The following is a 144,179-nucleotide window of genomic DNA, read 5'->3' on the forward strand; positions in this document are numbered from 1 at the left end:
TAGAAGAATGTCAAGGAAGTTTGAAGGATTTCAAAGAAGTTTTGGGCAGGCAAATGTTGGGTCTGGTTTTGATGATGGATATTCTGTCCTGACCAGATGATTCACTGGGTGCCTTGTAATTCATTGCTTCAGTTCCAAGGAATTCTCCTCTTGCTTGAACAAAAGATGGTATAGCAATTGGCCATAAATCAGTTGTTGTAATGCCACACTGCCTTATTTTATAGCCAGCTTCACACACTACTGAAACGAGGAACCTGTGACTATCTTTGCAGACTATTAAACTGTTGGAAATGTCACTCCCTTGAATAAACTGCATTTAGCATTCCATTAATTTCTGAGGATGAAGTGAGCGGAGTTCAAGTGTGCCCACAAAAATCAGATGTCTAGGGCAACGTTGGGAGGCCTTAAAAAAATGAGCTGATTTCTTTGTCTCAGTATATAGAAAATATTGGACAGTCTATCAATGGCTACTAGAGCGGTGGCTTTAGGCTGCCTCCAGCCTCAGAGGCAAGGTGTGTTTTTTTAATTGTTGTAATGTTTTAAACTTTTCATTTTTGTTTTAACTAATGTTTTACTCTCTGTTTTAATTTTGTTGCAAACCGGCCAGAGATGTAAGTTTTGGGCGGTATAAAAATAAGTTAATACATAAATAATTAATAACTAAGATGCCTCTAAATACCAGTTGCAGGGGAGCAACAGCAAGAGAGTGGGCATGCCCTCACCTCTTGTCTGTGGGCTTTCTGGAGGCATCTGGTGGGCCACTGTGGGAAACAATGATGCTGGGCTTGTCTTATGTTCTATGATGATGGCATTTCAAACATCATTTCTGTATAACCAGATTCCAGGAAACCTGAAGTTTCTATTAAGGGGGAGGGAGTCTGAATATATAGAGATTGTTCTAACAGTGGTAATGCTTCCTGCTGAAGAACATTACTTGATTTGACTTGATTTAAGGCATTTCAGTCACAGAACAAGCACACAAGAGTTTGGATCAAGCCCCACTTACAACAAGCTCCCATGTGATTCAACCCATCTATCAGGAGAGGCTTTGCACCACATGCTGACTGAGGTTTGGCTGGCAAACACACAATATAGGGTCCACTCAGTGGCAGCCCCCGGGCTATGGAACTCCCCTCCCCATGACATTTATATTACCTATTGTCCTACTTTCAGATGTGCACTGAAAGCCCCCTCCTGGAAGTAGCTATTTGCATGAGCTATGTCAGTGCTGCCTCATGGTAGATGTGTGTTGGCAGTGTGCCCATGGAGTGGAGGGAATGGCTGGTGGGTTTTACATCTCTGCAACTTATTTTTCAGCTCTTCTTAGCTCCTAACTTTTTGTGCTGGACCAGTTTAGGATCCTAACTATGATAAACTGTCCATTATGTTGTTAGCTACTTTGGGGCTGCAGGGCAAAAAGCAGCATACGATTCTAAAAAATAGGCAAACTGATAAAATATCTTGGCCTTAAAATAAGGCTTCCTTAGATACTCGTTGCATTGATGCCAATATAAATCAGCTTTACGTGCAGATGCTTGCCAAATTTCTTTCCCACTTACTTAAACAGAAGGGACAGCTTAACACATGCAAAGGGATGGATACATAAATATTAAGCTATGTGTGTCCATCAGAATACAAATGGAACTCATGATCAGAGGTTCTGTTTTTACAAATAGGCTTCCAGTGATCATGAGGTAAATGCAGCAGTTGTCCCTTAGCTCAACAACGTATGAGGAATGATGTAACATGTACATAAACCTTTAATTTGCTTTTGATTTATCATCCAATGAACTAAAATATCTCCTCCCCCTCCCATATGGAAAATCTCATCCACCAAAGGTTATGTTACCTGACAGCCAGTAGCATGACTCATTCTCCATGAAATATATGTGTCTGTCTCAACCCCCTCCCTGGATTCTTTCCTCCTCTTGTCTCATTTTTCATAGATGTCATTTTTGTCACACTATATTAGAATACATTGATTTTGGGTAGTGATATCTATTTGAGTTCTGGTTGGGCATTTAAAGAAAAAAGGGCATCTTGTGCTAAATCTCCATTTGTCTCCTGAGCATTCATTCCAGATGTGTGCCCTTAAGCCAGTTCACTCCACTCGGAGGAACATAGGAAGCTGCCATATACTGAGTCAAACCATTGGTCTATCTAGCTCAGTATTGTCTCCACAGACTGGCAGCGGCTTCTCCAAGCTTGCAGGCAGGAATCTCTCTCATCAGCCCTATCTTGGAGAAGCCAGGGAGGGAACTTGGAACCTTCTGCTCTTCCCAGAGCGGCTTCATCCCCTGAGGGGAATATCTTGCAGTGCTCACACATCAAGTCTCCCATCCATATGCAACCAGGGCAGACCCTGCTTAGCTAAGGGGACAAGTCATGCTTGCTACCACAAGACCAGCTCATCATGGTTCAGTGTGGATATACAACCCATTACGATCACCTCACCTGAGAAGCATCCACTTGAATGTCAGGTGCTTGATGAGGAATGTAATGCATGGAATGTCAAGCACTTGATTCATCAAGCACCTTATACTCAATGAGCCACTTTCCAGGACAGAAGCAACCTTCTACGCAGGCAGAACAGCTATGGGGAGAATTGACGGGAGGAACACAGGAAGGTGGGGCAACTGGCTGGAATAGTGACCCTTCTAGTTCTAGAGCAGACCTGCATAACTAGTGACCCAACAGGCTGAACACTTGGTACAAGTCATAGACCCAGTCTCTGAGATTTCCCGGTAAACCCAAACCACTCATCTATAATCAAAGTTCCATTTTTTAGGTCAACCTTCAAAGTGAAAGGTGAATACCAAAGTCTGAAATGTTGACAGTTTTTTCTTTTTTCTTTTAGTTTCATTTACAGAAATTGCTATTTCAAGTTGTAATTTCATTTACAGGAAATTGTTACTTTGCGAGGGTGGGAAATGAGCCAAAGAAGGACTGTGACCCTCCCCCACACAGCCGCCACAGTTCCAATCAGGATTGGCCTCCCTGCATTATAACAATGGGGCTATTCTGACGATCTGCAAGAATCAGGCTAGGAGAGTCTAGCCCGATTTTTGCAGATTGTTAGAACCACCGGGCTCGGCTGCGAGCCCAGTGGTTCTAGAGCAGGTAACCCACTCAAGAACCCTGCCCCAAAACCAGGTTTGCAGAGCGAGCGCTCTGCAAACCTGGTTTTCAAAATCATGAGTAGCCGTGGTGCAGTTTCACGCCATGCCTACTCACGAGTAGACCCCCAGAGGGAAGACAAAAAGCCGCCTCCCGACTCTGGGGGTCTCCCCAGTATGCCCTGCGTGCTTGTGCAGGGCATACTGGGGCTTCCGGGGGCCACGCAACCCCTGAGCTCCCCAGCCCCTGCCGGCTCCATCTCAGAGCTGGCAATCGTGTGGGCGGCCAATCCAGACACCCAGGGCTTCCTTCCCGCTCACCACCCAAACCAGGTCTCATGGATCGTGAGACTCGGTCCAATGTGTAGTTTGACCTTACTCCAGTATAAGTAAGTTTAAAGTCAGGCCACTGTATTAAACATTTCCTGTTAGAACATCCTCAGTCTTTTGTTCCTTATTAAGGGCCAATGTAGTATCGGGCAGCCGAGTCATGCTGGAAATTCATGTATAGTTATGCATAAAAACAGAGCTTATCGAAGGCAAATACATTGCTTTTAAATATATGTACTTCAACAATCCTTTGGATGTGGAAAATATACTGGAAACAAAAGAGAAAATTGTATTATGCTTTAATTCACTGAAGGAGAAATGCCTAAAATTGCAATGCCTCCTGCATAGAATGTAAAACAACTCTGGAAGGATGGCTGATATCACTGTATGTGAATAGTTTCCCTTCAATTAATTAAGCATTATAATACTCCTGACTGGGTACTGAGGGCTGCAGTTGAGAGAAAACACATTTTTACTGCTTGTGACTTAATAATTATTTTTAGTTTGTGTTTTCAGAGCAGTTAGACCTTTATGTAAGTCAGTGTATATAATCCAGAAGTCACACTGGCATTTGTTTGAATTACTTTCTTTCCCCGCAAATGAATGCTCTTGTTTTCTCTGAAATCATACAATTTCTCTAAATGCAGAACTTTTCTTTACCATGCCTTGATTTCCTACACCAACATTGGCTCAGCTGTAGTTACATGAATAAAACTGAACAATGTTACTTTCTTCTTTAGAAGTTATTCAGGAGCATGTAACTCATTTCTGTTCCACATATACACTATGGCCACCTTTGAATATAATGCCAAACTGGAGGCAACCATGCCAGAGGTTCAGGTTTGTGGTCATCCAAATTCATGAACCCACAGTTTCATCACTGAACTGCGGGTCAGTTCTTGACCCCAAACCTGAATTTGAACCTTCAGTTGCACTTGAGTTTCACTGCCAAAACTTTGGATCCTGAAGTGGCATAGTGTCATCCAAACTCTGCCGCTGTGTTCTCCGGTTTGTGCCAGCTGCCTAAAACAGAGATCGGGTAGGAAGTTCCGTCCTCTCTCGTTCTCAATTGGCTGCCGTGGCTTTCCTTCATATGAAGCAGGAACCCCATGCAGCTAGTTCCTCCTCCCTTGCAGTCTTCCAGACTGCCAATCAGGGTCATCTGGGGGCACACAGGGGAAATGGGGGCAGGTTTGCTGTTATGTGCGAAGGCGTCCTACATATAAATAGGGACATTGTACCAGATTTCAGTGGGGAAGTCATCATATCAGCAAGGGTATCACTCTTGTATATATTGAAGACTGATCTGCAAAAAGAAAAAGAAAAGTGATTTCTTTCGTATGTGTGTAGATTCATTTTTGTACACCAGAAGAACTTTGATCAGTGGTACTTGCCCACACAGCTCAAATAAGCACCTTTTTCAGAACAAAATTGTCTGGGATTGTAGCTAATGGCTAACTAGAGTCACCTAATGGCGCAGTGGGGGAATGTTTGACTAACAAGCAGAAGGTTGCCAGTTTGAATCCTTGCTTGTACTATATTGGGCAGCACAATACAGGAGGATGCTGAAAGGCATCATCTCTGTACTGTGTGGGAGAAGGCAATAGTAAACCCCTCCTGTATTCTACCAAAGAAAACCACAGGGCTCTGTGGGCGCCAGGAGTCGAAATCGACTTGACGGCACACTTTACCTTTAAGCTAATGAACTGGCCAGTCCAAATTTGAACCGAACTGTGCCCATTATGAACTGAACTGAATTGGCTCAGTGAGGATTCCCAATCCCATTTACCAGTGGTGGGGGGCAGGGGGTTTCCCTAAAAGTAGAGTGGCTGGGAGGGGAGTAAAAAAGTACCCTAAAAGTGCTGGTGGCTGCCGCCGTGGGGGTGGGGCCGCTGCTCCCCCTATCCCTGCCAGCCTCCCCCTGAGTAACCTGGGCCAGTTTGGGCCCAGTTTGGGCCTCTGCACATGCATGGAGGTCACTAAAATGGCTTCTGCACATGCATGGAGGCCATTTTAATGACCTCCATGCCTGTGCAGTGGCCCAAACCAGACCCGAACCAGGCCCGATCTGGCCTGGGCTACTTGGGGAAGGCCAGCAGGGGTGGGGAAAAGTGCCACTCCAGTCACTCTCCCTGAGGCCACCATGGCCACAGCCACCACTAGCAGCACTTTTTTTTACTCCCCTCCTGTTCACTCTACTTTTAGGGAAAGCCCCCTCCCTGCCCCCCCCGCCCCTTTACTGATAAAGGGGAATCCTGACCTTTACTGGTAAAGGGGAATCCTGACCAGATTTCCCTTTACCAGTAATGCTCCGAGCCCTTTGGAACTGGGTCTGGTTTGACAGTGCACAGAACCGGACCAGTTTGGGTCGAATCCAGCTCAGATTCAAGCCAAACTGGCTTTGCCAGTTTTGTGCACATCCCTGAGGCAGATGACAAAAAATTATCATCTCCAACTATGTTCATGGATAACTCCTGAATCGCTACACCTATCTTTCTGGAAATGTTCAGTGATGTTAGCTGGGTGCACCTTAACATTTTCTGAGTTTCATGCAAATTGTCCCCCAAAACACTAGGAGGACCAGCAAACACCCCTGAAAATTGTCACATTCCAATTGCCACTAGAATAAAAAAACCCAGCAGCTATTTGGATGAAGTTTGGCAGTCTTCATCACTTTGTAGATAACTTCCACATCTGCAAATATCATCCAGTTCTGAAAATAAGTGACACATTTACAGTGAATTTGACCTTTGAAACAAATGGAAACAATTTAAAAGCAAAGCAAAACTGAAATAAGGTGGCCATTCAAATGAAGCTTAAAATGAGGCCATTTTTGAAAGGAGTCAACTGAACAAATCAAATCACCAAATGAAGAAACACCACTCTCTTTTTCACACACCCCTACATAAGAACAAAGAAGGGCAAGGTGGTGCAGACAGAAACAAATGAAATGAAAACTGACAAGTGCACTGGTACAAATGAAGCCTCTGGATGTCCAGCATATGGCACTTCCCCTTACTTGGAGCACAAGGGATGTATTTTTGTTATTCATGGCTTTTTCTTTCCAGTTTTCTATTATTAGTAGGCTAATTCATAGCCAAAGCTGTGAAGATCAGAGATCAAGTGTAAGTCAGAAAATTTTGCATCATTGTAATTTCTAGGATGATTATTTTCACATTGCTAAAGTGCTGCAATTTAGATACACATTTTCTCAAGATAATGCCTAAAAATCAAGAATTCTCATTTTCATTTAATAGCTGCACACATATTTAAAAGCATGCAACTAAAACACACTGTGGATTATTAGCAAATGCATGGAAGGAGAGGAACTGGGATTACTCCCACTGTCCTTCCTCTTGACCTCCATACATTCATCCAAAAGTCTGAACCGATCCTATGAGCATACATGTTGTATGAAGAACATAGGCTATCCCCATGCAGTTGTGAATCTTGCAGGGACTCCTGACCATACATATAGCGACTATACATGTACAACTTGTATGCATGTAGACTCTGTTCAATCCTTCAGATAAACACAGTAGAGATCAGGACTCAGGAGCACAAATAGTGGATTCTTCCTCTGATGCTTTGATGTTTGACACAATCCCTATTATGACAATGGAATGGACACAGTTGTTATGTTCCTACAAGAGGGAAATGGTGGCTTGTTTCAAGCAATGCTGCTCTTACTTTGCTGCCCAGAATGATGCTGAAGTGATAGATGTGCGAACCGGCTCAACTTTGAGCCAGTTCAACATCGAACATCAAGGTTGAGCCAAACCCAACCCCCCTCCTCTGGCTTGGGGCCAGTTCAGGGGTTTGAACATTATAAGTGGAGCCAGCGTGGTGTAGTGGTTAGAGTGCTGGACTAGGACCGGGGAGACCCGAGTTCAAATCCCCATTCAGCCATGATACTAGCTGGGTGACTCTGGGCCAGTCACTTCTCTCTCAGCCTAACCTACTTCACAGGGTTGTTGTGAAAGAGAAACTCAAGTATGTAGTACACCGCTCTGGGCTCCTTGGAGGAAGAGCGGGATATAAATGTAATAAATAAATAAATAAATAAATAATTTTTTTAGAAAAAATTAAGGCTCATGTTTGAACCCTCAAACCTGCTCAAATTCAAGCTGAGCCGGGGGGGGGGGGGTTGCACAAAACCGAACATGCCCAGTACTGTTCAAGTCTGGTTTGGATATGAACTGAACCAGGCAAACCAGTTTTGTGCACACCCCTAGGTGGGGTGGATGGGGTAGTGGAACACATGGGGATGCCATTGGGTCACATGCTGCTCTGTGACCTATCCAAAAGGAGTAGGAGTGAGGTCTGCCTCTTTATAAGCAGATAAACCTTTTCTTATCTTTATAAGAAAATTAGAGCAGTCCTGATCACATCTGCAGGTGATTGCTGAATGGGAATTGTAAATTAAACCAACAGTGTTGCAAGAAATTAGAGAAGTCCTGGTCAGATTTGCAGGTGGGTACAGAATGGGGATTATAAATTAAACCAACAGGCATGATTGGCATGAAAGGGGATTTGCAATGAACATCACCTCAGGGTTTTGCAGCCTGGAGGTGTCTGGGAATCAAATTACTTTGGGGGTTTGTATGGTTTGACCACTCAGAGCTTTGCAAGTCAGGGGGGTGGTGAAGACCCAAGGCTCTCCTCAACACAGTAAATTCTGTGGCTTTGGAGAAGTCTAGCAACCTCTGGACTACTGGTGGCTGCCAGCCCAATTGTTTCCCTCATCCAGGGGAGATCAGACCTTGTGTTAGAGGCTGAAGCTATTCCCAAAATCCCTGGAAAGCGGGCTAAGGGAGCTTAACCCACTTCCCAGGGATTGTGGGGAAAACTGGGTTCGCAGGCAAGCCCGGTGCTCCCAAGGTGGCTAGCCCGCCTAATTCTCCCTCCCCTTAAATGAGGTTAACAGAGCAAGCACTCCATTAACCTCATTTTTTTGCTCGTGTGTCCTTGCGGTGCGCGGCGACACATGAGTAGACCCCCAGCCGGGAGGCTGCAATTTACTTGCATGGGGCATCCTGGAACTTCCAGGGGCCATACGGCCCCCGATCCCTGCAGCCCTCACTGGCTCCATGATGGAGCCAGCAGTCATGTGGGCGGCCTTTTGATCACCTGCAGGGAGAGCAGGCTAAGCCCACTCTCCTCACAGACCCAGAAGAAGTTCTTCTCACCAATCATGAGAAGAGCTTCGCTGACTCCCTGGGGTGTAGTTACCTGCACCATAACTATGGTGTTGTTGTTTGTCACTTTAAATCAGGCCTGCTCAACTTAGGCCCCCCAGCTGTTTTTGGACTACAACTCCCATAATCCCCAGCCACAGTGGCCAATAGCCAGGGATTATGTGAGTTGTAAGCCAATATCTGAAGGAGGCCCGATGTTGAGCAGGCCTGCTTTAAATCAGCTTGAGTCACCTGATTTAATGTTCCCTCTGGAATGAAGAGGAAGTGAGGCAACCCGTCCACTGCCCCCACCAGTTACAAGTAAAGGAGGTGAGAAGGAGGAGAGGGCAAGGGGAGTCTAACAGAATGTCGGAGTTCTGCAACGACCGGACCAAACCTGACTGGCAGGAGGGGCTAACATGTTCCTCTCCTTACCAATGCTACTTCTGCATTGTATCATGTCTTGTCTGAATCCAACCTTTTTACCATGCACAGATCTATTCAATGCATGCATTTCATAAATCAATACTTTAAAAAAATAGGCCTTTTAACTACCATTATCTCATTCTTTTCTAGATTCATCTGCTCAACCTAACAGCATCTAGAGCTCACCCACAGCTATATGCATTGGACAGACAAGTGAGACAGAGCTATGGTAATGTCTTGCTCCCAGTCTAGGAAAAATTGTTCTATCATTGAACCCTAGTTTCTGTTTCAAAATACCAGTGTGCCCTTGCAGCATTGGTAGGTGGGTGATATTGAGGCTGCTTTCACTGATGGATCCAGCAGTCCAGAAATACACCACAGACTAGTACTTGATAGGGTTGCAATGAAGGTCTTGGAAATGATATTTAGATGCTGTGACATGTCTACAAAGATTAGAATCGTTCAGGCAATGGTTTTTCCCGTGACACTCTATGGATGCGAAAGCTGGACCTTGAAGAAGCAAGATAGAAAAAGCTTTTGAACTTTGGTGCTGGAGAAGACTTTTGAGGATACCATGGACAGCCAGGAAAACAAACAGATGGAACATAGAACAAATCAATCCAGAATTTCCACTTGAGGCACAGATGACCAGGCTCACACTATCATACTTCGGACACGTTATGCGAAGACCCAGTTCCCTTGAGAACTCAATAATGCTGGGGAAAGTTGGATGCAAGAGAAGAGGATGACCAGCAGCAAGGTGGATGGACTCGATTACGACAGCAATGAATGCACCACTGAGAGACCTTAAAAGAGTTGAAGACAGATCATCTTGGAGAGAATCTATCTATGTGGTCGCTAAGAGTTGACACCCACTTGACAGTACTTAATCAATCAATCAGTCAGTCACTGATGGGTTTTTCAGCTTCTGCTCACTCAGATTTCCAGCACTGGGGTGTTATTGAATTAATCTTTGTTCATGGATCTTGCAGTTACAGAAACTGGCCAGGAGTGCTTTTTAGTTTTTCCATTTGGATAAAATAGGTTATGGTCAAATCACAGTATGCCTTGTCTTCCACAGGAGGTTGCCTTTGTGAAATGCATAAAAGTAACTGGAAGGCGGATGCATCATTGTGTAAATGAACTATTTGCCAGGAGGCACAGTTGAATAAATGGGAGCTGCAGGAAGCAGAATGGTGTGATTCCACATCAAGACAGGTGGGTTTATGCATGAACTCATCATCACAGTGGTGTCTATGGTTGGACCTCGTAACCCTAGGCCATGATGAAATAAATGCAGTGGTTCCTGTTCCCCTTCACCTGTTAACTCCCATTTTAGACAGCTCACATACTTCATGGTCTCCTCTGATAATGAAGTGAGCATGCTGATTTTAACTACCAAGGCTCAGATTGTATGCAATTTGCTTATCAATGAAGATACCCTCTAACTAGGAACCACTGTAGCATATTTCAGTGGATAGGCTTTTGCATGCAAATGAACCTTCCAGCAGATAAAGCTTCTGCCTGTATTTTCTTGGTGTGGGGTTTTTATTTTCCCCTTAGAGCTCTTGCTTTTTAAATACCGCTACTCACAATTTTTACAGCCTCCAAACAACCACCATCCCACCACCTCATCTCTCTAGCTGCAAGCAGTGTCTTGTGTTTTCCTTACTTTGTTCTCGCACCTAAAAATGGAGACATGAAACATACATGAATTTAATAAAGGTTCACAGATTTATTCTAAATTGAGAGCAATGTCCAACAAATAGACATGTAACCAACAGCACTGACTCAACCCAATAGGTGGGCTGCCTACCTCTTAAGTAGGGGTATGGAGGAACATGTTTTTAATTGGGTTAATCCACTTATTTCCATCCTTGAAAACTTCATCCATTGAGTGATTAATTTATTCAAAGCACATTTATTTTGTTGTTGTTTCATTTATTTCCACTGTTTTCATTCAGTTTCATTTCCATTTGCTTTCAGCAGGAAACTCAACTTTGTTCTACGGCTTGTACCTTCTGTGCTTTTCATCCAAAGGGCATGCAATTTTCAGCCACTCTGCTACACCTTCAAGGGATCAAGCCTGCCATATTTTAGACAAAGTGTTCCAAATTTTTAGCAGTTAAAGAGACACATGCATTTGCTATCTAACTACTTTCTATTCAATTTAATAAATTTAATTTTATTTAAAAACCAAAAAAAATACAAACAGTTACTTCAGTTTGAAAAGAAGAGTTGAATCACTTACAAACCCACTCATGTACCAAAAAGCATGTAAACTATAAAATAAGACATCATGGTTTCACTTCTGTACCAGTTAAGCAGAAAATGAGGCTATTCTCATGAGTGCCCAAAGGCAGGCTAAGGGAGCCTAGCCCGCTTTTGGGTGATTGTGTGCCCGCAATGGGAGCTGCGCGGCTCCCAGCAGCTAACCTCCATAAATACCCCTCCCCTTAGATGAGGTTAATGGAGCGAATGCTCTGTTAACCTCATCTTTTTGCTTGTGTGTTGCACGGTGGCACATGAGTAGACCCTGACTGGGAGGCTAAGCCTGCTTTCCCCACAAACCCCCTTACAGCTCTTCACACGAATTATGTGAAGAGCCTCAATATGTCCTATTGCCTCACATATTGTGCTTGCTTAGAACTTAGCCTACATGTATCTACCTTGTTTTTTTAGCCTCATACTTCTTCCTCTGCAGGTGTGGGGAATCCTGGTAGACATCTTAACTGCTGTTGCAGACATGGAATGTGAATGCCACACCATTTGTGGCGGTCTTATTCTAACTGCACAAGGTACAGGACAATTTTCTTCAAATTGTCCTGTGCCTTGCATAAATATGTCCTTGAGGGTCAGATAGCCCTTGGGGACATAATTTCACATGATGCAGAGTACTTCCGGGAGAAGGAAAGATGGGGAGTGAATATTGCCCATATTTATGCAAGGCACAGGGCATTTTGAAGAGAAGGAAGGATCCCCAAAATTCACCCTCCCCTCTGAGCACTGTGCACTGCTTTCATGGGGAAGTCTTCCACAGTGAGCACAGAGCTTTCAGTTCCATGCTTGCTGCAGTACTTAGGATGTAAGTACTGCCACTTAACTGTTACTGTACTAATAACAATGAAATGAAAGGGCCCTATCCATTTCAGTTTTATCATCTGTTATGAAATGAAAACACCACTACTTTTAAGATGAAAATTAGGAGAACACACCTCCCACTGTATATCTTACAAAGGATATACTTTGTGGGGTCATCACTGTGAGCCCCACCACCCATTTAGATAATCTGGAGAGGTTTGTCTGCAGTTGCCACAAGCTCATCTGGTGGCCACACAGGGATGGGCATCCTCTGTTGCTTCCCTGCAGCTCTGGAATGTGCTCCCTGCCGAAATAAAAGCCTCCCTATTTCTGACAACTTTTTAAAAGTCTTTAAAGACTTTTTATTTATCCAAGCTTTTATTCACATTTATTCACCCAATCTTTTTAACAAGACCTGTGGTTTTAAATTGCTTTAAGCTTTTAGTTTCTGATTATTACTACTACTACTAATAATAATAATAATAATAATAATAATATATTCGATTTCTATTCCGCCCTTCCAAAAATGGCTCAGGGCGGTTTACATAGAGAAATAAATAAATAAATAAGATGGCTCCCTGTCCCCAAAGGGCTCACAATCTTAAAAAAATGGTGTAAAAATATAATAAACAAACTCCAGTCTGTGAAATGACCCATGCTTTTCATTGGCTGTTTACCTTAAAGGGAACCATCTGAGAAATTTCTCCAGTGTTTCTCCTTCGGAGAAACTCTGACATGCTCTTTTGAATTTTCCCTTTGAACAATCAGTTCCAACTCTACTTAAAGGTAAGCAACATTGCACTGACAGCCTGCTGCTCATACCATCTTTAGACTGCTCCACTGCAATGGAAAGGAAAGTGTCAACAGCAAAAATAAAGCCAAGTGCATAAAACACAATCACTACTTGGGGAAGTTGTTCTGTTACAAAGTTCTTTCGACTTGTTTGAGTGGTGTGACATAACAGGAAGCATGACATCCAAGATACCAGCTGGCAGGCACCCCTCATAAGCAGGTGTTCCCCATTCACAACATGCAGAAACAGTTATATGAGCTTGTTTTGGAACATGAGAAATGCATGTGTCACCAGAGCACTGAAGCTGCCTCTGCTACATTCAGTATAGTATGTTTGAAGCACATACTAGTCTGTCATGTTACTTTCTGGCCACTGAGGATGCATTGCTACTGCAAAGCCTGACTTCGACCACATTCCTAAATATATGCACAGGTATGTAAACTTCATGTGATTTCAATGGAAAATTACTTACAAATAAGGCCTGTGCGCCCTTGTATTTTGCTGCACGTGGCTGTTGAAATCTGAAGTTATATTTAAGCAGACTAATATACCAAAGTAGCTGGCAGATGTACTGAAATCTACAGTTTGGGACTGATTCTACAGAATGGGCATTCCTCCAGGAGATGCTGTTGTGTTTTCCAACATCATGGCAACAAGTATTCTGTAGTCTCACAATATTTTTATCCTGAAGATACTTTAATCTTAACTTGAAAAGCCCAATATTTTTAAAGTGATTTGAATTTCACTGGAAATGTCTCAGACAGAATTAAATATTCTGCTTAAGATATGCCCTACCATTCCTCCTCAATAATTAATTTCACAGTTTCAAAGCAGATTCTTCTGTACTTGTTTTTTCTATTTATCTGCCTTCTATACAAAGTTTTCCTAATACTTTTTTTCTTCAGAGGAGTGCTTTGTCATTAACAGAGTGATGTTTATATGCTCCCTTCAACCATTTCCCCCCTGCACCCATGGAAAAAGCCTCAATGCCATTTGACCCATGATTCCTTAGTCTGGACAGCCAAACAGTGACAGATGGTTATGTTCCCTTTGGAAAAAGAAGGTGGGAGCTTCTCCAGCTGGCCATCACCTGCTAGCTGTTTTTGTGTTTGGTTGCACATTATAGCATCAGTCTTTCCCCCTTCATTTTGTACCAATCATGACTAATTTAGTGATGTGTTCAAGGATAACCATTTCAGCCTTCTCAGGCAAACTTAAAAGTGATTGTTAATTTTCTTCATAATTTGGCTGTAAATAGGAGAGATTTTAAATTAAACTACACAAATTGTTAACATATTGTCTTTATCTGCATAATGCACAGAACATAGCCTGCAGGATCTAGGAAGCAACCGATTAACTCCATAACGCGCACCTGGATGCATTATTGTTATCGTAGCATTAGCAACCAAGAGTGGAATTCTAGCATCACTGACATAATGGAGTCTATTTTTTCAGGCAACTCTTAGAAACCAGGATTAAACATTGGCAGCATAGATGCAACATTAATCTGATTCATTATGTCCAGTCATAGGAACGTAGGAAGGAAGCTGCCACATACTGAGTAAGAGTATTGGTCATTCTAGCTCAGTATTGTCCACTCTAACCAGCAATAGTTCTCTGGGGCTTCAGGCAGTATTTTTTTTCTCAGCCCTATCTGGAAATACCAGGGATTGAACCTGGGACCTTGTGCATGCTAGGCAGATGCTCTACCACTGAGCCACGACCCCATCCTCCTCACAGTATAATTCTTTGTACCAATCTGTCACAGAAGCTGAATTACATATAGCATATACAGAGAAAGAGAGTTTACCAATACCTCAAGTGGTATTGGTAAACTACCCCCTTCCCTTCCCAGCAAGAAGCCCAGCATATCTTGTCCACTTAGCTAAGCAGGGTATGCCCTGGTTGCATACGAATGGGAGACTAATGTGTAAGCATTGTAAGATATTCCCCTCAGGGGATGGAGCCGCTCTGGGAAGATCAGAAGGTTCCAAGTTCCCTCCCTGGCTTCTGCAAGATAGGGCTGAGAGAGATTCCTGCCTGCAACCTTGGAGAAGCCACTTACAAGTCATAAGAGAGGAGAGCTGGTCTTGTGGTAGCAAGCATGACGTCACCTTAGCTAAGCAGGATCTGCCCTGGTTGCATATGAATGGGAGACTAGATGTGTGAGCACTGAAAGATATATTCCCCTTAAGGGATTGTGCCACTCTGTGAAGAGCATCTAGGTTCCAAGTTCCCTCCCTGGCATCCCCAAGATAGGGCTGAGAGAGATTCCTGCCTGCAACTTCAGAGAAGCTGCTGCCAGTCTGTGTAGACAATACTGAACTAGATGGACCAATGGTCTGACTCAGTATATGGCAACTTCCTATGTTCCTAATAATGCTCTTTTTGATAGAGCTATGCACAGCAAAAAAAAAAGAGTTGATCTGTACCCCCATAAAAGTAAACATTTCAACCTGAAAGTTGAAAATCATGATATCTTGCTGCAATGATAACCAAAACAGCAAGACTGGGACCACCATGGCATGAAGGGAGAAACTATGTGTTTCTGTTATACTACTGCCACTATGTATGGCAGTTTACAGGGCAGCATAAGTAAAAATCGAAAGGCATATGTTCCATGAACCTGAGGGAGAGGTCCCTGCCCCATTGCAATCTAATGTGCTCTCATTACTCCAAACAGCTGGAACGATCCCAGAAAATAATGGGCACAGTCCATGAAACAGTGCAGCTGTGTGGGATCCATTTATTTAATAGAGTTTGTGCAGCCCTGGAGAACAAAAGAGATCAAGGCAGTGCTCGGAAGACTATACCAGTTGCTTTTAAATGTGTCCATACTACAGCCATGTCTTGCACAATTCTGCCCCAGCCTATTCAAACTGGAGACTGTACCACTGGGATGCTGTGATGAAATGCTTCCAGTGGCCATGAGAGTGAACTATCCAGAGACTATGGATTAGCATCAGTGGGTCTACTGTAAAATAAGTTGGTCACCATGGTGCAAACCACTGATAAATAAATAAATTTAATGGGGGAAACTGAGAAGGAAGTCATTATTATTAAAACACAAATTCCTATACCCAGCTACTGCTGGGCATGAAAATAGTGGCTGGCATGATGAGGACAATTACTCAAAGCAGTCCCATTGAAATTAATGGGACACGTTAGGCAATGCTTAACTTCAATTGGACTTCTTTGAGTAATTTTCTGCATCATGTCAACCACTGTAAAATATAATGATGACGACAACAACAACAATGAAAGAAACAGAAGGTCTCATTTTTGCAACCCAGTAACAATCACTACAAAAAAATGTTATAAAAACAAAAATTGATAAGACCCAGAAAGACAGTAAGTGTCAATTATGCAGGGAAGCGGATAAGACAATTGAGCACCTTGTTTGTTAGAAAATCATGCAGACTGATTATAAGGGAAGACACAACAAAGTTGCTGCAATGATCCACTGGAACTTTTGCAAGAATTACAAATTACTAGCAAGCAAGAACTGGTGGAATTATCCGATTGAGAAGGTAACAGAAAATGAAGAGGCAGAAAGCCTTTGGGATTTTTGAATACAAACTGATAGGTATTTAGCGCACAATACACCTGATCTGACTGTCATCAAGAAGAATCAGGTTCTGATAATTGATATGGCAATCCCAGGGGATAGATGAGTCGATGAAAAACAATTGGAGAAAATAACTAAATACAAGGACCTTCAGATTGAAATTGAGCGGCTCTGGAAAAAGAAAACAGTAGTGGTGCCAATAGTTGTTGGTGCCCTTGGTGCAGTACCAAAGAACTTGAACACCATCTCGACACCTTGGGCATTGATAAAATTACAACACATCAACTACAGAAGGCCACACTACTCAGGACAGCACGAATATATGATGATATTTTTAATTCTTGTTTAGTTATCCTAGACCCTTTGTAAGGCCTAATAAAGTACCAAATCCAATAACATCTGGTAGACTGTGTGTAAATACAATAATATTAACTAGTGGGCCTGGGCAAAGAGCATCTGCACCCCTATTTGGGCCCAGCCACTTTCTCCCACTTGCCCGTGTGTCAGCCGCCCTCGGCCGGCCAGCCAGCCACCTCCTCCTCCAGTGCTCCTCCTCTTGCCAGCCCATATTCTCCTGCTCGCCCACCTCATCCTCCAGTCAGCTGGTGCAGCTCCGCCAGCCAGCTGCCTGCTGCCACCAGTTCGGCTCCATTGGCCAGCAACCTCCTCCCACCAGCACAGCTCCACCGCCAGCCTCCTCCTCCCACCAGCCTCCTCCTCTGCTGGCCGGCTGCCTCTGCCCTCCAGCGTGGCTCCGCCCACTGCCTCCACCTGTCAGCTGCCCCCGCCCACCAGCACGGCTCCACCAGCCGCCATTGCTATTTTCTGTCCTGCTTTCGAACTCACACAAGATTTCCACCATTTTCTGTCCTGCTCGCGAACTCTCGCGAGATTTCCATCACATATTTTTTCTGGCACGTCTATGAGAAATAAGTATACAGATGATGATGATGATGATGATGATAAAAACAACAACATACAAAATAAAAACAACCCTTTGTTATGCTTTAAAGTTTTCATCAAAGAAGGTTAGAATTGACTCCAGAACTGGACTCTTTTACTCACTGAGGATTAGGATATTGCAGTGCCCAGCTCACAACAGCTGAGATACAATAAAAAAAAATTTAAGAAAATGACAGACATTAAAACAAAAAGAATCTTAAATGGAAACAATACCCAATAGTAGGGATGTGCACAAAATGGATTTTGTGTTTTGTTTCAAGCTATTAAAAAAACATAGGTGAATGAAACAGTTCATCAAAACAGCAGTCAAACCACTTGTTTTGACTGAACAAATCTCAATACGTTTCGAGTATTTCAGCCATAGAGAACAATGGGGAAACTCTAAATGCCCCATTGTTGCCCATGGGTGGCTCCCAGAGACACCAAAGTGGGTTGGGTGGCAGGGCATGATGGGTGATACCTACCACTCAACCCACAAAAGAAATGGGCAAGCAGGTGATATTTAACAAAGTATTAATGATTAATTTTAAAAAATTGTTTAAAATTGCCTGCTTGCCTTCTTTTGAGAGCTGGGTGGTAGGTAGCAATGGGGTGTTTTGAGTTTCTCCATTGTTCCCTATGGCCGGTACAAGTGCACTCACAGAGTGCACACAAGTTTTGCATTGTAGTTTGCAATGCATTTTGCAATCCTGCCTTGAAAAACACCACAGAAGCACACAGTGAAAGGAAATCTTTCCCTCCCAACACAGAACACACATTTCAAACACAGTCCAAAAATGGCCAAAAATGATTCACCGACCCAGAATCCACTGCCAGCCACAACACCTGCATTGCAATAACATCACTGGTACAAGTTGCTCTCTCATATACAAATATGACTCCTTAATTCCTAGCATTGCAACAGCTGTCACAGCAGCACCCTTAGCAGCTTTCTATCAGCTTTGGCTGGTTTGCCAACTGTGCCCTTTCCTGGAAGTGAGTGACTTTATGTGATACACATGCTGGTACACAGCACCACTGGACGTACTGGTGACAAACCTCCCCAGATGACCTCAATGTGCGATGGGGATCACGCTCTCTAAGGTAGCTCAGACCCAAGCCGTTCAGGGCTTAAAAGTTAATAACCAGCACTTTGTATTTTGCCCAGAAACATATCGGCAGCCAGTGCAACAGTTTTAAGACAGGCATAATATGGTCTCTCCAGGTTACCCCAGAGAACAGTCTGCCTGCCGCATTTTGAACTAACTGAAGTTTCTGAACTACATACAAAGGCAGCCCCACGTAGAGCGCATTGCAATAGTTGAGCCCTGAGGTCACCAGCTGATGCACCACTATTTTGAGATCATTCTCTTCAAGGAATGAATGCAGCTATCGAATCAGCCGAAGCTGATAGAGTGTGCTCCTGGCCATAGCCTCCACTTGATATACCAGGGTGAGGCCTGGATCCAAGAGCATTCCCAAGCTGCATACCTGATCCTTCTGGGGGAGTGTAACCGCATCCAGCACAGGAAGATCTAACTCATCGCTCAAATTCCAATCCCCCACAATGAGCACCTCCGTCTTACTTGGATTCAGCTTCAATTTGTAATCCCTCATCCAGCCCATTACTGCCCAGGAAGGCATTTAGGGAATGAATGCCATTTCATGATGATGATGATGATGATAAATAGATTTGGGTATCATCAGGATACTGATAACACCTGCAACAAATCTCCTGATGACTTCACCCAGCAGTTTCATGTAGAAGTTAAAAAGCATTGGTGACAGAATGGAGCCCTGAGGTACTCTATATAATAGCTCTGTTTAGAAGAGCAACCATTACCAAGCTCCACTATCTGGAATAAATAAAATAATAAATAAATAGCAGCAACCATAGCCATAAGTTCAACTAGAGCCACTCCGTCCTTTGGGCTCCCCAGCCAACATAGGCACAGTTGCCCATGAAAACACTTCATTTGTATAACAAGCCAACCAAGAAGCAAGGAGATCACAAGCCAATTTGCAAACCAGTGCCAGAAAACCATCAGCAAGGGAAAAACAAGCCTCCAAAATACTGCTCTATATGACTTGAAACAGGGATGTTTTGTTCCAAGCTTGCAACAGGCCCTTTATTTAGAAGGCATTTTGTTTCAAGCTCAAGACACTTGAAACAGCCTGTTTCGAGTCAAAACATTTCAATGTCAAAACAATTTGCACTTCCCTACCCACTAGTTTTCCAAAGTGGGTATTTCACATCCAAAGGACTAGCCTAAGAAGTATTTATTTATTGAAGCTATTCACACACGTGTGCTCAGTTTTGCAGATGCATGTGTACCACCAGAATTGGGCCCGATCCCAGAAGCACTGCAGCATCAAAACCCACAACAGAGCCTCCCTCTCAAATGAGGTTAGGAGGGTGAGCGCTCTCCTAACCCTGTTTTTTTCTATCATCTGCTTGTAGCCACGGCTGGCTGACTGCGGGGCTCCTAGTTGGCTCCGGGGAGGGGAGGGGGGATTGCCATAATGCACTGCACACCTGTGTGGTGCATTATGGGAGCATTGGGGGCAGGGTGATGCATCCGGCACCCAGACCCTTGGAGCAACCGACAGCAGCTGGTAATTGCCTGGGCGGGCGAACTGCCCACCCAGAGGGAAAGACCTGCTTGTCTGCTGGGAGGTAAGCTTTTTAAGGCTTCCTCCCTGCTAACCCTCTTGCCTTTTCTCACTGGTCATGATAAAGGGCTCATTTATTTGTCAAAGTGAATAAAGTACTTTTAAAGGACTTATAAATAAAGTATTTTAGGACATTAACTTAGAATACCACCCGTCTCTCTCTCTCTCTAAGGTTTGCTAAGATAAACTTGATTCCTCTCCAGGTTTTCCTTGGAAATGAGGACATTGCACAAAAGCCTTGTCATGTCCCTATCCTCATGCCAGAGCTCCATCACTAGATTAATTTATTTCCCAATCCCATTTCATCCCCCCTTGGCTCCCTCGAGTGAACTTCTGTGATTATGAGGATAAGGGATTATTTATTTGCACATTGTCAATTCAAGCTCTGCAAATGATTATTTTTTTCATAGCTGGCAAATTCTTTTGTGCCGTTCCTGACCTGAATTAACCCACATGGTGATTATCTGCTTTTATTAACCTGTTGTGTAAGATGGATAATAACAGTCTTGATAATATCTTAATGCTGCCATGACCATTTAGCATGCTGTTTTTATTTTCTTTAGAAACTTTTGCCAAATCAAAAGGAAATCAAGCTGTTTATCAGGCATCAGATACAGCTCCCCAATCCCAAAATGAAGGTAATTTAAAAGCTCTTGAAAGAAAGAAAAGCTCTTGCATTTAGAGGGCAGTGACTTTTATTACATATCCTTTTCTTCCCCACTCACCCACCAATGGAAGCTGATTTTCAGATTGTTTTGCAGGGTGAGAGATTACTCCAGGCTTGCAGTGCACCAAGTTGAATGCAGCTCACCAGCCATGCACAGAGGCCATGAGAAGCAATATAGACCTCCTGTTGTTGTTCCCTCTCATGAAAAAAACAGGAGAGTCCAGCACCTGTAAGATCATCACTAATACATGGCTGTTGGGCAGTGATGAACTTGGTGAGTCACAAATTGTGTAGGCATGGCTTTAAAAAAATCAAGATTAATTTTGGTAATTATGTAGAAACTTGAGAACAAGATATGCAATTAGAGAAGAAAAAACACAAACAAAGGCAAAAGAGTTACAGACATGGAACTGGGGCAGCTCCCGAATGAGGTGAGGAGCTGGCTTCGGATGGTGCCTGCACCTGAGGGTGGTGACTATGGATATCCTGTCTCACCCCAACCACCTGTAGATATTGCCTCACCCATCGGCCATTCTCTGTGCCGCCTGGTGCCTTCCCTTTCTCCCTTCTCCCATCACTGTAGCTTGTGAGCGCATGGATGGTTTTATCCCCATCCATCCCCATGTGTGCTCAGAAGCTACAGTGGTCCAAGAAGGGGGAGGCAGTGCCTTGTGTGCTGCCTTCTCCCTTCTTCCTCACTGTAGCTTGTGTGTGTTAAATGGGGTTAAAACTGCAATGGAATTTGATTTTAAAAAACAAGTTGCTCTAGTAAGAACTAGAGGCTGTTCTCACATGCAAGCAAAATGGAGTTAAGGAAGCCCAGCCCAGTTTCACATGCATGTGAGAACCAGTGGGAGCCGCTTGGCTCGACCGAACTTGGCTCCCAGTGGCAGTGCAGTGGTAAACCTGAATCTGGAGCTTGCCTTCAAGTCCTCCCTTAACCTCATTTTTCTGATCATCTGCCAGCCCTGGCTGCTTGCAGCTGAGGCTGGGAGACTATGGGGCTCCCAGCCGGCATGTGGGGAGGGCGGTCCCCATAATGCTCTGTGCACTCATGTAGTGCATTATGGGAGTTCTGGGTGCCTCCCAACTCCCCAAACCACCCTGTTGCCAGCAGAAGCCGTCAATCATCTAGGCCCAGCAAGGTGCCAAAGCTCATCTACAGGGAAGTAAGCTTTTTAAGGCATCCTCCCTGCTCTCCCTCAAGCCCTCTCTCTGCAATCATGAGAAAGGTTTCTCATCTGCCTACTTTCCTTTCACTATCTCTATAACTGGACTAAATTTGGTCCAATCGGTTAGGCAATTCACAGGTTTGCCTACTTGTGCCTCAAATGTGCCTTTTGAAACAACTGCACTGGCTGCCGATATGTTTCCGGGCAAAATACAAAGTGCTGGTTATTACCTTTAAAGCCCTGAACGGCTTAGGCCCGAGGTATCTCAGAGAGCGCCTTCTTCTGCGTGATCCCCACCGCACATTAAGGTCATCTGAGGAGGTTCGTCTCCAGTTACCACCAGCTGGCCTGGTGGCGACTCAGAGGCAGGCCTTCTCTATAGCTGCTCCGAGGCTGTGGAATGTGCTCCCTGAGGAAATCCGTAATTTGAATTCTCTATTAGCCTTCAGGAGGGCCCTTAAAACATATTTGTTTGGCCTGGCTTTCCAGGGTTTTTAAATCTGTTTTAATATTCTAACCCGCTTTTGGGGCTTTTAATCACTGTAATTGTTTAATTGTTGTTTTAAAATGTTTTTAAATTGTTAATTGTTGTTATATTGTTTTTAATTTGTTTTAGCTCTTTATTTGTTTTAGCTCTTTAGCTCTTTATTTATCTTTAGTGGTTTGTTTTAATTGTAAACCGCCCTGAGCCATTTGGGAAGGGTGGTATATAAATCAAATAGATAGATAGATAGATAGATAGGTGTTCATGCACCTGCCATCTTGAACCAGGGTGGATGACATCATTGTAAACTATACCCTTGAGGTGTCGCTATGTGTTTGCTACACCTGTAGCAAATTTGTTTCAAATCAATTAGGCGGTTCACAATTAGCCCAGTTGTTCCTCAAATGTTCACACATCTGCCATCTGGAATTGGGGTGGATGACATTATCACAAACCACACCATTGAGGTGTCTCTGTGTGTCACTCACTACGACTCTACCAAATTTGGTTGAAATCATTTAGGTAGTCCACAAGTTAACCCTCTTGTGCCTCAAACATTTATGTGTCCGCCATCTTGAAATGAGGTGGATGATATCATTACAAACTACACCACTGAGGTGTCCCTATGTATCCATACAGCTGTAGCAAGTATGGTTCAAATTGGTTATGTGGTTCACAAATTAGTCCACTTGTGCCTCAAATACACTAGGGATGTGCAAATTGATTTGGGTACAAGTTAGTCCACTTGTAGTTATGGAATAAATTGTGTGGTCACTATTTTTCAAGTGTTTGGTTTCTTTGGTGTATAATAACTTTTCATCAATGAATCCCTATGAGGATTCATTACACACCTTCATTTCTTCTATTCATTTTGACAGTGCCAACTGTCAACTGCCATGTGCCAACTACACCCCCCCTCCCACCCGTAAGGCAGTGGGGTACTATTCAATTTCTGTTCAAGGAATATTTTCAAGTGTTTAGACTTTTTGGTGGTGTCTAATAACCTTTCCTCATAATGAATCCCTATGAAGATTCATTATACACCAAAGAGTCTAAACACCTCAAAAGTTCCTTAAAAAATGACCCCACTGCTTTGCCAGTGGGCGGGGTGTAGTTGACACATGGCAGTTGACAGCTAGAACTGTCCAATAACAATCAAAATGAAAAAGAAATTAAGGTGTATAATGAATTCTCATAGGGATTCATTATGAGGAAGAATTATTACACACCAAAGAATCCAAACACTTGAAAAATAGTGACTGCACATTTTGCTCCATAACTCTGTTCCTACAAGGGCTACGCTTTTTTTTTTTTTAAAATGAAAGCTGGGGATCCATGTTAGGGTAAGGATGTGGTGACTTCAAATCCCCATTATTCCCTATGGTGGAAATATCCAAAATCAGCAAAGACTAAAAAAAAATCATTAAATATCAACCAAGTGCCACGCTGCCTTGAAATTTGGGTGGTAGGTGGCACCCATGGGGACCTACCCACCACCCAGATTTGGTGCCCCTGGGACCTATGTATGTGGTCTGAATCGATCCAAATCCAAATCAAATCAAATCCATATCAAATCTGGGGTGATTCAGGGGGACAGATTTGGACACAAAACAAATAAGGGGTAATTCAATTCAGGCACAAATCTAATTAAAAAAATTAATTCATGCACATCCCTAGTTTACACACGCACTATATTGAGAGAACAATGTACTCCAGACTAACACTATTTTAGAACATTTTAAATTCCATGAGACAAGAAAGAAAGTCTATATCAAAATCTGTAACTGTACTCTAGAAGCTAACAAACATTGCCCAGATGACAATTTCCTGTATAATACATTGAGAGACAGGTTCATTAGTGGAGTAAATGAGAAGAAAATTCAAACGTTGGCATAAAGATACCAGAACTGGGCCAAAACTATTGAACTGGCAAGTATTGAATTGGCATCAGCTATGGAAGCAGCAACTTAATGGATTTCCTTCTAGAAAATAAGGAAAATCACATGGACTCTGTAAATAAAATGCAAAGGGGCCTGGCCTCAGAAAGATGTTTTCATCATAAAGGATTTTGTAAGCATGAAATGTCCCAATGTCATAAATGTCTAAAAACTGGATATTTGGCCAGAACATGTAGAGAGAGGGAGGTCTCAGTTAACACAAGGCCATGAGAAGTGATCCTTCCCATGCCAGAGGAAAAGTAAGGCTTGGAATCCTCCAAAATGAAATTCAAAGAGAATTTCAGGGTTCCTCCCAAAGATAAACTTTGGAGAATTTTCTCAGATGGCTTCTCCACATCCTATAAAGCAGACAGCTTGCTGCCTAAAGAAAGAAAGGACAGAGGAGGTTGTCTTCACATGTATTCTATTGTAGGGTGGTTGCGGGGGGCGGGGGATGTGGAACCTACAAAGTAATTGTAGAGTCAGCCTTTATGCGTGAAGTAGATACAGGGTGAAGAGGCTGATTGAAAGAACAGGGGCATATCTAGCATAGGGCAGGCTGGGCACATGCCCCGGGCGCCACTTGAAGGGGGGTGCCACTTTCTAAAAATTTTTTAAAATTAAAAATGGTCGCCAAAAACAAAATGGCCACTGCACGTGCTCAAATGGCCTCTGTGAGGCCCTAGGCCATGCCAGGCCTCACAGAGGCTATTTGAGCATGCATGGCGGCCTCCAAAATGGCCACCACACTGCTCTTTGCAGGCCTGAACAGGCCCGAAAATCAGCTCAGGATGGGCTGCGGCAGTGAATTAAGAGGCCGGTGGGGGGAAGGGGAACTTTGCAGACCCCCCCCCCCCCGCCCATGGTCTATAGGAAACCCTCCGAAGGGGCTACAGGTAAAAAATATTTAAAACAAATATAATATAAGTCACTGTACACATATTCAGTTTGGCACTATGTACAGAGAATCAGGGCTTGTGAATACTGAGCTGAATGATGAATTTGTCTTTGAATCAGTGTGAAATCCTTAGTATTAAGGCCCACTGGGAGTTTCTTGCTCTCTTTCTCTCATTTTAACTGTCTTTCTGAAATACTAGAATATATTCCAAGCAGTGACACAGTTTACTCTGCATATCCTTTAATTATTTTCAGAGTATCTGGGAAAAGTCAAATTCTCCATTGATTTTTAAAACTTATGTAATGGTGATGCCACAATGCATAGTAGAGAATTAGACAGGCACTTCTGTTTAGTTTTCCAAGTACACCTCCACATAGTACAGTATTTGGGTATTTCATGAGGCCGAAGCATACTGAAATTTGTAGTTTTCCAACATTTTTTGGTCTGGCTACGTCCATTGCTAAATATTTTTTGAAATGTTAAAAGATTAACGAGCTTGACTTGTATTTTTCAGCTGATATTATGGTAAAGTTATCTGAAAGGTGGGTGTCAGATGTTTGGACAGGGGGCGCAATTTCAGTGTTTGCCCTAGGTGCTATTTTCCCTAGATACGCCTCTGCGAAAAAATGAAGAGGCTTATCAAGAGCATAAAGCCAACCTAAATCCATAGGTAAAGGGAAAAGTGATGTTACAGATTGTTACTTTGGGAAGTATTCCAAAGGTAGGATCAGTGAAATATAAATATAAAGGGCAATAAAGGATCTTACAAACACTAGTGATCTAAGGGGAAAGACTCGACTTCAAGGTCCGGGGGTGGGCAAAAAGGCAATTGTGTCAGACCCCACATATGGATGGGGCATGATCCATATTCTGGTTCGGTATTTGAAATGATCAGATCAATCCTTTTTATTCAAGACAGTAAAATGAATCAGTAACAGTGGTTCCCAAACTGGGAGCCTCCAGATGTTACTGAACTGCAAATCCCATCAGCCCCAGCTACAATTTATTGTGACTGGGGATGATGGAAACTGTAGTTCAGCAACATCTGGAGGCTCCCAGTTTGGGAACCACTGAGTTACAATTTAACCCCAGGATCAACTCATTCGAATATTTTGGGTTATACATGGACACAGGCTGACATATTGTGCAACATTATGCACTGGTAGAATGTGGCATTTGTGCCATTGTGCAAGAGCACTGTTACCCAAGTGTAAAAGCTGCACAATTGAGTTGTGTGACAGTGCAGCCATTATAAACAATAGCCAGGCTTACACACAACTCTGCACAATTTGTGTGTTTGCACAACATCCCTCTTGTGCTATTGGGCAAATGTTTCATTCCACTGTATATGTAATGTTGCTCAGTAGGTCAGCTAGAGAGAAGAAGCGAGCGCTCAAATGAACATTTTGCTCCCAGGCCTCTCAAAAAGGCCCTGCCCAACTTGTTTGGATGAAATTAGCTGAAAGAACTCAAACTATATTAGGTAGAAATATGCTAAAAATAACAGCCATAAAGGATGTCCTATATAGCTAACCTGCAGTATTTTAATCAGGGTTAGGAACCCTGAAAAAGATTAAAGCCAGGCTGTATAGCCAAAGGAATCAGCCCAAGTTCTTCAAAGCCATATCTCTTCCATATTATTGTTGTTCCATTTTTCAACAAAAAAAAACAGTTCTCAAAGTGGTTTACACAGCAAAAGAGAAGTCAAGATGGTTTGTCCCCAAAGGGCTTACAATCTAAAAAAGAAATCAAGGGAATGACAGCAACAGCCACTGGAAGGGACGCTATGCTGGGCTAACAGGAGCAGTTGCTCTTTTCCTGCTAAATATGAGAGCCACCAGTTTGATACGGTGGACATAATATAGAGGGGGAAATGTGAAAGAAAAAGGACTGTCAAAAACACAGCTATGATCATCATGTTAGGAAGGGAGACTTAGGGGTACAGGATAAAATATCAGCAACCAATCTGAATTCCTAGTAGAATCCAAGAACAAACAGTGCCTCTATCTTTTAAAAAATTATTTAAACATTGGCCAAGTGACCAGGCAACATCAAGATCACATCTGAATTCAAGCCAGTCTGAGCTACCACCTGAGATAGTTGAGTACCCAGAGCAACAGAGTCAATTTAGAGTGCTGAAACTTCAAAAAAATGTGATGTGGGGACATCTACAACATCATCTTGCCAAGAAGTCCGAGGTGGGCAGGTGTCCCCTATGCCAGAGGATAATTTGGTTTCTGAGCAACATCCTGATTCAGTGAGGAAATATCTCCTGCTTGTCAATTGTTAACTGTTTTTAATTGTTTTTATTCTGTTGCAAACCACCCTGAGCCATTTTTCGAAGGGCGGTATATAAATCAAACAAACAAACAAACAAACAAACAAACAAAAGTTATTTGAGATACTATGTTCAAGTTGTAAATTAAAAAGAAAGGGATGTGGGAACATGACCATTACACACTTAAATGTTAGATATTGCTGTGATGGCCTGGAGTTACAATGCACTCTTGGGAGCTTCTTTCTTGTTCTTTTAAGTTTCTAAGAAAGTATGTGTTCTGTCCAGCAAATAAAAAAAAGACTGCAAACAAAAGTGCGAGGTTTTTTTTGTTTTTTGTTTTGGTAATTAGTCTATATATAGGGTCTTTTCAGTGGTGACACCGAACTGATGAAACACCATCCACCCTGTTCTCTTTTTCCTACCATCCCATAAGGGTGTGTGAGCCGGCTCAATTCAAGTCGGGCTCGACCTCGAGCCGACCCATCTTGACAGGTTCAGGGTCGAATCCGACTGGCCAGGACCAGTTCAAACTGAGCCAACTCAGAGCTATACTGGTAAAAAGGAATCCTGTGAGGATTCCCTTTTATCAGTACAGGAGCAGGGAGGCTGTCCTAAGTATAGAGGGGGTGGAAGAAGAGCAAATAAGTACTCTCAAGTACAAGCTGCAGCTGCAGCAGGGGCATGATGGCTGGCCTCCCCCTGAGTAGCCTTGGTCACCGGAGGCCTGGTTTGGGCCTCTGGGCATGTGCAGGGGCCATTTTACTGACCTCTGTGCATGCACAGAACGGTGTGGTCATACAAATGGCCTCTGCACATGCACGGAGGTCAGTAAAATGCTCCACACACATGCACAGAGGACTGAACTGGGCCCCCGCTGGCCCATGCTACTCAGAGGGAGGCTGGCAGTGGGGGGGGGAGCTGCCCCCCCCATCCCCACACACATGGTGGCTGCCACAGTCATGGCTCATACTTGTGAGTACACGTTTACTCCCCTCCCCCCCATACTTAGGACAGCCCCACCTCTGGCCCCTGTACTGGTAAACGGGAATCCTCACCAGATTCCCTTTGACCAGCAGACTCTGAGCCAATCAAGCTGGCTCTTCAAACTTGAACCAGGTCCAGCTTGACGGGGCCAAAACTGAGCCAGGCATTGTGCATAACCCTACCATCCCAGCTGATGGTCTGAGAGCATGTAATGCAGCCACCTTGATGAAGTTAAGCAGGACTTGGCCTTGCCAGTGTCTCAACGGGAGGCTCAACAAGTGCTGCCTTGAGTTCTACCGCAACGGAATGATAGGAGAGAAATAAAATAAATGATGTTTAAAATTAGAGGCTCTTTCATTGATTTAATTTGCTGTTTAATTAACAGAGCTTTTATTGGCTGTTTTTGTTTCTATTTGTTGCTTTTCCTGGGCTTGTTATGCTTTTTATTGTTTTAAGTTTTGTTTTTAGTTTTGTACTGTAAGCCACCTTAAGGCTATATGCTATAATGCTGGCTAAAAATCTTGTGCATAACTAAATAGATAATATGCATTTGACAAGTCTGACTTGGGTGGAATGGAAACATACTGTATATACACCCAATCGTGCAATGCTTCTTGCAACTGCAAATACTTGAAAATTATGAGTGGTGGCTGCCCACCTCCATTTTAATTTAAAAAAATAGAAGAAACTTCTGATAGAATCAGAAGTAATAATGACAACGACAACAACAACAATTATCATTTGCTTAGGTGACATACTGTATTTGGGGGTACTTTTTAAAGGGTACAGGGGGCAAGATGAAGGCCTTATAGTGTCTGCAGATATATTTAAAAGTAATTCTGTGCTCTATTAAAAATACTTGCATCAGCCATCCACCTATCCCAAGGAAAATATGTTGGAGTAGAAACTTAATCAGCAGACACCAGGCATTGTAAGCTTGTCATCAATTCCCTGAAAGTAACTTCTAGCTTTTCATTTGGAAATCTCTCAGTCAGGAATGAGATAATAGGGCAAGGAATTACTGGAAGCAATCTCTACTAAAAAGTATAACTACCAGCTTTACTGGGTTCTGAAGAATGGAACCCTGCCTTCGAATGCTTGAGGCCAGTCCAAATGGGGGGTAGCAGGGAAACATCTAATGTGAACTTAAGCGCATAAATCTTTGCAATTTTTTATTCCCAGACCTACATTTGCTTTGCAGGGTTGGCTGGATGGAAGGAGGGGTCCCCCTAAAAAAATGTTCCCCCCTGCACCAGCTATTACTCCCAGATGGCTTCTGATATTTAGCCTGGTTGGAGTAAATTATTAATGAAAAGGTCTTGGGGAGCATTTGAAGAGATGAATCTGTGATCAGAAAACAGTTAAGCATCTCCTTCCCACCTTCTGATGCTCCCTGCAAATGTCTTCCACCCCTGCACATGAAAACATAGGGGGGGGGAAACAGTTAGATTCCTGCTAACTCAGCAAAGGTAAAGGTAAATTTGTGCCATTGCGTCAGTGTCGACTCCTGGTGACCACAGAGCCCTTTGGTAGAATACAGGAGGGGTTTACCATTGCCCTCTCCCGTGCAGTATCTCCCTTTCAGCATCTTCCTATATTGCTGCTGCCTGATATAGGTGTTTCCCATCGTCTGGGAAACATACCAGCAGGGATTTGAACCAACAATCTCTTGCTCCCTGGGCAAGTAACTTCCCACAGCACCATAGGCACCCTTTAAAGTAGCAATTCTCTTATATTTAGCAGGGGAGAGCAACTGTCCCTATCTAACCGCAGCACAGTATCCTTCTCATGGCTGTTGCTAGTGTCTATCTTGTGTTTCTTTTTAGATTGTGAGCCCTTTGGGAACAGGGAACCATCTTATTTATTTCCTATACATTTATTTCTTATTTATTTTTCTATAAATAGACAAATTAAAACACATTTTTACACATTTTTACACATTTTACATAGTTGTCTACACATATTTCTATGTGTAGACAACTTTTCTTGAAAAGTGGTATATAAATATTCATAGTAGAAATAATAATATTGGTTACTCCAATACTCTGTACTCTGTTATTACTATTACAGTCTTTAGGGTTGTTATTGCATGATGAGCAAACTGTTGCTAGCAAACATTTTGAGATATTTACACACAAGACACAGCACTGCAAAACTGAAACAGTTTCATTCGTTCCTATCCACTCCACTGCAGCTGAAATCACTGCTCCTTGAATACTGAAACACATTTCCAATCTTAATTATAGAATAATTATCATTTCCAACTACCTTGAAGGTTATTTCTCCTTTGCAAGATCCATTTCCCATATGAGAAATCTGTCTTTTCAAATAAAACAAAAATCTCACAAATTGCTATGGAAATTTAGATTTCCATACCTACTTAAATTTAGAAGCAAAAAAATTAAGCCACTTTTAGTTCTGTGTACTGAAACATGTCTCTGCACTGGCATAATCCTCCATAATCAAAGAGATGATAAGTAGGGATCCTGCAAAGGAGAAGTAGGACCTAAACACAAATAAATGTGCTGCTTAGCTGAAGCTCTGTGTACCAGGTCTGCAGTGGCTTGGCTCAGTACTCGTTTGGTCTGAAGATCATGTTTTTGTGACAGAAACTGTGCTACTCCACTGTGATCTCAAATAAGGATGTCACACAATTAAAGAAAATATGATATATTCTCTGTGTTAAATCTATGATTTAACCCATATGAATAAAACTGGTTAGTTTTTCGCTGGTGTGTGTATGTATATCACAAAAATTGCCACCTTGGAAAACATATTTCTTCCTTTGAGAATGAAGCAGATATACTTCTTCTAAGATGGTGCCTTCCATCAGCAGTTTTTATAAACACATATTAAGAAGGATGTATATTTAAATGTGATGCCTGATTAATTGGGCCTGCCTTCTTAGTCATTTTTAAGGGTTTTTAAACAGTTCATATAATTAATCAGTTGAAGGTTGTACTCCTGTTCAGAACACAATGAGGCTGTTCACACAAGCAGCCCTACTCAGACATAGGCAGCCCTACCTGGGTAGGGTTGCTTGTGTGAAGTGCCAGGATTGGGGCCGATCCTGGCACTGCCTCCCTGGGTTAATTAGGGTTTTACCCAGGTCCGGGTTCATGTGTCTGCTTAGGCTACAGGTAGACTGAGCACACACAGAGCTGGATGCCTAGAGCACCCAGCTTGAGGGGTAATCCCTCAAGCCCCTTGTTATGGATGTGCAAAGTGATTCAAATTTGAATCAAATTGACTTAAATCTGGACTAAAAAGGATTTGAACTTGAATCAGATCAGCCAGATTTGAATTTGAATTGATTTGAATCTATTCAACAACAGTTTGGGACATTTTGGTACCTTCTAAAAACCATCCAGGTGCCCTGATTGGTCAAAAAGCACACCTAAATAAGGCAAATTGATTTGAATCCGAATTGAATCTATTCAAATTCAAATTGAATCAGCCAAGTTTGGGGGTCAATTCTATTTGAATTCAAATTGAATTGGTCAGTTTTGATTTGAATTTGAATCAAATCTGATAATTCAATTCATGTACATCCCTACTCCTTCTGCAGTGCATTAAGGGATATCTGGAGGCCGAGCTTCATTTCCCAGCCTCCAGAGATCCACACTGCTCAGAGCAACATGGATTGTGTGGGCACGTGAACTGCACACCACACAGTGGATTAAAGATCATCTTGGGGGAAGATAGGTTCAACCCTGCCTTCCCTCTAGCCCACCCTCTACGCCCCAGAAACGGTCGTGTGAACAACCAGTGTCTGATGCAGGTGCTGCAGGTGGATGCCCATAGATGTGAAGGTTGAATCATATACAGTGGCGTACCGGGGGGAAACGGCGCCCAGGGCAAGCTCTGGCCCTAATGGCGCCCCCCCGGCCCCCACATACCTATGAGGGCGCGGCGGCACCCCAGATCGCCGGTGGTGGTGTAAATTCAGCGGGTCGCCGAATTTGTGCAGTTGGGAGGTGACGCCGGGCCAGGAGGCAGAATCTGCACAGTTGGGAGGCGACGCCGGGCCAGGAGGCAGGCTCTGCGTCGCTCTGCGTCTCTTCTTCTTCGTCTCTGCGTCTTCTCCTCTTCGGCAGGCGAGCCGCTGCTCGGGCCGCCACGGGGCCAGCCAGCCACCAGCCACCGCCATACTCGGCAGGCCGCGGGTGACCCGCCGCCCGCCACATCATTGCCACATGCCCGCCGCACTCGGCGGGCGATCCAGGGAGGGGCGGGGGAGGGTGGAGTCACTTTTTGGCACCCCCCATGTGACCCGCTGGGGTGGCGCCGGGGGCACGTGTCCCCCCTGCCCCCCTATAAATACGCCTCTGCTCATATAGTTGTACTTCCTTTTAAGGGAGAAGACTTATGCAGTGAAGATGTCTGCCTATATGTCCCTACCCATTTACCATGAAATCAGGAGCATAGGGAGGTGTCTGAACTGGGCAAAATTGAGGGCAGACAGTAAGTCACTGGTCCATATTTAAAGACTGATCCATTAGTCTTTAAATTCTCCATTAGTTGCTGGGCTACACAAATATACAGTGATAAAGAGAAAAATAAGGTATATCACTTTCATATATGTCCTCAGCCAAAAAGAGAATAAGGTGTATCTATTTCTTATTATGACTTTACAATGTCATGTTACTGTGCTTATTAAGAAGCTTATCACATTGCAACCTAACTCAAAAATCATTCAGGCATTATGTGATTGCCTTTTCATTAAATATTTTATTACAAATAAATCCCCTGATTATTACACTTTTCTGACTTCCTGATAATCTTCCTTAAAACAAATTATTTAACACCACATTGACTTTGAATTTTGATTGTAGTGAGTTCTGAAAACACAGGCTAAACATGGAAATAGATGACCCAAATAGTATCTAATGTATCCTAAACAACTACATGAGTTAAAGTAGATATTTCTCATTGGGGCAGTTTGGATGATTGATGACAATTGGCCTGCCTTGTGTCATAGACATAAGCATGCCATGAGCATGTACATTTTGTCTCCCAGAATGCCAGTCTTGTATCACAGGGTATGGCTGGTTCAAACCACCCCTCTATATGCACTCCAAATAATACTAAGTAGTATTTTGAGTGTGTGTGGATGGTCAGTTCATACAAACCCTCCCCACACACATAAGGAACAGTGCACTGTGAGGAGAGAGCCATTATTTTCATGGTCAACTGAAGGAAGCAAGGGAGGAGAACTGGTCTTGCGGTAATGAGCATGAATTGTCCCCTTTGCTAAGCAGGGTCAGCTTAGTTTTCATTTGGATGAATCACTACATGTGAGTGCTGTCTGCTGTAAGATATTCTCCCAAAGGGATCGGGGCATAAATTCAGTTGCAGAGCATCTGATTCACATACAGAAGGTCCCAAGTAGCACTGGAAAAGACTCTTGCCTGAAAACTTGGAGAGCTACTGCCAGTCAGTGTAGGCAATACTGAGCTAGATGGACCAATGGTCCAACTTGGTATAAGTCACCTTAATATGTTCTTAAATGTCGTCCAAACTGGCCCTGGAAATGGACTGGTATCACTTCAGCCTCAACATTTCCCATCATCCATGGCATGAATTTCCAAATATTCACAGACATTTTAGCTCCAGACTATTTTTGTCATGACTAAAAAGGCTGGTGGTGTTTTCAGTCTGCAAACATCGATGACTGGGGGGGCATTGTTTCACTTTTAAGGAGAACTGTGTTCAAATATTGTGTGAAAGAGAGCTATTTCACACTTGAGGTATTGCATCTTTTGTTGGTTTTGAATGTAATGCCCCAGTGACGCCTGGACATATGTGCTGCAAAACTGTGAATAGGCACGTGCATCCATTTTGGAATAAATGAAAACAGAAACTAATAGTCCCCAATTATCCATTTCTGTTCATTTTGAAATGAGTACACCCCAGAACAAATAAATATAAGACAAAGAACCCATGTTCATTGCCATTTGTTTTTGTGATTATTAATATTTTATTCAAAAAAGAATATATCATGCTACTTTGCCATTCACCAGAGCCCCATCTTGGGTATGGGACCTTTGCCCCACCCAACCTTAATCAGGGGACAATGTGGGTTTCAGCTGGTTGTCCTTTTGGGAGCCAGGTAGGAATTTTTGGCACTTTGTCTGATTCATTAATGGAGAGTCTATTTGCCTACAGATTGATGTTTTCTGTAGTTAAATAAGCTTGTCTTGTTCCCAATGACAGGTGCAATGTAGGGGTGTGCATGAATCAAAATCTGTGATTCAATTTGAGGTTGAAGCTAATCGCAGACCCCCAAATGATTTGTTGTTCTTGATTCAGCTGGCTTGAATCAACCCCGAATCACTCAAACCAATTTGGGTGATTTGTGTGCCATTTTGCCAGAGCAGAAGGCTGGTTTACACGCTGATCCTAATTGGTAGACCAGCTCTCCCCAGAAAACAAGTGCCATTTTGAGGTCCATTTTGATACCTTATTGGTGCAGTGGTGCATTTCCTTTGCAAAGTAGCTACATCGTGCCGCCATCTGCTTGCAGAAGCCATTTTGTTTTACACATATTCCACGTGATGCAGTGTTGTAGCAGGTTAAAAAAATGGCCACTCCCATTAAAAATGGTGGCTACTAATTATGCCATGGCGGAATATGGGGGAAACCGCATGCTTCCCCCAAGTAGAGGGCTGCAAAATGAAACTTCTCTCAGAAGAAAGTTGTAACCGGTAAGATACACTCTTTCTTTCAGACAACAAATAACAAAAACAAAAACAAAATGAATTGAGATTACCAGGAAATGCAATCTTAATGAATAGAGAATAAGAAAAGGGCGGGGGGAGAAAATGATTGTTTTTGCATGCTCCAAGTGTGATATATTTGAAGACACCAGCATTATACACAATTATTGAGCCAGAAAGTGCATATTTAGAGGCAGCAGTGAAAAGGCAGTTCATAGAATTTGAATCATGCATGCCTAAGAGCAGGCCCATAGCCACCTGGTGGCATGGTGTGTACCTGCCACACCAAAAAATTCTCCTTCCTCCCCAGCCTCACTGACTGTTTTCACTGAACATTTTATGACCTGCCTCCCCTGACTTCTGCAATCCTGTCCCCCAAATTTTGAGGCTGACTACAGGCCTGCCTAAGAGCAAGACTTCTTGCTCTTATCTGTGCTGGGGGACTCCTATCTAGCCCTGTTCTCTGTGTGGTTCTGAAGAGGCTGGAGTCCAGGGCCTCAGGATTGGTGAGGCAATTGCTGGGGATATAGTGCCCAGCATGCATGGTGGATGGCTAACCGCAGGGTGGAAATGGAGTTAACTATTGCAACACAATGAAAATTCAGAGTCCCACATTTCGCTGCTGCTGCTGCTATGCCAACAATGCTGCTGTAGGAGGTTACTGCCAGACTCCACCAACATTCCCTTAAACTAGGCCTGCTGTAATTGTTTTGCTGTGGTGCTGCTTAATTTCAGCAATGGCTAATTTAGTATGAAAGCAATTAGCATTCCTGCTCAAACAGCTGTCAGTTAACATCTCAGGCTGCAGTTGCAATTTGTTAAGTTCATTCCAAAATAATTTGGAACCCAAAATGCTTTGTGTGGCTGTCTGGGCTTTAGGACAAGAGGGCCTTTTTTTTCTTTTTCTTTCTTTTTTGCTTGTAAACGGGTGGAAAGCAAAGAGACTTTAACAAATAACACAAGTCGTGAGTGCATTTAATTTCCAGGTACCTGAAATCTGTCGCTATTACACTAGTTAAATCTGAAGGGAAGGGAGGCAAGGAGAACGTATGTGCTTGGAAGCTCTGTTGAATATAATGGAAGTTATTTCTATGGAAGGGTGCAGCCTTAAGAAGTTACTAACACCTAAGATCCATTAAATTCAGAGGCCAACATGGGGCACAAAGCAGCACTCGTATTGCCCATCAGCCAGCATTGCTGCATATGTGACAAGCAGCCTGACTACCTTGCAAGAAAGCAGTTGCACAGCTGCTTAAAGATGTGCCCCTCACAGTTGTACAGTGCTGTTTCCACAGGCAACAATGAAAGTGGGGCTGTGTAACTGCAGGCCACCAGTTTTAAGTAGTTGCACCCTTGTGCAACACCATCAGGACTGACCGGCATCAGTGGAGCGGTGCTGGTATTCCATTTCACATTACGTGGGTCAGTGAGACTTGAGATAGCTTCGGACATTATAACTTTCCGCTGCTGTAGCTGTGTACATCGAGGAAGAAGAAGTCCCGCCCCATTGTGTCACTCATGTGCAAGCCCTGATGCTCACTCATATGATGGGGCTTATCTGAAGACAGCAGAGCCCTCCCCGTGATGGTGGGCAACTCCTGTGATGGCAAGAATGAATTGACCCAGTCACAATTCAGTCTCTGAATGGATCCAGGCTCAAACTCTCCACCCTGTCCCCAAAGCAGTGTGGGTTCTACACTGAGGCCAGAATTCAAACAATAGCTTCCTATCCTGTAGCCTGTTTGGGGAACCCCATCCTTCCAGGGCAGTGGATCAAGCCACTTAGGATCACTGCTCCTCCTTGCCAACCTCTAACTATTACTGCTATTACTAATTATATACCACTTTTCAACAATAAGTTCACAAAGTGGTGCACATAGAAAAACAGTAATCTAAGAAGGTGATTCTCTGTCCTCAACGGGTTTACTGTCTAAAAAGAAACACAAGCAGCAGCCACTGGAGAAGAGGTCAGGGTAATTTCAGAGGCCTAGCCCCTCTGCCCAAGCCACTGGTGATTCCCCTGATATAGGGAGGGATCCTAGTCCTAGATGCCACCTAATGGCTCAGCAGGGAAATGACTTGCTTAGGGAGCAAGTGGTTGCTGGTTTGAATCCCCACCGGTCTGTTTCCCAGACTTTGGGAATCACCTATATCAGGCAGCAGCGATGTAGGAAGGTGCTCAAAGGCATCAATGCATACTGCACGGGAAGAGGCAATGGTAAACCCCTCCTGTATTCTACCATGAAAACCACATAGCTCTGTGGTCACCAGGAGTCAACACCAACTCGACAGCACAATCTTTCCTTTATTTTCCTAGTCCTAGCCAGGGGCATAACGAGGGTAGGGCAGGCAGGGCATGTGCCCTGGGCACTATTGCAGGGGGAGCACAAAGTGCCTGCCATGCCTCTCCCCGCTGCCCCAACTGCATTCTGGGTGATGCCACCCCAGCACTTGCCATTTATTTCAGGCAGCGTTTGCTGCCTGAAAGCATCTATTCCCCTTTCTCTACCTCCAGAGAGGGAGAGAAAGGAAGAATAGATGCTTTCAGGCAGCAAGTGCTGCCTGAAATGATGTGGGGCCATGCCCTCTTTGCATGTGATGTCAAAGGGGGCGTGGCCTCATGCTCTGAAGAGCCTTAGCTGCCTGAAATGACGCTGAAGAGCTTTCTCAGGCTCTTCGGAGCTCAAGACCATGCCCCGTTTGTATGTGATGTCAAAGGGGTGTGGCCTCAAGCTCTGAAGAGCCTAAGCAAGCTCTTCGGCGTCATTTCAGGCAGCTCTTGCTGCCTGAAAGCATCTATTCTTCCTTTCTCTCCATTTCTGGAGAGAGAGAAAGGGGAATAGATGCTTTCAGGCAGCAAATGAAGTGCTTGCTGGGGGGGGGGGGCAGATGTGGATTGGGTAATCAGGTGTGGATTAGGCAATCAGGTGCTGGTGCAAGCACCTAATGTGTTGGTTTTTCCCATTTATAACCTGTTTTTACTCCAAGAAGCTCAGAGGACTGCATGGTTATGTTTATCCTTGCAACAACCCATGAGAGAGGTTAGACTGAGAGATAAGTGGCTGACACAGAGTCACCTGTATGTTTCATGGCTTGAATGGGGATCTGAACTTGGGTCTCCCCAGCCCTAGTCCAACCCTCTAACCACTAAATGCAACCATTTTCCTCAACCACCTTCCTCCCCCCACCCCCCGCTCTTGGGTAAATTAAAAGAAAAAAATCTTCAGCTGTATCAGTTAATCTGCTACAACATGGAGCGTTCATTTGCAAAAGAAATATTCAATTTCACCTTCAGTGGAAAAGAAGCTATATAATAGTGAACAGAAATCAATATTTCTTTTGGAATGGATGTACTCATGCCTGATAAATATTTACTCTGTACTCATGCCTGATAAATCTTTAACACAATACAAGCATTTCACCTTCCACTGAAAGATGGGTGTCAGATGTTTGGATGGGGGGGGGGGCGCAATTTCAGTGTTTGCCCTAGGTGCTATTTTCCCTAGATACGCCCTGGGACCTAGCCCTACTTGCTCAAATATGTTCAGAGGTGATCACCAATTATACATCCCTACTCCTATCCCTTGCCCACACTGACCCTGCCAGCTGTGATCTAGAAAAAACAAAAGATGACAGAATAGTGTGGACAAAAGCACTTTCCAACTAGGCCAATCTGTCAGAAAGAAGGGATGAGCCCAATTGGGCTTGGGCAGCTGCGGGTGGGGCAGGGAGCGGTTCCCTTAAAAAGCAGGTACGCGGGTCCTTACCTGCTCTTGTGCCACCCCAGCACTCTTCCAGGCTTGGCGCTCACTCTACATAAAGCCATGCATGGCTGTGGCACTGCTTCCTGCAACCTGCGCACCACACCGGCACACAGACTGCAGGGAGCATTGCAGCAGCTGTGCAAGGCCTTTTGTAGAGTGGGTGCCACTCCCAGAAAAGCAGCGGGGTGGAGCAGGAGCAGGTAAGGACCTGCTTATCTGCATTTTAAGGGAACTGCTCCCCACCCTGCTGAACCAGTTTGGCTGCAGGCACCCAAAGCTGGTTCAGCGCTTCCCTAAAGAGGTGCTAAACTGGTTCATGCACAACTCTGAAAATCATGCTGTTTGAGGCATCGGGTAGGAAGATTGTTGTCAACGAGGGTAGAGCCCCACTCCCACCAGGTGCCTACTGTAACCCCACCCTGGGCCTCATGTGCTTCTCAAAGGGCCAGTGGGGCAAAGCCTCCCTCTCCGGCATGAGGCTGGAGGCATGGCCATATTTTTCACAATGATACCCTCACAGATAATTGCAGTAATGATTCCAGTTTGGCAGGGATCTTACCAAATACCGTAGTGAGCAGAATGCATTTCCCCCCAGCATTTGACAAAGTGAAATAGGTAGGTCGCCTTTGGATGTTGTTCAGAACCGTGGGTTTCGTGAACCTGTGGTTCTCTTGCCTATCCCCTGACACACTCCCAGATAAGCCGGCACTGTGGTCTCAGAGTCTGCAAGGGGGTGGGAACTGGCTACACGGACTTTCCGAGATCCTTGAAGGGTCTGGAGGCTCCAGCCAATTGAGAATAAGCCTTGGGAGGAACTTCATCCCTTGACTCCAGTTTGGGTGAGTTGCCCAAACCAGATGACATGTTTCAGCCTCTGGACCCTCATTAAGGTAAGTGAAGCTTACTAACAAATGACGGTTCAATTGAAGGCTGAGGGACGGGTGGGAATTGGAGCCGCGGCTGGGTACCAGAAATGCAGCTCTGACTGTTCGGACATCACGAGGGTGAACATGAGGTGGGTTTGCCTCAGGTTTCCCATGATGTCCGAAGGCGGCCATAGACGTATTTCATAAGAAGTTTTAAAAATAGTAGAGTAATGTAATATATAGATAATTTTAAAAGAGCCCTGTAGGCCGGTGTGAAGATGTGTTTCTACATTTCTATTTTGCTCCAAAGAATATTTGAAATATTAACGGCAAAATACCAATTTCTCTGTTTTCCAGGAATATACCTTTAGTTAGGACATGGATCCAACTGAGGCTGAGTCTGTTTTAGACCAGGGTTTCTTAACCTTGGGCCCCCAGATGTTGTTGGACTACAACTCCCATCATCTTCAGCCACAAAGACCATGTCTGGGGATGATGGGAGTTGTAGTCCAACAACATCTGGAGGCCCAAGGATAAGAAACCCTGTTTTAGACCAACTAATGTCAATGGGAGAGACTTAACCACATGCTTAACTCCCTCCCATGGGAATCAATGGAACTTTAAAGTGCTTAACTTAAGACTGGAGTACACCCAAAGAATTTAGAACTTTATATCTAGTATCTTATTTCCAAAATATTCAGTATTCCAAAATTCATCATGCACTTTTTGTTGTTCAATGCAATTCCAAACTAGAGAAGCAGCATTTTGCTAGCCAAATTGCAACATTTGGCAGACTGGTATCAGTATTTGGTAGAAAATCAGAACACATCAGAAAGCTGTACACATATGAGAAAATTGATGCTATGCATATTAAAGAAGGTGTGTGTGTGTGTGTGTTTCTATGTGAGGTATAAAAACCCTGAACTCTTGGATGGGAAAGAAGCAAGAAGAATCCTGAATGACATACACGGTTGGTGGCATTTGTGCTACATTTTTGTCTATTATACTTAGGCACCGCTTCTGCAATTTTCAGCTTTGCTGCAGTTGTAAGCAATTGAAGGAGTCAAGTCCACTGACATCAGTGTGACTTGCTTCCAAGTAAATGTGCGTAGGATCAGGTGTTTATTATGCATTCTAGCCATGAGTGCAGGCCTGGCTGATCTCTGCCAAAGCCAGCTGGAATTGTTCCCTTCCTTTCATTTAGATGTGTGTCTCTCCATCTGCAATTTGCTCCAGCAGTTGAACCAAGCCTGACCTGTTCATTATAGTCTGATGTGCATGGCTGTTTTATATTATTCCGGCGCTTACAGATGTTTTCTCTGACTAGAATGAGCTATAGCCTTTTGCAAGTAAATACAGTTAACAGTGCTTTACTTTTGCTCTTTCGAAATAATAATGCCGCAGAAGGTGCTCTAAAATGTTCTAAGTCATAGCCTGGGTTGCTGTAAATTGCTTTCCTTGGAGTCATTATAGTGGGTGATCACTTATGATGCTGCCTCATGCTGAATCGGACTGTGGGTCCATCTAGCCCAGTATTTGTGCACCTTAACTGGCAACAGATCTTCAGGACCTCATGCAGCCATCTCTCCCAGACTTGCTGCCTCACATCCTTTCAAAAGGGAGATGCTAGCAATGGACTCTTGGACCTTTTGCATGCAAAGTATTTACTCTCTCCTTAAGCTATGGTCCCTTTTCTTCTACAGGCAATCATTAATTGCCTGTATTAGGCAATTGGTTCTTGGCTGTTGGTTAGTTTAGGGATCAGTTTCCATGGTGTGCATGTAGTGACTTTGTGAATCTGTCACCGGAGTGAAAAGAGGTGAATGGCTGATGTCCAGACTAACATTGAGCTGGTGCAACAGTGCTGACTTCCACACCAATGCTGTGCTACTGCACAAGCGGGGAGGAGCTGCATGGGTGTGTGTGTGTGTGTGTGTGTGTGTGTGTGTGCCAATCTCCCCTTCCCCCTGAAGCCCATTGAACCTCCTGGAAATATGTCACTGAGGGTCACAGAGTCTTCAGGGACATAAGACAGCCCTGCCGGATCAGCCCAAGGCCCATCTAGTCCAGCATCCTGATTCACACAGTGGCCCACCAGATGCCGGTGGAAGCCTATAGGCAGGAGTTGAAGGCATGCCCTCTCTCCTGCTGTTACTCCCCTGCAACTGGTACTCAGAGGCATCCTGCCTCTGAGGCTGGAGGTGTCTTATAGCCCTCTGACTAGTAGCCATTGATAGACCTCTCCTCCATGAAGTTACCCAAACTCCTCTTAAAGCCATCCAAGTCGTTGGCTGTCACCACATGATAGTGGCAGGGAATTCCACAAGCTGATTATGCACTGTGTGAAAAAGTACTTCCATTGGTTGGTCCTAAATTGCCTGGCAATCAGTTTCATGGGATGACCCGTGGTTCTAGTGTTATGTGAGAGGGAGGGGAATTTTTCTCTGTCCACTTTCTCCACACCCTGCATGATTTTATAGACTTCTATCATGTCTCCCCACAGTTGTCTTTTTTTCTACACTAAAAAGCCCCAGGTGTTGTCCAGGTGAACATATTTTCGTGAGGCACAGTGGCCTTCAGAGGGAAGGGGATATGGAAAAAGCTAACACTTTCACACTTTACAATTGCCCAGTTCAGATATAGCATGGAACCTAGGTCCTGTGCCCTCCTCCCTCCACTCTCCCATCTATGTTTGGATGACATGGAGTGCTGCCTCTCTCCAGTCAGCAAGACTGCAGAGAGGCAGGGGAGCTGACTATGTGGGCTTCCTTCTTGACAGAAGGACAGCTCACACAGCCAATAGGGCTTGAGTGAGGGAGGAGCTTCCTCGCTTAACTCTGACTCTGTGAGCCCCTAACAGCAGTACCACCATTCACATATTATGTTGACACATATTATGTTGATGTAAAGGGTGGTGAAACTCCACTCTGACTGAAGGTCTGTAGTGGAGTTTGGCGAGGGAAACCTCAGGTCCCTTTTTGCCCTTAACTCCAGTTTTCTGAGTTCAGACAACAAGCTTTGGAAGCTGAAGGTGAAGGGATCTCTGGTTTACTACATCGGTACTCGGCCAATGTAATTGAGGCAACCAAGTTTCCCCTGGGTAAGAGAATGCACTCCAGGGTAGCTTAGTTCTCTCTAACATTTTACCAGGTGGTATGGAGAATTCTACTACACATCCACACAGGGGCATAGCTAGGGGAGAGGGGGCCTGTGTTCACCCCTCTCCATGATGGCCCCTCAGAGTGAGGGAGATAATGAAGAAAGGTGAGAGGGAGAGGTGGAGCTGGGGGCCCCAGGTTCTTTGAAACCATCCACTCAATTATAGCCGCACCCTGAGAGTCTCTCCGCTGGCCGCTGGGACTGCCCAGCCGTGCCTGGACCTGGCCCGACCTAGTCCTGCAGCTGCTGCCCACTGTCAGCTCAGTGGGAGGGGGTGGGGGTGGTGGCGCTGCCCAAAGGCCCCCCTCCCCAGCCATGGAACTGAAGCAAGACTAGAAGGGCTGCCGCCCGCCCAGCCCAAATTCTCATCGGACAACCTGAGCCTCCCTCCAGATCTGCGCTCATTCGGCTGGCACCGGAAGCCACTACCAGCAGGTTCGAGCATCTTGGGAGGAGGGGGGCTGGGGACAAAAGGCAGGGTGGAGGCCAGGGGCGTAGCTAGGGGAGAGGGGGCCGTGCTAATTCCTCTTTCTGGTGGCCCCCCAGAGTGAGGGAGATAATGAAGAAAATAGGGAGGGATGGAGCTGGAGGGCCCTCAGGAGCTGGGGGCCCGTGTTCTTTGAACCCTTTCGTTCAATTATAGCTATGCCCCTGTGATCCACACTTGAAAGAAATCTAAGAAAGTGGCAAAATTATCTTCACCATTTGGTAAGATGTTATAGCTGACCAGCTTGCTAAGTGTTCACACTTGGTAACTTATCACTTGATCAATGAATCCTTGTATTTACTTAGAGTTATCTGAATATGACATTTATGTACCACTCTACTATTTACATACCAAAAACAATAACTATTACTACTACCACTAGTACCACTACGGCCCAGTTCTGTCTTTTAATGAACAACATTGTTATGATTGACAAACAATTGAATGTCTGTCTGTCGTCTATCTGTCCCATTAGTTCAACATTGCATATAGTGAATAGATATTTAGGCTTTTGTCTCTGCACAAGCACTTCCATGCATTTTGCATTTAAGCATGTTGTTGACTAAACATCATTTTATAGTTTTACAACTTTGCTGGAAAATGCATTCAGTTGTAACAGAAAATGAATCTAAGGAATTTAGTGGGAAAAGGTGAGTGAAGTTCATTTAATTAAAATCCTGCTAGAGGGTGTGTGACTCTGGCAGATCAATTTTTAAGTTAGTGGAAATTATGCATTGATATTCAGGCTTAAAGCTTCTGCATCTAATTGTGGAGTATAACAAATGTGACTCCTTGTATATTTATGAAACATTCAATAGCCTTTTAAACACCATTTTATTAGATTTTTTTTTTAAAAAAATGCAAGTTGTGATATGCACTTTGAAACTATCCATACTAGATATATAACATAAAGTTCAACATTTAACTCTAATTGGAGTGGCAGCACAGTGGGAGATCAGTGAATAATTTTATGGCTTCGGGGCAGGGGAAAGCTGGCTTATAAGAAATTGCCTTTTTAGTAATGAATCTTGTCTGGCTATTTTTTAAAGGATCATAATTTATTAAGTAGGCTGCAAAGCAGAGGATTTATTTATTTATATCCAACATTTCCAGCTCGCTTTTCCCTTCCCCTTGGTCCTGGGAGGGGTGGTGTGCCAAGTGACAGACAATAATCTATTTACGTTCATATTTTAAACTTAATGTGTCAGGAGTGAATTTTAGATTTCTAGCTGGATTGCTTTTGTGGATATAAATATGAATGTGAAGGGTAGTAGTGGTAGTAGTAGTAGTGATACACTGTACTTGCGAAGCTCTATTTACATACCTCCTTTGTATCGCTCATAGGAAAATAGGAAGCTGCCATATACTGAGTCAGATCTTTGGTCCATCTAGCTCAGTATTGTCTTCACAGACTGGTAGCGGTTGAAGGCAGGAAACTCTCTCAGCCCTGTCTTGGAGATGCCAGGGACGGAACTTGGAATCTTCTGCATGCAAATGCTCTTCTCAGAGCGGCTCCATCCCCTAAGGGGAATATCTGACAGCACTCATGCATGTGGTCTCCCATTCATATGCAACCAGGGTGGTCCCTGCTTAGCTAAGGGGGCAAGTCATGCTTGCTACCTCAAGACCAGCTCTCCTCCCAAGTATAGGAGGGTTAATGAATGCCAGCCAGGTGGTCTCTTCCATCTGCCACCTGTTTGTCATGGAGAAGGGAATTCACAGCTCATTGTATCAAGAGGCTGTTCTCTTGTCCATCTGCCAACTGAGGATAGTGACATGTTTCCACTGTGGCAGAGGTCTTTGAGAGCACAGGAGAGCACTCTAGGGGAAGTGCCGACTTGCTCTGGTGTGGGGGAAAGTGTGTGTATGGGAACCCACAGAGCCGTGGGAGCAGTCCCATTGTATGTGCAAAGCAGCTGTTTATGTGCATGCTTTTTAGTCAAAATGTCAGCTACAGTACTCGCATAGTAGACTACCCCCAAGAGCATGCTTGGTAGATCCCATGGTAATGCGGTCTGAACTCCCACCCACCCCACCGCTCTCTACAGTCATTCTGTTTGCAGAGACAAATGCTGTACTTATGGGGAGAGTTTTCCATTTGCCCCAGTGTTCCACATCACAGCAAAGATGTTATTATTAACAGGAGACCATCATTTTTCTTCTATCACAGGTTCTCCTGTCATGGTTTCTGTTTTTTGTGGCTGGGTCATAGAAACCCAGTTTATTTGTTCATGGCTAAAAAGGGTTTAAAAATAGTCCTATTTTTGGCTATTTGTGGTACAGAGACTTGGTTTGTTTGTTTACACACTAAAACTAGGGCTATTTTTGGCTCTGTGGTATAGATACTTGGTTTCTTTGTTCACGCACTAAGACTAAGGTTATTTTCAGCTATTTGTGGCCCAATGCTACCTGGAAATAACTTCTGGTGTCATTTCCAGAGGCCATTTTGTGACTTTTCCATACATAAAATGATGAGGATTGGGGGGGAGGGTTGGGGGGCATTGCTAGAGAGCTGGAGAACAAAGTAATGTGGTTTACTACTTTTATTTCTGCCCCCCCCACACACACACTTTTTAATGTGATGTGAGCACACAAGTCTGCTGAGGAACCTAAACCCCCAATCCCCATAGGCTCAAAGTTTCTTTTTTTGCAGTTACCCTGTTTGTGGAAATAGGCCAAAATGGAACCCCCACAGAAAAAAGAAAGCATCCTCTATTTATTTAATTTAATTTTATACTACACAATCCAAAATAGCACAAAAATTTCTCCATGAGTACAGCATTTGTCTCTGCAGAGCAATGCTGTAACTGTGGAAAATAGAGAAGTGGGAGCACGTTCTGAACTGAACCAGTTCGAAGTTGAACTGGTTTGGTTCAAAGGCTCAGGGTTGAGCCAAATCATCCCCAGTTTGGTTCGATGCCAGACCAAACTCCCCACCCACCCACCCCCCGCCCATTCAGAGGGTTCGCAGACCCCTGGTGGCGCAGTGGTAAAACTGCCGCCCTGTAACCAGAAGGTTACAAGTTCGATCCTGACCAGGGGCTCAAGGTTGACTCAGCCTTCCATCCTTCCGAGGTCGGTAAAATGAGTACCCAGAATGTTGGGGGCAATATGCTAAATCATTGTAAACCGCTTAGAGAGCTCCGGCTATAGAGCGGCATATAAATGTTATTGCTATTGCTATTGCTATTTTACTTAAATTTTGTTTTTAAAAAATACACCCCTCCCCCATGGAGGTTTCCCCTCCCCTCACTGGCCTTCCTTCTCTCAAAAATGGCCCCATTCAGCCATTTGGGGGATAGGCCCAAACAGAACAAATAACACCTGAATGGGTCCATTTTTTAGAGAAGGAAGGTTGGTGGGGGAAGGAAAACCTTCATGGAACCCCTCCCCACCACCACCACCTGGGAGAAGCCCCACAGAGGGGTTAAATTTAAATAGCAATTTTAAAAAAAAATTTGGTAAAAGTTTTGTGAGCTCTCCCTGACTGCACTGAACTGACGGGTGTGTGTGTGTCAAGGAGGTGCCGGACCAAACTGGCCCGGTCTGGTCCAGGTCCGGTTCAGATGAACTAAACTGGGCCAGCCAGTTCCCTGTGCAACCCTAGTGAAAAGTGGGGGGTCAGGGTTTTCGGCTGCATCAGTGTGAAGTTGGGGTTTCCAAGGAACTCTCAGGGATGCTGTACAAAGATGCAGCACACTCATTTTCTATAATGCCTGCATTGGGCTATTAATTAGGGATATGTGGATCGATTCGGGTACAAAATTATTTGTACCCCAATCCACCTGTTTGGGGCATTTTGTGGACAAAACAAATCACCCCTGTGCTAGCTGGCCAGATTTGGGTACAAAACAAATCACCCAGATTTTGGACCTGAAACATTTGTAGATTCAGACCTCCATTTTGTGGTGATCTCTCTTGCTGTCTCCATTTTGTGTCAGGGAAATTTTTTGAAAGTTGCGCCCTCCCAAGTTTCAGGTTGGTGACTTACAGCATGCAATGATTGGTTGGCGATTCCCCCTAGGTTCCAGATTGGCTCATTTCCATTCAAATCTTGTGTTGCCAGTGGTGACTGACCCCACAATGGCTAGGGGAAGGGTCAAAGGAGGGACAAGTGTGAGGGGAGTTTAAAGGAGGGATTTTCAAATGTACTTAAGGAGGCAGCCAGCCACCGTTCTGGCTTTCTGCCTCGTGGGAGAAGAGAGAGAGAGTCAGAGGAGCTTTGCTTTGCCTTGCCTGCCTGCTGCTTGGAGTGGATTCTGTGCTTTTTGTTCCTGCTATCAGGATTGAGGAAAAGAGAAGAGAATTTTTTTCACCCCCCTCCAGCTGCTGAAAGAATCACTGCCTGCGCCTGCAGGTAGTGAATCGATTTGGATGAATCGATTGGAGTACAAAATGATTTGTACCCAAATCTACTTATTTGGGGAGATTTGTGAACAAAACAAATCACCCCTGTGCTAGCTGACCAGATCTGGACCCAAAACAAAAAGAGGGTGATTTAATTTGGTAAAAATTGATTTTTTTAAAAATCAGTTCATGAACATTGGTGAGAAAGGGCTCAAGGGAGTGGGGGGAGGAAGGCTGCTTGCACTTACCTGCTTGCTGACAATTGATCTTCTCTTTGTGGGTAGGCGGATCGTCTGTCCACATGATTGCCGGTAGCAGCCAAGAGTACAGAGGCTGAGGGGCTGGGACACTTCATCACAGCCCCCAGAAGTCCAATAATGCTGCGCCCATGCATCCCTTCACTGCATTCACAGATTCTGACTAAAGCTGTGTGCATGAAGTGAAGGGATGCATGGGCGCAGCATTAGAATCCCTGCTGCTTTGGACATACTGGTGCTTATGTGTGGGGAATCTCCCTTCCCTGGAAATGCTCTGAGCAATGCACAATTGTATCTCTGAGGGTTGCCCCCAGGGACATAATTTCCAGTTGCTTCAGCACTTCGACAGGAAGAGGAGGTTATACTGCACACAAGCACCTGAATTTCTGAAGTAGGGATATAATAATAATAATAATAATAATAATAATAATAATTATTATTATTATTATTATTATTATTATTATTATTATTTTACACAGTCAGACAGGTGTTATTGACTGCTTTGTTTTATCCAGACATCGAGTCCTTCCCAAGGACCTGGGATGGCTGAATTTTATTGTCAGTTGTTATAGATATCATCGCAGAATATAGGCTGTTCCCAGTAAAGCTGCTTTTTGTAATTGGCTGATGGTGATTTCTGTGGCCCCTATGGTGCTGAGGTGCTCTTCAAGGTCTTTTGGAACTGCACCCAGGGCTCCAATTACCTATTTATTATTATTATTATTATTATTATTAATTTGATTTATATACCGCCCTTCCAAAATGGCTCAGGGCGGTTTACAATTAAAACAAACCACTAAAACAGTAAAGGGCTAAAACAAATTCAAAAACAATATAACAATTAAAAATTTAAAAACATTTTAAAACAACAATTAAACAATTACAGTGATTAAAAACCCTGAAATCAGGTTTTGAATTTTAAAATACACCAGATATTAAAACCCCCAAACTTTAGGAAGCTGAGAAAGCTTGGGTGAAAAGATGGGTTTTCAGGTGTTATTTGAAAATTGCCAGAGATGGGGAGGGAGGTATCTCTGCACGGAGCACATTTCACAATCTCAGGGCAGCGACCGAGAAGGCCCGTCTCTGTGTAGCCACCAAACAAGTTGGTGGTAACTGGAGACGGACCTCCTCAGATGACTTCAATCCTCAGATGACTTTCCCGGCGGGTAGACCGGGCCTCCGATCGCCGGAGGCCCGGTCTACCCGGCCTTTTCCCGGCGGGTAGACCGGGCCTCCGGTGTCCTTTGCGGTGTGTGCATGTGCGCGCGCGCAAAGCGCCTTCAGTCCTCTGGAGGCCTTGCTAACAAGAGGAGCTCCATTCGGTAGCTCCTCTCGTTTACTTAAAGCATTAGGTAAGGACACACGCGGGCGGGCGGGCGGGCAGCTGGGAGGGAGGGCTGGCTGGCGGGCGGGCGACGGCAGGGGCACCCTTAATTGCTAATGTGCTCGGGGGGGCGGCGGTAGCGGCGGCGGGGGCGGCTGGTTTCCAGTGCCCCGCTTTTAAGTTAAATACGGGCGCTGGAGGGGGCCGAAGAGGCGGGAGGGGTAAGCAAGCCCTCCCGCCTTAAAAGAAAGGGCCCCCCGTCGGTGCCGGTCCGGACTGGGCCGGACCGTGCACATCCCTACTGCCCACACCTCCTGCAGATGTTAACCGGAGGCTGCAGCCCCACAGGGGAAGCAAAGGCAGGCAGGCAACAGCAGAAGGAACCACCTGGTCTCTCACAGCACCCACCTGGTCTCTCACAACAGGCAGCACTGGGTGGGAAGTAGATGGACTCTCCAGATATGACAACTGCAGCCATGCATCCTTTTATATACAGTTTTGGTCAGGATGTTGGCCAGTGTGTTCTACTCAATAGCGATCTGAGCATATAGTCATGTCCAGTAGCAGCCAGAGAGAGTGGCGGTGGGAGTGGGGTGGCAAGAGGCACCTTTAAAAATAAGTTAGCAGGTGCTTACCAGTGTTACCACAGTACCTGCAAACTGTCTCAAGCAGTGGTGCTCCACGTGGTATCCCATGCAGGGAGGTGGCACTCTGCCCGGCATCCCACATCCAGCGGCAGCGCGGCCCTGTCCTCTGTGCATGCTGGACATGTAAATGGCCTCTGCACACACTCAGAGGCCAGGGCTGCACCACCGCCCCATGTGGGATGCTGAGCAGAGTGCTGCTGCCCCACATGAGATACTGGGCGGAGAGCTGCTGCTTGTTACATTTTTCAGGTGCTGTGGTCATGCTGGTAAGCTACTAATTGATATTTGAAGGTGCCTTTTGCTGCCCCGCTGCCCTCACCACTGCTCTCACCTCTACTGGTCATGTCTCCCCTGGCTCTGACTGAGCAGGCAAGATCAGGGAAACCAGACTGCAACCATCTCCTGCGCTCCTCCCACATATATAGCCCACCAGTGAGGAAGTAACCTGCCTAGAGAGCAGGAGGCTGTTGGTTCGAATCCCCGCTGGTGTGTTTCCCAGAATATGGGAAACTCCTATATTGGGCAGCCAAGCTATAGGAAGGTGCTGAAAGGCATCATCTCATACTGCAGAGGAGGAAGCAATAGTAAACCTCTCATGTATTCTGCCAAGAAAACCACATGGCTCTGTGGTCGCCAGGAGTCAAAACCAAATAGACGGCACAACCTTTCCTTTCCTTTCCTTTCCTTTCCTTTCCTTCACTGTGCCTCAAAGTCTCACTGCAATGAGTTGCTCATCTCAGCCAGTGCCACCATTTGTCCAATCATCATCACCATCTTCTTTTTCCCAACAGTTGTTTCACAGTAGATTAACTGAGTAGGAGGATGAGAGGCAGAGTTTTATTGGAGGCAGAGTTCATTGTGACTAGTATCTGTGACTAGTATCCCAGTATCTGTTGTTCATTCCAGGGAACTAAAAACCATCCAGGAAACATGCTGGGCCCTAGCCTGTCATATCATAAGCACAAGATGCTTTTTTAAAGTTCTTGATTTGTCCCATTTCTACCTTGCACCTTTCAAAAGGAGATCAATACCTGAACAAAACGGGTGTAAAATGCCACTGAACCGATTTGTTACTGTTTTTGAAGTCACTTTACAGTGATATAAATGACTGCTCAATCTACAGGACAATGCTGAATTGGAACCATTGACTTCATTGCAATTTACAGCCTCTTTCCTATAATTGGATCTGTAATGACAGCTCTTTATGCCCATGTAATGACTTTGAGATACACAACAGAATAGACAATAGGTTACTCAAGAAGTTTCTCCCTCTCATATACACAATGACATTTTAAACACGTACAGTATGTGGACGTGTGGGTTAAGTTTAAAAGATGCTAGCTTCACAGCCGTCTGTGTCATTTCAAAGTGCTGGAAATCAGAAGCCAATTAACTATGCATTCTGGCATTCAGTGAGAATCATTTTTACATTTCTTGTGCATTGAGGCAATAGGTCAGCTACATCCATATGTGAAAGGGCAGGCGAGCTTCTCTCTATTTATTTATCTGCTCATGGTCCAGATGTTACGAAGGGATAGAATCTCTTCTAGACTCATTCCTTAATCTATTATTTGAATTAGTTGGAAAACACAAGCAAAGATGCTTATTTTTCTGCCTCTGTTTTTATCTTTTAAAAATTTATAATCAGAGGTCACAATCATTTTTCGGAATGATCTCAGTACAGGAATATGTAAATTTCTGCACACTGGAAATGTTGCCTGCCTTATTAGGACTCAGTTCTTGAAAGTTCTCATATTTTATTCACCTAATCAAGGCCTATTTCCAAAACTGTGGGGCAAATGGCTGCCACCATTTGTTCTAAAATGTATATACGACAAAACAAATTGAAAGAATGGCAGTGCTTGGAAGCTTCATGTTCAAAACATTCATTCATTGCCCATTCATTTCCATTTCTATGTTTTCAAATTAAAATGAACAGCATTTCTTTTTTGTAACCAGTCACACTAAAAAAAAGCTCCACCATGCAATTGTCTCCTTAAGATAGCCATTATTAGTTAGTTAGTTAGTTAGATTTATACGTCACCCTACTCCCATACGGCTCAGGGCGGCTCATCCTTACCCATAAAAGCCTTGGGCGTTCGTCCGTGCCGCCCGTGTCTTTTTCGCCCGTTCTGGGCATGCGCGGAGATGGGAGACCAGAAGGAGCAGAAGCGGCGGGCGGAGAGTGCGGCCGAGGAGGCGGCGGAGCCGCGGCCTCGGCCAAAGGAGTGCGGGCCAAGAAGGTGGTGGCCGTGGCGGGGTGACTGGCTCCGATGGCGGCAGCCGCCGCCACAAGAAACGACGGGCGGAGAGAGCGCCCGAGGCGGCGGCGGAGGTGTCAGCCCAAGGAGTGCGCCCGAGGCGGGTGAGGCGGCAGCGGGAAACCCCCCCCCCCACTAGAGCCCGTTATTACAACGGGCTTACACATACTAGTAAGCAATAAACATACACAGCAACACAATTCCATAAAAATATATCTTACATAGCCTCATAAACCACAACCCCATACAATACTCATTCCACATGACATAATAACCATGGATTACAGGATCACTCTACGACTAGCTATCTCAGCGACCGAACACCCGGCGGAACATTTCAGTATAACATGCCTTATGAAAGGCCAACAGATCATGGAGAGCTCTAATATTATCCGAGAGACCGTTCCATAGAGTCGGGGCCACCACTGAGAAGGCTCTGGCTCTCATTGACTGCAGTTTAATATCCGTAGGGCCCGGGATCACCAAGGCATTACTTGTGGCTGATCTCAGGACCCGGCGAGGGACATATCAAACAAGGTGGTCTTGGAGGTATGGAGGGCCCATACCGTGTAGGGCTTTAAATGTTAAGGTTTATACCTTAAACTTAACTCGGGACTCAACCAGCAACCAGTGCAACTGAATGAGCAAAGGTGTCACATGTGCTCGCCAAGGCACCTTAGTAAGGACCTCTGATGCTGCATTCTGTTAGGCGCAGTGGCAGCCCCACATAAGGCGAGTTGCAATAATCTAACCTGGAAGTGACCGTCGCATAGATCACAGTGGCCAAATCTGGAGGGGACAGATAGGCGGCCAGCCGCTGTATTTGGCATAATTGAAAAAAGGCCTTTTGAGCTACCTCCATGATCTGAACCTCCACATTGAAAGAGGCATCAAGAATCATGCCAAAGCTCTTCACAGTAGGCTGAGGTATCAAACAAGCACTATCAAGAGTTGGTAATTGAAAACTCCCCCTGACCTCTTTGGGCTCAGCCACAGAACTTCAGTCTTATCCAGATTAAGCTGTAGCCAACTTTGCCTCAGCCAGTCTGCGACCGCCTCCAAACACCTGGTCAGCTGGGCTATAGTGTCCTCAGCCCTGCCGTCCATCAAAAGAAAAGCTGGGTGTCATCAGCATATTGGTGTCACCCTAGCCCAAAACTCCTCACCAGCTTTGCTAACGGCTGCATATAAATATTGAACATATTGAATATTGAATATGGTCCACAGTGTCGAATGCTGCTGTGAGATCTAACAGCAACAGCAGCGTCAACCCTCCCCTATCAAGCTGGCGACTGAGATCATCAGCTAGGGCGACAAGGACCATTTCTACCCCACACCCGGGCCGAAACCCAGACTGAGAGGGATCGAGAATCACTGCATTCTCCAAAAAGTCTGAAGTTGTACTGCTACCGCTCGCTCTATCACTTTACCTTAAAAAGGCAAATTCAATACCGGGCGGTAGTTAGCTGGCTCCGAGGCATCCAACGATGGCTTCTTCAAAAGTGGCCTAACTAATGCCTCCTTCAGCTATCCTGGGAAAATCCTCACCTCCAGGGAAAGGTTGATAATATTCCCCAAGGGAGGTCTGCAACCCCTCCCAGGCAGCCTTCACCAGCTAGGATAGGCAAAGATCTAGGGGACATGTGGTAGGCCTCATAGCCATCAGAATTTTTTTGACATCGGCCTCTGAAAGTTGGTTAAAATTCTCGAAAATTGGCCCAGTAGATGACCATGGAGCCTCCAATCCTTCAATTGCATCAAGAGTAAGGGGGAGGTCCCGGCGGAGCAGCGAGATTTTATCTGCAAAAAAAGCTATTAAAAACCCCACAGCCAATAACCAATTCTCTAACTTCATGATCTGTACCAGAAAAATTTGTCAGGGATCGAACTATCTCAAATACTTTAGCCGGCCATGAGCTTGTGGATGCAATGGCAAGGGAAGGGTGGCATAGAAATCAAATCTAGTTATTTAATATTATTATTATTATTATTATTATTATTATTATTATTATTATTATTATTATTTTCTTGTTTAAACAGTCAGACAGGTGTTATTGACTGGTTTGTTTTATCCAGACATCGAGTCCTTCCCAAGGACCTGGGATGCCAGAATTTTATTGTCAATACTGTTGGTTATTATAGATATCGTCGCAAAATATAGGCTGTTCCCAGTAAAGCTGCTTTTTGTAATTGGCTGATGGTGATTTCTGTGGCCCCTATGGTGTTGAGGTGCTCTTCAAGGTCTTTTGGGACTGCACCCAGGGCGGCAATTACCACTGGGATTATTTTGGTCTTTTTCTGCCACAGCCTTTCAATTGCAATTTGTAGATCTTTGTATTTGGTGATTTTTTTCTATTTCTTTTTCTTCTATTCTGCTATCCCCTGGTATTGCTATGTCGATTATTTTGACTTGTTTTTCTTTCTTCTCAACTACAGTTATATCTGGTGTATTGTGTGGCAGATGTTTGTCTGTTTGTAGTCGGAAGTCCCATAATATTTTTACATCATTTTCGAAAGCTTTTTCAATTGTATGGTCCCACCAATTCTTGGCTACAGGTAGCTTGTATTTTTTGCAAATGTTCCAGTGTATCATCCCTGCTACCTTGTCATGCCTTTGTTTGTAGTCAGTCTGTGTGATCTTTTTACAACAGCTGATTAGGTGGTCCATGGTTTCATCTGCTTCTTTACAAAGGCGGCACTTGCTGTTTGTTGTGGATTTTTCGACTTTTGCTCTTATTGCATTTGTTCTTAGTGCTTGTTCTTGTGCAGCCAGTATTAAACCCTCTGTTTCTTTCTTCAAGTTGCCATTCTTAAGCCATTGCCAGGTCTTGGTGATGTCTGATTTCCCACTTATATTGTGCAAATATTGACCATGCAGTGGCTTATTTCTCCATTCTTCTGCTCGGTTCTTGACTTGTTCTTTCTTGTAGGCCTGCTTTGTTTCATTGCAGTTAAATAGTTTCTCGTTCTTGACCATTTGAAGTGCATCTTCTTCACTGTCCTTGATATATTCTTCAAGGTCTCTTTTCTCCTCCTCTACTGTTTGATGGACTTGCAGCATTCCTCTTCCACCTGAGCTGCGAGGGAGGTATAGCCTATCTACATCACTGCGGGGGTGCAGAGCATGATTGATGGTCATGATTTTCCTGGTCTTACGATCTAGCGTCTCTAGCTCTGTCTGGGTCCAGTCTATTATTCCTGCAGTGTATCTGATAACAGGTATAGCCCAGGTGTTTATGGCTTGTATGGTGTTCCCGCCATTGAGTTTGGACTCAATCTCAAATACTTTAGCCGGCCATGAGATTGTGGATGCAATGGCAAGGGAAGGGCAGCATAGAAATCAAATTATTATTATTATTATTATTATTATTATTATTATTAATTCGATTTCTATACCGCCCTTCAAAAAATGGTGCAGGGCGGTTTACACAGAGAAATAACAAATAAATAAGATGGATCCCTGTCTCCAAAGGGCTCACAATCTAAAAAGAAACATAAGACACACACCAGCAACAGCCACTGGAAGTATTGTGCTGGGGGTGGATGGGGCCAGTTACTCTCCCCCTGCTAAATAAAAAGAATCACCACGTGAAAAGGTGCCTCTTTGCCAAGTCAGCAAGGTATTAGCCATACTGCCCATGCTGCTGCTGCATTACAGGCCATATGTGTAATTCAAATGGCCGTCGAAGGTGCCTAAAATGGAAAGAAAGATTAAATGCCTTTTTAAAAAACCCTTGCACCGACTTGCAATATATGGTAGCCACAAATTTCAATGAATATCAGTGTTTGTTGTCTGCCTGGAAGAGCAAGAACAAGGAGGGAGGATTGTGAAGCCCCTGACAAGCCTTGATAAATTTTTCTTGGTGGGTTATGTGCTCTCTTTAGAACCGTTGTTTATTGGATTTAGCCCCCATGCAGGGTTGGTAACTGAGCGACGTTATTAACAGGCTTCTGTACAATTTCTTATCAAGGCTCCTTATATAGGTCTGCAGCTGGATTTGCCAAAGGAAGAGAGGGCGAGGGAGTCTAGAGCAGGGATTCTCAACGTTGGGTCTCCAGATGTTATTGGACTTCAGTTCCCATAATCCCCAGCCCCCGTGGCCTTTGGTTGAGGATTATTGGAATTGAAGTCCAAAAACATCTGGAGACACAACATTGAGAATCCCTGGTCTAGAGGATGGGTTCGACCATGATTCAGTGTGGCTAAATGCAACACAGATATACAAGTTTGTGTTTCAGTAAGTAAGAGGGAAACAAAAATATCCATATGAATGCTGTGGCAGAAACATCTCTGGCTTTTTGTGCTAGGCCAAATCTTATCCGTTCCACCCACATAGCCTTTCTCTGGTCTAAAGCTGACATTCCTAATGATCCAAACTAACCTGACAGGCCTTTTCCTTTCTTTTTGTCTCCTAAAACGAATCATCCATAGTATGCACATTTTTTGCTACTTAAAAAAACAACACACAGATATACCACAAGACTATTTCCTAGTTCTATCAGCATTTTCACATTTACTGCTGACAGCTCTGCCTGAAGCTCCCTGCTAAACCAGTTTGAGTTGTCAACATCTGCTCTGAATTATTTATTTATTTTCCTTTTGCAGAGAATTGGCAGTTCCAATATCCCTAAGAGGCGGATAATTGTAATTATCTATGATGCTGTGTAAACTGTTTTAATGGCTCAGCAATTCCTGAGGCTCTGATCTATATTTATTTATTTTGTTGCACAACAATGTAGGTGACACTTGTGGTGTAGGGAAAGCCATGTACTTCCCTTTGAGAGTTAATTTAGTTTAGAGCGCTGAGGTGAACCTTTGGAGCAAACAACAAATGTGTGCTTTTAACGTCTGAAAATGCATTATTCCAAAGTTTTGAAGAGCCCAGTGTTAAGTTTGAAAAGATCATAGGTTTTGAGATTAATGAGCCCTGTGTTATTTTTAAAAATGTATCTAGAATTATCTCAAGGATCTGTATCCCAGGCTTGCATGAACTGTGAGCCATCACCTTTGGCAGTCCACCTGGAGGCTCAAATATACACTTGGTTTTTGACTGTCTGGGCTTACAAAAACTGAGGTCTTTCCTAGGCTTGTGCAAAGTCATATCTGTAAAATGGTCTCATTTTACCAGAATCAGAGGGTTCAAGAGAGAGTCCAAATCCAAACTTAGTCACACCAAAACAGTTCGGGTCCTCTCCGGAAAAATCTGGAGCAGTTAAAAGGTTTTTTTGGTGTGTATTTCTGAGATTGTGGCTGCAAAAAAACACCCCATCTTCTGCCCTATCTGCCCACCAGCATGCCTGTCCTGTGCATATTTAACTTTTAAAAACATTACATTCAACTTTTAGTCCCCTTTTACCACTCACATTAGCAGCCACCAGCTGATTTCTGGTTTCTTGTGTGATTATCTTATATGAGGTAACTTTCTTTTGGATGCTCTGATGTTACCTCACTTCTCTCTGGTGTTGTGTTGTTTTTCTTCTAGGTTCACAGTGAATATCTCCACAGTTACTTTTCAATTTTGTTGTTCTGACTCCAATACAATACCTGTCCCAATCCTGACGCCAACATAAGAACAGACCTGCTGGATCAGGCCCAAGGCCTATCTAGTCCAGCATCCTCTCTCACACACTGGCCCACCAGATGCCTCTGGGAAGCCCACATTCAAGAGGTGAGGGATGCCCTCTCTCCTGCTGTTGCTCCCCTGCAACTCATGTTTCGAGACATCTTGCCTCTGAGGCTGGAGATGGCCTATAGCCACCAGACTAGTAGCCATTGATAGACTTGTCCTCCATGGAGTTCTGCCATCACCACATCCCGTGGCAGAGAATTCCATAGATTAATTGCTGTGAAATTGAAAAAGTACTTCCTCATGTCGGTCCTAAAATTCCCAAACTTCAGTTTCATTGGATGACCCCTGGTTCTAGTGTTGTGAGAGAAGGAGAAAAATTGTTCTCTGGCCACAATCTCTACTCCATTCATTATTGTAAATACCTTGATCATGACTCCCCAAAGTTGTTGTTGTTGTTGTTATTTTTACATTTATATCCTGCTCTTCCTCCAAGGAGCCCAGAACAGTGTACTACATACTTGAGTTTCTCTTTCACAACAAACCTGTGAAGTAGGTTAGGCTGAGAGAGAAGTGACTGGCCCAGAGTCACCCAGCTAGTTTTATGGCTGAATGGAGATTTGAACTCGGGTCTCCCCGCTCCTAGTCCAGCACTCTAACCACTACACCATGCTGGCTCTCCACGTTGCCTCTTTTCCAAACTAAAGAGCCCCAGATGCTGTCGCCTTGCCTCATAAGGAAGGTGCTCCAGGCCCCTGATCATCTTGGTCGCCCTCTTCTGCATGTTTTCCAGTTCTACGAGAACCTTCTTAAGATACGGTGACCAGAACTATACACAATAGTCCAAATGTGGCTACACCACAGATTTGTATAAGGGCATTATAATACTAGCATTCTTATTTTCAATTCCCTTTGTAATGATCCCTAGCATGGAATTTGCCTTTTTCACAGCTTTCAATGAGTTGTCAATCATGACCCCAAGATCTCTATCCTGGTCAGTCACTGACAGCCCAGATATCATCCTCATCAGCATATATATGAAGTTGGGGTTTTTTTGCCCCAATATGCATTACTTTACACTTCCTTACATTGAACCATATTTGTCATTTTGTCTCCCACTTACCCAATTTGGAGAGATTATTTTGAAGCTCCTCACAATCTGTTGTGGATTTCACTACCCTAAATAGTTTAGTGTCATATGCAACTCTCAGCACTTCGCTGCTTATCCCAATTTCTAGAACATTTATGTACAAGTTAAAGAGCACTGCTCCCAGTACAGATCCTTGGTGGACCCCACTTCTTCCTACCCTCTGTTTTTTGTCCTTCAATCAGTTACTAATCCACACATGAACCTTGCCCCTTATTTCATGACTCTAAGTTTACTCAAGAGCCTTTGATGAGAAACTTTGTCAAAAGCTTTAAGGAAGTCCAGTTATACTATGCCAACAGGATCACCTTTATCCACATCCCTGTTGACACTCTCAAAGAAGAGAGAGTGTCTTCTTTGGTATGATCCCCATCACTTGTTGAGATCATCTGGAGAGATCCATCTCCAGTTACCAATGGTACGTCTGGTGGCGACTTGGAACCGGGCCTTTTCTGTAGATGCTCCTGATCTATGGAATGCACTCCCTGCAGATATCTGCAGTTTAGGCACGCCATCAGCCTTTAAGAGAGCCCTAAAAACCTATTTGTTTGGTCTGGCCTTCCAAGGTTTGTAAAGTGTTTTTAAAACTATTTTAATTGGTTTTAAATGGTTTTGTTTTTGAATTGTTTTTATATTGTTTTTAGCACTGTATTTTGAATTGTTTGTTTTTATGTCTTTTAAAAGTTGTTGTAAACCACCCAGAGCCTTTGGATGGGGCGGTTTTAAAATGTAATAAATAAATAAATAAATGACCAAAAGGTTATTGAAGTAAGACTTGCCCTTGCAGTATCCATGCTGGTTCTCCTTCAGCAAGTCCTTTTCTCCTATATGTTTAACAATTTTGTCCTTAAGTTAAGTGTGCTTGGATTTCCATCAGTTTTCCAGGTGCTGAAGTTAAGTTGACCAGCCTGTAATTTCCCAGATTCCCCCCTGGATCCCTTTTTGAAAATCAGAGTTACATTGGCAACTTTCTAGTTCTCTGGTACAGAGCCTGATTGTAGTGACAACTTATATTATTATTTTATTATTATTATTTTACACAGTCAGACAGGTGTTATTGACTGGTTTGTTTTATCCAGACATCGAGTCCTTCCCAAGGACCTGGGATGGCTGAATTTTATTGTCAATGTTGTTGTGGTTATGATAGATATCGTCACAGAATATAGGCTGTTCCCAGTAAAGCTGCTTTTTGTAATTGGCTGATGGTGATTTCTGTGGCCCCTATGGTGTTGAGGTGCTCTTCAAGGTCTTTTGGAACTGCATCCAGGGCGCCAATTACCACTGGGATTATTTTGGTCTTTTTCTGCCACAGCCTTTCAATTGCAATTTGTAGATCTTTGTATTTGGTGGTTTTTTTCTATTTCTTTTTCTTCTATTCTGCTATCCCCTGGTATTGCTATGTCTATTATTTTAACTTGTTTTTCTTTCTTCTCGACTACAGTTATATCTGGTGTGTTGTGTGGCAGATGTTTGTCTGTTTGTAGTCGGAAGTCCCATAATATTTTTACATCTTCATTTTCTACCACTTTTTCAATTTGATGGTCCCACGAATTTTTGGCTACAGGTAGCTTGTATTTTTTGCAGATGTTCCAGTGTATCATCCCTGCTACCTTGTCATGCCTTTGTTTGTAGTCAGTCTGTGCGATCTTTTTACAACAGCTGATTAGGTGGTCCACTGTTTCATCTGCTTCTTTACAAAGGTGGCACTTGCTGTTTGTTGTGGATTTTTCAACTTTAGCTCTTATTGCATTTGTTCTTAGTATTATTATTTAATTCGATTTCTATACCGCCCTTCCAAAAATGGCTCAGGGTGGTTTGCACAGAGAAATAATAAATAAATAAGATGGCTCCCTGCCCCCAAAGGGCTCACATTCTAAAAAAAACACACAAGATAGACACCACAACAGTCACTGGAGGTACTGTGCAGGGGGTGGATAGGGCCAGTTACTCTTCCCCTGCTAAATAAAGAGAATCACCACAGCAAAAGGTTCCTCTTAGCCCAGTTAGCAGGGGTAATAGCAGGTTGCTGTTGAACTCTAAGGAAGTGGGAAATGCTCCCTTAGAAGGGACCCATTCCATGGACGATGAGCCCATATCCTCTTGCACAGGGGATACTCCTCAAGAGGGTGGGAGACTCTTTGTAATGGGAGATTTGATCATTAGAGGTATAGAGAGATGGGTTTGTGACCCGCGTGTTGACCGCACAGTGACTTACCTGCCTGGTGTGAAGGTTGCGTACATCATGCAGCGTCTAGCAGGGACATAAGTATAATAGGGCAAGGGGAGACAGTTGTCTGGGGGCCCACTGCCTGGGTGGGGGGCAGAGACAAGTCACATGACTGGCTCCCCCAGCCACACACCCGCCCAGGCTTCTTTCAGTTGTCTTCATCCTCCAAAATTGATGTTAGTGTTAAGACCTGGAGCTACCAGAATAGTATGTCTTTCTCAAGTACCATTAAATGACTTGCATCGTCCACAATTTACAAAACCTTTAAAAAATAATTTAGGATGATGTTCTATTGTGGCACATAGGGTGTGTGTGTGTGTGTGTGTATAAAATTTTACTATGCTTTTTGTTACCACTATTCAGCCTCATTTAAGATTTCTTTACCTCATGAACTGAGCTTCATTGAGGGGGTGCATTTTAAAATCTTGTCTCTGGGCCCACTACAACCTTGCTACGCCCCTGGCATCTAGATAGGCAGTGCTGGGGAAGAGACAGCTGTCATGGTGCATGTTGGCACCAATGATGTGGGGAAATGTAGTCGGGAGGTCCTGGAAGCCAAATTTAGGCCAATAGGTAGCATATTGAAGTCCAGGACCCCAAAGTAGCATTCTCAGAAATGCTACCTGTTCCACGCACAGGTACAGTAAGACAGGCAGATCTGAGGGGTCTCATTGCGTGGATGAGATGTTGGTGCCAGGAGGAGGGGTTTAGATTTGTTAGGCACTGGATTTTGGGGGAAGCAAGGCCTGTACAAAAGGGACAGACTGCACTTGAACAAAGATAGAGCTAGGCTGCTGGTGCTTAAAATCAAAAAGGTTGCAGACCAGCTTTTAAAATGATGCCTGGGGGAATAGCTGACAGAAGCTGGACAGTATCCAGTTCAGCAAATGCCATCCCATAAGGGGTGACGGTGTAAAAGATTCAGATAAAACAGAAGAGAACAGAGCAGAACCACATAAAGAGCAGACAGAAGGCTGTGCCAGCTGGTCAAAGAGTCCAAAGAAAGCATACACCAGGGAAGAGATTCAGTGTATAGGTGCTTATATGCCAATGCCAGAAACCTCAGAGCCAAGATGGGTGAGCTGCAGTGCTTGGTTGCTAATGCAGAAATAGACATAGTGGGCATAACAGATACATGGTAGAACAATGAGAACCAGTGGGAAACTGTTATCCCTGGATATAAACTCTATAGAAGGACAGGGAAGGATGCCTTGGAGGCAGAAGCGTAACTAGGTTGGAGTGGGCCCAGAGACAAGATTTCAAAATGAGACACCCCTCCCCCATCACTGCCTTCCGCTTGCTTTTAAGACCCGAAAACAGAGGCGTATCTAGGGAAAATAGCACCTAGGGCAAGCACTGAAATTGCGCCCCCTGTTCAAACATCTGACACCCATCTTTCAGATAACTTTACCATAATATCAGTTGGAAAATACAAGTCAAGCTCGTTAATCTTTTAATATTTCAAAAACTATTTAGCAGTGGACGTAGCCAGACCAAAGTATGCTGGAAAACTACAAATGTCAGTATGCTGGGGCTCATGAAATACCCAAATACTATGTGGAGGTGCACTTGGAAAACTAAACAGAAGTGCCTGTCTAATTCAATACTACGCATTGTAGCATCACTATTACATAAGTTTTAAAAATAAATGGAGAATTTGACTTTTCCCAGATACTCTGAAAATAATTAAAGGATATGCAGAGTAAACTGTGACATTGTCTGGAATATATTCTAGTATTTCAGAAAGACAGTTAAAATGAGAGAAAGAGAGCAAGAAACTCCCAGTGGGCCTTAATCCTAAGGATTTCACACTGATTCAAAGACAAACTCACCATTAATAGCCATATTATTAAGACATCACATTTAACTCACTTATCAGAAGAAGCAAAGTAAGAGCAAATGAATACAATCCTAGCTCATAAGCTTCAGCTCAGTATTCATAAGCTCTGATTCTCTGTACATAGTGCCAATCTGAATATGTGTACAGTGACTTATATTATATTAAAAAAAAAAAAAAGAATTACCTGTAGCCCCTTCAAGGGGCTTCCTAAAGGCCATGGGGGGGTCTGCAAAGGTTCCCCCTCCCCCGCTGGCCTCTAGGGCCTCACAGGGACCATTTGAGCATGTGCGGTGGCCATTTTTTAAAATTATTTTTTTTAAAAAAATGGCCGCTGAAAATAAAATGGCCACTGTGCATGCTCAAATGGCCTCTGCAAGGCCTGGCATGGCCTAGGGCCTCACAGAGGCCATTTGAGCATGCATGGTAGACATTTTGTTTTTGGCGGCCATTTAAAAAAAAATTAAGTTTACAAAATGGCGACCCCCCCTTCAAGTGGCACCCGGGGCACGTGCCCTGCCCGCCCTACAATAGATACACCCCTGCCTGCAAAACCACATGTTGGGGAGAGATCAATTGCAATGCAGCAGATCTTTCATATCTTTCTCCAGGATTTCAAATGCACTGTGCAATAATTGCTAACCTTATTTGATTTTGATTTTTTGTTGTTGTTGCAAGGAGATCTGTTTGGACTGTTAAAAAAAAGTGTGTGTTGTGGGGGACGATGCATGCTTTTGCGGGGAGCTAGGGGTGGCCAGGGTTTGCAAGCCTAGCAGGGTGCAACCCGCGAACGTGCCGAAAGTTCTGCAGGGAGATTCGGGGTGGTGTGCACTCCTTTGCCTCTCTCTTCCCCCCCTCCCCTCCCTCGTCCTTGTTGCATAAGCTGTTTCCAGCGCCTTATTAGCATGCTGCCTTCTACATTCTATGGTAAAGAGTGATTAAAAATAAATAAAGCAACCCGTGGCGGGCCATGCCCAGACATGTGGCGCGGCTCAGCAGCCGCACGGGCAGGTGGGGAGAGGGGAAAGCCAGCCATCAGGCTTCTGTTTTCCTAATGGGGGAAAGCACATCTAAAAAGGACACTGTAGAACTGGAAAAGGTGCAGAAGAAGGCAACCAAGATGATCAGGGGCCTAGAGCACCTTCCTTATGAGGCAAGGCTACAACACCTGGGGCTTTTTAGTTTAGAAAAAAAGACGACTGCAGGGAGACATGATAGAGCTCTATAAAATCATGCATGGTGTGGAGAGAAAGAAATTCTTCTCCCTCTCACATAACACTAGAACCAGGGGTCATCCCATGAAATTGATTATCACGAAATTTAGGACCAACAAACCGAAGTACTTTTTCACACAACACATAATCAACTTGTGGAATTCTCTGCCACATGATGTGGTGACAGCCAGCAACCTGGATGGCTTTAAGATGGGTTTGGATAACTTCATAGATGGGAGGTCTATCAATGGCTACTAGTTAGAGGGCTATAGGCCACCTGTTGCAGGGGAGTAACAGCAGAAGATAGGGGAGTAATAGCAGGAGAGAGGGCATACCTTCAACTCCTGCCTGTAGGCTTCTGGTGGCATCTGGTGGGCCACTGTGTGAAACAGGATGCTGGACTAGATGGACCTTGGTCCTGATCCGGCAGGGCTGTTCTTATGTTCTTATGAGCACACTAGACAAGTCAGACCCTGACTTGGAGAGGGTCCAAGGAGACCCTTGGAGAGGAGAGCTGGTCTTGTGGTAGCAAGCATGACTTGTCCCCATAGCTAAGCAGGGTCTGCCCTGGTTGCTTATCAATAGGAGACTTGATGTATGAGCACTTCAAGATATTCCTCTCAGGGGATGAAGCTGCTCTGGGAAGAGCAGAAGGTTTCAAGTTCCCCCCCTGGCTTCTCCAAGAGCAGAAGGTTTCAAGTTCCCCCCCTGGCTGAGAGAGATTCCTGCCTGCAACCTTGGAGAAGCCCCTGCTGCCAGTCTGTGAAGACAATACTGAGCTAGATGGACCACGGGTCTGACTCAGTATATGGCAGTTACCTATGTTTCCTACCCTGCAGTTCTCTAAAAGTTGACAGTATCTGAAGACAAGGAGACTCCCTAACTGAGAGAGAAAGGTAGCCATGGATTGTCAAGTTTACTACACAATCAAAAACTGTGTCCTATCAAATCAAGGTAGGAGGAAAAGCTTTTTCTCCTAACTTGCTTCCACACAATCACTTCTACCCAGGTTTTGCTCCTACCTTGCTTCCACACAACCAAAAACTGGGAGCACACACAGCTCCCAAATCCAGGTAGAACACAGTGGGGCAATTCCCACGATCACTCTGGGCAGGCAGGGAGGGCTCAGGCGGAAGCTCCATGAAGCACACAGCAGGGCAGAGGGACCTGAGACCTCAGGCATCAAGGCATCCCTCAATGCAATGCGCAGCACAAACATTGCAATGGGAAGTTCCCCCCTCAGATGGGTGCTCTATATGCCCATCTCTGTGATTCCTTGGGCTGCACACAAATAATTCCCAGTAGCCATGTTAAGGGTGCAAGAGCACCCTTGGCTAAAAGCTGGGTTTATTAAGGAGGTCAGGGCAGGGCCATAGCAAGGTTGGAGTGGGCCCAGAGACAAGATTTTAAAATGGGCCCCCAGCCCCTCAAAGTGCAGGGCCTCCACACACCCCAGGCCCCCAAGGATTTAAGTCTGATATTTCAGAATAAGTTTGCTGCCTGGAAATACATTTCACTGAATACACACATGCACACTTCACAGTATATAGTGATATACATTGAGTACTATATATTTGTGCTACTTTTAATGCCTAGAACACACTAGCAATGCTAATTATTAAAATGGCCCCCTCACTGCAGATTAGCAAAGGAGACTTTAAACCATGCAGAGTGAGCCTATGTTTGTTTTCTCAGAATTCTGAACAAATTCAGTCAAGTTTGATTGCAGGAGGTTTTTCACACGAGGCTTTTAAAGTGCTTTAACACACATCTCCTCTGGAATGGAGGAGCTGCATTCACATGTTGGCCAGATTGACCCTGAAGTCCCTGCAAGTTATTGGAGAGCAGTTCACACACAAGAAAAATAAAATAAAAGCACCACACATGCTTCACAGTTCTCACTCAGACCTTCTGGGTTGCATCTTGAACATAAGTGCATTTATAAATGAATGAATGAATGAATGAATGAATAAAATAAATATAATATTGTTTGTTCCAGAAGTTTTTATAATTTTCTGCCATGAAAAAAGCCACTTATAGGACAGCACATTTTTCAGTCTGTTTTAAATTAAATATTCAGAGACTTCTCAGTCTCTCCCCCCACCCATATCAAAGCCCTATGGCAAGCAGATCCCTATATATCGGCGGGGGCGGGGGGAGAGACCACAAAAAGGAGTTCACATTCTACCTAGCAAATGCTGGGCTGGGTGGCAGAGGGTCTGCTGCAGGGAACTGTGGGGGCCACTCTGCCTGCCTGCCGGCCTCCTTCCTTCCTTGCTTGGGGCCTGCAGGCCTACTCCAGTTCAGGCTTCACTAAGGCCTCCCTGGAAGCTCCGCCCACCCACCGATCAGCTGAGAGGCGGGGAGAAGGAGCTCCTAGCAGCTTGCCTGCTGCTTCTATTGCCGGCCAGGAGGACAAGCAGGTGAGAGTGCAAACAGGGCAAGTGGCTGAGGGGCTTTGGGGCTGGGCAGGGGGCAATGGGGAGTCATGTGAGGTGTCTCTGGGGGGCCCCTCCAGGCAGTGGGGCCCCCAGACAACTGTCTCCCCTTGCCTAATGGTAGTTCCGCCCATGGGTCATGCAGGAGGGGAGGGGAGGGATCCACGAGGGATCCCGCCACTTCTCACAACCAGCCTAACCCTGCTTGGTGCTGCCCAGGCATGGTTAGGCTTGTCATGAGAAAAACCTCAGTTTGTGATTGTGTTAATGACCTCAGCATGTAATATTCTCACCCCATTTACAGAATGGGGGCAGTACAATTTGAGAGCTACGGAGGGTTAGTGGGGGGGAAGCCTCAAAAAGCTTACCTCCCTACAGACGAGCAGGTCCTTCCCTCTGGGCGGGTGGATTGCCCACCCAGACAATTATCGGCTGCCGCTGATTGCTTCAAGGGTCGGGGTTCCAGACACTTCACCCCACCGCCCCTGAGCTTTCATAATGATGATCTCCCTGGAGCTGACCAGGAGCACCGGCGTCAATCAGCCGTCACTGCAAGCAGCCACAGCTGGCAAGCGAGCGGAAAAATGGGGTTAGGAGAGTGCTTGTTCTCCTCACATCATTTTAGAGGGAGGTTCCATAGGCGGGTTTGCCGCTGTGGTGTTGCCAGGATTGGGCCCGATCCTGGCAGTACATGCATGCATGCATGCATAACTGGGCTGGGCTTCCTTAGTCTGATTTTGCACCCATGTGTGAATAGCTTCTGTGTGGTTGTCTGCAGGGAGAGCAGGCTAAACCCGCTGTCCCTGCTAACCCTCCCCAGGCAGGTCCCACTGATTGTGGAAACCACCTCTATGTTTATTCTTTTACCTTGTTTTAACCTTATGTTTACTCCTTTTTCTCTTTCTGACAGGGCCAGCCTGGAACAGTCAGTTCTCCCTTGCTTTATATTTTTATACATTTCTATATCTCTTTTTGCCTTTACCCAAAGGCAGTTTATTTGTCTTTGCCTGAAGATTATTTCCCTAGCATTAGTCACCCTAGCTGAGGACAATTTTTGCTGAGAACATCACACCTTTGTAATTCCATCTTCCTTGGCTGCCAGTCTGTTTCCATGGATAATTCACAATGCTGATTGTTACATAAGGCCCTAAATGGCTTAGGACATAAAGGATCACCTCTCCCCATATGAGGCCTCCTGCCCCCTGAGATAGCCAAGTGAGATAACCTCTTGTGTTTCTCGTCACCACTAGTGATGGCTGGTGGTGATATGCAAGAGAGCTTTTTTTGCCCTTGCCATGGCATCCAGCCTGTGAAACCTCCTGCCCCAAGAGATTTGTTTGACTTTCACGCCACCAGTGTTCTGCAGATGGTATGACGTGTTTTTGTTTTCCCAGCATTTAAATTGATTTAGTTGGTCTGCAGTCCTGTGTTTCCGTTGAACGGCTTGTGTTTTCTCTATTTCTCTCTCTCTGCTTTTGGACTTGTGTTGTTTCAATTATTTGTATGGTTTTCATGGGGTGTTTTAATGATGTCTGTTAGCTGTATTGGATGTGTCTTGTTAGGAGACAGAAGGCAGGACCATTTCTGAAACAATTAAATAAATAATTGCAGGTACAATCTTCTCATTCAATTCACATGAGTGTGCAGTGCATTATGGGAATCCCCCCTCCCTGAGTGTGCCAGCTGCGGCTGCAAGCAGTCACTGCTGCTGACATACGAACACAAAAATGAGGTTAAGAGAGCACTCGCTCCCTTAACCTCATTCTGATCTAAATAGGAGATTTTGCCTCTGTATAGCTGCCAGGATCGGCCCAATCCCAGTGGCTCAAATGCACATGCAAAACTGGGCTGGCTCCCTTAGCCCAGTTTGCACGTGTGAATAGCCTCACTGTAGCACATTTTAGCAACCATTGTAGCAACTTGATTTTTCGCATGGAAAAAGCATTTTACATTCATATCATCCATGCTTCTTTTGGGGTGGCTTTGTATAGCATCTCCCTCATATCACAACAGTCTTTACCAAAGGTCAACTCTTTTTTCATAGTTGCCTTGTACAAGTTAACCAGTATGCTACGTTTGCTCATCATTAGCACATCATAGAACTATACTAGACATGGAGGCTATTCTGATGATCAGCTGAAATCGGGCTAGGGGAGCCTAGCCCGATTTCGGCTGACTGTGTGGGCCGCCAGGCTCTCAGGGAGCCTAGCCTGATTTCGGCTGACCGTGTGAGCCGCCAGGCTCGCAGGTTAACCCGCCTAAGTACCCCTCCCCTTAAACCGGGTTTGCGGAGCAAGCACTCTGCAAAACCATTTTTTTAATTGTGAGTAGCTGCGGTGTGGCTCTACGCTGCAGCTACTCACAACTAGACCCCCCGGCAGGAGGCTGAAAAGCAGCCTCCCGGTTCAAGGGTCTCCCCAGTATGCCCTGCGCACTTGTGCAGGGCATACTGGTGCTTCCATGGGCCGCATGGCCCCCGAACTCCCCAGCCCCCGCCGGCTCCGTCACAGAGCCAGCAATCATGTGGGCAGCCAATCCAGCTGCCCAGGGTTCCCGCCCTGCTCGTATGCGGGGAGAGTGGGCCTAGCCTAGCCCACTTTGCTCTCTCACTCTCACAAATCGGGTCTCACTGATTGTGAGAGCCGGCTCATGGAGAGACCAGACAGAGAGAAATAATGTTTCCTTTCTCAGAATGCCAAAACTTGGGTTGATCCATTGAAAGTGACTGGCAGTAGGTTCAAGAGAGATAAAAGTAAGTATTCTTCATGTAACACATAACTTATGGAGTTGAATACCACAAGATATAGTGATGGCCACTAGCTTTGGTGGTGTATGAGACAAATTTGAGAGCCAGCACGGCATAGTGGTTAGAGTGTTGGACTAGGGATGAGGAGATCCAAGTTCAAATCTCTGTTCAGCCACAAGATTCACTGGTTGGCTCTAAGCCAGTCACTTATCTCTCAGCCTAACCTACCTCACAGGGTTGTTGTGAGGATAAACATAACCATGTACACTGCTCTGGACTCCTTGGAGCAGGATAAACATGTAAAAAAATATAAAATAAAATTTGTATAGGATTGATTAGCTGTTAGTCACAATGGCTGTATGGAACCTCAGTGTTCAGAGATTGGGAGCATTGCTGGGAGCATAGCTGGGAAAAACAAGGGGAACAAATGTTGCCTTCATGATATCCATATAGACATCCTGACTAAGCACTGTTAGAAAAATATGCTCAACTAGATCTACCATTGATCTGTTCCAGAAGGGCCATATGTTTTTAAGGGAACTACAGCAATCAATATACCATGTAAACATAACCAAGTAGGGATGTGCAGAGCTGGTTCAATCACAAACCAGTCTACCACGAACTGGGCCGGTTCAAGTGGTTTGATCGTGAACCATTTTGAACCAGTTTGAGCTGGTTCATTAATCCAACCAGTCCATCTGATGAGTTCGACCGAACCAGTTTGGGGACCCACAGTTTGGTCAAAATTTGAATCAATTCAGATTTGGATCGAACCACAGTAAACAGTCTGGAAAGGTAAAATTTGCCGTCAAGTCAATTTTGACTCCTGGTACCCACAGAGCCCTGTGGTTTTCTTTGGTAGAATACAGGAGGGGTTTACCATTGCCTCCTCTCATGCAGTTTGAGATGAGGCCTTTCAGCATCTTCCTATATTGCTACTGCCCAATATAGCACCAGCAGGGATTCGAACTGGCAACCTTCTGCTTGTTAGTCAAGCATTTGCCCGCAGTCCGTGCACACCCCTATAACAAAACGATTCCACTCAGTATAACCCCAAGCTGCTTGGCCAAATGGAGGCAGGTGAAGAAAATGAGGAAGCTTCAAACTTCTAGTCCTGCAACACAGCATAAAGAGACTGCCATCCTGGACAAGTTTTATTTCTCTGGAGACTCTCCATTTTGTGCTATTACACTGTTGTAAGATGTATCTGAAATCCAGGCTGTGTCATGTGAAATGCTAATGTAACCCAAATACATGCGCTATATAATCCATAGCCTGGAGGAAGGTCTCTCATCCTCACGTCTGGGAGTGTATTACTTTTGTACTCCTGGATTTATTTTGCTAGTAAAATAAGGCAGCTCTTGCCTTCAATCCTAAGTGCACATTGCATGCCTGAGCCTCTACTGAATTGCATATGCCCTGGGGTTCCTCGTGGTTTTGGAAGGGGGTAAAAAGGGGGTCAGGACAATGCTACAAGGTGATATTTCACTGCATATATATCGAGACAGGCAACTGCATAATACGTCTTGATAACACTGCAAACTTTACTACTTTAATGATGTTAAAAGCAGCTAGATGAGAGGCTGGCAATTGGCAAGAATAGTTCCTTCGGCTTAAAAGATTAGAGGGTTTATCAAAGTCCCACAACAGTGAGGAGAGTGGATGGCTTGCTGGCCCACCTGCTGTGCCCTTTGCGGGATTGCTTTTAGTCTTGTTTCAGTTTTGTCTTTTATTGGTGGTAAAACGACCTAAGCTTTAACACACTGAAATCATCATAAACTAGGACAGAGAAAACTTTTGTCATGAAGAGGACAGGGGTTCAGTTTCCAATTCTGAATTGGCCAGTGGGTCACACCAAGGAAACATGTACAGCTTAACAATGTTTCTAGGATAAACAACAGGAAAGGAGAAAAATAACTGATTTGTGACAATCACAATATTCAAAAACAGAATGTCCAACTGGTAGCCTCCAGGCCACAACCAATCCCAGCCTGCTTCTCTCTGGTCCCCCACACCCCTTCCCTGGAATTATGCATGGCTAGATCTTATCTGACCTATGGCTTCTCCTAATGAAACATAATTGCCTCAAAGGCCTCTGGGTCATCACAGAGGCCTTGGGAGACACTCCCATCTTCTGGCGATATAATTGGTTGTCTTGACCTTAAAGGTAAAGGTAAAGTGTGCCGTCAAGTCAATTTCGACTCCTGGCACCTACAGAGCCCTGTGGTTTTCTTTGATATAATACAGGAAGAGTTTACCATTGCCTCCTCCCAAAAAGTTCTGAAATGGCTTGAGACTGTAGTACCTCAAGGATCCTTCGCCCACACAATGGGAGAAGGAGGCTGAACCTGAGTGCTGAGAGCCTCTTCAGAGGCTGATTGTGACCCCTACCACGATCTAAGATGAGGCAGGTGATGAACTGTGAAAAGATCTTTCCTGTTGTGGGACATCGTCTTTGGGATGCTTTCCCCAGGGAGACTCCCTTGGTCCCAACGCTGCTATATGTTCAGGTGAATTACAATCTTGTTTATTTGCCTGGCTTTTGAATAGGTTTTCATTCCAACTGATGACTTTATCTGGCTTTGTTTTCTGCTCCTATGTTACATAATGAAGTTGTTCACATGACCACGAGGGGGCAGGCTGGGGTAGGCAGGAGACACAGGGGGTGCTCTCCCCCCCATAGCAATATGCCCATCAGAATTCTGCTACTCATGCACCCACACAAGTGGTGCGGCAGCAAGCCCAGTGGCAAGTAGGGAGCAAGCTCAGGCTGTCGGAGCAGTGTGGTGCATTAGGAATCCCTGCACTGCCCAGCCACTCCTCCCCACACACACGCACACTCTCTATCATAAAGAAGACTGCCGGCAGCTCAGGATCAACTGCCGGCAGTGTGGCAACCCAGACAGCCACAGAGTTAGGTAGGAAATGTGTGCTTGTCCTCCTACCTTACTTTATGTCTACATCGCTGATTAGGGCTATCCAGGGGAGGAGTGGTGGGATCAGGAGAGCTCCCGCTACCACAATGCTACCTGGGTAGAAGAGGGCTAACTCAGGTCATGACAACAGTTTTGTTGTTTTGAGTGATGCTTCCTCTTTTATTGTTTCTTGTAAATTGCTTTGTGCGGTTTACTAGTGGTGTCAAAAATACCTTCAGCTCAGTGGCGGTCAGTGAGGACAATGCCAGGGGGCAGGGTGGGGCAGAGAGAGGCACTTTTAAAAGTTAAATAGTAGGGGCTTACCAGTGGTACCGCCGCACCTACAAGCTGCCTTGAGTGGTGGTGCTCCACCCAGCTTCTTGCGAAGTAGCTGCACAGCTCCAGCACTCACCCGGTCTCTGTGCATACACCGAGGCCATTTGCAAAGTAGGAAGAAAACCTGGGTAGTTTTCTCTCCTACTTGGCTTCCACACAACCACTTCAACCCAGGTTTTCCTCTAACCTTGCTTCCAAACGACCAAAAATTGGGAGCACACACACACAGTTTTTGATAGTGTGAATGACCTCGATGGATTTTTATTAGACAGAGGGATAGCATGAAACTGCAAAGTGAACCAATGGCTAGACTTTAAAAAACAAAACAAAAAATAAGTTGTATTGAGTTCTTTTAAGAATGTGTAGAGCTACAGCCTAAAGCAGCTGGATTGTAGGAAAAATCATGAGAACCACATCATTAATTTGGCAAGTCTCTTACCTTATGTTCTATACAAGCAAAACAACTTGTTAAGCCTCTGTTTTACTTCTCCTTCTTTTTCTGTTTTTGTTCTTTAACAAAGGTGAAGATAGTGTGGCATGGTAAGAAAATCCATCAATTGTAAATTCCATAGGCATGCTGAGCAGAACTTGTTAAATTCGGAGACTCCAAAGCTAAGGAGATTTTTCCGAAGAAAAGAGGGGGAAAGCTTCCAGAGAAGTCCCAGAGAAAAAGGTTGTGCTAACCAGCGGATGATCACTGTTGTTAAATTGAACCCCTTGGGATATCATTCAATTTGCCAGCAATACGAAAGCCTTAGTCCTCTAACAAGGCTTTGTGAATTACTTGTCTCAGGATTCCATCTTCCCTCTACTGAATTCACCAGCACTTGCTTTGCAGGGAGAGCCATTATATCATAACAACTGGCTGATTAGTTACAGAAAGTTAGAGAAGGCAAAAGGTCATTTTCACGGCATGGGACAGATTCAAAAGCACTAAGTAAGCCAGAACAAAAATAAGAACTATTGCTATTGGTTTCTTAACCCCTGGGCACCACCAGAATGACACTGGGAACCTTTGTAGAGGAAAATAAGCATGCTCTTACAGAGCTTTGAATCAGATTGGCAGAATTACATCCTACCTAAAATAACACTTTTGGTTTCTGACAAAGACCAAAAAGTGTGTTTTTCTACACATCAAGATGCAGGAAAGATCAAATATTTAGAGTGACCAGATAGAAAGGAGGCAAAGCTTCTGTTAGGTTGTATACTTTTCTCAATGCATGCTTATTCAAATTGCTTAGAGACCCAACTAGCTCCAGGGAATCTGCTTTGGACTGGGACCATAGCGTGGGGAAGAGAAGGGTCTATTCCTTGACCCCTGCACTGATCCCTCAACTTAAATCACCAGCCTGAAGCTGCTACTGTGACTGTATTGATTTACCTCTGTGGCTAATAGTTCTGGGAGGGATTTGGATCTGGGCTATGGTGTAAAGGGTAAGTAAAGGGTTTATGTAAGTAAAAGGTTGAGGTAGGGAGAAGCCACCGAGAGTTCCAAACACAGAGCTTCCATATCTCATCTAGTGATACGGCTTTGAGTTCAGTGAGACTTTCTCTCAGGTAAGTGTGTATAGAATTGTAGCTTTTCTCACTCACTGCATATTTTTCCAGCTCTGACAGAAGAGATGATATAGCATGATCAAAGATAATAGATTAATACATTGTTCAAGGTAACACTTTCTACTCTAAATGGACGGAGGATGGGGGAACCACTTAGGCAGTGAAAGCAGGTTGTAGATCCTCAGACTGAAGACAAACCAAACTAGGCCCTTAGCCTAGAGATCATATCAGGGGAAGGATGGAAGGATATCTGACATGGTGGACAAAAGGGAAGGAGCTGGCAGCAGGAGGAGCAAAGATAAAAATAATTTTATTTGAAATATCGTCTGAAATATTCAGATGACAGAATATTAAAAATAGAAGTGCTGTTGACATTGAGATCTAAATTGTTTGTTTTTATAATTAGGAGACTTGATCTGTTCATATTCAGATAAATGAAGAAATCTAATGTACACTTTTTAAGGATATCTATCAAAAGGTAACAGAAGCTTGCATTTGGTTTCTCAGGAAGAATGTTATTGTGTCCACATTGCATTTAGAAAGCAAATGGCCTCCTTTGTCAGTTTTATTGTCCTCTGAAAGAATATGGAAGTCTGTGGTTGTATGTGGTGTGAATTGAGATTGCAATGAAAAACCTTCTGAGTATAAATGTGGGGGGAAGAGACTAGGCCTCAATCAGCATAGAAGACTGAGGATATCTGTTTTATCGCTGCTCATCTTTTTTGCCATTTTGGGTCAAGTGTGCTCCAGTCTACTTTTGTACATTTTCATTCAAAGCCCATAGCTGCTTGTACTAAGAATATATATTTAAGTTCAAACTGGCTAAATGCTTTATCTGCATCTAATATGAGAATTTTATGACATTTCAACAAAAAACCTGAAATAAAAGCTTGAGGCCTTCATTATCCAGTTATAAGGCAGGTCAAAGCCCCAACCCAAACAGACTTGGGGTGAGATTTTGATCTTTTATAATAACTGGAGATAATTTTAGATTTCATTATTGTCCATATTCTTATTCATAATAATATGTGGACTGATCATAATAGCAAGATTCAGCCGTGCACAAACATTAGGAGAAGCTTGATAACTAGCCACAGAATTTGATGAAACTAGGTCACTGTCACACAGGCCTCCACTTCTCCTCAGGTAATAGTATTCCCACAGTTTTCTGTCAAGGTTCTGCAGCAGCAGGAGATAGGAAGTATGGATGTATCCACTCTGCTGGAATCAAGAGTCGATATAGGAACAAGACTTGGAACAGTGTTGGCACTAGCAGAAATCATGGCGGGGGGCGGGTTGCACACAGAGGGGACAAAGTGAATTTTGGAAGGGGCATGTTTTGTCCCACACTGTTGTTGTTTAGGGATGTGCGAATGGGTTCAAATTTGAACTGGTTCAAATTCAAACCAGGGTGGTTCGAAGGTTCAAATTTGAGCCAAACCAGCCATCAGGTTCGAGCTGCAGGTTCGAATTCGAACCGAACCAGGGGGTGGTTCGATTCAAACTGGTTCAAACTGGTTCAGACATTCAAAAATTGGTAGGATGGTATCTGGCACCCAGGGGTACCTGCAACCCAAACCCCAAAGCAACCAGACACTCGTACGATATTTTATAAAGTTTTGGAAATTATTTTTATTTTTTTCTCATAGGGTATAATGGTACTCGAACCAGGCCATTATACCTTATTGTGGAGCACCCATGGGTGCCAACAACCACCCAAACCCTGAAGCAATCGGATAGTACTATGATTTTTTATGAATATTTGAAATATTTTCAATTATTTTTCTCATAGAGTATAATGGGACCAGAACCAGACCATATCCCCTATTGTGGAGCACCTAGGGGCACAAAAGTGGGGTGGGTGGTAGAAAGACAGAGGTGCCTACCACCACAAAACCCCAAGGCAATTGGACACTCCTCTGATTATTGGTGAATTGTTAAAGTATTTTTGAATTCCTCATAGAGAATAATTAGGATTGCAGCAAATGTATAGCTTCACATCGGGGGGAAAGGGGTGTCGTAGAGTGAAGTGTGGTGGGTGGTAGTTCCTAGGGTGGGCAAGGAAGCTATCAGAATTATTTGAAAGGAATTGGGCAAAGGGCTGATTTTTAAGTGATTTTTGAAGTTTACGCGACTTTAAGGTTTTTCTCCATAAAGAAGCATGGAGGTGTCAGCAAATGTATAGCTTCATGTCAGGGGCAAAGGGGTGGCCTAGAGCAGAGTGTGGTGGGTGGTAGTGCCCAAGGGGGGCCATGAAGCTATCAGAATTATTTGAAAGGAATTGGGCAAAGGGCTGCTTTTTAAGTGATTTTTGAAGTTTATGTGTCTTTAAGGTTAGCAATTAGAGTGGATTCATGGTTTGTCATTGAAAATCTTATATGCTACCAAAGAATCTACACTCAGAACACTTCCGAAACACCAAAACCCAGTACCCCATGGGTTAGCAACCCATGGGGTGGTTGGCACCCTCTTTGCACTAGACAACCACTAACTCTGGGCCACCCCAGCACCCCACAAGCGGCTTTAAGGTTTTTCTCTATAGGGAAGAATGGAAGTTTCAGCAGCCCCATAACTGCACTTGGGGGATGCTGGGGTGGCCCAGAGCGAGGGTGCCAACCACCTCCACTGGTTCGAATTTGAACCGAACCAGGGGGAGGTTCGAGCAAAACCAAAACCGAACCACCCCCTCCTGGTTCAAACCTGATTCGAATTTGAACCGAACCAGGCAAACCAGTTTTGTGCACATCCCTGTTGTTGTTGTTGTTGTTAGAGAAAAGCACCCTGAGTATGTGAAAAGTAATTTTCCTCAAATAACCCCAGTGATACAAAAATGGGATGTACAGTTGGGAAAAATCTAGAAGGGATGCTTTCTTCCCTCATCCCTCCTTGGTGACATCTGTAGCCTGGCTGAATTATGGCTGCTTTAGCCACCACCAGGGACAAGGTCCCTTGTGAGTCTGCAGCATTCATCTCAGACTTCTACACAGTCTAAGATACCCCTGGACCTAGCATCATCCATTCTGCAGTCAGATAGTATTCAGATCTTGGATCTTATGACAAAGGGATGCCACAAGGCTATTATGGAAATCAGTGGCAAATAAATGAATGGCTCAGTGCTTAGGGTGATCTTTATCAGAAAACTGGGTGGAATTATCTCAGGTACAGGAGCAGCCAACAATAACCAGTACCATTGGTGGTAAAGTAAAGGTAAAGTGTGCCGTCGAATCAATATTAACTCCTGGTGCCCACAGAGCCCCCTGTGGTTGTCTTTGGTAGAATACAGGGGGGTTTACCATTACCATCTCCCACGCAGTAAGAGATGATGCGTTTCGGCATCTTCCTATATTGCTTCTGCCCAATATAGGTGTTTCCCATAGTCTGGGAAACATATCAGCAGGAATTCGAACGGCAACCTCTGACCTGTTAATCAATTCATCTTTTATTTTGCCAGCTTTTTCTTTGAGTTTGGAAACTTACAAGGACAACGTTTCCAATGCAGCTCAGCTTAAGCAACTCAGTCTCCGAAAAAGAAAGCCAGAATGATGTAGTCGACTGTGTGGGATTTGGACATGGGAGACTCAGATTCCTTGCTCAGTCATGAGCTTTTTAGAGGAAGGATGGGCTGCAAGTACTAACTTGTACTATGTTGTGTGTTAGTTCAACAGTGCTCCAGCACCAAGGTGTGGGTGCAGAAGCATTGTGTCCCTTCTCCTTTGAAGGATGGGGCATGGGGGTCAGCATGGCTATCTGCACAAGCCTCATGCAGCACAAACAAAGACAAAGCAGCTATTCACATGAGCACTGAAACCCGGGCAAAGGAAGCCCAGCCCAGTTTTGGGGGATGTATGTACTGCCAGAGGCCATGCAGCTCCTGGTGGCAGTGCAGCAGCAAGCCCACTTAGGGAGCCCGCCGCTTAGCCCAGGTTTTGGGTACAAGGGTGCCAAAAAAGTGGGCTAAATACTTGTGTGTTGGTGCTGCATGGCTTCATGTGGCACCTGCACACACAAGTTGACTCCTGGCCAGTGCCAAGAGGCTCTCCATAATGCACCGTGCACTCACACGGTGCATGATGGAACCTCCAGGGGCCTCCTGGCCCCCAAACCTCCCTGCTCCCTCCCTGCTCCCAGCAGAAGCCAGCAATCATCTGGGCGGCTGATCTGGCTGCCCAGCAACATGGATGGGATCATCTGCGGGGGAGGTAAGCTTTTCACGGCTTCCTCCCCTCACCCCTTCCAAGCCCATTCTCCAGTCATGAGAATGGGCTCAGACTGTGCCCATTTAAGACAACCATGCCTTCCTCAAGCTGCAGCTTAGAGTTCGACAGCAACCTGCTATTATCCCTGCTAACTTGGCAAAGAGGCACCTTTTAACGTGGTGATTCTCTTTATTTAGCAGGAGGAGAGTAACTGGCCCTATCCACCCCCAGCACAGTACCTCCAGTGACTGTTACTGGTGTCTATCTTATGTTTTGTTTTAGAATGTGAGCCCTTTGAGGACAGGGAGCCATCTTATTTATTTATTCTCTGTGTAAACCGCCCTGAGCCATTTTTGGAAGGGCGGTATAGAAATCAAATTAATAATAAAATAATAATAACCTGCCACCCCACAAAGTGGACTTGCTTTAATTAGTTCTATTGCAGATTGCGGACATATGAGCTAGTAAAATTTTGGTCCATAGCTCAGCCCAATAACTGTGACCCATGTATTCATTTTGGGTGTGTGGAAGCAAGTACAGGTAAGGGTGTTTAGGACCCTAAACTAAAGGGTCTTGAACTAAAACTGGCAATGCAATTTAGACAAGTATTAGGGTCATTCCTATTCTGACCACATGGAGTGAACCTTTTTTTCAATTAGACTTTTCATCTAGTCATCTTATTCAAGTTCAGTCATTGATTTCCTCAACCTTGCATCCTTCTCCATCCAAGGGGTCACAGATAGGAGGCTTAAGGTGGCAGGAGGGAAGGAGAGGCAAATATTATAATTCTGAGCATCCCAAGGCACCGGTGCCATGAATGGAGGCAGGGGCATAACTCTAATAGGGCAAGGGGAGACAGTTGTTTGGGGGCCAACTGCCTTGGGGCCCCCCCGAGAGGCAAGTCACATGACTGACTCCCCCAGCCGCGCACCCACCCGGGCTTCCTTCAGTTGTATTCATCCTCCGAAATTGATGTGAGTGTTAAGACCTGGAGCTACCAGAACAGCATGTCTTTCTCTAGTACCATTAAATGACTTACATCGTCCACAATTTACCAAACCTTTTACAAAATAATTTAAGATGATGTTCTAGTGTGGCACATAGGTGACAGAGACAGAGATAGAGATAGATAAAAAATTTACTTCAGTGAGGGGGGGGCATTTTAAAATTTTGTCTCTGGGCCCACTCCAACCTTGCTATGCCCCTGAATGGAGGCTTACTCAAACCAACTTCTTGTGTTTTATTAATTTGAGGGATCTGGAGTAGGGAATCACTCCTTCATCTCTGAAGTGCTCATCAGTGTAGAGATGCTGAAACTGTCAGAGTCTCCTTTGCACACCATTAAGGTGCATGGACAATGAAGAGCAAAAGCCAGTGACATTACTGATCTGATTCATGGAGCCAGGTGAGAATACAACAGAAGGAACATGGTTTCCTAGTTCTCACCTTGGTGGCAGTTGCAATAAGGCAAGAGAAACATGCTTTAACTAGTTATGCTGCAGTTGGGACATATAAGCTAGTACAGTTGTGGTCCACAGTTCGACCGAATAACTATGACCCATGTCTTCATTCTGAGGATGTGGAAGCAAGTAAGGGTGCTTAGGATTACAGTCTTCAACTAAAACTGGCAAGGCAATTTAAATCAGTGTTCTTGATAGATAAACATTATTGAAGCCACATTCCAACTGTACAAATCAGCTCATCCAATGTGGCTTCAGCTTATTGAAATAAGTTATTGTCTACATGAGGACCAAGCAAGATAATAAGGAGATTAAACCCTGTGAAGTTGACCAAGTGAAGAAGAATATATCTTTTTTCTCGTAATTATACCAGCATCTTAGATGAACGGTCCAAAACCTCATTGTGACTTTCACCAAGGAAAGATGAATACATTGATAGGAACTGCCACAATAATCTTATTTAATAATCCCAGTGGGCAAGTTACATAAAACTTTAATGAATAATTTGTCAACATTAGACATAAATCTCTCTACTGATGCATATCTTAATCCCCTTCATAATTTCCAGGTCAAAGTCCCTTATTCTTAATGGAAAAAAATGTATCAGAGCAATATTAAAGACCCTAAGTTCAGACAGGTTTATTGCCAGCATCCATATCTATTCACACAGTACATTTTTCATTTTCAGTGAAAATAACATATGGCAGGTTTAAATTGGCACCTCTGCTTTCATTACAAGCTGCAATATTAGCTTTTTCAGCCACCCTTTAATTTATTAGAACTTTATTTTATGCAAAGAATGTGACTGTTTTTAATATCCGTATATCAAAGTATGTTGAGAGTTCATACTGGGAGACAAATTATTAAAACAGGACTTACGTTTTAGTATCTAAGTAAGTCAGCTAATTTTGAAAAACTTCCTAAAATATAATTACATTTGCTTGTTTTCACCATTTTTGGTGTTGAAAATCAAAGAGCATGTTTTGTCTGTTTCTGAAGCTGTTCAGAAGTAATTAACAAGTTTATTTTAAGTTCCTTGTTTTCATTTTAGGGATTAATAATTTTTAAACTTGTCATTCATTTGTTTTCACATCTTGACATGAATGTCACCACTGATATCATAAGATTGTTTTATGGATGATTTCACAATAATTAGGCTTTTAGTTTCCAAAAAAAATTTCAATTAAACCCCTGGGGCTATGAAGAAAGATCCCCTTACATCACTGCAGAATTTCTGGTTCTCGATACCAGGGAGTTAAACTGAGTGGATTAAAAACAAAAAACAAAAACAAAACTTTCCCCTTTTTTGCCTTTGATTTGTTGGTACTATGTCATTTTTCTCTCCCTCCCCCAACTTGCTTTGGTTTTGTTTTTTTATTGGCCCAGTTTCACTGCTGCAAGCAAAATATCATGTTATCAACTATTATAAGGTCAGTTCTAATGCTGCATCTATGCAGGCAAAAAAAGCATGCATGCAATGGATGTGTTCCTGTTTCTGAAGCACAAGCACTTGCACGTGTGAGACAAATTTCACTTCCTTTCACTTCCCTCTGAAAGTGCTCCTGCACCATGCAAATATATCCCTGAGGGCTGCACAACCCTCACTGAGCTTCATGAAAATATGTCCCTGTGGTTCACTGTGTTTTATGTTACTGCACATCCCTCCTCTTGTCACTCTGCGAAGGGAGGGCTTCACCATGAAGCATATCATATTCTTGGATATACTGTAATGAGAATGTTTATGAATGTGACTGGAAAGTTTGTTGTTCATTTTGGCCCTACTCTCTCTCTCTCTCTCTCCTAGATGCAGCTGGTTGAGGAGATCAAAACTGAGAGAAGAAAGCAGACATGAGTAACTCTAAATGTCAAAATGGATCACTGCTCCCTCAGGACTGGTTCATCACCAATATAGTCAACTCAGACAAATGCTAAACAGAATGAAGTGGATCCTCCTCTTGCTCGATAGCAATAACTGCACACAATAACTGCACCCTCCTAAATTACACACAGGTATCTGGGAAAAGGGGATTCAATTTTGGCTTCAAAGAAATAATTGTTTAACATTAAGTGTGTGCTTGTGTCTTGTGGTTTGTGTGATACATCTGCTTAACTATCTCCTGGCATTTTCCTGATTCAGGGCCTTAAGAATTCAAAACATGTCTGGACGTATGTTAAGTCACTTCAGCTGTGTAAATGATCAGATTATCATTGTATTTGCAGCCACATTTGTCAGATCAAGGAAATATCGCTAAGGAACTTGGAGCGAATCAAAGCTTCGACATGAGGCAAAACTATTCTGTCTTCACCTCCTTGGCAGTCTAATAAAAACATTTCCCCAAGCAACTAGGATGGCAAAGTCCTTTGTAGTACTCTAGGTTTCATATTTGTTTCGATCTCTGGGCTTGGCTCCTCACAGCATGCTTCTGACTTCCATCACATAAATCATAGATGCTGAAGGACTGTAATACACACAAGTATTTCCTTATGACATTTCCCGCAAACAAGCATTTTTTCATTATATTTCTCCATTTGAAACAGAAATTAACAACACTGGGAACCGTGCAAAGATATGGATACATCATGCGTAGCAAACAAGCCTAATCTTTCAAGTGCATGCGTCTCTTCTGGAGGAGCACTGACTACTATCTGCAAAATACATAAGGTTGGCTTTTATTGCAAAACAATCTTTTATTTTTATTTGGCATGCAGAAAATGTTGGATGGCATGACAGGTCTTATGGACATATCTCTCTCCCCACACACAAATACAATATAAGTTGTTTGTAAAATGTATTCTGAAGCTGTAAGATGTTTCTATTTTAAGAGCATCAAAATTGCCATGCTGGGTCAGATCAATGGCCCATTTAGCTCAGCATCCTGTCGACGGCAGACAGTGGCCGGGCAAACATCTTGGAAAAGTTCACAAGCGGGCATGGACAGTGAGATCCATCTCCTGCTGTGAGTCCCTTGCATGCAATATTCAAAAGTAGACAACTGTCACCAAAAAGAAAATGGAGGTTGCACTTTTTACTGTCATCCCTAGTAGTCACTGTAGGCCTAACTTTGTTGTATCTATCCCATTCTTTCTTTGCAATGTAAGGATGAAACAATGCAATGCACTTCACTTTTACAGAAGTTGGGTAGATTGGGTGCTATAATTATAGCAAACACATACAGGTGAAACTCGGAAAATTAGAATATCGTGCAAAAGTCCATTAATTTCAGTAATGCAAATTAAAAGGTGAAACTGATCTATGAGACAGACGCATTACATGCAAAGCGAGATAAGTCAAGCCTTAATTTGTTATAATTGTGATGATCATGGCGTACAGCTCATGAAAACCCCAAATCCACAATCCCAGAAAATTAGAATATTACATGGAACCAAGAAGACAAGGATTGAAGAATAGAACAATATCGGACCTCTGAAAAGTATAAGCATGCATATGTATTCAGTACTTGGTTTGGGCCCCTTTTGCAGCAATTACTGCCTCAATGCGGCGTGGCATGGATGCTATCAGCCTGTGGCACTGATGAGGTATTATGGAAGACCAGGATGCTTCATTAGCGGCCTTCAGCAATTCTGCATTGTTTGGTCTCATGTCTCTCATCCTTCTCTTGGCAATGCCCCATAGATTCTCTATGGGGTCAGGTCAGGCGAGTTTGCTGGCCAATCAAGCACAGTACACTGTATACTTTTCAGAGGTCCGATATTGTTCTATTCTACAATCCTTGTCTTCTTGGTTCCATGTAATATTCTAATTTTCTGGGATTGTGGATTTGGGGTTTTCATGAGCTGTACGCCATGATCATCACAATTATAACAAATTAAGGCTTGACTTATCTCGCTTTGCATGTAATGCGTCTGTCTCATATATCAGTTTCACCTTTTAATTTGCATTACTGAAATTAATGGACTTTTGCACGATATTCTAATTTTCCGAGTTTCACCTGTAGCTAACCTTTTATCATTGCTTTCTTTCCCGAATAGGAGTTTGTTTGTTTTTGTTTGGTTTTACATTTATATCCTGCTCTTCCTTCCAAGGAGCAGTCTATACAGAGCAGTGTACCTAGTTACAGTGAGGGAAATAAGTATTTGATCCCCTGCTGATTTTGTCCGTTTGCCCTCTGACACAGAAATGACCAGGCTATAATTGGAATGGTAGGTTTATTGTAGCTGTGAGAGACAGAATAACAACAAACAAACCCTCAAAAGCCCAGTGCCCAAAAATCAGCGATGGATTTGCATTGTAGTGAGGGAAATAAGTATTCGATCCCCTATCAACCAGCAAGATTTCAGGCTCCCAGGTGTCTTTTCACTATATGCAGGTAACGAGCTGAGATGAGGAACACCCTCTGTAAGGGAGTGCTCCTAATCCCAGCTTGTTACAGTACCTGTATAAAAGACACCTGTCCATAGAAGCAAGCAATCACTCAGCTTCCAAACTCACCACCATGCCCAAGACCAAAGAGTGTCAAAGGATGTCAGGGACAAGGTTGTAGACCTGCACAAGGCTGGACTGGGCTACAAGACTATCGCCAAGCAGCTTGGTGAGAAGGTGACTACAGTTGGCACGATAACTCGCAAATGGAAGAAACACAAAATAACTGTCAATCTCCCTCGGTCTGGGGCTCCATGCAAGATCTCACCTCGTGGAGTTGCAATGATCATGAGAACAGTGACAAAGCAGCCCAGAACTACACGGGGGGAACTTGTCAATGATCTCAGGGCAGCTGGAACCATAGTCACCAAGAAAACAATTGGTAACACACTATGCCGTGAAGGACTGAAATCTTGCAGTGCCCGCAAGGTCCCCCTGCTCAAGGCAGCACATGTACAGGCCCGTCTGCAGTTTGCCAATACACATCTGAATGATCCAGAAGAGAACTGGGCGAAAGTGTTGTGGTCAGATGAGACCAAAATCGAGCACTTTGGCATCAACTCAACTTGCCGTGTGTGGAGGAGGAGGAATGCTGCCTATGAGCCCAAGAACACCATCCCCACCGTCAAACATGGAGGTAGACACATTATGCTTTGGGGGTGTTTTTCTGCTAAGGGGACAGGACACCTTCACCGCATCGAAGGGATGATGGACGGGACCATGTACTGTCAGATCTTGGGTGAGCACCTCCTTCCCTCAGCCAGGGCATTGAGAATGGGTCGTGGATGGGTATTCCAGCATGACAATGACCCAAAACACACAGCCAAGGCAACAAAGGAGTGGCTCAAGAAGAAGCACATGAAGGTCCTGGAGTGGCCCAGCCAGTCTCCAGACCTTAATCCCATAGAAAATCTGTGGAGGGAGCTGAAGGTTCGGGTTGCCAAACATCAGTCTCGAAAGCTTTCTGACTTGGAGAGGATCTGCAAAGAGGAGTGGGACAACATCCCCCCTGGGTTGTGTGCAAACCTGGTGGCCAACTACAAGAAACGTCTGACCTCTGTGATTGCCAACAAGGGTTTTGCCACCAAGTACTAAGACATCTTTTGTGAAGGGACTGAATACTTATTTCCCTCACTACAATGCAAATCCATCGCTGACTTTTGGGCACTGGGCTTTTGAGGGTTTGTTTGTTGTTATTCTGTCTCTCACAGCTACAATAAACCTACCATTCCAATTATAGCCTGGTCATTTCTGTGTCAGAGGACAAACGGACAAAATCAGCAGGGGATCAAATACTTATTTCCCTCACTGTATGTTTATCCTCACAAGAACCCTGTGAGGTAGGCTAGGCTAAGAGATAAGCGACTGGCCCAGAATCACCCAGTGAGTGTCATGGCTGAATGGGCATTTGAACTCGGGTCTCCTCTAGCCACTACACCATGTGAAGAGACTCCAAAGTAAATAAAAGGTGGCTGACATCCAGACCAGCACCGTACTGGTGACTGACATCCAGATTAATGCAGTGCCACTGCATGAGGGGATAGGGGCAATTTTTGCCAATCTTCCTTTCCTTCTGAAGCCCACTGTTCATGCACGGTCCTTAGGAACATATTTTCAGGGAAGCAACGGGCTTCAAAGTGAAGACAGGTGGCAGTGAGGGGGAGGTGGGAGACAGCAGTGGGCAGCTAAGGCAGGTGAGGGTCCATCTTCAAAACTTGCCCCAGGGCCCCCTCCATCCTTGCTGTGCCCTAGAACAGGGGTGCACAACTCAAATGCCCTGGTGGGCCAGAACCAACCATGACTTGCTGTGTGGAGGTTGAGGTCAATTTTCAGCACATTATTACATTAAAATTAATTATTAAAATTGATTAAAGTGAGGGGGCAGAGGGATGGAATCAGGGAGAAAATAGATTCTGTCCCAGAGACAGGATATCTGGATTCAAGTGGCCCACTGGATTACGCTGCTGCTTGTCAGGAGGATAGGCCAAGAGTTCTTCATGGCTCCTGCTGTTGCTTCAAGATATTCTTATCTGCAAGCCAGCAAACAAAGTCCCAGAGGGCTGTATGCGACCCTTGTACTGCGGCGGGGAGAGAAGCCCAGCCAGCCCATTTTTCAGTGAAATGATATCTGGGGAGGGATGGGAGAGGTCCCAAATTGACCCTCTCCCAGGTATTGGCCCCGCCCCTGCATCTGACATCAGATACAAGGGGCAGGACTAATGCTGATAATGGAGTAGATGTGGGAAGTAGGAAGCCCCTCTCCCTGCTCCTTTTATTTTGTACCATTATCTGATTCTTTTCCTGAATCAGAAAACTTTCCTGGTTTCTTTATCAACTTGTGTTGACAAGTGAATGCTGGGGTGGGGTGGGGTGGGGTGGGGGAGAAGAGGGAATTGCAAAATTAGTGCAGCCTCTGATAAGATAAAATGTGAAACATGTAATCTAACCATTTCAGAAGAGAGGAGGAGGAGGTATCTGCATGTATCTCTTTTTCTGTCGCCTCGTGACCTCGCTCCAAATGTGTTTCTCTCTCGCGCGCACACTTTTTTGCTCCGGGTTCCTGGTTGGATAATTTAGGTTAATGCCAGCAAGGGAGGCTTTGGGCTGCTTCAAAGGGTATTTCAACTTGATGGAGCTCTGCCCCTCTCTCTGTACCATGGGACAACAACTCGTCTATGTCCAGAGAGCGAGAGAGGCTGGAGCTGTGGTAACAGGAACAGCAGTGCAGCTGACACAACCACTGCCGCCAATGTAGCCCTCACAGGGACATTCTACCCAGCTCCCCCCCCCCCCGGGCTCCTACCCCACCATGGCCAACCTTTTTGCTCAGTGATCTTGCAGGAGAGAACTCAAGCCCTGTGCTGCAACCCACCTTCTTCCTCTTTAATGAGGTGCAGTGGGGTGGGGGGGAGAAGACACCACAAACCAAACACCCCTCCCCTTTCTCCCTCTTATTTCTTACTTGGCTTGGGGTGAAGCATGCACATGATGGTGACACATAGGGGGAGGGGGAGCAACAGGATGACTTTGTCCACCGGCCATGGACAAGCTCTCTATGCCCCTGGCTCAGGGGTAAAGTACACACCTACGATCCTAGATTAAGTCCCCAAATCTCTAATTAAAGGGTCTAAGAAGGCAAGATTTGGACAAGGCCTCTGTCCTGAAACTTTAGATGCTGCCCAAAAAAGCTGATGATACTGGACTAGATAGGTCAACAGTCTTAGTATAAGACAGTTTCATATGCTTTTTATAACATTTTATTACTATATAATTCCTAACATATTTAAAGTTACTCTTACTACTACTATAATATTTATATACCTCTCATCAACCAAAGTTCTCAAAGTGGTTTACATAGAAAAATAAATAATACATCAAGAAAATGGTCCCCTGTCCCCAAAGGGTTCACAATCTAAAAAGAAACATAAGGCAGATATCAGCAACAGCCATTGGAGGGATGCTGTGCTGGGGTTGGATAGGGCCAGTTGCTCTCCCCCTGCTAAATATAAGAGAATCACCACTTTGAAAGATGCCTCTTTGCTTAGTTAGCAGGGGTGACTAACATTGGTTTACTCAGAACACTAATCTCATATTCAGCAAGCCTTTTATTATGACCCAAGATTTCTTTCTTGAATAGAACTATATTGAATAGAACTTCAGAGTATATCATTTTGTTAGCATTTCCCCCCTCCCACCCAGAGTGTTTTGCCTCATGTGTTTTATTTCATTCCTGTTTGGTTCATTTCACTTGTTTGATTTTCTTATTGAAGATCCTGGAATTCAGAAAATTAACTTCTTGCTTAACTTCAAACTGATGGATCGATGAAGCAATACAAGTAATATGTTTAAGGCTACAATCCTAGGCAAACTGACTCAGAATCAATGGGACTTACTTCCATGTTAATATGTTTAGGAAGCAAAATTATTTTCTGTAATATGGAAATACTCAGAAGGCCTCACTAGAGCAAACACTATTTTTTTTAAAAAAAAGAATTTAATATTTCATTCACAGCTACGAATCCCCTAAGAATCAATCCATGAGTTTTGTGCCCATAAATAATATACAGAAGTTGAGCTCCTTTTCTGAATTTCTTGTGTGATTCTCATCCTCAAAAAACAAGGAGTAGAGTGTGCAGACAACTGATGTGTGTGCAACCAGGCACAAAGCTGTATAGCACTCCATCAATGGAAGCTGCTTCTGTTAACATTAGAATCAACGGAAGATGCTGCGGTCTACGTGAGCACAATTCCCCTTTCTTCTGAGATGTATGGAGGGGCCATAGTGATAGAGCTGTTTTCTTTGCATTGTAAATAATTGCCGGATGATCTAGCAGAACACCCCCAAGACCATATTATTTGCTGATTCAATGGTCTTCCATAAGACCACTGGGAGTGGGGGAGCCTCCATGCTTCTCCACCTGCCTGGCTGGCTTGGCTTGCTCTTCCTGCCTCTGCTGCAGCTGCTTTCTGGTCAGGATGGTGGGCAGGGTGGGGTGGGATGGAGGGAGGATGCCAGCTGGGTGATCTTGCAGAAGACCCTGTAAAAACAAGCTTGAAATTTTATATATATATATATATATATATATATATATATATATATATATATATAAAATTCATTGAAGTGAACATTTTTAGAAGCTCACACCATGCATGTGCAGTACAAAAAAGAAAAGAAAAGGAGGTATGGCATCCTGCCTATTCTAGAAAACCATTGGCCAGAGAAAGACCCAGGAGCAAGCAGTGTGAATGGTCCAAGGGAAGTATTGAAAGGAACGGAGGTGACAGTGCATCCAAGCAGCCCTATGCAAATGCCCTCGGAACTGTTATTATTTCTGCTTCAGTGTGTGGCTTCCATGAGACTAATGGTTAGTCGCATAATCCCGCGATTAAGCCTGCCATCTGGGAAAGCCTCATGCTAGACAAGCCTTTGGCTGAGCTCAGAGCAGCCCTCAGTGGGAGAGTGCAGCTCCTTTTCTGCCTTCCACCTAATGGTGCAGCGGGGAAATGCTTGACTAACAAGTAGAAGGTTGCTGGTCCAAATCCCCGCTGGTACTATATCGGGCAGCAGCGATATAGGAAGATGCTGAAAGGCATCATCTCATACTGCGCAGGAGGAGGCAATGGTAAACCCCTCTTGTATTCTACCAAAAGAAAACCACAGGGCTCTGTGAGCACCAGAAATCATAACTGACTTGACAGCACATTTTACTGACTTACTTAAAGCTATATTGGATGTATACCCTATTCTGAGCCCTGTGCTGTATGGTCACTGATACTCTGGAAGGGGTTCAGAGGAGGGCAACAAAGAAGGTGAGTGATCTTGACACCAAGTCCTATGAGAAATGGTTGAAGGAGCTAAGTATGTCTAGCCAGGTGAAGCAAAGGTTAAGGGGAGCTATGATAGCCCTCTTCAGATTTTGGAGTGTGTACTGTAGAAGGTGTGGATTTGTTCTTTGTTGCTCCTGAAGACTGGAGACAGGCTGAAATTACAAGGAAGGAGATTAAGGCGATACATTGGGAAGAATTCCCTAACTGTAGAGTTGTTTGACAGTGGAACTGTCTGTCCTGTGCGGTGGTGGGACTCTCCTCCTCTTGATTTTTTTCAGTCAGATGATGGACAGCCATCTGTCAGGGACCCTGTAGCCATTTCCTGCACTGAGCAAGATGCTGAATGAAGTCTTCCAAGATCCCTTCCAACTCTCCCATTCTGAGAGTCATTATTCCAGCTGGCAGCAGCTTTTCAGGATCTCAGGGGACAAAGGTCTTCTCCAGTCCTGTTACCTAATATCTTTTTTACTGAAGATGCTGAGAACATAACATCGGATATTCTTCATTCAAAGCATGTGCTCTACTATTGAGCTATGTCATCTTCAAAGCTGTACTTGTTGCGCATTTTCAGTTTTTCATATTACCCTACTGATATGGTTGGAAAATAAGAGTTCAATGGAGCCTTGTCCATAAAAAATGTGGTTTACTATTAGATCTGCAATATTCTGCATTCCATATTTAAATAGCGCTACTTTCAAATTTATTGCAATGTGCCTTACACCAGGTTTTTTTTAGCCCTGTCTTTATCTGTAGCACCCAGAGAAGTGGTAGGGTGAAAATTAACATCATTACCATCTCTGTTCCTTTGGGGAGAGAGACTAACTTTATATCTGGAAATTAATTTCATTTAGCTATATAAGTGTTGTCTCTAATTTTAATACAGTGGATGGACATTGACTTATGGATATGCGTTGAAAGTTGCATTCCTAGATATCTTCTTCTACAGCTGAAATACTTCTTGTTCATTCCTCCATAACAATTAGCATGGTATTTAAGCATTGCAAATAAGCATCAAAAGTTAATAATTAAAGTATGATCTATTAAATGTCAAATGACTTACAAGTGTCTCATAAAATGATTGAATATGCATGAAATATTAAGCAGGCTGAAAACATTGCTCCAAGAAGCAAACTTCTGTATTGCAGCTGGAGTCTGTTTCCATTCTTTACATTGCAGGGAGTAATATCTAAACATGTGCAGAACCCTCCTGATCAATGTAACTTCATATATTCATTTGATAATTTTCAGATGTTTCACCTTGGGAGGAACCAGGGGCATAGCTAGAATTGAACAAGGTGGGACAAATGACCCTGGGTTTTGAAGGAGTGACCCACTGGCTGAGCAACAGATCTCCTACTTAAAATAGCTTGGAACGGGTCTCACGATCTGTGAGACCCGGTTTAGGGTGCTGAGCGGGGAGAGCGGGCTCCCTGCTCACGAGCGGGCAGGGAGCCCTGGACGGCTGGATTGGGAGCCAACACGATGGCCGGCTCCCGAAAGCCCCAGTATGCCCTGCATGAGTGCGCAGGGCATACTGGGGAGACCCCCGAGCCGGAAGGCTGCTTTTAAGCCTCCCAGCCGGGGGTCTACTTGCGAGGAGCCGTGGTGCGGAGCCGTGCCGCAGCTACTCAAGAGCAGATAGCCCGGGTTTGCGGAGCGCTCGCTCCACAAACCTGGGCTAAGGGGCGGGCTACCGGAGCGGGTTAGCCGCTCCAGAACCACCGGGCTTGGCTGCGAGCCCGGTGGTTCTTACAATCACAAAAATCAAGCTAGGATTTTCCTAGCCTGATTTTTGTGATCGTAAGAATAGCCCCTTTAAATTAAAAGAGCTCATGGACCCTTTTTGAGTCCTGCCCTTATTACAGAGTAAAACCATACTACTCCTTTTCTCTGCTCTCCACTCCAATAACATTATTTAGCAACTGAGTTCAGTTTAGCCCTAAATCCTGGACCAAAATCTGGAATTTGATATCCTGAGGAAAATCTGGACATGTGGGGGGGGAGGGGAGGGAAAAAGAAGGTGGGCCCTGTCCACGTGTTTTGTTCAACACTCATATACTGAGCTTACAGTGTACATAGGTACAAATATTAATACATTAAGGCTATGTACATGATCACTGCTGGGGTGGGGAGGGCAGCGTGAGGGAGGTGGGGTTTCACCTACCTTCCCCACAGACCTTCTTCTGTCACATCTTTGGTGTACCACCACACACCCACATGATCCACGCTGCTCCATGCAGTGCGGATTGCTGGAGGCTAAAACCCATTTTCCTGGCCTCTGGGAATCCCTCAGTGTACTGTGCAATGAGTGTGGTGCATTGGGGGATTACCCTGGGAATTGGGCACTCTAGGCGCCCGACTTTGTGTATGCTTGGGCTGTGTGCAGCCTGAGCATTCACATGACCCTGGTGCTGGGGTTAAGGGTACACTCATGCCCTTAACCCTGGCTAAAGGCTAGGATACAAAGTAGGGTTAGGTGAGGCAGCAGCTTCAGGATCGGCCTTGATCCTGGCACTGCACACAAGCAGCCTAACCCAGGCTGGGCTGCTCTAGCCTGGGTTAGGCTGCTCATAAGAATAGCCTTTTTATGTTGAACACAGATACAGCACAATTTCCATATAATTTTCCTATCTGTACCATGCATTTGGGGGTTCTGTACTGAGGTTTACCCATACATCATAACATGTGGAGAGGGAGTGGTGGGGGGGAGAGAGAGAGAGAGGCCGTTCACACAACTGGATGGGTGGGATGCAGGCAGAATTTATTCATTTTATTTATTTATTTTTACATTTATATCCCGCTCTCCCTCCAAGGAGCCCAGAGCAGTGTACTACATACTTAAGTTTCTCCTCACAACACCCCTGTGAAGTAGGCTGGGCTGAGAGAGAAGTGACTGGCCCTGAGTGACCTAGCTAGTATCATGGCTGAATGGGGATTTTAACTCAGTCCTAGTTCAGCACTCTAACCACTACACCAGATGGTGCAGATGTGGGGAAGGCTGGTTGAACTCACATTCCCCACAGAGGAGCGCTTGACCTTGCTGGGAGCACAGATCACACTCCCAGATTTTCTATGCTGCATGGCACATCATGGAGCTCTGGAGGCTGGGACCTGTTGTCCTAGCCTCTGGACATCCCACAATGCACCATGCAACATGCATGATGCTTTGGGGAATTCTCCCAGGAGATGAGTGCCCATCTCTGTGTCTGTTGGGGCTGAACATAGCTCCAGTAAACACACGATACTGGAGCCCTAGTTAAAGGCTCACTCAAACCCTTAACCCTGGCTAAGAGCTGGGTTTCAAAGTGGGGCTAGATGATGCTGCCCCGCCAGGATCAGGCCCAATCCTGGCAGTTCTCACGCACAGCCTTAGCCAGGTTGGGCATCCCTAGCTGAGAACAGCTTCAGAATGGGATATAAGAAAGATAGAAGTATTGTTTATGTCTGGTCATAGGAAGTGACTGTGCAGTAGGTATATGTGCACATGTACAACTACTGGAGTATGTTTCTGTGTGCATGGGGAGTGTGCTATTATTTTAATAGGGGTGTGCCAAGAATCTTTTTGTTTTTTCACGATGTCCTTACCATTCTTCTGCAGTAAAGAGTGTGGGGAGAGGAGGAAGTGGGGAGCTAGGGACAGGGGCCTATCTTCACTTCTTGTCCCAGGGCCCACACCAACATTGTTGTGCTTCCTAGGAGGAACCATAACATTCATTTCTAATTTCATGTGTTTTGAAAGTTCAATAAGGATTTTCTACAACCGTGTGAACCACCGGGCTCGGCTGCAAGCCCGGTGGTTCCTGAGCGGGTAACCTGCTCAAGTAACCCTCCCCTTAAATCGGGTTTGCAGAGCGAGTGCTCCATAAACCTGTGTTTTTTGCTCATGAGTTGCGGCAGTGCGGCTCCGTGCCGCAGCTACTCATGAGAACACCCCCGGCTGGGAGGCTTAAAAGCAGCCTCCTGGCTCGGGGGTCTCTCCAGCATTCCCTGCACGCTCGTGCAGGGCATACTGGAGCTTCTGGGGGCCTCACGGCCCCCAAACTCCCCAGCCCTGGCCAGCTCCATAACTGAGCTGGCAGTTGTGTGGGCAGCCACTGCAGCCACCCAGAGCAGACTGGCTGGTCGTCTGCAAGGAAAGCGAGCTAAGCCCGCTCTCCCCTTTCACCCTCCCCAGGCGAGTCTCTTTGATCGTGAGACCCGCCTCAGTGTCAAACTTAAGAATGACTTCAGGCATGTGCTTCTTATGTCTGAAAATGGTGTTATCAATGGTATAAGGAGTTACATGTGTTGTGTGTGAGTATATATATATATATATATATATATATTTATTTAACAGACATATTTTTATACCGCCTAAAACTTATGTCTCTGGGTGGTTTACTTCTGGTAACACCAGGATATTGAAATAAAGTCCCACCTCTCCTGCAAAGAGTGAGAAACAAGAGGATGAAGCTATTCTCACAACCAGCAAAAACAGGGCTTGAGGTCTGAAGGCGGGGTTAGCACTACCTTATGGAACCTCGGCAAACCCTCAAATAGGGCTCTGTCAAAAGAGGGTCACCCAGTTCCCAGCCCCTCCTCTAAAACCAGGTTCAGCAAGCAGGGGAGGTTGCCTACCCCCTCCCAGTGCCCATGTGGAGCCACGGAACACTGTGGGACGCTGCTTGAGGCTCCCTCCCCCAGGATACCATAAAGCCTGGATAACAGAGTGGGCTGCAAAGCACAGCAGAAGTTTGCTTGGGGAAAGTCTGTCCAGCAAATAGCACTGAGCTTCCTTAAAGTGGCAGGCAGCTTGCAAATGAGCCCAAGGGAAAATATGAACATAGGAAGCTGCCTTCCACTGAGTAAGACCATTAGTCCATCCAGCTTAGTACTGTCTTAGTACTGTCGACACAGACTGGCAGTGGCTTCCCAAGGCTCTCAGGTGGGATTCCCGCTCAGCCTGACCTGGAGATGCCAGGCAGGGAGCTCAAATCCTTTTTCCTATAGCAGCCCTATCCCCTAAGGGGAATAGTTGCACAGACACATGTCATACTATTCATTCATTTCACATTATACTAGCTGACCCTGCACAGAGCATCTGTGTGGTCTTGCACTGAGCCTGTGGCATTGCACCCCCACGACACTCTTGCTCGCTCTCGCCACCCCCACAACGCTCTCGCTTGCTCTCACCACCCCCGCTATCCCCCCGCAAGTCTCTCGCCACTCCCGCAATGCTCTTGCTCACTCTCGCCACCCCCACTTGCCCCCCGCAAGTCTCTCACCTCTCCCGCAACACTCTCACTCACTCTCGCCACCCCCGTTCACCCCCGCAAGTCTCTCACCACTCCCGCAACGCTCTCACTCACTCTCACTACCCCGCTCGTCCCCTGCAAGTCTCCCCCCCCCCGCAAGTCTCATGCTTGTGCTCTCCATCCTCCGTCTTTCTGTCTCTGTCTTGCAGTCCTTGCTTTCCCATGCCACTGCCAGGGACTGTCACCTGCTTGCCTGACAGCCTCCGAGCTCCCTGCTCCCTGCTGCTTCACGGCGCAGCTCAGCCAACCGTCTGCCACCCGCAGCCCTCAGAGCCAACTGTCCAGCTCCCGAAGCTGCCCCCAGCCTCCGAGCTCCCTGCTGCTTCACAGTGCCCCTGATCCAAATGTCAAACTGCTTTCCAGCCGCCTTGCAGGGGGCATGGCCCATCTTGAAGAATTAATAATATAGAATATCCCGCTCTTCCTCCAAGGAGCCCAGAGCAGTGTACTACATATTCAAGTTCCTCCTCACAACAACCCTATGAAGTAGGTCAGGCTGAGAGTGAAGTCACAGCCCAGAGTCACCCAGCAAGTATCATGGCTGAATGGGGATTTTTGTGCTCCTCCCTGTCCCCTGCAAGTCACTGGACAAGAGCAGGAGTGTCCCTGCCCTTGCCTGCAGCTGCTCTTGCCTGCAGCATGGTGTAGTGGTTAGGATGCTGAACTAGGACTGGGGAGACCCGAGTTCAAATCCCCATTCGGCCATGAGACTTGCTGGGTGACTCTGGGCCAGTCACTTCTATCTCAGCCTGACCTACTTCACAGGGTTGTTGTGAGGAGGAACCTGAGTGTGTAGTACACTGCTCTGGGCTCCACCGGTTCCTAAACTGCACAGGTGATAGGGCTACTGCTCTCCCCTTCCTGTCCTGGTGCCTGGGGGGGGAGGGAGTCCATGCTTGCCTTCCATATGGTAAGAAGAAGCCTGCAGCAGGGTGGCAGCATCAAAGGAGAGAGCAGCTGCCATGGGGAGAACGGCTTCGATTAGCGGGGACCCACCGGGGCTCCCCTCCCAGAGGTAGGAGGGCCAGTGCACACAGCAAAGAGTGTTCCCTGCCTGTGGGTGACATTTAGGCACAAAAGGCACAGGAGCTCAAGGCAGCAGCCATGCAGAGTTTTGGCTTCAGGCACTGCTGTCTGCACATGCTCTGAAACACTGTAATCCATGTGAATTTCTCCTTTGAGGAAAGATGCTGGGTCCAACTTCTTGGAACATAGCCCCCCTTATTTGTGTTAGCCTGCCCAATGGGCACCTGTGCCAGAGAGGAGAGAGGAGATGAGGTGTATGGACAGTGAAACCTCGGGTCCTTTGGTAGGGAGATAGGCATGACCACAGGGTGTTGCAGGATGGCATGACAGGGTGAGCTTTGTGGAGATATGAGGCTGCTTCTTCTCAAGGGAGGCGGTGCAGTCCCAGTGCAAGATCCCTGGGAAGAAAGAGAATCCCCACCCATAGATGGGTGGAGTGCAGAAGGATGCGTGGCAAAGAGCACCACTCATAGGGTGATGCGAGTGTGGAGGAACTGCTTGCTCACTTGCCCGCTCACTTACGTGCCCGTCCGCTCATTCGCCCCCTCCCTGCCACTTGCATGCTTGCACGCCCCTCCCCACCCACTTGTTCACTCTCTTGCCCCCTCTCAGACCTCTCCCCAAGGCCCCAGCCCCAAACATGTGTCCCTCATTCTGGCAATGAAATATTGGCAACCCCAATATGTATGTGCTTGCATGTGTAGAGTGCGTGTGCCTGCTCTGGTGTGACATGAGTCCTGCACACCAAGAGTGATGGCAGGGTGGGGTGGGGGGCTGGAGCCAGCTCCCTTGATGGGGGGGGTGGAACAAGAGTGACCATGACTGCTGGATTGACAGACTGTCCACGCAAGGGTCACAGAGGCGGATGGTCAGCCCAGCAGCCGCTCCCGCTCTGCCCGCCACTGCTCTAGCGGGGGCGGGGAGCAATGCACACATGGTGACTGGGATACTTGCAAAGTGTTTCAGCCTCATGGTGGCAATGGCAGCGGCGGCAGAGGGCTTGCGGTGGCTGCAGGGGGCTCAGTGGCGGGCAGAGCAGCTCCTACACCCACTCGCCTGGTAACGTGAGTGGCCTCTGTGCACGCGCAGAGGACCAAAATGAGTTGCAGATTGAGCTCCCTGTTATTTGGGAGGCTGCCAGGGAGTGGCAGTGGCAGATTGATGGGGAGGCAGAGTCGCCACTTGGCTACAGCAGCAGTGGGGGGGGAAGGGGGGTTCTTACAATCTACACACACTATACAGTGGGATGGGGGGGTGGCACGGAAGCCACAGCTGCGGGGAGGGTGAGGGGGTGAGGCAGGTTCCTCCTTCTGCCTTCCCAAACCATGCTGTTGTACAGTGGGATGGGGCGATGGGGGCTGCCACAGCAAGAGTGAAGTGGGTGGTGGCACATGTGGCAAGGAGTGCAGGTGCACCTCCCCATTGCCTGCTTGTGATCAGGGGGGCAACTGGACAGGGGTGGTAGGAGACACATCTCATCGCCCTTGCCACCAGCTTAGTGCCTGGGCTAGTTGTGGGGGCCGATTGCTCTCATCGGCATCTGGCAACTGCTCCAGAGGGCATCTGCTGTGTCCTTCCTGGATCTGGGGTGTGTGTTGGGGTTTGTGTGTGTTCATGTTGGCTATTCCTTTGCTGGCAGCTGCAGCTGCTCTCTTCTCTCTCCTGCCTTGTTGTGAGCAGGGAGCTTTGGGCATGGGGACGGAGTTCTGTGCCTTTGACAGTGCTGCAGTTGCCAGGGAAGGGTTAACTGAGCCTCCCAATCAGGCAGCAGCAAAGAGGGACTGCAGCTTGGAGCCCTCTGAGTGGTCTCCTTGGGTCACGTGCTTGCCCCGTCCACTCAGGGAACTGCTCTTGTGAGGGGTGTAGCTGGAGGACCAGCAATGCTACCTGGGGCTGGAGAGAACCTTAAAAAGTTAATCATGTGTCGCTCACACTCCCTGCCGGGTTTGCAGCATGTGCCCGTCTGTTTGCTATGAGGTAAAAATAGGGTTCTATCTGCTTTCATAAGGTAACCCTATTTTCTGCTCGTCTGAATAGCTTTGATATGTATTCATTGTTGAGGAGTCAAAGGGATGAGTAAGGGCAACTGAGGGCACTGCAGAAGTGGAACATGGAAGATGAGGGAAAGGGGTTAATAATGTGAAAGCTTTCTGAACCCAGCTCAGTCAATATTAGTAAGCACAGCCTATGTGGATATTCCAAAATACTGATATACACTCTCACAATTATCTCCTTACATTGTATGTTTTCATTGTTTTATTTTTAATCAGCAACACATTTAGGAAATGTTAGTCATTAAGACCTTTCCCCACACATTTTGCTGATTAGAACATTAAAAAATGAAACTGTACAAAATAATGAGAGATTTGGAAGGGTACGTGTGTGCATTTCTGATTATGTGCAGAAAGATAAATGAAGATGGCTGTAAAGAGTACACTGGAAGGAAATAAGTGGCCATGAGGACAAAGAAAAATGATGGCCAAAAGAACTGGGGAATGGTGATAATTCTGAGCAGCAATATTTACAATAAAAATAATCTTGTTTCCCTTATGTAATAAATAAATATCAATCAAGGGGCAGGAGTTACAAATATATACAGGTGAAACTCGGAAAATTAGAATATCGCGCAAAAGTCCATTAATTTCAGTAATGCAAATTTAAAGGTGAAACTGATATATGAGACAGACGCATTACATGCAAAGCGAGATAAGTCAAGCCTTAATTTGTTATAATTGTGATGATCATGGCGTACAGCTCATGAAAACCCCAAATCCACAATCCCAGAAAATTAGAATATTACATGGAACCAAGAAGACAAGGATTGTAGAATAGAACAATATCGGACCTCTGAAAAGTATACAGTGTACTGTGCTTGATTGGCCAGCAAACTCGCCTGACCTGACCCCATAGAGAATCTATGGGGCATTGCCAAGAGAAGGATGAGAGACATGAGACCAAACAATGCAGAATTGCTGAAGGCCGCTAATGAAGCATCCTGGTCTTCCATAATACCTCATCAGTGCCACAGGCTGATAGCATCCATGCCACGCCGCATTGAGGCAGTAATTGCTGCAAAAGGGGCCCAAACCAAGTACTGAATACATATGCATGCTTATACTTTTCAGAGGTCCAATATTGTTCTATTCTACAATCCTTGTCTTCTTGGTTCCATGTAATATTCTAATTTTCTGGGATTGTGGATTTGGGGTTTTCATGAGCTGTACGCCATGATCATCACAATTATAACAAATTAAGGCTTGACCTATCTCGCTTTGCATGTAATGCGTCTGTCTCATAGATCAGTTTCACCTTTTAATTTGCATTACTGAAATTAATGGACCTTTGCACGATATTCTAATTTTCCGAGTTTCACCTGTATGAGAGCAGCACACATTGTGAAATTTGTTCATGCATTTCTACTTGCAAGGTTAGGTCTTCAATGAGTGAGATTTTCCAGATCACCCCCATTTTCTTATTTATTTATTTATTTAAGCATAGATGAAGGCACTTCTGTACATAATGTTAGGATTAGATTTTAGCCTTCAGTGGCTCCATGTCAAGCTGAAGGGAGGTGTTGCATAGAGTACTACTGAGCTGTGTTCTGGGCTCCATACAGTTAAATACTGTTAGAAATAGCTTGGTTTAGGGAGTAGAACATGCACCTATCAGATTTTCAGATAATGCAAAGCAGGTGTGTGTGCGCGCGCGCACGCGCACACTTATGCAAGGTGAGTCTCCAAAAGCTAACACCTTAGGAGACAGAATCAAACGTGAAAAATCAAAGGAGCTAGGTGTGCTTAGCCTGAAGAAGAGAAGACTAAGGCAAAATATGAAACCCATCTTCAAATATACAAGGGAATGTCACGTAGAAGGAATGGACTTGTTTGCTGTTGCTCCAGAGGGCAGGACTAGAACCAACAGGTTGAAATTACAAGGATGCAGATTTAGGAGGAAGTTCCTAAACCTGTTCAATAATGGTACAGAGTGCCTCATGCAGTGATGGGCTTCTCTTCACTGGAGGTTTTCAAAGGGACAAGAGGATGGTGTTTGGGGTATTGCCTCTAGCACCAAAACATCTTGGGCTACTACAGTTTGCCCTATGGCCTGTGGAGGTGAACAGGCTGAGCTGTTTGACCCTGGGCTGGTCTGGCTCATCCAGTGATGGGTTCACCTCCTCTAGAGTAGTTCAAACAGAGGCTGGAAGGCCATCTGTCAGGGGTGCTATAACAGTTCCCTTCCAGCTCTCAAATTCTATTCTGCTCTTGTTGGGAACACCCCTCTGACCCCAACATTAAACTCAGAGCCACCAACCCAGAATTATATGGAACCCAAGCCTGTGTCTGATTTCATTTTATAAGAGTTCAATTAAAATGCCTGAACTCAAGGTGAACTGACACCCAGGTCTCTTGCCTGCCTCATGTACTGCTCTGTAAAGGAGGAGGCAATCCAGCATTGTATTGTGAAATGGGCACTCACAGAAACACAAGGGCTAGGCCTGAGCTAATCAATATGCTAAAATGTAACTCACTATCAGATAATGTCTGTGGAAGAGGCCAGGGGTTGATCTCCCCTTTCTTGTTGCAAGAAGTCTATGTTAATCTTTGTCAATGATTGCTCTGCTATGTCCAAAGGGGATTACTCAGTTGCTGTCTATAGAAATTCCACCCTAGGAGAACACGTGTAGATTTAGTCCTTTTACTAATACCTTCTGGGACCAGGCCCAAATCTGGGGACAAGAGAAGATGCCCATTTGCAGCTCAGAGAGGCAGATTTGCCTTGGGCAATGTCCCCTCCTCAAGATAGCAGCTAACAGAAGATAGGATTAAGATCTCCCTGGACTGGGCTAATATCCTGAATAATTAAAAGACATTATCCAGAAGGTAGCAACAAGTTGTCACCTTTTGGGACCCAGGAAAGATGATGGGAGATCAAAGGAAGATACAACTATAAAGAATAGCTTACTGGACAGAGAACTGGCAGTCTCTTGCCTACAAGCAGTCTTGTGCCTACAAGCAAGATCTGCTCATGAGCAATCCAAGGGTTTGCTGCCCAAGCCGCGGGGCTAGAGGCAGGAACTCTGTCCATGGGAGAAGGGACTATTTGTGACTTCTGCTGCGCAGTGAGAAGTCAAGACTTCCCCAGCCATGGTGCTCTGACTCTCAGCCGTGCTCTGAGCAAACTGCATGCTTGATCCAAGAGCTCCTGTCTCCAGCCAAAAGCTTCTCTCCTGCAGCTGAAAGATCCACCGTTCTCAAGCCTCTGATCCTGGTATTATGCTGCCTTCGCAAGCCTTGGATCCCTACTGTCCTCCTCCTTACTAATCACTGCTACCCCACTTCCTAAGCCCCCCCCTTCTTCTTTCTCTGCTTCTCTATAAATGTTTTATGTAGGATTTGTTAGATTGTTAGATAGCTGTAATTACTGATTGCACACACATATGTTAGTTAGGCACATTACACTACACTTTGAATCGGAAACATGTTTTTTAATGTGGATTATTTTATCCTGATGAGCAACTTTTTATAATAAAGACCATTGAACTTTCTGAGTGTGTCTCTCTCTATCTCGGTTTGCGCACCCAGATCCTACATGGTCACCATCTCCAAGAACCAATTCAGTTTGTGTATGATGTGACTTTGCCTCTTTCCCTCTGAGCATGTACAGAGTGTGAAACCAGGTGTAGTTCACAACACTCTGTTCTGTTCCATTTTATTCTGTTCCCACACACCCCAAATTGCCATGGTTTGTGTCTCCCCTGAACCCCTTCAGCATCCCTAAGAATAGTAAAATATGCTCTTAGAAAATACTCTGTAGAAGATGTTTGGTTCAGCAGCTGTTTAAAATAAAATAAGATGTTTAAATTGTTTAGATTTTCTGAAAATGAAACTTGTTTGTACCTATTCATCCTCAGTCATTTGCCAACATGTTTGTTTCAGAGCTGCAGTTTCAGTTTCTGACTGGACTGAATGGCTCCCATTTGATTCAGATTCCACTCTATCCAAATATGAATGCAGCCCCCTACAGTTCACATTGAAAGATGATATTTTATCTCACAACCTATGAAAGGGAGTCTTGTCTTTGTTTAAATACAAACAGATCCCCCCAGTCTGGAATAGTTGCTCACCAGCAAAAATAGAGAGCCCGGAACAAACCCCTATAACAAATCCCAGTACTAACTTTGTCCCTATCTGTACTTATGTGAAATGATCAGAGGATCAAACAGCACCATATTGTCAATGATTCATTTACCTGCACATCTTCTAATGTAATATTACCATCTTCTGCCAACAATGCCCTTCTACTATTTACAGAGGCCAAACAGGTCAGTTTCTATGCAAGAGAAATAATGGGCTCAAATTGGTGATACATTATAATAATATTCAGGAGTAGCTTTTTGATCTCCTAGGATGTTCTATCTAGGACATGATTAAAGTGTCCAACAAATGTTTCAAAGGAGACTACAATGTAAAGCAGCCAAATTGGAATTCATTAGCAAATTTGATGCTGTGGAACAGTGTCAGTAAAACAGATTTTGGCAATTCCCAGCTCACTACAGAAAATAAATGGCCCGCTTTACATGTTTACACATTTGATATCGCTGGCTCACATACTGTGCAGTGTAATGCGGGTGATTGGAGGCGCGCCTGTGCTCCTGTGTCGACACTGCCAATTGTGTTGCACTACAAGGCAGTTCCACCCTAGTGAAAAGTTGTGCAACTGTACAATGTGAACTGTACAACTGTACAACTGTACAAACTGTACAAACTGTACAGTTGTGCAACTGTACAATTAGAATAATGTGACTAGCAAAAATATGTCCCTGGGGGTTGTACAACCCTCTGAACATATTTTTGGGAGACAGTCAGCTACAGAGGAGTGGGGAGACTGATGAAAATCACCCATTCCTTGGAGCAATCTAATGTCTCCAGGAAGTCATCAAGAAGGGGGTAAAGACGATAGTTTTTACTTGCTGTTGTTATCCAGCAAATAAAATTCAGTAGCATGATCTCTGTGAAAACAGAAGCTCTCCGCACGAGCAGTGTGGAGAGCCTTACTGAGCAGATGAGCAGGGAGCCGTCCCTGGGTGGCCAGATGGGCCACCCACATGAGTACTGGCTCTGTCACACTGGGGAGAGAGTGGGCATCACCTGGTGCCCACTGGGGAGACCCCCAAGGCTGAGAAGCTTGTGTTAGCCTCCCTGTCAGGGGTTACCTTGAGAGCTGCCATGCTGCAGAGCTCTACCGTGGCATCTCACGATCAGATGAGTGGGGTTAGCAGAGTGCTGGCTCCGCTAACCTTGTTTAAGGGGAGGGGTACTTACTGTGGTTTGCTGCCAGGAGCAGCACATGACTGCAGGAAAGTGGGCTAGGCTCCCTTAGCCCACTTTCCTGCAGTCATGAGAATCACCTTAGAATTTCATATTGCCATTATGCCTAACAGCCATTGATCTATCTATAATCCATGACTTGGTCTAATCCCCTTTTAATGCCATCCAAGCTAGTTGCCATCACCACATCTTGTAACAGTAAATTCCATAAATTAAGAGATGCCAGCAATGTTCTCCTGAGCCAAATTCAGAAAGAACTTTGAGGGCTCATTACAGCTCACTTTGAAGCAGAGGTGAACTATATGAGTCCACACATTCTTATTCAGCTCAGATTAGAATCTGACTGAAGAAGAATGGCCAGGTTCCCTTGTCCCCCTGTTTATTTTAGAGCCAAACACTGAATAGGAGGTGAATTCAGACATTGCAGCAACACAAAGTGGAGGGGAAAGAAACCAAACAACCCACCCCCACCCCCACCCCCATGCCTGCAATGGGACCTGCAATGGTTTGGTTACCTCCTGCATCCTCTGTTTTTGCCCCTGAAGCATCTGAATTTGATACAATATCATGAGTTCTGTGTCTCTATTACATGGTGGAGAATGAAATAATATGCTTCAGGGGAAGTAAGAGCATGTCCTCTACAAGGGGGTGTATTTCCTCCATGGTTTTTGCTGATGTCACGCCTATAAAATGTAATGGAGCCATGGAGATTAGTTACATTGTATAGGGGAAACATTTAGATGCTACAGACACAAACATCCACGGTTGGTTATCTCTCCATGCATCCTCAATGGTGGAGTTGCTCTGTTAAATTAGACAGAGGGAGATGGCTCATTTTTCTTGGCCTTGGATTATCTAAAACAAAATATTAAGACTTTTTATTCCCAGAAGATCTTGAATCATTTCCAAGTTAATCTGAGGGGAGCTTTGGAGAGCTTGCCCATCTCCATTAATTATTCAGTATGTGGAAAAGTACCTTCTGTCTTTTCCACATACTGTCTGTCATGACTCAACTGCCAATCAATTTAATATGGTGATCCCCATGTCTTTATTATGAAAGAGAGAGAAAAGTTATTTTTTCCCATATTATGCATAATTACCTAAACCGCTATCATATAGCATATGGAGATCCTCTAATGGAAGGCAAGGAAAAGTAGCAGTAATTCTATAATCACTCTCATGAGTCATGTTCCTCAGTTTGTTAAATCATTTGTGTTGCATCAGTCTTGCTAATCATGAACAATCTATGAAGGGAGATGTAGAGCTCTTAAGGACAATGAGACACAATCTTCTATCATCTATCCTGGTTGGCGGCGATATCCCCTTTCAACACATATTTCTAGAGTATTTTGGACTCCCACCAGACTGTGTTCAGATAAAAGCTTTTGCTGTGCTTGATCAGTTATTAATAAATGTGATGTGGTATGGCTTATTCATAACCATTTATAGGTTCACCATGTTTCTAAAGAAGGCATACTATTTTAACCAACAACATGAACATTGTGCTGTGCTTCTGCTGTGCATATCCAATATCAGACACTACAGAAAATTATTAAAATAAAAATGCGATAAAGGATTTGTGTTAGCGTCTGCTTTGAAATCCCAGTCAAACATTTCAAAATAAGTATATTAATTGGTTTTAAAACTAGCACCTAGTCTACAAAGAGCTATCAACAAAGAGTTGTTTATGAATATTTGAGCTTGATTCTAGTGCATAGAAGTGCTTTTCATATGAGTGGTACTCATAATTTTAAAAAGGAGAAGTTCTGCACCGTGTAAAAACATGGTAGAATTGGCAAATTAATTTTTTCTATCTTTGAGCTTTCATAGATCTGTGACAGTTAATACCCAAAACATGCTAAATGTTATCAATCACACATGCATGTGTAGAATTTCAGATGAATACATATGTTTCAATAATTTTGTGACTGTGTTAAAATAGGCATGTATTTCCCTGCTTGTTTGACATGCTTGTTCAACATACATCATGGAATGTTGATAATCACATTTAAATCACTCTAACTAGTCACCAATATGTCTCTGAGTTTTTGAATATTCCATTTTGTAAGCATTCACATCTGAATTTGAAAATCACAGATTTTGCACATGTGCATAGATGTGATCACTTATTCAATGAAAACATGAAGCAAGAAACAAAGTGGAACATTGACTCTGAAATGGATAGAAGAACCACTATGGTAACTTACGTACCAGTGTAATAACTAGATTGTAGGAGCCTCATTGGGAATCTTTGGGCACCCCCTTAGCTCTTTTTACAGACTGATTGTAAAAACAAATAAAATAAGAACTGTAAATCACAAAATGCAGAAGAGAAAAACTACATAATGATATTTTGACATCGTAATTGCATAGATATTGAATATTCTCTCTCTTTTCCCCTCTCCAATTGATTGCAGTTGTTTCAAATAAAAGAAATCTGACAAAACAAACATAAATGAACAATAATAAATGTAATTCATTATTTAACAGTATAATTAATCAGTGATTGGGGTGCCAAGAAATGTAGTGCAATGCACAACTTTCTTTAAAATTCCATGGGCAACAACTTTATGAAATCATATATTTGATCTGAATAATAAATTATTGTGTTTATGTGTTGGTTGGTACTCAAAGGACAAGTGGAGTAAAGTAGACTTAATAGTGTAATGTTCATAGGATTCCTAAAAAGTCAAAATTGATTCCAAGATGTGTCAAGTGGTAAAAAACAAAAGACAAAGATGGTGGTTATACAATGGGCATGTACTCTGAAACAAGCAGAGAATCACTGTTAACTCTTTACCACTCTATGCAATCTTTTAGAGTGAACGTAGACATTAACCTTATCAAATATATATGAGCAGACATCTAGCCTAACACTGTGCATACCCCCAAACACTCTGTGCTTACAATAAGGGAGGGGCTATTTCCACCAATCTTGCCTTCTTCTGTGGCCTACTGTGCCACCTGAAAACACTTCCCTGAAAGTCATACAACCTTCAGGAACATATTTTCAGGAGGCACTGAAATATTTTCAGGAAAAATGACTGCAAAGGGGAATTGACAAAAATTACCCCTCGCTCATTGGAAACTCTGGATGTGTTTTTCGGTGCATGCAACATTAGTCAGCATGTGCCAAATGGTAGGTGCATTTCTCTCCTAAAGAAGATAACAAGGAAACAGCAAGGAAACACAAGAAAGAAAGAAAGAAAGAAAGAAAGAAAGAAAGAAAGAAAGAAAGAAAGAAAGAAAGAGAAAGATCACCAAGAAAGCAAAAGGGAAAGGAGAAACTACATTTGTTAAGCCTAGTACTTTTCTAGAGTTTGATTTCTGGCTGGCTGGAAGTGTTTATGTATTTGACAGAGGAGTTAGCCTGAGTGGGGAATTCATTCTAGGTGAGTGAATCACCTTGTTGGAGGGGTCACATGACTGAGGAGAGTCAGTTTGCCTGCTGATCTTGAATACAAGGCTCAGAACATAGAAACATAGGAAACTGCCATATACTGAGTGAGACCATTGGTCTATCTAGCTCAGTATTGTCTACACAGACTGGCAGTGGCTTCTCCAAGGTTGCAGACAAGAATATTTCTCAGCCCTATCTTGGAGAAGCCAGGGAGGGAACTTGAAGCCTTCTGCTCATCCCACAGCAGCTCCATCCCCTGAAGGGAATATCTTAGTGCTCACATGCGGTCTCCCATTCAAATACAACTAGGATGGACCCTGCTTAGCTAAGGGGACAAGTCACGCTTGCTACTACAAGACCAGCTCTCCTCTCGACCAGAGGAGGTTTGCTCCTAGGAATTTTGCTCACAGATATTGAAGGGGTTTTGCAGACGTTTAACAGGGGATTGGTGGGGAAATCTGTGGAGAGGTGCATAAGTGGTCCCCCTTCATCATAGAGGAGACATCCAGCACAAGAATAAGGTGAGTACTAACCAACTTTTCTAATTTTCTTGGAGGACAAAGCTTAAAACCTTTAATTAGCTGACAACTGCAGCCAATACATACAGTAGCTTCAAGTGAACAAGCTCTGTGTACTCTAAATAGCCAATAACAGCAGTTATGAAGGTAAAAAGCCAGCAGGGAAGGAGGTGCTCCCCAGTGTATTGCACAGAGTGTTGCATGTATGACTATTTGCCCTGAGGGGCAGAAGTTTTGGGTGTGCACTCAGTTCAAAGAGTTCCTGGCTCTCAGGAAAGAAGTTCATTCCCTTGAAGCCAAGGTGGCTGACCTGCAGAAGCTCAGGAATGCAGAGAGGTGTATGGATGAGACACTCAGGGATGTGATAGAGGTATCCCAGTCCCAGGCTGGCAGCGCTTCTACTATCATGGAGAGTGAAGGTCTCAGGGAAGGAGGACATCGGTTTGATGAAGAGGGAAACACTCCTTTAGCAGGGATCCCTTTCTTGGGTGATGCGCCCATAGATATTGGAAATAGAGAGCCATAGAGAAGAAACTTCTCAAAAATGAGGGGACTAGTAAAAAGGAAGGTGGAAGGGAATGTCAGGAGGGTCAAATCACTCCAGAAAGCATGAAACTTATTTAAAACCACAAAGCTCAGTTGGAATGTATACCAAGAAGGAGGGAAGGTACCACCAAGTTCAGGAGGATACCAGTGTTACTAACAAGTAGAGTCAGGGAAGCTATAAAAGGGAAGAAGACTTCCCTTAGAAAATGGAAGTCCTGCCCAAATCAAGAGAACAAAAAAGAACATAATCTCTGGCAAGAAAAATGCAAGGAGACAGTAAGAGATGCATAAAGAGAGTTTGAGGAGCATATAGCTAGAAGTGTCAAGGGGGATAACCAAAATGTCTTTAAATATATCAGCAGCAGAAAACCTGTCAGGGTGGCAGTTGGACCCTAAGAAGATGAGGGTGTGAAATGGATTATTAAGGAGGATAAGGAGAGTGCAGAAAAGCTGAATGAGTTCTTTGCATCTCTCTTCATGGCAGAGGATACTGACCATATATATACCCTCTCCAGAATTGAGTTTTTCAGGTTTAGCGGCCGAGGAACTGGGTGAATTTGAGGTGACAAGGGAAGATGTTCTGCACTGTCTTAAAAAACTAAAAAGTAACAAATCGCCAGGGCCAGATGGCATCCACCCAAGAGTTCTGAAGGAACTCAAATGTGAAATTGCTGATCTCCTAGCAAAAATATGTAAGTTGTCACTACAATGAGGCTCTGTACCAGAGGACTGGAAAGTTGCCAATGTAACTGTGATTTTTAAAAGGGGATCAAGGGGGGAATCTGGGAAATTACAGGCCAGTCAGTTCAACTTCAGTGCCTGGTAAATTGATGGAAAGCAAACTTAACTTAAGGACAAAATTGTTAAACATATAGGAGAAAAGGCCTTGCTGAAGGAGAACCAGCATGGCTTCTGCAAGGGCAAATCCTGCCTCACTAACCTTTTGGAGTTCTTTGAGAGTGTCAACAGGCATGTGGATAAAGGTGATGCAGTTGACATAGGGGCTATTTTTACAATCACAAAAATCGGGCTAGGAAAATCCTAGCCCGATTTTTGTGAGGGTAAGAACCACCGGGCTCGCAGCTGAGCCCGGTGGCTCAGGAGCGGCTAACCCGCTCCTGTAGCCCACCCCTTAGCCCAGGTTTGCAGAGCGAGCACTCCGCAAACCTGGGCTATCTGCTCGTGAGTAGCCATGGCACCATGGCTACTCACAAGTAGACCCCTAGCCGGGAGGCAAAAAGCCAGCTCCCAGCTCGGGGGTCTCCCCAGTATGCCCTGCACGCTTGCGCAGGGCATACTGGGGCTTTCAGGGGCCACGCAGCCCCCGAGCTCCCCAGCCCCCACCGGCTCCGTCTCGGAGCTGGCCATCGTGTGGGCAGCTGATCCGGCCACCCAGGGCTCCCTGCCTACTCATGAGCGGGGAGAGCGGGCTTAGCTCGCTCTTCCCGCTCACAGCTTAAAACCGGGTCTCACTGATCGTGAGACCTGGTCCATAGTATACTTGGACTTCCAAAAAGCTTTTGACAAAGTTCCCCACCAAAGGCTCTTGAGTAAACTTAGCAGTCATGAGATAAGGGGATAGGTTCATGTGTGGATCAGTAACTGGTTGAAAGACAGGAAACAGATGGAAGGAATAAAACAATAGTTTTTACAATTGAGGTAGGTAGGGAGGGAGGTCCCCCAGGGATGAATACTAGAACCTGTGCTCTTTAATGTATTCATAAAAAATCTAGAAGTTGGGGTGAGCTATGAATTGGCCAAATTTGCGCATGGTAATAAACTATTTAGGGTAGTGAAATCCACAACAGATTGTGAAGAGCTGCAGAAAAGATCTCTCCAAAGTGGAGAAATTGGCAACAAAATGGCAAATGAGCTTTAGTGTAAACAAGTGTAAAGTGATGTATATTACAGCAAAAAAAACCTACTTCACATATATACTGACAGGATCTGAGCTGTCGGTGACTGACCAGGAGATACATGGTGGACAGCTCAATGAAAGTGTCGACTCAGTGCGCAGCAGCTGTGGAAGAGGCTAATTCCATGCTAGGGATCATTAGAGAGGGGATTGAATTGAACTGCTAATATTATAATGCCCTTATACAAATCTATGGTGCAGCCACATTTGGAGTACTGCATACAGCTTTGGTCATTGTATCTATACTGTAGAACTGGAAAACGTGTAGAAGAGGGCAACCAAGATGACCAGGGGCCTGGAGCACCTTCCTAATGAGGCTAGGGTACAGCATCTAGGGCTCTTTACCTTGGAAAAGGGGGGACATGATCGAGGTGTATAAAATGATGCATGGAGTGGGGAGGGTGGACTGAGAGAATTTTTCTCCCTCTCTCAGAACACAAGAACCAGGGGTCACCCATGAAACTGAAGGTCTGGAAATTTAGGACTGACAAGAGGAAGTACCTTTTTCACAAGCACATAAGGGAGCCAGCATAGTTTAGTGGTTAGCGTGTTGGACTAGGACTGGGAAGACCTGGGTTTGAATCCCCATTTCAACCATGAAACTCACTGCGTGACTCTAGGCCAGTCATGTATCTCTCAGCCTAATGTACCTCACAGGGGTGTTGTAAGGATAAAAATAACCATGTACACCTGGTTATACCTGGTTCTGAGCTCCTCAGAAGAAAAGCAGGATATACGTGTAAAAAATAAATAAAATAAAATAATAAATCTATGGAATTCTTTGCCAATGGATGTGGTGACAGCTACCAGCTTGGATGGCTTTAAAATAGGGATGTGCACAAACTGGTTTGGTGGTCCTTTTCCGGACCTCCAGACCAGTTCAGAGGTCTGGCAGATTGGCCGGTTTGGCAGTGGGGGGTTACCTTTAAGGAGCAAGGAGGGGTCTCTCCCTCCCCCACGTTTCCCGTGCTGGCGCTGTGCTCAAAATGTAAGCAAGTTAGCAGCATACCCTCTTGCCGCCCCAGTCAGCGTCACACCGGTCAGCGCAACGTGCACACATGCACTGGCCATTTCTGGTCTGACACTGAGCGGGGTGGCGAGCGGGTATACTGATGCCCCATGCAGCGATTTTGACCACAGTGCTGGCCGGGGAAATGTGGGGGAGGGGGTAAGAGCCCCCTCCCTGCTCCTTAAAGGTAACCCACCCCCGCCATTGAACCAGCCATCTGCCAGTTTGTGCACATCCCTACTTTAAAAGGGGCTTAGACAGATTCAAGGTGTACAGGTCTATCAATGGCTACTAGTCTGGTGGCTGTGGGCCACCTCTAGCCTTAGAGGCACGATGCATCTCAATCCCAGTTGCAGGGGAGGAATAGCAGGAGAGAGGGCATGCACATACCTCTTTCCTGTGGGCTCCCCAGAGCATCTGGTGGGCCACTGTGTGAAACAGGATGCTGGACTAGAAAGGCCTTGGGCCTGATCCAGCAGGGATGTTCTTATGTTCCTAAGTCAGCCGTGGTAAGTAAACCTTACTATCATGTGTGTTCTTTACTTTTAATAATATCTCACTATGGTGTGATAAGTTTGGTTGAGGGAGATGTTCTAAAGCTTTCAACCCCCACATATCTCTCTGAGAAGATGTCACATGATACATATTTGTTGTTCAAGGGAAAGGTCTGTAGGCTGTTCTGTAGTCAATGAGGTCATTCACACAATCGAAAACTGTGTTCTACCCAGGTTTGGGAACTGTGTGTACTCCCAATTTTTGATTGTGTGGAAGCAAGGTAGGAGGAAAACCTGGGTAGAAGTGATTGTGTGGAAGCAAGGTTAGAGGAAAACCTGGGTAGCTTTTTCTCCTACCTTGCTTCCACACAATCACTTCTACCCAGGTTTTCCTCTAACCTTGCTTCCACACAATCAAAAATTGGGAGTACACACAGCTCCCAAACCTGGGTAGAACACAGTTTTCGATTGTGTGAATGACCTCTTTGTTGTTGTTTTATTCATAAAGCTCCTGGTGGCGCAGTGGTAAAACTGCCGCCCTGTAACCAGAAGGTTACAAGTTCAATCCTGACCAGGGGCTCAAGGTTGACTCAGCCTTCCATCCTTCCGAGGTCGGTAAAATGAGTACCCAGAATGTTGGGAGCAATATGCTAAATCATTGTAAACCGCTTAGAGAGCTCCGGCTATAAAGCGGTATATAAATGTAAGTGCTATTGCTAAGTGCCATTGCTATAAAGGCATTGTTGCTCAAAACTGCAAAGGGTGCCAGTACTTTAAGAGATAGTCATAGTCTTAAGCCTCTGAAAACCCAGCAATTCTGGCAGTTGCACAACTGCTCAGGAAGACTAGTCATGTCCATCCAGGTAGCATCCCACGTGATCTGAATACAAACTACCACAGTGCCATGAGAGAGCCCTAGCTTGTCAAGTGATCATGGAGTTCATGAAGTAGATTCCTAAGGTGGAAGCCAGAGAGTCAACAGAGCTCCTGCAAATGGCCTGCAAATGCATAGCCTTACAATCAAACATAAATATTACATAAAAAATCTTTTTTAGCCTGGCTTTTAGTGATATCTAGTTTTAATTTTGATTTTAACCTGGTTTATTTTTTTTTATTCTTTTATTATGTGTTTTTGATTTTGAAATGAACTGCCCTAGGCCACTTTAGGAAGAGCAATATATAGCCGTGTGCATGAAACCAAAGAACATGGTTCATTTTAAGAACAATCTGACCGGTGATTTGGCTGGGGATGGGGGAGGGAAGCAGCAGGGAGCAGGGAGCCAGATAAGAGACTTTAACAACTTTTCTTGCTGCTCTCCCACCAATTTACTTGTAAAGGGGAATCTTCTATGGAATTCAAATCAATTCCAACTATTGTGCTGGACCGATTCAGTCAAACTGAACAGCCGGTCTGGTCCATTCAATCAAACCGGTTCAGTATTTCTGGCAGCAATTTTTGTAAAGGAAAATCGGGTAAGATTGCAAGTAAAGGGGTGGGGGAGCAGCAAGAAAAGTTGTTAAAGTCTCTTATCCAGCTACCATTCATCGCTCACCACTGCTCCCCCCATCCCCATCCCCAGCTGAATCACTGATCGGATTGTTCTTAAAATATAAGCCGCCTGTGTGGTGGCAGTGCAGTTCTGAACACTGTGGATGCATGGCAGGGTTGCCATTTTCTGGGCTTCCAAATCCGGAGGCCTAATTTTCATATTATGAAAATAATTTTTTAGCACAATAGTGACTACATGTTTTGCTACATAACTCTGCTAGAGCTTAGCTTTTTTTTTAAAAAAAAAAAAAAGAAAGTTGACATCTTGGCAAATCTGAGTGGGCTAAGCAATCTGGGTGAGATGCCTGAAATCCAGATGAAACTCAGAATTTTGGGAGGCATGACAACTCTAATGCACGGAGACCAGAACCACATCTCCGCTGAGCGGGCGGCCTGTGTTTTGAACCGTTGAACCAGCCCAGTTTGATGCGAACCAGTTCCACAATGGACTGGGTCTCACAATCCTTGAGACCCGGTTTAGGGCGCTGAGTGGGGAGGGAGCCCTGGGCAGCTGGATCGGCCACCCACACGATGTCCAGCCCCGAGATGGAGCCGACGGGGGCTGGGGAGCTCGGGGGCCACACGGCCCCCGGAAGCCCCAGTATACCCTGCGTGAGCACGCAGGGCATACTGGGGAGACCCCCGAGCCGGGAGGCTGCTTTTAAGCCTCCCGGACAGGGGTCTATTCACGAGTAGCCGCGGCGCCGCGGCTATTCACGAGCGGATAGCCTGGGTTTGCGGAGCACTTGCTCTTCAAACCTGGGCTAACGGGTGGGCAACAGGAGCGGTTTAGCCGCTCCTGAACCACCGGGCTCGGCTGCGAGCCCAGAGGTTCTTACGCTCACAAAAATCGGGCTAGGATTTAATTGCTTTTCCTCCAACATCTTTTAACTTGCCCTGAAGGAGGAGAGGGGGAAAGATTTTCCCTCTTATAAAAACACACACAATGGAAATCATCGTAAAGGCCTTATCAATCTTGAGGTCATGTCAATTCAAATCATCATGCAGAGGTCTTGCAGTTTGCTTGGAAGAGAAAGCAATGCTAAATATATAATATTCCCACGTGATATAGGAGGTCCTATCAGGACTGAAAACAGATGGGGAACTGATTAGCAAATTTCCTCTGCTAATTGCTTAACTCTGCCTCTGGTTGGGAACATTGGGTCAGTGAATCTACAGAGAGCCAACCTCTGCTAACATTTTATTTAGAACAGAAGGGTTTTTTCTCCCTTTCTACAGTCAAAATCTGTGGCTTAATGCCAAGGCTACAGGGGGAAGGGTTTGACTCAGCTTCTAATGACACATAGCCCCAAGGGCCAGTTGATCCCTTTCTGCCAAGGACTGTCTCCACATGAATGTCTGTCATCCAACTCCCTGTCACATTATTTATTATGTAAGATTCCTGCCTCTTAATGATGTCCATTCTACAAATCAGCTGGGTGGATGCCAGCAATCGGCATCCATCTAAGTATTGCTACATATTTGCTTTGTTGACCTCTGCACACTTCTCAAATCACATGAAGCACTTGCAGCTGGGACTCCACAAAGGCTTTCCAACTTGTTCCCAACGACCACTGTGCAAATGCCAGCAGAGAGCCTCTGTTGTAATTAACCTAGATTTCTTTACAATATCCAGTTACACAGGCATAATCCATGAATATTCATGGACAAGGAATCTGAATTAGGAACACTCATGAATAAGTCATTTGCTTGACAAACAGGCTTACCGTATGTTCTCTTCCATGGCTTCTATGATTTACCCAGCGGTGTTACAATTTGTAATATTAGTTACTATCATAAAGTTTATCTTTCAGGCTTTCATTTCCAGCTGTGACCAAAGCACTATGGAGAAGGTACAATTGTTTTCGTGTACTCCTAGAAGGTCCAGTTCCAGGATGCATAGATAATGGAGACGCAGGGGTGGCAAAGAGGCAGCTGGCAGAAGCTGCCAGCCCATTACATGATCTTCTTTGGTCTCTGGGAGGCTTCCTGCAGATCTGGGAAAGAGGAAAATGTGACAGGAAATGCAGGCAGCACCAGCCATGATGGTGTCTTATGGTACCATTGTAGTGAATGTATTTCCTTCAGAGAACTCAGAGCAATAACCCAAAGTCCGCTGTGTATACAAGTGCTTCCAGTGCCAAAAGAATACAATTTGAATCACTATCTGACAAGTTAAACACACAACTTTTAAATATTAAAAAATATATACTGAACCAAAAGACACTGATCCAATGGACACAATCGCCCCATTTACTTCTGTTCAATGCATGTACCATCTGTGTACAGTATATGCAGGTATAAATCAATCAATCTCTTTATTTTGGTCAGCAACCAGCATGAAGCAGATATAAATATGAATGCATGAACAGCTAGTCACACATTATGTTCAGCTCATGTACAGAAGTACACATCCTATTTGTACCCTGCATTGGAGGAATCTGCACCCAAGTTCATATTTAAAATGAACGCAGATACAGTCATTCACACCAAACCATGTAAGTGTGAACACACACACATAGCGTAATGTCTGAATAGGGCTTATGGCTCCCTGTATTTGATGCAAACACAGCTGGTGTAATATAGTGAGGCCATTCACACCACCCAATCGGCTGGAGCCTACCTGCCTTCCCACTACACGATTCAAGCCCATAGGCAGCGCCACTGCTTGCAAGCCCAGGAAAGCTGTGTGACCAGCAAGAGGCAGGGGAAAGGCAGCTGAGTTGTCAGAAATCCCACAATGCACCAATGCACCACACACTCATCCTGCTACCTCACTTTTACCCCAGGATTCAAGCCAAGGCTACCTCGCAGCGGAGCACTGGGATCGGAAGTAATCCCAGTGCTTCTCATGACCAGCCTTTCCTGGGCTAGCAGTGCCCTACCTGGGTAGGGCTGGTCGTGAGAACAACCTCACTGACTAAGAGACAGAGCTGTGAATCTGAACATTCCCTGCTTGAACTTTCTCTCATCTCTGCTTTGAATTCACTCTGTGGTCTTAAACAAGCCACTCCCACTCAGTCTCAGCTTCCAGCTGCAACACTGGAATAATGATACTTACCTACCTTGAAGGCTGCTTGCAATGAAGACATCAAGACAATACTTGTGGAGTGCTTTGCATACTCAAAAAGTGCAATGCAAATGGAAAGTATTATTTACAGATTGAAGACCCAACGTGGAACCCATGTTAATCCTACATAAGATTAAGCAAGAGTAAGAGTGTGATCCCATTGTTCGTCACATGAATCTACAGCTGAATCCACTATCAGTATCTTGAAGCTTATAAAGCTTCCTTTTGTCCATGCAATATTTCGTGTATTTTATAAATACACAAGTTTAAACCCCATCTCAGATTACAGTCTATACTTTTTATTGGCCCAACAGATGGCAAACCAGATAGAACAAGCGAACTTTAAACATAGCAAATATCCAATGTTATAACAAACTCTGCGATCCAGCTGTCCATTTCTGACCTTCTAGGCACAATAGCAATAGCAATAGCACTTACATTTATATACCGCTCTATAGCTGGAAGCTCTCTAAGCGGTTTACAATGATTTAGCATATTGCCCCCAACATTCTGGGTACTCATTTTACCGACCTCGGAAGGATGGAAGGCTGAGTCAACCTTGAGCCCCTGGTCAGGATTGAACTTGTAACCTTCTGGTTACAGGGCGGCAGTTTTACCACTGCGCCACCAGGGCTCAGTTTTACCACTGCGCCACCAGGGGCTACAATGAAGGTAATGCTTAGCCATTTCAGATTTAAATGAACAAATGCATTGCTAATATGCATAATTGTTAACCTCCCAGAGAGGAAAGTTTGGGGCGGTGTACAAATCTGACAAATAAATAAATAAATAAATAGCTACACAAACAAATAAAATGCATCTGGCCTAGAATTCTTCATTTCTCTCTGTTCCTGATCAAATCCAACAGCTACAAAACCCAGTTTAGAATAAATTATAGAAAATTATGTATCACTTATGTTAATTTTTATGTTAATTTGTTGATGTGCCAGTTATTGATGGGTCTTGCACCATATGATTTTTTGGGAGGGGAAAATTGTGAGGTGAAAGAAGAGATGGGATGCTATTCACGAGACACTGGAGGGCAATAGCCTTTGTTAGGGCAGAGCAGGACTAGACATTGGGCTGAATCACATTCCCTTACCATCAGAAAGCTATGTCCAATCTTCCTCTGATGAATAACCTCCCTAACATGATCACATACAGTTATATTTTTAATCAGAGCTACTAGGACTAGGGATTTGTTTTTAAATATATATATATTAAAAGTGGGTTGCATGTTCTGACAGACCTTCCATTGGAGAACCCTGAGTTGACTCAAATTAGGGCGGTTAAAGTGTTCTGGGTTCAAACCAGACTGGCCCCCCCCCAAAGAAGGTGCCAGTCCAAGTTCAAACTGGATCGGCCCGTTTGAACTAGACCAGTTCGGATTAGTTCGGGGGTCTACTAATAAAAGGGAATCTGGTGATGATTCCCCTTTATGAGTAAAGGGGCAGGGGGGCTTCCTAGAGGTAGAGGGCATGGGAGGGGAATCAGGCCTACTTACTTTAATTGTCGGTGGGGGGGTGGGGGGCAGCTCCCCGCAACCCCGCTGGCCTCCTCCTGAGTAGCCCAGGCCAGCTGAGGCCAGTGCATGCAGAGGCCTGAACTGGGCTGCAACCAGCTCAGGCTACTCTGGAGGAGACTGGCAGGTGTGGGGGTGGTGGGCATGGGGAGCTGCTGCCCCCACCGCCACCGACGCTGATTAAAGTAAATAGCCTTGACACCCTTCCTGCACTCTCTAGCTCTCGGAAGCCCCCACCCTTTTACTCATAAAGGGGAATCCTTACTGGATTCCCCTTAATGAGTAGATCCCCAAACTGGTTCATGAACTGGTTCGAACTGGTCTGGTGGTCAAACCAGACTGGGTCTGGTTCGGCTGGATTCAATCCGAGGTGGCCTTGTCAGATCCACGCACATCCCTACATTAGAGGAAGGATCTAACCCAACATTCTGTGGATCCGTTTCAGTGTCTTGTTGGAGATAGGGATGTACTCAAAACGGGATTCAGCATCCAAAGCACTGGCACATCCCTTTAAAACCGAGGGCTTACACAGCCCCTTTAACATGGAGGGGAGCAAGTCCATACCCACTCCTCCTCCATTTGCCGCCACTTCCATAATGGCGGTGCTCCCCCGAGCTATGACCACAGGCCAGCGGGACATTTCCCAGCTGCCCCTGCATGATGCTGGCATGCATATGAGAGGGCCTGTGTGGTGTAGTGGTTAGAGTGCTGGACTAGGACCGGGGAGACCCAAGTTCAAATCCCCATTCAGCCATGATAGTAGCTGGGTGACTCTGGGCCAGTCACTTCTCTCTCAGCCTAACCTACTTTACAGGGTTGTTGTGAGGAGAAACTTAAGTACGTAGTACACTGCCCTGGGCTCCTTGGAGGAAGAGCGGGATCTAAATGTAATAATAATAACTAGTGGGCCCAGGCGCAGAACATCTGCGTGGGCGGGCCGAGTCCCGCCGCCACCAACTATGTGCTGCCAGGCCAGGCCGCCCCCGCCGCCTCACATCTGCAGCCGGGCTGGGGCCTGCCGCCAGTGGGCCGAGTGCCGCCGCCGCCAGCGGGCCGAATGCTGCCACCGCCAGCGGGCCGAATGCTGCCACTGCCAGCAGGCCGAATGCCGTCGCCAGCGGACACTCCTGGGTGCGCCAGCCAATCAGGCGCCCCCGCAGCCCAGCCAATCAGCTGGGCTGCCAGGACGCATTTTTCCTTGGCACACCCAGGAGAATTAAATATATAGATAATAACTAGCCAACCGCGCACAGAGCATCTGTGCACTTTGGGGCCGGCTGTTTCCCCCTCCCTCTTCCTCTTGCCCCGTCTCAACTCTCTTCCCCTTCCCTCCAGCCCATGCACTCCAGCCCTCCTCCCCTCCCGTTCCTCCCCATATGAAGAGCCGCGGCGGGCGGCCAAGAAGGGCCCCACCCTTCTTGGGCCACTGCGTTTCTCTCCACCGCCCGCTACCCACCGCCACATTTCTCTCCCCCCGCCCGCGGCCCGCGGCCCACTGCCGCCTTCTCTCCCTCTGCCCGCGGCCCACCACTGCCTTCTCTTCCCCCACCCGCAGCCCACCACCGCCTTCTCTCCCCCTGCCCGCGGCCCGCAGCCGCCTTCTCTCCCCTGCCCGCTGCCCGCCACCTCCTTTCTCTCCCCTGCCTGTCACCCGCCGCCACCTTTCTCTCCCCCGCACACTGCCTGCCGCCGCTGCTCTCTCCCCCCACCCACTGCCCATCTCTGACGCCGCTCTCTCCCCCCGCCTGCTGCCCGACGCCACCTTTCTCTCCCCCCGCCTGCTGCCCACCACCTTTCTCTCCCTCCACCCACTGCCTGCCGCCGCATTTCTCTCCCCCTGCCTGCTGCCCGTCGCCACCTTACTCTCCCCCTGCCCGCTGCCCGCCGCCGCCTTTCTCTCCCCCCTCCTCCACCCGCTGGCTGGCCGGCGGCCACTGCCGGCACTTTCTTCCTCCTCTCCTCCTCAGTCCTCACTGGGCATGCATGTCCCACTCACCCCCTCTGGCGCCAGGCCAGGGCCAGTCCTTCCCACTGCCTCCCACCTCCCAGCCCACGCTGCAGCCAAGACGGCACCTCCTCACAACAGCCAGGCACCTCCTCAGACCAAATAGAGCTCAGCCAATCAGGCGCCTCCACCGGCCAAACAGAGCTCAGCCAATCAGGTGCCTCCCTCACCGGCACGCATTGCCTTGCCACATCTCCACGCAGGCTGGCTAAGAGAATTAATTATAAAGATATGGCTTTTGCACATGTGCAGAGGCCATGTGTGTGCCGGCATCATGCAGGGGAAGCGGAGAAATGTCCCACCAGCATGTGGTCATAGCTGGGGGGAGCTCCACCATTACAGAAGTGGCAGCAAATGGAGGAGAAGCAGGTATGCTCTCCTCTATATTTAAGGGGCTGTGGGTTTTAAAGCGTTTTAAAGGGATGTGCCCATGATTCAGACACCGGATCACATTTTGAGCATGTACCTAGTTGGGGCAACCAGATTTTGTATTAAAGGTCATGTTTTGCTTTTTTGCCCATCCTTCAGGGGCATTGTGTCTTCTTTTGATAGTAATGAATAAGCACACGCTTGCATTTTGTAAATTCTTTCCTGCCACTTTCATGGGATTTGCATGTTTCCTTTTCCCCATTTCAGTCAAGACAACTTTATTAGCTATTAGACCTATCTATATCCCACAGGTTATACACAATATTGCATGGCTGAATCCAGGGGAGTGCACACTATATTACTGGCACTTCTGGGGATGAAACAAGGCAGATCTTTCAATGCAGTGAAGCTACACACAACTTGAAACGGGAAGTAACATCAGCAACAAGTGCACAGTGCAGCTACATAACCTGGGCTTATTAACCTGAGAAAACATTTTAGATTATCAATAAATCTGTCATGTAACTTCCCACCATCTAATATAATAGTCTGGCCTAATGTCCATCTCATTTTTGGGTCCATGACTATAGCTATTTGTAATGTTCTTTTCTGTGGGGAAATTGAAACCTATATTAAGATTCCATTATGCCTCCTCATTTCTGTCTGTCTGAGTTTCTGCCCAACTTGCTTCACTCCCTAGCCTTTCCAACACCTGAAGTAATCAAATCCTTTAGTGCTACCCCTGTGTGTAGTTTATTGCAGTGAGTCAGAGAACAGAAGCAAAATTGCTTTCAGTTGTTTTGTATTTTCTCTAGAAAAATGAAAAACCTTGAGGGGAACAAGTGAGCATTTGAAATATGCCTCTTAGTCAATGGGCTTCCCAATCCCAGACATACAGATAGCCTAAACAGGGCAAAAAGTGACTTCAGCCAATAATAGTTGCAGTGGAATATGGTACAAATAAGACTGAGGAAGTCATTCTTGCTTAGGCCAGCTGCTTTATAGAAAGATTTCAAAGGAATTGCAATAAAAATAATATGTGGCTTTTCAGAATCAGAGAAGTATGCTTACAAACAAAGTCTACTAAAATCTAAGTGGAGGAAGGCTGCCATTTTGGGCCACCATTTTTCTGAGTGACATTAATTTAGGAAAATGCACGGAATTGGACTTCTAGTTGTCCAATTCACTTAAAACTCATGCTAAATTAAACATGGAACAACATATAGTAACTGTACCTGACCTATCGTACTCTCTAAAAAAAAATCATGCTAGAAATACAGGTGGACCTCCCATCAGTTTCTGCAGATAACAAAACTGTGGATAATGAGTCATTGGGTGAATGGGAATTGGGGGGGTTTAGGTTCCTGGAGGGCAAAAAAAGTCAGGGAAATGATGGAAATAATAGAAACAAAGTAATGTACTGTGCTCCCTGGGTCTCCAGGTGTTCAGCAATGCTTCCCCAAACTGCCTATTTGACCAATTTTCCACAAAAGATCACAGGGGAAAAGTTTTTTTTAACAGAAGAGCCACAAAATGGCTCCTTTAAGGAAAATGGTGACCGGATATGACTTGAGATCATTTCCAGCCTCCTAGGAACCATGAATTTGGTGGATTTGGAACCATGGATTTTAACCCTTTGTTTCATTGCAAATATTGAGGTTGGATGCATGTTCTCTGACCACAGCTATGCAGATTAGAGGTGTGCACAAAACCAGCTGTCCTGGTTCAGTTCAAGGCCACACCAGCCTTGAACTGGACTAGGCCAGTTCAGTTTTGCCCCCCATGAAACCCCCCCTAATTCAGTTTGGCTCAGGGGGTTCCTGATTTGTTTCTTAAAAAAAAACTTCTTTTGTACTTACCGCCTATAGGTAAGTACTGAGGCCACAGGTGGGGGGCCACAGGTGGGGGGTCTGAGGCCACAGTACTTCTCTGAGGCCACAGGTGGGGGGTCTGAGGCCACAGGTGGGGGGTCTGCAGATCTGAGGCCACAGGTGGGGGCCACAGGTGGGGGGGTCTGAGGCCACAGGTGGGGGGTCTGCTCTGAGGCCACAGGTGGGGGGTCTGCAGATGTTCCCCCTCCCCCCATAGGCCTCCATTTTGCTAAAAAAGCACCCAGTTTGGGTGATCTTCAATCCTTTCTGGGTCTTCTCCCATTGCCATTTTGGAGGCTGCCATTCATGTGCAATGGGCCCTGCATGGCCGGGTCATGATTCCATGGACCCCCTTGCGGCCTTGGAGAAGCCCCCCTGAGGAGGTAAGTGTATATGTATGTGTGTCGAGCAGAATCAGGGGGGTTCAGATCGACATTGAGCCCTCAAACTTTTAGTTTATTGTTGAATTTATATACCACCTTTCATTAAAAACAATCGCAAGGCAGTTTACAAAAGTTTAAAAAACATACAATAAAATGACAATTAAAGTATTAAGCTAAAAATATAAAAACAAAACAAATTTAAAATCTATAAAATACAAGCATAAAAACTATACATGGGTAAAAACACATAGAAGCAGCAATTAAAATAATCGTGTAAAAGCCTGGATAAAAAGACAAGATTTAACAAACTTTCTAAAAACTGTGATGGAGTCTGAGGAATGAATGGCCACTGGGAGAACATTCCAGAGTCTGGTGGCAGCAACAGAGAAGGCCCTGTCCCGAGTGCATGACAGCTGAGCCTCCCTCATTGTTGGCACCCAGAGCAGAGCCCCCTCAGATGACCTCGCCAAGCGGGCAGCAACCCTTGGGAGCAGGTGGTCCCTCAGGTACCACAGGCCCAAACCATTAAGGGCTTTAAAGGTCTACGATAACTGAGTAATAACTGAAATAATGGAATAAGGAATGAACAGAACAAGGACAGGTTGACACACGAAAGACTGGATAATTCTTAAGTACTCATACTGTGTGCAATAGGCAACATTGCTGACAGTAATCTGTGCCAAGAACAGTCTGCTTAATATAGGACTCAATATAACCGGCAGCCAATCAGGCTTTCCTGCCTCAGCACTTCTGTTTCCTCTCCTGTGAGATCTTGCGCCTGCATGTCTCCTACTGAGCCTTTCTCTTGCGATTCTTCTTAACACAGGTGAAATTCCAGCTTCCTCCTGATCAGTCTCCTCAGCCCTCATGTCTGCCAGCTGTTCTAACTCAGCTCCAGAGTCTGTTCTCCCAGCCAAATCCTGCTGCTGTGCCTCTAAGCCTGTACTCCCAAACAAGTCCTCCTGTTCCTCCTCTGACTCTTCTGACTCAGAGGTCTGAGCCATGACAGTTTCAGATTTGAACCTGTTCGCACATCCCTAACGCAGACCGCAAATAACGAGATCCACCTGTGCACAGTAACATTGTGTGTTGCATCCTAACCTTTGCAGAATGGTCCTTCATCATAAGAGAAGTTCCTGCCACTCATGGAAAGAGGCATGCACTTACACAAAGGGTCCTTCTATGAATGGAAATGGGCCTTTTGTGCATAAATCTTTCCTTCCATGAGCAGAAAAAGCTTCCAATGATGAAGCAGCATTCTGTAAAAGTGTAGGCTAGTGGTCTCTAATCTAGGGGGGAGTGCTTATTATAACTGTAAATCTTCTGCAGATAGCAGTAAGATATATGTACATTACACTCGCTTTCATGCCTTTCACTCCAATAAGTCATGTCCTGTTTGGTAAAATACTGCAGAAAAGAGATCTTGAGGCAGTCATTTATTTATTTATTTATTTATTTATTTATTTATTTATTTATTTACCGCCTTTCATTAAAGCAATCCGAAGGTGGTTTACAGCAAAAAAAAAAAAAAAAATTAACACAAGATGGTAAAAAAAAGACACAATTAAAACATTAAGTGGGGGGGGGAGTATTAAACAAATCTGATTAAAAATTTAAAACAAAAGCATAAAAGCAGTAAAAACTATAAAGAGCAGCAGCAGAGAATCAAATAAATGCCTGGGCAAAAACCCAAGATTTTACACTTTTTCTAAAAGCTGTGATGGAGACCAAGGAGCGAATAGCCACTGGGAGAGCATTCCAGAGTCTGGGGGCAGCAACAGAGAAGGCCCTGTCCCGCGTGCACGACAACCAAGCCTCACTCATTGTTGGCACCCAGAGCAGAGCCCTCTCAGATGACCTTGTCAAGCAGGCAGCAACCCTTGGAAGCAGGCGGTGCCTCAGGTATCCCAGGCCCAAACCATTTAGGGCTTTAAAGGTCAAAAACAGCACCTTGAATTGGGCCCGGAAACAAACTGGTAGCCAGTGCAGCTCTTTCAAAATGGGTGTGATGTGCTCCCACCGGGCAGCTCCGGATAAAACCCTAGCTGCCGCATTTTGCACTAGCTGCAGTTTCCGGATGTTCTTCAAGGGCAGCCCCACGTAGAGTGTGTTGCAGTAATCCACCCTTGACGTGACTAAGGCATGGGTAACTGTGGTCAGATCTGCCTTCTTGAGAAAGGGACGCAGCTGGAGCACTAGCCGAAGCCATGCAAAGGTACCCCTGGCCACCGCCTCCACCTGAGCTTCCAAAAGCAGAGCCGGGTCCAGTAATACCCCCAAGCTGCGTACTTGCTCCTTTAAGGGGAGTGCAACGCCATCCAGAACCGGTAAAATCTCCTCATCCCGATTGACTCTCCTACTGACCAACATTACCTCTGTCTTGTCTGGATTCAATTTCAGTTTATTAGCCCACATCCAACCCATAACGGCCTCCAGCCCCCGATTCAGGACATCCACTGCTTCCCTAGGATCAGGTGACAAGGAGAGATAGAGCTGAGTGTCATCCGCATGTTGCTGACAACTCAGTCCAAGTCCCCGGATGACCTCTCCCAGCGGCTTCATGTAGATGTTAAACAGCATGGGGGACAAGACCGAACCCTGCGGGACCCCACAGGCCAACGGCCACAGAGCCGAGCAGTAGTCCCCCAGCACCACCTTCTAGACCCTTCCTCCAAGAAAGGACCAGAACCACTGCAACACAGTACCTCCGATTCCCATACTCGAGAGGCGGCCCAGAAGGATACCATGGTTGATGGTATTGAATGCCGCCAAGAGGTCCAGCAGAACCAACAGGGACGCACTCCCCCTGTCTAGTTCCTGGCATAGGACATCCACTAGAGTGACCAGGGCAGTCTCAGTCCCTTACCCGGGGTGGAAGCCAGATTGAAAAGGGTCCAGATAATCTGTATCATCCAAGACCCTCTGCAGCTGGGACGCCACCACACCTTGCCCAAAAAGGGCAGGTTAGAGACCGGTCTATAGTTGTTCAGGTTGGAGGAATCAAGGGAGGGCTTTTTTAATAATGGTCTCACCCTCTCCTTGAGGTCAGTCATGCACCTGATCAGATCAAGATTGCTTTTGTATGATGTTTTGTCCATGTGCAAGTGTGCATTGGTACACTGCTAACAGAAAGGGAGGCGAAGACATGATGGAAATGAAATCTTATTCAAATTGCACATGCACAGTGCACTGTAAAACATGTGGAAATTTTAAATGTGGGATAATGGAGGATTTCTAATGAATCTGTTCCAAGTGGTAATTCTCTTCTATTTAGCAGGCAGAGAGTAGCTGTCCTTATTTGTATATCAGCTTATTTATATAAACTTTTATATCCTGATTTTCCCGCACAAGGGACCTCAAAAAGGTTTACAACAATGGCATTCAATTATCTTATCAAACATGATATTATAAAGGAGCAAACATACAGTCTAACCAGAGGAGAATCACACACCCTCACTATACCTACAGAGTCAGCGTCCATTTAGAATTCCTGCATAAGCAAGACAGTTTTCAGCCTGCCTCTAAATACAGAAAGGGAGAATGTGAGCCCAACCTCAGAAGGGAGGGAATTCCATAAAGAAAGATGACCACAGAGGAAGCCTGGTGGGATGGTAAGGGAATGCGGAGTGCAACCTCCATACAAGATCTTATGGGATGGGCAGATCAATGAGTCTCAAATCAACCCACCATACAGGGGCATGGAGACAACAGAGCAAGTGAGGACAACCATCCCTCAGCCACCAGGCTCTGGGGGGCCACCAAGGCACCTCCTCACCAGTGTTTCCTCTAACAGGGATTCCTAGATGTTGTTCACTACAACTCCCAGTATCTCTAGCTGCAGTGGCCTTTGGCTGGGGATTATGGGAGTTGTGGTCAACAACATCTGGTAATTCCTGTTAGAGGGAATACTGCTCTTCACCCTCGGCCAGGGCACACCCTTGCCCTCTCCCATGCCCAGCCAGCAAATGAAGCACTCACTGGCTGTTAGTGAGGCACACCCCTCTCCTCCCCAGCCAGGGCTTCACTGAAATGCTGGCTTTCTGGGGGCAGGGGGAGCCCAGCCAGTCAGTATCTCAATGAAACCCTGACTGAGGAGGATGGGACAGGGTCTGAGTGGCCCCTCTCCCTGGCAGTAGCCACGCCCCCTGCATCTGATGTCAGATTCAGGGTGTGTGGCCAATACCAGGGATGGGGCAAGTCAGCCCCTGATGAGTTTCCACAGTCAGCAATTTATTGAACACCTGACTGGGAGCTCCTTTCCCTGCCTCTGTGCGGAGGTAGGGAAAGGAGTTCCCAGTCAGTGATTGAACAAACCAAACTCTGACTTATTTATTTAGTACATTTATTTATTTAGTACATTTATATACCGCCCCATACAAAAAGGTCCCTGGGCAGTTCACAATATAAAAGCAATTAAAATATTGACATAATTAAAACAATTTAAAATACAATAAAAACTCCAAAACCAAAACTATAAACTAAAAGCCCGACGAAACAGGAATGCTTGTAGGTCCTTTTAAAAGGACCTAAAAAATTCAGAGAGGGGGAAACTCTAATTTCATCAGGAAGCATGTTCCAGAGTCCTGGGGCTACCCTAGAAAAGGCTCGATTTTGAGTCGCCACCAACCAAGCCGGTGGCAACCGCAACTAGACCTCCCCAGATGATCTTAACAGGTGATGGAGTTGATGAAGAAGAAGGTGCTCTCTTAAAAACCTCGGGCCCAAGCCATTTAGGGCTTTGAAGATAATAACCAACACTTTGTATTTCGCCTGGAAACTTATTGGCAGCCCGTGCAATTCTTTTAAAACGGGTATAATATTATCTCTTCAGGCAACCCCAGAGACCAATCTGGCTGCTGCATTCTGTACAGCATTTTCCAAACTACATACAAAGGCAGCCCAACAGAGAGTGCATTGCAGTAGTCAAATCTGGATGTTACCAGCATATGCACCAGTTTTAAGGTAGCTTATTTCCAGAAATGGACGTAGCTGGTGAATCAGCTGATAAAAAGCATTCCTGGCCACTGCCTCAACCTGAGAAATTAGGGAGAAGTTTGGATCCAGAAGAACTCCCAGATTATGTACTTGCTCTTTCTGGGGGAGTGCAACCCATCCAGATCCGGCAGATCTAAACCACTTCCTCAGTCTTGACCTCCCACAATGAGTACCTCCGTCTTGCTTGGATTCAGCCTCAGTTTGTTCTCCAGCCTATTACTGCTTCCAGGCACGCATTTAGGGAAGTTAGGCCATTTCCTGATGAAGTTGACATGGAGAAATAGATTCATCCAACAGTCCAATCAAGGCTGTATCAACCCTATGGCCTGCCCGAAAGCCAGTTTGAGATGTGACCAGATAATCCGCTTCCTCCAAGACAGGTGAGATACCACAACCCTCTTGATCACCTTTGCCCAACCATGGGAGGTTGGAGACAGGCCTATAATTGCCCAAATTGAGGGATCCAATGCAGGCCTCTACAAGAGTGGTCTAATAATTGCCTCCTTGAGACAAGAAAGCATCCTGCCCTCCCACAGAGAAACATTAACGATATTAACAAAGCCCTCTCCAATAGCCTCACTACTAGATGGTATAAACCATATTGAGCAAGGGTTGAAAGAAAAGGTGGTGAGGCGTAGTGTGCCAAGTATCTTGTCCACATCCCTGGGAGTCACAAACGGAAATAGATCCAATTTAGCCACACAAGAGGAGCTGCTGGACACCTCCACAATAGACTCTGTGGTAACTGTAGAGTCTAGTTCAACTCAAATGCAAGAAGTTTTATCTGTTAAAAAAACTCATTAAAATGTCACAAAGGGTAACCGCTAGGGGTGTGCACAAAACCGGCTTGGCCTGTTTGGTTCGAATTCGAACCAGCTTCGAACCAGGGTGGGAAGGTTTGGTTTTGCTTTTGCTTGAAACCCCCTCTCGCAGGGTTCGGTTCGAACTTGAACCCAATTCGGACTAGTTCTAAAATGTTCTACATAGGGTATAATGGGGACTCAACTGGCCCATTATTCCCTATGTGGAGCACCTAGGAGCACAAAACTGGGGTGGGTAGTAGGCATCCAGGGTTGTCTACCACCCACTGAAACCCAAAACAATCGGACATTCCTGCAATTATTAATGAATTTTTGAAGATGTTTCCAACTTTTTCATTTCTCCCATAGGGAATAATGGGGATTTGAGGCAGCCCCATCCCCCCCTTTGGGAGGGTACCTGGGCACCCCAAATTGGATTTGGGGGCATGGCAGGTATGGCCACCCTTCCCCCCCACCAGGCAGTCCCAAGTGGGTAGGGTTTACGGTTTTTAAAAATATATATTTGTAAAAGATTATAGCCTGTTTCAGTTCAATAAATAGGTGTCTCCTCCCCCATTCATATAAGTATAAGTCTGTGACCTGACCTACTGACTTTAATTGCTGTGATCTCAGAGTTCACAGCAATTAAGATCACACTGTTCATTGCATTCCTAGGTGCTCCACTTAGGGAATAATGGGCCGGTTCAAGTCTCCATTATATTATTATTATTAAGACATTATTAAGTCTCCAGCATCCTATGTGGAAAATCCAAAAAATATTTTCAAGAAAACATTAAAAATCGTAGGAGTGTCTGATTGCTATGGGGTCTGGGTGGTAGCTGGTGCCAACCATCCAACCCATGGGTGCCTACCACCCAACCAGGTTTTGGAGGCTCAAACCAGTTTGAACTGGTCTGAACGGGTCTGAATAGAACCAGACTCTGTTTGCTTCAAACTCAGACCTTCGTTGCCAATTCAATGCCCAGTTTGGTTCGAGTTCAAACTTTCAAACCGAACCAATTCAAATTCAAACCTGTTTGCACATCCCTAGTAACTGATGGATCCAAATTCAGGGGACAAGAGGCATATACTAGCCCCCTCACAACACTGCTGGATGTGAGTTTGCAGAAGTAAAGTGGGCAGAAAAGAACTGTTTCTTTGCTGCATGCATTGCCAGAACATAGATCTTCAAATGTGCTCTGTATTGTAATCTGTTGGATTCGAGCTGAGTCTTTCTCCACTTGCACTCGAGCTGTCTCCCTTGCCACATCAGCTCCTGTAACTCTTCCGTATACCAAGGGGCTAATTTGGAAGCAGGTCGGAGAGGGTGCTTGGGAGCAATCATGTCTATTGCCCTCGTGAGTTCATTATTCAAAGTCTGAACCAGGGCATCAACAGAATCGCTGGCAGAACCAACCTTAAAACCTTCTAAGGCTTCTTGGAATCTTATAGGATCCAATAGCCTTTTGGAGCAGACCATCCTAGTAGGTCATTCACTCCTGCGGAGGAGGGTTGAGACTGTGAGTCCAATCTTAACCAGGTGATGGTCTGTCCATGACAATGGGGAAATCACAGGAGTCACCACCCATGGAACCCCTTCCTAATCAGAGCAGGAAGGACTTGCCCCATGCCTGGTATTGGCCACGCCTCCTACACCTTACATCAGATGAAGGGGGCATTGCTTGGGGCACACACTTTGCACATGCGATTAAAGATCAAAGGCGGAGAGGGAGCCACCAGCTAGACTATGTCCTCCAGCTGCAGGCAAGCTCCCTACGCCCCTGCGACCATAGGTATTCATAGGTTTCTATTCAACCCAACACAGCACTCCATTAGCTGCTGGTGTCTCCCCGTGCTACCTTTTAGATCATGACCCCTTTGAGACATGAAATCATCTTCTCATTCTTCTTTCTATGTAAACCACTTTGAGAACCTTTTTGTTGAAAAGCACTATATAAATATTCTAAATAATCATGGCTGATATACCACACAGGTGAACACTGCCAGTTAAAGCACCACTGGTGCCCCTATGTGTGTGCATAAACACCATCGACAGTGCTGCTGTGCTGCTGGGCAGTACCACTCCTTTGTAAACTTGCACAAATGCAGATGTGCAACACCCATCAGAAATAATGGGTATCATGTCGCAAACTGTGTTTGCACAACTTTACAACGGAGCAATACTGTACTGCTCTGAAGCGCAGCTCCATCAATGGTGTTTACACACACACAGGGGCACCAGTGGTGCTGCAACCATCAATGTTCTCCTGCGCAGTATGTCAGATGATGATGATGATGATCATCATCATCATCATCCACTGGAACTTTTGCAAGAATTACAAATTGTCAGCAAGCAAGAATTGGTGGAATCATCCAATTGAGAAGGTCACAGAAAATGAAGAGGCAAGAATGCTTTGGGATTTTTGAATACAAACTGATGGGCATTTAATGCACAATACGCCGGATCTGACAGTCATAAAGAAGAATTGGGTTCTGATAACTGATACTGCAATCCCAGGGGATAGACGAGTCAATGAAAAACAGTTGGAGAAAATAACTAAATACAAGGACCTTCAGATTGAAATTGAGTGGCTCTGGAAAAAGAAAACAATAGTGGTGCCAATAGTTGTTGGTGCCCTTGGTGCAGTACCAAAAGAACTTGAACACCATCTGACACCTTGGGCATCGATAAAATTACAACACATCAACTACAGAAGGCCACACTACTCGGGACAGCACAAATACTACGGCACTATCATTAATTTTTCTTTCGTGATCCTAGACCCTTGGAAAAGTCCCGATAATTAAAGTACCAAATCCAGACAATAACATCTGGTAGACTGTGTGTAAATAGCATAATAATAATAATAATAATAATAATAATAATAATAATAATAACAACAACAACAACAACAACAACAACAACAAACCAGTCAATAACACCTGTCTGAATGTGTAAACAAGAAATAATAATAATAATTCAGAATTCTAAAATCAGAGGAGAAATTTGGATGAGAAAAATTTCAAAATATTCCCTGTTCACACCTCATCACTTATTCTCTGATCTCAAGGAAAATAGTTTCCTCATTTTATGGTTCAACATATCTCCAGCAAGGCTTGATTGGTTACTCAAGTACCAATAAACTTTCTTTTAAAATGACTTAAGACTATCTAGAAAGGTAAGAACCATTTCAGCCCTTTGCTCAGACAATAAAGTTCTTTTTTTCCACAGCTCCAAAATTGAAACCATAAAGTTGAATTTTTAAAGAAAAATTAATAGGTTAGTGTTAGACAGTTCTCTTGCTTTCTTTCTGTGTATATACATAGTATAAAATTTTTAAAGGGTGTGATAAAAGTATGCATGATTCTAAAGACTGTAATATTCCCAGCTAAGAACCAGTTATTTTATGTGTGCTATACATTCCTACACTCAGAAATCTCCCAAAAAGCCTTATAGAGCTGATTAGATGGTCCACTAAACCTGTGAAGCAACAGCATCATAAATATTTTTTAAGACTCTGTAGTATTCAGAGTGCGGCCCTGATATAAAAATCATTCATAAGAATGAAGAGGAAAATAAAGAAGGCAGGGGAATAAATACAATGAAAGACACATATAAATGCTCTGATCTGATGGATTCTTATAAGCATTGGCGCTCCAATGGGCACAATGCACTACCCCATTCACAAAGCTTTCTTCATTTAGTCAAAACAGAGAGAGTAGCTTGGTCCTTTGAAATATATCCTTATTCACCTTGAGTTGTATGCATCTGCGGGAGTCCCTGCCCATGAAATGTTGCTGCCTGAAGCAGAACACCAAAAACATATGCTCTCCCTTTTCTCCTTCATTCCCTATGAAAATCACACCCCAAACAACTTCCTCCTTTTAAATCGCTATCTCTCCCCCTTCCCTTTTCTGTTAGTAGTGGAAGAGGAAAAACATGAGGTTCCATTTTGCTTTCCTCTGAAGGCCAGCTACAGCTCTAGTCCTCAATGTTGCCATCCATGCTGCTCCTAAGAACCCTTCCATAACCTGGCCCCGCCTAATATCTGGCCCTACCTGTAATCTACTTTCAGGTAGGACCAATTGTGGGGATGCACATGAGGCTTTGAGTCAGGCTAGAAACATGGGCGTCTGTAGGATTGGGGGGGGGCGGGGGGAAGGCTGCAATCCTATACCCATGTACCTGGGAGTCACCCCCTTTGAATTCAGTGGGACTGACATAGTCAAGGCAGGGACAAGTACTCAAGGGCAGAAACCTTGTAGGGAAACAGTGAGCTGAAATATTTCAGTGTATGGTGATATCATTCTGTCAGGGGCACACCTAGGTCCAAAAGCAGCCCAGACCTGAAGGGCTTTGGAGGCCCCTCCGCCGCCACCACCCCTGCCCCCACCGCCATGAGGCCCACCTTAATTTTTTTAAAAATCCTGCAGCTGCCCCACCATTGCTCATGTCTCCAGGGAGGGGGCTGCAAATGATCAGGGGGCACCACTGCCCCACACCTATCCTGCCACTGCCCCACACCTGCCTCTGCCCTGCCACCGTACCGCTGCCTCTTCCACTAAAGTGTCTGATAACAGCATGCAGAGGTGGATTTGACCATGGACCTCGGGGACCTCTGAATGACCGGGGGCTTCCTGAAGCCCCACTGCCCCACCTGCCACTGCCCAGCTGCTGCTCCAAGACAATATTTGCCATCTTCAATGCTGGGGGGTGGGGGTGAGCGGCAAGCATAGCAGGCCTCCCTGACATGGCAGCCTGTCTGGTGGGTGCACCTGCATGGTGTGAATATGGAATGTCGCATGCCGTACACGTGACATTCATATTCACACTGCACAGGCGCACCTGCCAGACAGGCCACCGTTGTGCAGGGGGAGGCCTGCTCCACTCATTGCTCACCCCTCCACCCCCCAGCAGTGGAGATGGCAAATATTGTCTTGGAGCAGCAGCTGGGCAGTGGCAGGTGGGGCAGTGGGGCTCCAGGAAGCCCCCGGTCATTCAGAGGTCCCTGAGGTCCATGGTCAAATCCACCTCTGCATGCTGTTATCAGACACTTTAGTGGAAGAGGCAGCTTGGCATACACATCCATCAAGAAAGTCCATTTATGTGGATTGAGGCCAACCTTTTCTGGTTTTGCATGTGTGTGGGTTTCTTTTTCTTTTTTCTTTTACAAAAACAGCACAATTACAATGTTTAAAAAAATCATATTTATACAGGGCGGTGACATTTGCTATCCCTTTTTGTTTTAAAGTGCTGGAGTAATGGCAGGAGAGAGGGCACGCCCTCAACTCCTGCCTGTGGCTTCCAGAGGCATCTGGTGGGCCACTGTGCGAAACAGGATGCTGGACTAGATGGGCCTTCTTGGGCCTGATCCAGCAGGGCTGTTCTTATGTTCTAAACGTTTGTCTTAAGACACATTTTTGTTTTGAATGTTGCTTTTGATCTTAATGTTATTCCCACATGCCATGCCCACATGGCAGCGGTGGATGTGTAGAGGCCATTTTCATGGCCTTGCAAATTGTGTGGCCACACAAATGGTGACCGTGCATGCGTGGATGCCATGCAAATGGCTTCCATGCAAATGGCCACCCATGTACTCCTAAACAAAACTTTATGTATACTTGGGGCCACGCTGCAGGGGTGGGGGCTGAGCAGCAGTGCTGGCAGCCATGCTGGCTGGGTAAGAACCTTTCTACCTCTCACCATCCTCACCCAGTTGCCCCTTCACTGCCAAACCAGTTCACTGAACCAGTCTTGGTCCACTTTGACCACAGACCAAACTGCCCCCCGGGTTGGTTCATGAATGAGCTGCTGAATTGGCCCAGTTTGAGGTGAACTGGTTTGGGCGCAAATGGTTTGTGCCCACCCGTACTTCACATTTAGGTCAAAGGCAAAGAGTTTTTCCCCCACTATCTCTGTGGCAAATGCAATAGTTTGAGATGTTTCCTTACCAAAAAGAAAAGAACAAAAAGTTGCCAAAAAGAAATAAAGATCATTAGCTTTGATACAGTCTAAATGTTTTTGAACAGGATACAGTGCTCAGATGATGCTTTTGATTTGGTTTCCCAGCAAGTCTTTTTTGTTGTGCTGTTGCTATCTATGTCACACCTAAAAAGGCTGCAGAATATATGGTGCTTTCCTTTTCTGTTTTTGCAATGCATTCATACTCTCTTGACCATTCTGGATTAAATGCTATCTTGTGTTTTGGCGTGGCTGAAGATGGGCCTTGGTTGTCTTGAGCTAGTTTATTTTGCCTCATAGTTAGTTTACGTATTTAAAACACATTTTGTTACATTTTAGATGTTGGTGTGTTGTTGAAAATAAATTGTTATTTTTACTGCAGGCTGCCTGTGCTGAGTATTTAAAAATGTACATCTTCTCCAATAAGTTGTTTCTTGGTGCAGACAAACTGGCTTGGGAGGTTAGAAAAATGATCTGGATTTGGAGGTTGGATTAATGAAATAGCTGGGCTGCAAAGTGCCCTTCTATTTGCAGCTGGATGAAGGGCTGGTACACCTAACCAAGAAGTGAACTGAGAATCAATAAGCAGACAGAAGGAAGGGCCCTCGGAGCTTAGCACCTAGACAGCAGACTGAGCAGAACCACATCACCTGGTCATAGACATCTCAAACGTGGTAAGTTTTATTTATTTTTTCCCCAAATGGTCATATTTCTAAGTTTACATCTATACATAGAAATTAACTGGAACACATTTTAGGCAAACTAGTGTCCTTTTTTGTGTGTGATATGTCCTCTGTGTGTGATATGTCTTCTGTGTCCTCTCTTTTGGTGATGTGGACCTGGCCACCTTAGTTCTGGTTCTCTGAACCAGTTTTCAGGTTGGGGTTTGGTTGGACCCCCAATTCTAAATGTTCATTACTTCATATTTTTTCTTAAATAAAATAGCAACCCACGGAGTGATCAGAATCAGGACCATAGTCCTCAGGGGGAGAGCATTTTATCCCTTGTGAGCATTGTGGTCCTGATGAAAATACCCCCACAAAGCTGTTATATGTTCTGCGACTGAAGCTTTCATTGGTGCCAATGGAATCTCTCATTCCAGGGCAAATTATCGTTCTCTTCTCCAGTTAGGCGGGGGGCTGATACAGAACAGGGCAGGTTAAAAGGGGTGAAGGCCTTCCTCCCCAACACCACACTCAAAATTTGGATCGGACCCTTGCTATTTATTTTTTAAAATGCAATCATAGAAGCACTAAGCACACACTTCTCATAACATAGTTTGACCTTAAAAGTAAATCCTGTTCAGTGTAAGAAAAGTAGGCTTCCATTTTAATACATTAAAAATACATGATCAAAAGTTTGGAAGACACTGGCTAATGGGACATGGGAATTATTTTTATTAAAAATATGTATATACTACTTAACAACAAAAAACATTCTTGGTTTGCATAGCAAAAGCTATGAGAGAATGGTTCCCTGTCCCAAAGGGTTGGGGGATTTTACACACACACACACACACACACACACACACACACACACACACACACACACACGATAAGAATAGAAACCAGCAACAGCTACTGAAGAGATACTATGCTACCCTGAATAATGAGAATTGCTCTCCCCCTGCTAAATATAAGAGATTTACCACAGTGGTATAGGGTGGGCATAGGCAGCCACCCCAACCTGATTGTGATGGCCCCCGAGGGCCCCTTCTCTCCCCACTGTGCCTGTGAGGCACCCCTTCTCTGCCCGCCCACATGTGCATAGCAGCGGCAGCAGGGGCAGCTTCTCTCATTGAGCAGCCCAAGATAGACTATCCTGCCCCCGCCACTCAGAGGTCCCCATGCATGCATGTTGGCCATTTGATTGGTTGGCATGGTAGTTGAGTGCTGTTGCTACCACGGCAGCCAGGTGCTGCAGCAAGGAGAGCAGTGGGGGCAAGGAATCCTACCCCAGGCTGTTTCCTCAGGGAGGCTGCCACCGCCACTGCCGCAAATGCGCACGTGTATGGCGGGGAGAATAGGGGCACCCCACATACAGTGGGGAAAGCAGTGGTGCCAGGGGGCCACCACCAATTGCCTGTTGCAGTGAACATGGCAGCCCCAGTGGCAGCTGTGCACAGGTTCTTGGAACCTGTTTGCACAATTACAGCTCTGCCCCTGATTCACCACTTTAAAGGGGCTAACTTTGCCAGGTTAGTAGGGGTCCACTGCAGTTACAACTGCAATTAAGCAATTTACATAGCTGCATAAGAAAATAGAAACAATTCATCCAATTGATCTTAGCTCCTTTTTCTTTGCTCATTCACACCATTTATATCAGCCCACCAAAACTATTCGTTCTCCATTTTTGTATTGATAGCCATTACATTTTTTGTTTTTAGCTACTAGGAATGTGCAGAAGGTTCCAAGCTTGGAATGTTCGAACTCGAAATGGGCCATTTCTAGTGTTCCGAGCTTGATACAGAATGCCATTCACAACAAGCCAATCAAGGAGCAAGGAGATCGCAAGCCAATTGGAAGCCAGTATCAGCGAGGGGGAAACAGCCTCCAAAATGGTGCTCAGAATGCTCAGAACACTTGAAAGGTTTCGAGCGCATTCCATCGGAACAATTGGCTCAGCTGGTTGTTCCAACAGAATGTTCAAGGGGATCTGTGTTCTGTTCTGAGTTTGGAACGGCATACAAATCCCATTCTGTGCACATCCCTAGTAGCTACTCCTTTGCTCATCCAAAAGTAACAGCTCTTTGCAGCTTGATTATATTGCTTTATTCTGAACGCCTTTGTGACACTCTAGAGTATAATAATTTTACCTTGGAGAGTCTGAAATTTGTAAGTTCTTACATAACAGTGCACAATTTTATAGTATTACTAAACTTTGTAATTTTATTTCCCTATGGCAATTAAATGTACACTGATGTTTTGAAATCTCTTTTTCCCCACAATCACAGTCAGATGAAATTGGAAAGAGATTTTATATGGTGCTAATTTCTGAAAACTGAACGGATCTCTGCAAACCGAGTTGTAAAAAAAATAAAAATCCCTTACTGCAAATCCATTTCATATAACCAAATCCATCAGAGTTTTAGTGTTTATACATGGATACCCAAGCTTTTTAATTTTATTTTATTTTTGCAGATGCTAAAATCCCTACAATATTTGGAACTTCATTTTTAGCAGAATAGTCTGTACATTTAAAGAACATAAATTTATAATGTTATAATGAATTTTCACTAGGAACTATGGTTGACATCCAGCGCAAAGGAGCAAGTATGCAATGGGAACTGAGTTCTCAGAGTGGGAGACTGCTGTTAATGCAGGTGGAGGCTTCCTCATTGCTGCTGCACCTGCATGTCTTGAGGGAGAGCGATTTTTAGGTGATCTATCTATGGAAGTGCCCTATGCCTTCCAAAACTATGTCTCTGAGGGATGCACAACCCTCAGGGACAGAGATTTGGAGAGCACAGGGAACCATTGGAGGTCAAGAAGACCACTCTGTACCCCCTCCCACCTCACGCATAAGTGCAGCATCAGTAGGGAAGCTTCTGGATGCATTAACAGTATGAGGTTGCAGCTCCTACCATTCTGGTCTGCAACTTGTGAAGTCCAAAAGAAAGCACATCCAATTCAAAAACAATGGCTGACATCCTGACTAACCAAGCATGGGTGCTTCTGATATCAGTGCCCATGCAGCACTAGCTCGTGCTCTGGCTTCCGCTCATTCTGAAGTGCAAGCCTGTGGTGTTATATTCTTGTGCAGGAACAAAAAATACCTTCAAAGCTCACCTGTGCTCTGGAACTACTCTGTTAGAGAATGGACATGTTGCTGAGGGTCAAGTGACATGTTTCTGCTCTAACAGAGGAGTTCTAGAGCACAGGTGAATTGCACTCTAGACTACCAGACCAGCCATACTTTGAAAAGTATAGAGAACAGTGAGAGATGTCTAGCACTGCATTGGCATTGATGTTAAGAAGGCTCCTTCAGGCTTCCTGGCTTTGGAAGAGTCTGCTTACTCATCTTTCTGATTCTCAAGGCCTGAACTAGTCTAGGCGGCTGCATCACACACTATCTGCCTGGGGCCCGGAAGGCCTAGCCACCAAAGGTGCATCAATAACACCCGGATGCATCAATAATACCACCTATAGAGACTGGCTGAAAACAGCAAGGGAAGAACAACGGTGTGTATCCCCATTTGGATAAATACTGTATCTGAAAATGCAAGTTCTTTTTGGTTATTGACATCCAAATGACATATTTCCCTGTCGCTCAATTTCACAGTGGCATCTACTGGCCATTTGCTGCTAGTCCATGATTTAAAAATCACATCTATTAAGCCCCCCTTTTAAAGGTCACCTCAAAAGATGCAATTTTCATGATCGATTGGCAGCAAATGATCAGCAGATGACACTGTGAAATTGTGCAAGGGGAGATATACAGAGTGGATAATTGGAAAGAATTTGCATTTTCAAACACAATGGCTGGTGTCCTGACTCAGGATGATGAACCAGTGCAATGGGAGAAGAGAAGCAACATTTCAACTCAGCTCCATTGCTGGTTCAGTGGTGAGAGCAACTTTTGACCACCTACCCTTCCCAAGATGTGCTCTGTTCCACCCACAAATATGTCCTTGAGAGTCACGTAGCTCTTAAGAACATATTTTTGTGTATCATTGAGGGTTTCTGGGGGAAGGGAGGTCACTGAATTCACACACTTGTGTGCATACATAAACAGGTCATGTTCAGACATAACACCAAACCAAAGGAAAATGTGCCAGAGCTTTGAGTTAGTGATCATCTGAATGCATGAAATCGCAGTTTTATCACCCAACTGTGGCTTTGTTTTTGCTTCCAACCCTGAATTCGAAGCCTTGGTTGGTATTGAGTTTTGCTGCTGAAATTCAGAGGCACCATTGTGCCATCCAAATCCTGCTGATGCTATAATCCATGCAAGTTCCTCCTGCAACCACAGAGAGGTCAGCTTGGAGCTTCCCAGAAACATGTCAGTTCTAGAGCAGCCATGTTTTTTGCTGTTCACCTCTCGGAGCTGATACTCTGCCCACACCTGAGAGGGAATACTGGTCAACAAGTAACAACTGACTGCTTTGGCCACCATAAGCTGCAAGTGGGAATCTGTTTCAAAGCATTCTAAATGTATAGCCTGGCCCCCTTTCTAGGATGTAACTAATACTGCTTCAGAGGAATGCGTTCCTGCAAAGGAAAACAAACCATTAATTGGATAAACACAATCTGGAGTGGTGCATGCAATACTCCCTTCTTCCCCTTCCCATCCCAAAAATGCCTTTCCCCCATTGTAAACCCAAGATAGAATGGGTACTTGTTTTAAGTCCCCAAAGGCAGGGGTGGTATCGCCGGGTGCAGCGTGGTATTCCAGTCAAAGTGTGCTAATGTGTGTGTGCAACAGCTTTTTTTAATGTCTACTTGGGTTAATTTTGGATTCCGGTCAGGAGGGCCTCATTATGAAAGAACGTGCACACACAGAGGCCTGATACTGATGGCTGGAGCAAAACACAGTCTATACACATATAGGGGAAAGTAGAGGGAACACTCATGCAGTCCATTTTTAACCAGTAGAAGTGGGAAGAGAGGGGCCCAATACTCTCTTCCTGTGGGAGGGAGGAAAAGGGCCCCAAGTCCCTTCTTCCCCAACTAAGGGAGACAGTTTATCTTTCCCCACCCACAAGGGGAATGCAGGGATCCTCACAGCCAGAAGTGAAAAGCCACTTTTCTGGATGTTTAAGCCCAATGCAGCAAGCAGATTCCCCCTAGGGGGGAGTCCACTTGCAGCGGTTGTATGCTCCCAACTGATGGTGGGGTATAGGTTAGCACTGCAGCTGCTACTGAGGGGAGTCCCCATGACAGCCCTTTAAATGCAGTGACTGCAAAACACATGTGGAAATCTCCCCTTCTATTTGAGTTTGGATGCATAAAACACAGGTCACTCCTTCTGACCAAGGGTGGTGGTGACATGGCTTCACCACGTGCCACCTTTCAAGGCAGGTAACAGTTCCCAGAAACAGCAGTCACAATTGATTTGCATGAGATCTTTCCTAGGCTACAGGACCAGCTGCACGGAAATGACATGGCATCACTTTTTCCGGTGGACTGTCCCTTCTCCCACCCACCCAGCCAACAACCCATCACCCCTTGCCCCAATTCAGTGTCAGTTCAGTGTCCCTCCCCCAAGACCTCATTACAGTCTGGAAGTGCCCCTTGCCATCCTGGGGTGTCAATAATTGTGCTTGTACATGACCATGTAGTTTGAGAGTTCTTGCAATGTCAGTGGTGCAAGTGTTGTGAGGAATTCTTTGCCCTGCCAGAGGTAGGTGATGGATGCCAAAAAGGCATGACTGCACTGAGCACGCCCCGTCTAACATCGCAGCCAATGGCTTGCCCACAGTCTGGCGACATGAGTGAAACAGAGCTTGCTGGGATGCAGCAGAGGAAGAGGAGTAATTCCTCTGTTCAGAAACCAGAGGTTGCTCAATTATCTGTGACATGATTACCAGCTTCACAGATTAACCTTCACAGGGTAAGCTTCACAGATTCATCTACCCAAGGTTTGTTGTTGTTTCCGAACAGGGACACACAGACACACACTAGCACAGGTGCAGTGTTAGTCTGGAATTTTTCAAAAGCACTGGCTCTTCACTGGTGCTTTTCCTGTTTCTCCAGTGCTTCTTAAGTCAGGATGCCAGCCAGTATTTCTCTGTCTGGAATCACCCAGTGTCTTCCCCACTTTCCTTCCTCCAACTGCATACCTTTAGGCTTGTCAACTCCTCCATCCATACATCAAGATTTGTGTCCAAATTCCACACATTCATTTATATGGACCCTGTTTGATCCAACCTTATATATGGTTTTTCTGTCTTTCTATAATAATCTTCCCTCTTAGCCGGCCCACTTTGGGGTTCACAGATGTTTCTCCAAACATCTTTTACACTTACATGTATGTTCTCATTGCACTGTGCACATACAAAACCTATTTGATATAGACACCAAATATGTCTGATGCAGTTGCTTCTCTTGTATTGCTGTCATGGGTGCACTGAAAGTGGTACTAATAGTGCATAACAAGCAGGCAACAGTAACAATACCACAGGAGGTGGAGGCTACAGTATTTTGACTCTGCAATTTACAAATTTTGACTGTTATTCCTTGTTTCTTCAGGGCACTGGGCATGTCCTGTAACTCCTCTGAATTTCAAAATCAGACATTTTAGATCATTCACCCCTTTATGTCTTGTATTTGTTCCTTGGTGTGAACAGTTAACTTTTGCTTGTGTGGTATGTGTAAGCTGTATTTCAAGAAGCAGAGGTTTTAAGTAACTGAGACAATTGGAATATGAGGATTTAATGAAAATTTCATATAGGGACAGGAAAATCACTTGGGGGGGGCTCTGCTCCTATTTGCGTCCCATCACTACACAAAATTTTGCCTTTCACTGTCTCATACGCCATTCACGTTGATAAACAAGCACTGTTTCTGAGCTCTCCATCTTTGCTTCCTCCCCGAACCAACAGTTCATCTGCTCGTGCAGCAGTCCATCCATCTCCAGTGTGTACCATCTGTTTTGAAATGCAAGGTGCAGGATGGGAGCCTAGGGACTAGCAGCAGTGAAGGAATACCCTCCATATTTCTGTACGGTTACCACAATGGCAGCCATCTAGAACTTAGACGATTGAGTGAGTGTCCTCTCATGCCTTAAGAAGTTCTCCTCTCCTTTTTAGGACACAATAGTGCTCTTACCACAAACACCTACATGTATTTGGATGTCAAGCATTTGTAGGTCTTAGCCCTCTTTACAAAAAATGCCTCTACAGGGTTCAAATGGAGCCAGTAGGTAGAGGGGCTATTCTGACGATCGGCAAAAATTGGGCTAGGAGACCCTAGCCCAATTTTTGCCAGTCGTAAGAACCACCGGGCTCGGCTACAAGCCCAGTGGTTCTCAAGCAGTTAACCTGCTCAAGTACCCCTCCCTTTAGCCCGGGTTTGCGGAGCAAGAGCTCTATAAACCCGGGCTATTTGATCATGAGTAGACCCCAGGAGGGGAGGCGAAAAGCCGCCTCCCGGCTCCAGAGGTCTCACCAGCATGCCCTGCATGTTTGTGCAGGGCATGCTGGAGCTTGCAGAGGCCAACTGGCCCCCGCTCCCCCCAGTCCCCGCTGGCTCCATCATGGAGCCAGCAATCATGTGGGTGGCTGATCTGGCCTCCCAGGGCTCCCTCTCTGCTCATGAGTTGGGAGAGCGGGCTTAACCCACTCTCCCCGCTCACCCTGCAAAACCGGGTCTCACGGATTGTGAGACCCGGCTCATAGTTTCACCAGTGCTCAAGTTGGGGGGGGGGCGAGGATATCAGGTCCCCTAGTTTTTGTGATGCCCCTTTACTTACAGTTTTAGAACAGTGTAGGGGTATGATTCCCCCATCTCTATTCAAGGGGGGCAGAACCCCTTGGCCCTTCTGTATAGATCTTTCCATCATTATTCTCTGTGGCTATGTGACTGGCTGAGAAGGGGAGTCAGCATTGCTTCGTTTTCTCAGATTGTTTACCCAAATAGAAGTCAAATGAATGAATGAATGAATGAAATAATCTTCTAACAACAACAACACCAACAAACTAGCTTCCTTTCTCTCCTCATATGCTTAGTTTTCTTGTGTCCTGTTCCAGAGTAGAACCCATGAGATTGACAAAGTGAAGCAGAGTGCAGCACCATGGACAGTTCCAAGGTACACTTTCTTCCAGTGCTAGTTAGAGGCAGACTGAGTGCTTAAATACCTCTGAGCTGAAGCTACTAGGGATGTGCATGGACTGGCTGTCCCAGTTGGTTTCTGGGCCGGACCGGCCTCGAACCCAACTGGGCCAGTTCGGTCTGGCACCCCCTCGAATATCCCCAGTTCAGTTCAGTCCGGGGGGGGGGAGATGTTGCGAGCTTAGTTGTGTTCAAAATTTTTTAAACATTTTTGTATTTTTTACTTCATGTGCACAGGTGCATGGCCTCCATAATGGCCGCCGGGCCGCAGGGTGAAGACCGAAAACTGGCCGAAGAGTGTCCAAATTGGGTGAGGGGGTGATTTTAAAGGCTGGCGGGGGGAGGGTGAACCTCTGCAGACACCCACCCCCCGCTGCCTCCTGAGGGGAGTAAAACATACAAAAATGTTTTGTTTTGTTTTTACAAAACTAAGCTCGCGAACCCCCCAAACTTTTGGGGGTGTTCGGTCTGGGGTCAGACCGAACAGGGGGTGGTTCAGTTCGACCCTGAATGGTCAAACCAAACTGGTTCGATGTCAAACATGTTTGACGTTGAACCTGTTTGCACGCCCCTAGAAGCTCCTCCTCCTGGGTTCTGTCTCCCTACCTGCAGAACGGAAGCCTTAAAGGAGAAGCCTGTGGCTTAGAGTCTGGGATGCCGCCTCCTCCTCCTCCTCCTCCTCCTCCTCCTCCTCCCTGTTAGATCCTGCCTAGCCAGTTGCTGGTACTGCTGGCAGATGCTGCAGAGCACAAAGATGTGGGAGGAACTGGTGGTTTAGGGATTTGAGCTCCTTCAGACTTTGGCTCAATGTCAGGGCCTTGGACTGGATCTAGTTCTGGTCCCACCTCCTTAAGAGCAGGTGCAGAGCTGATATCCAGGTCAGGGATCATACCAGACATGTATTATTATTTAGAGTATTTATATATTACTTTCCAATAAAAAAAAGTTCTCAAAGTAATGTACATATTAAAAAGAATGACAGGATAGTTCTTTGTCCTCAAAAGGCTCACAGTCTAAAATGAAACCCAAGGAAACACCAGCAACATTCACTGGGAGGGATGCTATGCTGAGTTGAGACTATGTGAGAAGAGAGAAGAAAGAGAGACTGCTTTGCGGGGGACAGGTTCTCTTCCTCTGCCAAACATAATATGAGAACCACTAATTTAAAAAGTGTCTCATTGCCCAGTTAGCCATATGCCACTATCCCTCAGTCATAGACTATGACAAAAACCGTATATCTTAAGTACAACAGAAGACATGATGATGACGTTATCACAATAACAACAACAACAACAACAAATAAAAAATCTATAGTGTTTCCTTTCTAATATATCATCTTGAGAAAAGTGTAAGTCTTACAGTTAAGAATGGAAATTGCAGACTGTGACTTCTTCATACTTACATTAATTTTGGGGGGGAAATTGGATTGTATTTTAATTCCATAGGGGGGAAATGGAGGGGGTGTATTATGTCTTGTGATGTCAATTCCAATTTGCTTCTGCTGTCAAATCACAGATACAATAAAAAAAGTGCTACTGGATCATGTTTAGACATTGTTTTCCCGCTCATTACCTAGCCATAGCATACATTATTCAAACTAAGCAATTATCCCATGGAAAATAAATAAGGGTATTCCTTTGGGG

General features: G+C 45.0%; 2 long non-coding RNA genes and 1 other non-coding gene across 3 annotated transcripts; 1 reads left to right on the forward strand and 2 right to left on the reverse strand.

Moving 5' to 3' along the window:
- Window positions 1-3,814: 3,814 nt before the first annotated feature.
- On the reverse strand, window positions 3,815-66,654 carry LOC128339733 (uncharacterized). Its single transcript, XR_008313188.1, has 3 exons — window positions 66,541-66,654; window positions 10,643-10,734; window positions 3,815-4,752 (listed from the first exon to the last, which is right to left on the reverse strand). It is a non-coding gene; the product is annotated as an uncharacterized LOC128339733 (long non-coding RNA).
- Window positions 14,579-14,650, reverse strand: TRNAA-AGC (transfer RNA alanine (anticodon AGC)). Its single transcript has one exon. It is a non-coding gene; the product is annotated as a tRNA-Ala (tRNA).
- On the forward strand, window positions 42,802-90,461 carry LOC128339734 (uncharacterized). The gene is made up of 4 exons (XR_008313189.1): window positions 42,802-42,975; window positions 81,805-82,010; window positions 82,539-82,662; window positions 89,988-90,461. It is a non-coding gene; the product is annotated as an uncharacterized LOC128339734 (long non-coding RNA).
- The last annotated feature ends 53,718 nt before the right edge of the window (window positions 90,462-144,179 follow it).

This window comes from Hemicordylus capensis, chromosome 1 (genome assembly GCF_027244095.1).
Source record: "Hemicordylus capensis ecotype Gifberg chromosome 1, rHemCap1.1.pri, whole genome shotgun sequence".
NCBI classification, from domain to species: Eukaryota; Metazoa; Chordata; class Lepidosauria; order Squamata; family Cordylidae; genus Hemicordylus; species Hemicordylus capensis.